This window comes from Adiantum capillus-veneris, chromosome 21 (assembly GCF_014529385.1).
Source record: "Adiantum capillus-veneris isolate H3 chromosome 21, ASM1452938v2, whole genome shotgun sequence".
In the NCBI taxonomy this organism is placed as follows: Eukaryota; Viridiplantae; Streptophyta; class Polypodiopsida; order Polypodiales; family Pteridaceae; genus Adiantum; species Adiantum capillus-veneris.
In genome coordinates this window covers 21,040,547-21,184,725 of record NC_140951.1, presented here as the reverse complement: position 1 = coordinate 21,184,725, position 144,179 = coordinate 21,040,547, and the positions used below count along the sequence as shown (strand labels likewise).

General features: G+C 43.3%; 3 protein-coding genes and 1 pseudogene across 4 annotated transcripts in view; 1 reads left to right on the top strand and 3 right to left on the bottom strand.

The window, feature by feature from the left end:
• Positions 1 to 35,443: 35,443 nt before the first annotated feature.
• On the bottom strand, positions 35,444 to 103,593 carry LOC147430638 (U-box domain-containing protein 52-like). Of its 2 annotated transcripts, XM_086493227.1 has the most exons (9): positions 102,973 to 103,593; positions 102,619 to 102,740; positions 102,389 to 102,510; positions 102,013 to 102,209; positions 101,476 to 101,912; positions 38,322 to 38,438; positions 37,680 to 38,246; positions 36,855 to 37,601; positions 35,444 to 36,769 (listed from the first exon to the last, which is right to left on the bottom strand). In XM_086493227.1, the coding sequence occupies exons 1-9, from the start codon at positions 103,154 to 103,156 to the stop codon at positions 36,584 to 36,586; spliced, it is 2,679 nt and encodes an 892-aa protein (XP_086349353.1). In that variant the 5' UTR covers positions 103,157 to 103,593; the 3' UTR covers positions 35,444 to 36,583. The 2 variants fall into 2 exon arrangements, with proteins under 2 accessions (XP_086349353.1, XP_086349354.1); XM_086493228.1 differs by lacking the exons at positions 102,619 to 102,740; positions 102,973 to 103,593 and having other exon boundaries at positions 102,013 to 102,220; positions 102,389 to 102,501.
• Positions 103,594 to 118,252: 14,659 nt separating this feature from the next.
• On the top strand, positions 118,253 to 118,897 carry LOC147430637 (glutathione S-transferase U25 pseudogene; annotated as a pseudogene).
• Positions 118,898 to 141,020: 22,123 nt separating this feature from the next.
• On the bottom strand, positions 141,021 to 141,812 carry LOC147430636 (uncharacterized). The gene is made up of 2 exons (XM_086493564.1): positions 141,447 to 141,812; positions 141,021 to 141,341 (listed from the first exon to the last, which is right to left on the bottom strand). The coding sequence occupies exons 1-2, from the start codon at positions 141,810 to 141,812 to the stop codon at positions 141,021 to 141,023; spliced, it is 687 nt and encodes a 228-aa protein (XP_086349690.1).
• Positions 141,813 to 142,660: 848 nt separating this feature from the next.
• LOC147430635 (uncharacterized) overlaps positions 142,661 to 144,179 on the bottom strand; it is a 1,598-nt gene continuing 79 nt past the window's right edge. The window contains exons 1-3 of the mRNA XM_086493563.1: positions 143,972 to 144,179; positions 143,662 to 143,857; positions 142,661 to 143,572 (exon numbers count right to left, since the gene is read on the bottom strand). The exon at positions 143,972 to 144,179 is cut by the window's right edge and continues 79 nt beyond it. Coding sequence (XP_086349689.1) covers positions 142,661 to 143,572; positions 143,662 to 143,857; positions 143,972 to 144,179 — 1,316 coding nt within the window. The remainder of the gene's footprint in view (positions 143,573 to 143,661; positions 143,858 to 143,971) is intronic.

The following is a 144,179-nucleotide window of genomic DNA, read 5'->3' as shown; positions in this document are numbered from 1 at the left end:
GTCCACTAGCAGCTAGTGCTCATTCGACATCTCCGATAGTAAAACCATGGCTTGGACCACTCTCTATTACTGCAAAATGCATGGCTTGGTGCTCCAAGGGTTTCTTGTACATGCAGCAGCGTGCGCTCCGAAGCTCGATCTATAGTTTTCTTTTCAGAAGCCCTTCGTTGTTGAGCTTGCTCTGGAAGAACTTTTACAAGTTGCCCAAGCTTCTGAATCCGTGTGGGTTCCTCATCCTTCCTATTCCACCACAAGTGCTCCTCTCGAATGTATTGATCATGATGTTTATGTCCAGCGGTTCCCTTGCGGAAATTGGCCCTATGCCTACGTGGCTACACTCCGAGAGTACCTGCCACACTAGCCTTGTCATCCTCCCTTGTTGAGACCCTATGGATGTGGGATGTTGGGCAGAAATTTTCCCTTCCAATATTATCTCTCGAGTTCACACTGTTGAGATCCTTTCTACTAATGGGGCCATTCAGCTGATGTACTCAGAGTTTCAGTTGCGTACCCAATTGGTTCCCACTCGAGAAAACTACTTCTTGAGATATTCGAAGTGCGTAGGCCATCTATGGGTTGTTGTAGATGTCTCGATCAATAGTCTATGTGGGAACACGCCCACGATGCAAAAAGCGCCCTTCTGGCTGTGTTATTGAGGAGATGCCTGGTCGATATTCCAAGGTCACTTGGGTAGAGCATGTGGAAGCTGATTCTAGAGGATCACAATTTGTACCAACCGTTTGTTAACTACGGTACGGGATTTGGTGCTCAACAGTGGCTATGCACATTGCAAAGACAGTGTCAGAGAATTGCAAGTATCTTAGCAAATAATGTACCAACTGGAGATATGAATGGCCATGTGTGGAATATACTAGTCATAACTGCTTCACTTATTTAAGAATGTGTTCATTGACTAACAATCGAGGTATTTCTATAAGCAATCTGAAACCTATTGCTAACAATTTCGTGCAACTACTTCTTGCGTAATCAAAACAATACCGCTCACAAAAGCAAAATCTCATTCTATCAATAGTATCGGTCAGTGTTTTATTTAAATTGAATGATTTTTTAAACTGGCTAAGCAAAGCCAAGGGTGTTTGATGTTGACGCTTCTGCATTTTCCTACGATGTCCCACCTTTTCCCCTATTCTCTAAATTTACACCGTGTCTCACAAAATATTGAACGACATTATTGGTTTGTCCAAGCCAATATATATTCTTTGTAAAATCATCTACAAATGCACCCACATTCACTACTCTATTCACTCCAAGTCCTTACAGGGACACGATACTTCATAAGAAGCTAATAATTAGCATGCTATTATGTTTGCAAGACTTTTATAGATATGTAGGTCAGTTGTTGTCACTCTTCCTGTTGTAATTTTTCAACCGTTGTATAAGGCTCCCAACGCTAACAATTGACAGCTAGGTATTCTCATTTAGGACCTTCATTATTCGCCTATTTGTAGTTAAACTCTCCCACTTTCAATCCTAACTTTGCATCCGTTTTACCATTATCAACTTTGACAATATTAATGTGCAGTTTAATTATTTTTGGCACCTTGTCTTTTAGTATACTTTTGCAGATAACGTTCAACTACATTGCTACAATAAGAGAACCTCAAGGTATGAATTATGGCTACATCCCTCTAGATAAATTCTCCCTAATAAGTAAGCTCCCTCCTTATATAACTTTCAATATGAATGCAGTATTACCTGATTCCCCACCCTAGTCCTTATTCCACGTACTTTCTTATTCAGGCATCTAAAAAAAAAAAAAATTAAAAAATCACCTTTCCCTACATCTCCTTATTTGACAATCCTCTAGTATAATTTATATTGAACAAAATTAATACTTTTTCAAGTTAACGTCTTTTGAGGGATCACTTTTACAGATATTCTCATACCCACCCACCTTTACAACAAGTAACTTGGGTATCATCAGACAATTTTTGACAACAAAGCCCTTCACTTATTTCAATTTTGTTACAAGTTGTCAATGTACTTATATTCATTGAAACGTATATTGACATAACTGATAAGATAGCTACTTAAATAAGCCTTGTTGTTTTGGGATATTGTTTCCATTTGGTTTAAACACTACAGTCTACTCCAATTTGATATCAGGCAGGTAATTTATGTTTTTTTTTTTAATGCTTGGTCTAGTCCATTGGTCGCGTGCACACAGATCCGCCGATTTAGGCAATGTGAAAATACTTATCCTTGTGCAGATTTGCCAATCTAGGCAGCACAACAACAGACTACAGATTTACACTTTTTAAATACCAAATGCAGATTCGCCGATTTAGGCAGCACGTTGGGTGTAGATTCGTCGGTTTAGGCAACACCGATCAGAAAATCATGCTGCAGTGGTGGCTGGCCACCACTGTAACTGGTATGATTTTGTTACCCGGGTACATAATGAAAGTGATTAGGATTTGGACTTATATTGTGTAATTGGAATTGGATTGGGATTTGATATCTGATGATTATTTTATCATAGCAGTTTTCATGTGATGAGACTTGACATTATCAGATTGATGAGTGTGACCAATGATATCCTGATTCATCAAAATATGACATATACTGCTTATTCTAGTGGTATGGGACACTAGAATAAGTAGTATGTGGATGATGGCAAGCATAATCAATATTGTCAAATTTATATATTTTTCTTTCACTATTTGATACAGATTTCTAATCCTTATTTTTGACAAGTATTGTTTGCAGATTTTTACCTTCGCAACTGAGGACAGTTACTTTCCAGCGGAGTGGTATGTTATGGAATTGATATTTTATTATTCATTCGCAGATGTGATAGGTGGAAAAGACTAGACCGAGCTAGGCCTTTGCGAATAAAAATATATATATTGTACATTTTATTATTCAAGTGCTCTTTATGAGCTTTGGCCATTTATGATCGGCCATCCAGTTTGTAATCACATTGACCATTCAAGAAATCTATAAATGAAATACGTGCAAGAGGGAAATGGTCACTCTTGCACGAGGGGATATTGCACCCAGTGTCTGCGTTGCTCTTCTCATCTCTCCTCTCTTCTCTCTCACCGTGCCGGCGTAGCACTCCGCTCTAGGAGGTGCGCCTGCACGTGCTCCCTCAATCTCTCTCGCTCTTTGTCTCTCTCTGTTCGCGTATAAGTCGATTATCTGCTCATGGATTTGCCAGCTATGGAGATTAGTCTGTTTTATGCTATTTATTGTGTTATTTCAGGTATTTCGCAAGGATTCCGCGTCTTCCAGTTGTAGCAATTCCAATCCTTGTGAGAGAGCAAGAGTCTGCAATATTTCCAAAAAGTGTAGTAAGGTTATTTTTTCTTACCGTAGTAAGTAGTACAATCTTTGGCTTTCCTAGAAAGGAAAGGTCTGGTTCTAACTGCCAAAGCATTCTTTGGTTTATGGTCTTTAAGGTACAACTTAATATGTTCAAGAATCTTTGCATGATTCTCATGGCTGTGTTTAATACTCAGGCGGGTTGTCTTTCTAAAGGGTATATGGTCCTAAAAAGGAATAGTTTAGACATGAATAAAAACAGTTACTGTAGTTTGGACCTGCAAACGTTAAACCGGCAAAGTCAAAGACTATAATAGCCGTGAGCAGGAGACGAGAAAAAAAGTCTATTAAGGACCACCTAACACCACTCAACCAGTCAAGGGATTACAGACTGTGGGTCCAACCTAGAGCTAGATTTCAGAATTAGATTCCAAAGCCAGCATCCCAGTCTTTTTGAAAAGAAAAACCTTTTGTATAGGATGTGTATGTAGTTGTTTTAATCATAAATAATAAGACATAATTGAACTTTTACATTCAAAAGACAGTTGGCTTTAGAAAAATGAAAAGATAAGTACAAAAACAACTCAGTCTTAGAATTACTTTTGTACAATGTTTGTAAGAATGAGGTCCCATTCAAGTAAACACATAGTAGATGAACTTCCCAAATAGTAAGTGAGTGTGTAATCCAGTGTAGGACAGCTTTGCCAAAGTCAAAAAAAACCTTCCAAGATAAGATAGATCCCTTACCTACATCCATCCAAACAAGACAACAATTCAGTTAGCCTTGGATGTGTTTTACAGGTATCAATGGACTCTACCAGTTGTTATCCATGTCCATCTTACAAACTTTTTGAAAAAATTTACAAGCTAAGTCCATAGTATTTCTTGAAAAATATTTTTCATTTTCTTTAAAAGAATCCCAAATATTCTAAAAAAGAGTATCATTTTGATTAGAAGGCCATCACCCCTTCTAATCCAAGTGTCTGAAACACCCCCCTTCAATAATTTTATCAATTATGAAAGTACCACTAAATGAAGTTTAAAAAGGAATTTCATTTATGGTATTTATAAAGTATCAAGCTTTGTTAAACCTTGTTTTAAGGTTAGATACCCGTCTTTGTGAATGGATTCCAATTCATCACTCAATTTGTTACATCAATTACTATATATTTCTCTAAGTAATCCAAGTAACAAGGAGCATTGCTAAAAGCCAGGCTTTACTTCGAACCAAGAAGTCTTTTAAGGGCAAAGGTATACCATGTTTAAAGTGCTAGTATCATACCAATATCCAAAGCTATAATAGGAGCAGCATCTGCCCAAGTCAATGTAAAAGTGCAATGTAAAATCTCATCTTACCAATGTAGAGACCAAGAACTTCTATAGTGTGCAACCAGGTACAACACCTTAATGGCCCATGTGTATTTGTTTAAAACCAAAACAGTGCAAAGTAAGACACGAGAAATATCACCATCCATGTATGTAACCACCCAATGACAATTAGTGCGTAGTAAAACACCTCCAACCCACCCATGGCTACCCAATAATCAAGGCCAATCAAGGCAACTTACTGATGGTGTGCTAAAAACTTATGTAAAAAGTTATAGTATCAAGTAAAACCCATAGCATTTTGATGCTCATTGAGCCCCCAAGGTATGCTCGGTAATAGCCAGTAGAGTAATCTCCAAGCTGAGTAAAGCGGCAAAAAAAAACCCCTTTTAAAAGCCAATGTAAGTGTAAAGTAGCCCCCCTTTTTATGCTCATTTTTTCACTTTTACCATTAATGAACAACCATGGTTTAACCAGTCTTAGATCCATAACACATGTAATGAGGCACCTATTATCCAGCAACCCACAAACAAATTAGTGCACATGTATGTTTGTACCAATAGCCACGGTAAAAAAACAATAAGGCTGAAAGCAAAGGATGGTGGTACAAAAAAAGGGCCAACTTTTTTTCCACCTGTTTGGTCCTTTCGAGGAAAAATTTTGAGGCCCAAAAGTTTTGGAATTTTTATTTTTTAGCTATAATTGTATCTCAAAAATACAAGTAGTGCAGTTTCACAATGGGCCAGCCCGTGTGAGAGTAGTGGTGTAATTAGTGGATTTAGTGGTCCAAACTACGTCCGTTTGAATTGAGCGCTTTCTGCCAGCGCTAGGGCTCTCTCTCTCTCCCCCCTCAGACTCGTAGCAGAGCTGCTCTCTCTCTCTCTCTCTCTCTCTCTCTCTCTCTCTCTCTCTCTCTCTCTCTCTCTCTCTCTCTCTCTCTCTCTCTCTCTCTCTCTCTCTCTCTCTCTCTCTCTCTCTCAGCATTGTAGCAGAGCTGCTATCGTGTGAGTTCTCCCACCATGAGGATCCCAAAGGCCAAGGGAGCTGCTGCTAGCAGAGCGTCACCTTCAACATGCAAACAGAAAGGGAAGGCCAAGGAGGGAATTCCCACCCATGGGAGAAGCAACAACAAAGGTTCTTCCACCCCCGCCTTTCAACAAACAGAGCTGGAGAACAAAAGCAGTCCCAACACAAGGACTAGTGCAAAACAGTTCAAGGCTTCTGAAATCGACTCCGAACGGACCTCACACTGTGTCGATGAGGATGAATCAAAATTTGCCAACAAGTCAAGACGTGGTAAGCTATTCATTGGAATCAGGCTTGTGTTAATTAGATGGTGTAAATTTTTGAATTTAAATATTCAATGTAAAATTCGATACCTTGGAGCATCGCATTTGTAATCCATATGCATATGAGAGAAAAATTAGAAAATTGACTTGGACCATGCTAAGTATCTAGCTTGCTCTATAGTATTAAGTGTATTTTTCTAGGATATTCTAGAAAAGTGGTTGTGGAGCTTCAATGTTTGTGGATAGAAAGGTTTAGCTGAGACAATGTACCTGATTCTATAGTTTCCCTGCTTTATGTTAGAGCTTTGTATATCATATGCTAAGGATTAAAACTAAAGTTATTGCAGACTATTGTTGAAGTTTTGTGGAAATAGAGTATGGATAAATCATATTGTAAACACATTAGTTATTAGTTATTAAATGTACAGTAACAAATGTGGTACTTTGGATTTGTTTCACAATAATTTCTGATTTGTTTGACATTTTAGGTAAGAATAAAATGGAGGAGTACCCTCAACAAACCAGGTTCTATTATACAGCAGAGGACTTGCATGAGGAGTATGGCCTTAGTCTAGAAGTCAAACTCCCTAAGGACCTGACTGATGAGGACTTGCCATCTGAGCAGTGGTTATCTGTTTTCAAGTACAAGTTCCAAAAGAATAGCAAAATTTATTTAAATCATTTGCAGCCACATCTGGTGGATGACTGCAGATTTCTATTCTCCAAAGTTTATCAAGGACCCCCTTCATGCAGTGAACTGACCACCAAATTTGCTAAGGGTTATGCGTTCAAGAAATGTGAACGAGAAAAGACCCAACATGGCATAGAATAGCATGGGCCCGGTTTGGGGAAGGAGTGTTGCACATGATATCATTTAGGACTGGCGGTCTTGACCGTAAAGTTGAGACATGGAGGAAGCAAAATGCTTCCTCCCCAAGAACTTCCCGCAGTCAGTTAAGAAGGCCCACATGACTCAAAGTGGCAGCAACATCTGCACATAACCAGACCAAGGTGTCAGAGGGGCAGTGGCTGACTACCTACTTGACTTAGAGGCATTGCTCCAAAGACTCCAAATGCAGGTGTCACATCCAGGGTCATCAAAACTAACAGACCTGAAGGCCTCTATTCAAGCAAACAAGGACCAGCTATACTTGTATATGAGGGTAAATAGGGCGTGGCGAAAAGTTTGATGGATAATATTGATACCCTGGAGGCGCGCATCCGTGTGCTGCGGCAGCAAATACCTATCCCTGATGAAGAGATCAGAGAGGTGGAGGCTAAGCTGGGAGCAAGTCGGTGCTTGTTATTGCATTGTGTACGACTATTGAAAGTTTTTATTCTGCACAAGGTTTGGTGATTTGGCATGTTTCACTTCTTGACTGGTTTATTTGCTGACATTTTTATGGGTTTTAGTACTACCTTGGACTGGTTTGGTACTCTCTCTAACTGTTTTGGTACTTTAATTTAACACTAAGGGCAGTGCTGGAACTTTCCTTAGTACTTTATGTTGTTGCTTCATATCATTTGGCACTCATTTAAACTACTTGGTACTATATTGGTACTTCCTTGTTTTTAATTTTTGAGTCTTACACTGTACTATTTGTTTTGTTTTGGATTCTATAATGGCACAATCCATGGTACTTTTGGTGCTTTTCTGATCATTTGGTCTTTTTCAATTCTATTTTGGGACTGCTATGGTACATGCTACTTAGTGCTTTGGTATCTTCTTTAAATGTCTTGGTACTTTCCAATTTTTTTTTTAAATTGGTTTGCTTATTTTTGGATTGTTTTGGTACTTTTTAAACTGATTTGGGTATTTAATCGAACACTAACTGCTATGTTCGTACTTCCCTTGTAACCTTTTGGTGCTTAGTTATTTTAATTGGTTCTCTCTTCGATCATTCTGGTATTGGCTTGAGAATTTTTGGTAATCATATAGTTTACAGATATTGTCTTGGGTGCTATGTGGCACAATCCTTGGTACTCTGGGTGCTTTTTTGTTCATTCGGTACTCTTATTACTTATTTTGGAACTTTCTAGTTATAGTCTTATACTGTAATGTTGAGTTTGACTTGGGTACTTTTGGTGCTTGATACTGCTTTGGTACTCTTGAAACATTTGGTACTTCAACCTATTTTGGTACTTTTGGCACTTCCCTTGTAACCTTTTGTGCTTCTTTAGTTTATTTGGTTCTCTCTTTGACCATTTTGGTACTGCCTTGAGAATTTTTGGTACTCATATAGTCTATAGATTTGCCTTGGGTGCTATGTGGCACAATCTTTGGTACTTTGGGTGCTTATATGTTCATTGGGTAGTCTGATTACTTATTTTGGTACTTTCTAGTTACAGTCTTACACTGTAATGGTGAGTATGACTTGGGTACTTTTGGTGCTTGATACTGATTTGGTAATGTTGAAACATTTGGTACTTCAACTTATTTTGGTACTTTTGGTACTTTTCTTGTAACCTTTTGTGCTTATTTATTTTATTTGGTTCTCTCTTTGACCATTTTGGCACTGCCTTGAGAATTTTGGTGCTCATATAGTTTACAGATTTGCCTTGGGTGCTATGTGGCACAATCCTTGGTACTCTGGGTATTTATCTAATCTTTGGGTAGTCTGATTACTTATTTTGGTACTTTCTAGTTACTGTCTTATATTGTAATGTTGAGTATGACTTGGGTACTTTTGGTGCTTGAAACTGCTCTGGTAATGTTGAAACTTTTGGTACTTCTGGTATTTCTAGTACCTTGATACTACATTGGTATTTTCTTCTAATAATGTTTTCTTTGCTAATTGTTTGATTTGGTACTATCTTGGTTCTATTTTGTAACTGTTGCAATAATATTTTGGTACTGCATGTGTTATTCCTTGCTAGCAGTCAATTTTGGTACTGTTTTGGTGCCTATTGGGTACTGTTTTGTTCTATTTTGGTACTCTTTCAATAATTTTTTGCTATTGCATGTGTTCTTCCATGCATCTTGGTTGTTTTGGTAAGTAAATTACGAGAGCATTCTGTTTTGCAGAGAGAGTATGCCAGGCTCTACAACGAGTCCCTGGAAACCCAAGACCAGTACGAATTTGTAAGCAAGCTCTCTGCTGATGTGAAGAGAGGGATGACTCACACGTTGACTCCAAGGCCTCATGTTGTGGACCATGAAAACACAATACATGTGTTTGGTTCTTGTGTTGTTTGTGGGGAGGCTTTGGAGGCTTATTACGTGGTTGGTACCTTCATGCTTCCTTGCAGGCATCCGTACCATCCACTGTGTTTTGCAGGTGTATTGAGAATGGAAGATACGTGCGTGAAGACACTTTGCAACACTGCAATCCCTTCAAAGGCAAAGGCCTGGATTTCAGGGAGGTCATTATTGAAGAGTAAGTGGGGTATTTGTGTTGGACACTACATGCTTACAATATCAGTTGAATTTATGATCTAATCTTCTCTTTTATCTTTGTGTATATGTAGGGAGAGGATCTTTCGGTGCGGACACCCATGACAACACAAACACCCCTGTAGATCGGAAGGATCTTCCTGGATACGGCAAGTCAAATGCCAGTCACATGTTCCAGGAAGATCCTTATAAGTCAGTGCATGAAGTACTGCATGACATTAGTGCCAACACGATGGAAGGAAAAAAGGGTGAGCCTGCTATAGACTCCAGTTTGGAGGAAGATAACACTAAAGCCAAATCACAGGAAAGCCAACAAGGCCCTAATGCCAGCACAGTGGACGGGAAAGGGTCTGAGACTGGTGTGGGCTCTGGTATGGCAGAAGCTAAACTGAAAACTGAAGTGCAGGAGAAGGATAAATAGGAAAGCGAACCGATTGAGGAAGTTGATGACATAGAGATAGAGCTAGGCAAGAAGAACAACGCAAAAATTCAGGCTGATGAGGAGGTGGTAGTGGAAGTTCCCTCGGCGGACGAGTGTTTGGATGCAACTCCAAAGTATGTAGAGGAGAAGGCAGGCAGAAAGACGAGGCAGCAAGCAAAGAGTGAGGCGGAACTTGCTGATAGTGCGAAGGAGGCAGAACCTGCCAAGGGTGCGAAGGAGGCTGCAAAAGAGTATGGCACAGAGGAGGCATCTTATTTTGTAGAGGAGACGAAATCCATGGAGGAGGCCGAAGGTGCGGGGCAATCGACAACCTTAGAAATAGGTTATAGCATTGACTGTGCCCCACTCTCCGAACTCTTCCTTATGAAATGTAAAAAGCGCCCCAAAGGTCATGGTCTCAAGCCACGAACCTCCAAGAATTAGCTATTTAACAGTATTTTGTACTTGCTTCTGGCTTATCATGAAATACGATACCATTTTGCGTTTGTCAATGTTTGGTGTCATGTCAGTCAGATGTTAATGTGTCCGTTCCTTGTTATGTCATGCTGTCTCAACAATTGGTAACTTTTAATGGTGCTAAATGTCCACACTTTCTATTGCCAAAAGGTTGGGTGTTCGTTTACTCATTTTGCTTCGTGGTACTTCAGTGAGGGACAGGTGGTGGCTGAATGAAAAGCGATTGGATACATCAATGCCATTTGACGTAAAGGCGAGCACTAAGCGCCTTGTCATTTTGGATGTGAATGGAGTTCTATTAAAGGATTGTCATGAAGAACCCGAAGATTTGTGGTGTATTCCATTTCCAGAGGGATGTAGGCCACGATGCGTGCAGGTCTCCTGGCACAAATACTACGTGGTCAGATCTGATGCGGAGGATTTCATCCTTAGCCTGAGGAGGCGATGATACGTGATGCTTTGGTCCTGCAGCCAAAGACACAATCTGATGACCATACTGCATCTTGCTTCCCTAAGTTGATGAAGATGCAAAGTCTTTTTTTAGGTATGAATCCCTTAACTTCCAAACTGGTTTGGCTGATTTTGGTACTGTATCTACCTTTGCTACTGATTTGTACATATTCTGGTACTATTGGTTCTTTTTGTACTATTTGGTACTATCGTGTATAGGATTTGGTACTGTTTGTACAAATTGATACTGTCCACACAATTTTGGTAATGTTAGCACAATTTAGTACTGTTTGCACAATTGGGTACTATTTGTTTCTTTTGGTTCTTTTTGGTTATTTTTATTCATTTTGGTCCTTTGGTACATTTGGTACTTTTGGTACTGTTTGCACAACTTGATATTGTCCATACAACCTGGTACTATTTGCATAGCTTACTTTGGTACTTTGGTACTTTGGTACTGTTATGTACAGAACTTGCTGTTTTTCTTTTTTTGGTGATTTAAGTCCTTTGGTACTTTGGTACTGTTATGTACAGAACTTGCTATTTTTCAGACTGTGGTGATTTAAGTCCTTTGGTACTTTGGTACTGATATGTACAGAACTTGCTGTTTTTCTTTTTTTGGTGATTTAAGTCCTTTGGTACTTTAGTATTGCTATGTATAGAACTTGCTGTTTTTCAGACTTTGGTGATTAAGTCCTTTGGTACTTTTGGTACTTTTGGTAATTTGGTACTTTGGTGCTTTGGTACTGTTATGTACAGAACTTGTTGCTGTTTTTCATACTTTGGTACTCTAAACTTTATACCTGCTCTAACAACTTAGTTTACTTGACACAGATATTTTTTACCAGTCCCATTGTGAAAAAAGGGCTTCCTCTATGAAGGATGTGGCAGGCCTTTTGGGGCAGTTCAGCAACAAACCCATTTTCCTGAAGCTCCTGCGAACAGTTTGGCGCAAGCATCCTCAATTTAATGAAGCCAGCACGCTCCTTGTGGACGACACAAGATACAAATCATTGAAGAACGATTATGAGTCGTGCTACTACATTCGGACATATGAGCCAAACTATTACGATCCGAACAAGCCGAAGTATCTCATGGATGTCATTCTGCCATGGATCACAAGATCTCTAGATGAGAAGTTCCCCGCCGCTTATAGGTGGCGCACACCCCTGTTTGATGTAGAGGACGACATCTCCCTGTATGTTGCTGACTACTTTGTATCTTTGGAAGGGTACTCGTACCGGTTTGACCCCCCTGATGTGTAAAAGATTCTGTAAAAGACTGGCATTTTCGTGTAATAAGAAATTATTGATGGGCATGAACCTTCGTCTGCAAAAGTTTTACACATGCACTTAATTTATCTGCACATGATCTTTTTCTTGCCACTTCTTTGGTAATTTTTCTGTTTCTATTTGCATGTGAAGCCTGGAGTCAGCAGAAATGTCAAATAACCCACGAGCATTGATTACTCCTTCCCACTTTAATTTCTATCCCATTGATAACTAAATCCGGATTCTTGCACTTGCCTAAGATATTTTCAACCATATTAAAGTATCCTGCTATCAAACAAGGTTAGGCAGTCTGGCTATCATATTTGGTACTACAAGAGTCAGCTGAAAACAAATTAGCAAGTACACATTACTTATCACAAGTAAGATTCTATTCAAGAGAATTACAACTATTGCTGCCAGTGGCTAGACTTGTAGTTGGGGTTTACGCTATATGGCTCCCCTCGTGGTCACTCCCTTCGTCATATGGCATATTATTGTAGATATTTTCATATATCTCTGAGGATAGTTTAAAATGGTTATGCAGGCCCGGTTTGACCTCCATTGGGAACCATATGGCTCTAACAAGATGGGAGTAGATCATGACCGGTGGTTTCTCATTCGATAGGGTATAAGTATCAACTTTGCCCTCAACCAGGGCATAGTACAAACCCTCAACCAAAATTCCACCCTTTACGATCTTGTTATGCCAAAGGTCCTTGAGTACTCTTGGTGTCTAGTACATGGTTTTGGTGCACTTTAGAAGGTAGAAGTCCTCTTTCTCCTCGGCTGCTTTCACTGCAGTGTTATCCCCAATGGACAGTAATTGGCTCAACACCTTAGGGTCTCCTTCATACATAGGCATGGTTAAATCCACACTCACTTGGGAGGAAAGTAGATCATTGTAGTTCTCCTCATCATCCTCGTCCTCATCACTACCTACTTGTACAGACTCTGTCAATGGCTCAATGGAGAGATATTTCCATTCTTCAATGCGTTGTTTATTATTGCATCTCCTCCATTGCCCATGCACAAAAGGATCACAAAATCAAGACAGCGTCCGAAAACGCACATCACATGGATTGTGTGTTGAGTAGCTGTCAACACAATGGAATGAGCGAGACCCTGCAATTGGTTTTCAATCTCATAGTAGAGAACGCAACACATCATTCCATGAAACCAACCAGAAGACCCTTCTTGTGCTGGCACCCCCACCTTCCTTCGTTGTGTTAAACCTCGCGTTTAAAAAATTGACCACATCAGCCGCACACTTCATGGGCCAGCCATCGGGCTTTAGCTCCTCATGCGTCAAGGTTCTCTTGATAACAACACCTGCACCATCATGCTCTCCTTTTCCATGTCCTGAAGCGGAGAAGTTGTGCATCATATGCAATCCTGTCAAAACTGATAATACCTGGCTACAAAATAGTATGGTCGTCATGCCTTGAAATGTGAAGCAGCACCATCTGACCAAACCCAATGATAACGGAAACACTGTCCTTGTTGTTTCATCCAACTGTCATGCAAGAGAAAACAATGTTGAACAAAGAGCGTGTCATGGAGCTTATTGTCTTATATGTAAAAATGCAGAGTCTTCTCAATGGCTCCTACTGAATTTCTGATATAACAGAGTGCACCAGTATTGTGACCTGTGTTGACCACCAATGCATGGACTGAATCTCATTCTGCACTTTAAAGTTGTAATTATCTGTAAAATCAACAACAGAAACCACAACGTCGCTTGGAAACTTTAGCAAAAGCAGTCTTTAAATTGTTGGGCCTGCCACCTAAAAACAAAGTTGTGCTTGACAAAGTTTTCAGATGATCTGAAAAAAGATGAATGAAAGTTGCACTTTTCATCCTTTCCACGACTAACTCCTTTCTCTTCTTCTCGTTTCCTTCAGCATTAACCTGTCCAATACCCACATCCTTAAATATCTTAACAATCACCTCCCTGCTATCTGCTGCAATCTCATCTGGGCAGAATGACAACTTCCTTACACCACATCTAGGGCACTCTCCCAACAAGCATCTTTGTGCATGATATTCATGATCCTTAGGGTGAGGGCACAATATGAAATCCAGCAAGATACTTATGTGTTGAAAAACTGCCTGGTTTGCAGAACACTCACCTACTTCACACTGTGTACCACAAATGGAGCATGCACATGGATGTTCCTTTGCGTGATGCCCAAACTTGTTTTGGCGCATTTGATTGAAAGCATCCCTGAAGTATACCATCTAGATATGGTAAATACAGCAGCAAGTATAGCGCTCCTTTAATTTTCGGACAAAGAATGTCTTGAGTGTCTCAAAGGACCTAAGTGACAACTCCACCGTAGGATACATGCTTTTGAATCTTTTGTAGAGCTCCACCTATATACAAAATTTGATCCACATTAGAGCTCAGAATATTACTATAAAACAGCAAAGCACCAAAGTAGTTTATAGTACCAAAATTAACAATGTAAACCACCAACTCATTCTAAAATACCAAATTGGCACTGTATTGCCAGATTTCAGGCTATAGTACCAAATTAAGTGCAGAAAAGCACCAAACTGGATTGATAGTACCAAACTGGATTCATAGTACCAAAGTGGGTACATTTCTATACATTGCATAGAACCAGCCTGTATTCATTGGACCAAGCAGGGTCCATAGTACCAAATTATGTACATTGCATACTACCAACCGAATCCATAGTACAAAACAGGGTCCCTACTACCAAATTCTGTACATTGCATGGTACCATCCTGAATTCAGAGTACCAAACAGGATCCCTAGTACCAAGTTTTGTACATTGCATGGTACTAGCCTGAGTTCATAGTACCAAGCAGGATCTCTAGTACCAAATTCTGTACGTTGCATGGTACCAGCCTGAATTCATAGTACCAAACCTAGTACCAAACAGGATCCCTAATACCAAATTCTATACATTGCATGGTACCAGCCTGAATTCATAGTACCAAACATGATCCCCATTACCAAATTCTCTACATTGCATGGTACCAACCTAAATTCATAGTACCCAAAAGGATCATTAGTACCAAATACTCTACATTGCATAGTACTAGCTTGAATTCATAGTACCAAAAAGGATCCCTAGTACCAAATCATGTACATTGCATAGTACTAGCTTGAATTCATAGTACCAAAAAGGATCCCTAGTACCAAATCCTGTACATTGCATAGTACTAGCTTGAATTCATAGTACCAAAAAGGATCCCTAGTACCAAATCCTGTACATTGCATAGTACCAGCCTGAATTTATAGTATCAAACAGTATCCCTAGTACCGAATTCTGTACATTGCATAGTTCCAGCCTAAATTCACAGTATCAAACAGGATCCCTAGTGCCAAAGTGGGTACATGTCTATACCCTGCATAGTACCAATTTGGAAACCTAGTACTAATTTGGGTACTTTTTTGTATACTGCAAAGCTACAAAATGGATCCAAAGTTCCAAAATAACAACTTTCCAGATACAAAAAAGTACCTAATTGGGACTGTGCATCTTTACTTTGGAGCATTTCTACCAAACAATGGTACTATGCATCTGTTTGGTACTATTCAGAATCTAGAGAAGCTTCAAATTGGGTACTACTGAGGTACGAATTAGTACCAGAATGATACCAGGTTTGGCATGCTGGGAATTGGTCAAATTTTGGCATGTTGGAAATGGTACTATGGAGCTGAGTATTCATACAATGATTGTTGGCTAACAAGTTGTGGTATTTTGTGTTAATTTGTGGTATTCTGTGTTAATCCAAGAGTAAAAAGGCGAGCAAGGATTACAGTGTGGGCAACACATATTACCTGAGAATCATCTAGAAGATGTATGGGATGTTTGATGACACATTTTGCCTCAATCCTGTGCTTACAGATATCCTTTTTGTTAGGAGAAACTCTTGTCTCGGATTTCTAGAAAGCGGCCACCAAATCTCTAGTTTTGATTGTGATTTTTGTATGCAGAGGCAACTGTCTGTGACAAGCACTAAGTGGCAACACTTCATCCTCATCTTTCATTCCCAGTCGACTGCTTGCTGCCGCTATATTACGTCGATGAACACCCAAGGCAGCAGCAATTTTGGACTGGTTCACAGTGGTTATGCTCTGATCACCATTGTTCAGTATCATCGTCAAAGAGGTTCTCTTCACAAAAAGCTCAGTTGAAGAGTGGGGCACTTTCAGCTGAGTCAATGTGTTGTGAACGCAGGAAAGAAGACTCGATTGCACATCCGAACTCCTCAACTTGGACAATAGCTGATGATGCATGAGCTGCTCTAGAATTTCTTGTTGTTCTAGTGTTGTTAGTCCTTGGGTCTGCCGACGCCAACATCTAGCCATGGCTTTTCATATATTGTTCCTTGATCTGGTTGTAGCAAGTTCAGCTCTCTTAGCAAGGTTGTGCTCCTTGTGTCGTTGCTCGCGCTTCTTTTGTGCCCAATAGTCCCGCAAAAATACTTGGTTGCTGACATATTCATGAATGCTCGTGGTTTCCATCATAGCACCCAGTGTAGATGCAGGTACCCCTGACTCGAGATAGGTGAAGCAATCACGCTCAGTATCCATCGTCATCTCTGAAGATATGGTACAGGTCTGAGCTGCCATGGTTGTATGGTGGGAGAGGGAGAGAGAGAGAGAGAGAGAGAGAGAGAGAGAGAGAGAGAGAGAGAGAGAGAGAGAGAGAGAGAGAGAGAGGGTGGGCAGGAAGGGTGGGTGCTCCACTGAGAACAAAACAGAGAATGTGTGTGTGTGTGTGTGTGTGTGTGTGTGTGTGTGTGTGTGTGTGTGTGTGTGTGTGTGTGTGTGTGTGTGTGTGTGTGTGTGTGTGTGTGTGTGTGTGTGTGTGTGTGTGTGTGTGTGTGTGTGTGTGAGAGAGAGAGAGAGAGAGAGCGAGCCAGCCGAATCTCCTTCCCCACTTATTGCACCAACGTCGTTTATCTGTTATAACCCATTTCGGGAAAAAAGATTAAAGTAGAGTAAATTATAAAGCCTCCAAGAAATTGATTTTATTTTTTCTCCTTTTTGTTCATTTTGCATCTTTTACTTGGGTCTGATACACCCACCAAGCCTAGGTGGTGTCAAGGACAACCAATTTTGTACCACCATCCCTTGCTTTCAGCCATAACCAAACAAATCGTCCAACCTCCAAAAAGGAAGGTTTACACTATGATATAGAAGCCAGTTTTTAAACCACAACAGTAGACAGTATGTTGTATCAAAGAGATCTCCCACTATGGCAACATCAACAGAAAAGAACTCACCACAAATCAAAACCCCAATATTGGGGTTAAATCATTTGTAGAAAATATAACCCATTGCAACTTACTGTGATGTCAAAAAAATCCCCTAAAGTACCATGCTTTCTGACGTAGCAAAAAATATAATGCCATACAATAGGTGTGAAAAAGAGCTGTCTATCTGTGTTATTTGAGTTGAGAGCTCCATGCTTTGATGCAATAGAGAAATAGTCACGCAGTCACTATTCCTTATGCAAAAAAACCCATCACAAACAAAGCTAAGTGAGCGGTAGAGATGCATCCTCATCTTTTAAATAGAGGGAGGAGGGCAGTCGCCATGCTACGTGTACATTTCCATGAGTGGGGAGATCCACACCAGGGATGGTGAGGCCGCCTGCGAGGTGTAATGAAGAGGCAACCCAAATGTATTCACGGTCGGGTAAGCCAGAGGTAGTAACACGATGTTGTACTCAAGTTATTTACAAGGGCTATGCCCGATGGTGGAGATATAAGGTAGTAGATTTCAGTAAAATCCCAAGCGTTTAAGTGCACCCAGGATTTAAAAGGGTGTGTGTGTGTGTGTGTGTGTGTGTGTGTGTGTGTGTGTGTGTGTGTGTGTGTGTGTGTGTGTGTGTGTGTGTGTGTGTGTGTGTGTGTGTGTGTGTGTGTACACGCACGTGTGATACTCATCACGGCCAAAAAAAACACCACACCAACAGGTCCCTTTAGAAGGGCTAAGTCCATGTGTGGATTGTTTGAAGTGAGTCTATTTAAAAGTGAGCTAGGAGTTCTAAAGTACCACTGTGTGTGTGTGTGTGTGTGTGTGTGTGTGTGTGTGTGTGTGTGTGTGTGTGTGTGTGTGTGTGTGTGTGTGTGTGTGTGTGTGTGTGTGTGTGTGTGTGTGTGTGTAGCTATTTAAATCTTAACTAATAAGACGTAATTGAACTTTTACATTCAAAAGACAGCTAGCCAAGGAATAATGAACTGATATGTACAAAAATAACTCAGTATTAGAATTATTTAGGTACAATGATTGTATGAAAGAGATCCTCTTTCAGTAAGACTAAAAGTAAAAGAACTTCTCCGTTCCTTAGTGAGAGTAATCCATTACAGAAAGGTTGCTTGCCAAAGAAAAGAAAACCATCCAAGATAAGATAGAGTCCTTACCTGCATCCATCCAAACAAGACAACAATTATGTTAGCCTTGGATGTGTTTTACGGGTATCGATGGACTATATCAGTTGTTATCCATGTGCATCTTATAGGTTTTAATTACTTTAGAGAAGCTAGGTTATTCATTAGATTTGGTATGTTAGCAGTCTTTTATATTACTTTATAGTCTATGGTGAAGTCCACAAAAGTAAAACTAAGAGCCATAGCTCAGTAGCTATGCATAAAAAAGCAACCATATACTTACCTTCAAAAATCAGTAGAACCCATGGTACCAAAGGTACTTCTTTAGACAAAGAGATGTGAAATCCGACTTCTTTTTGTCAACCAAAGGTCATAAATGATGGTGGTGACTACCTCGTTTTTTTTACAAAATAATAAGACAACAATGTAACCAGTCAAGAGAGTAGCAAGACTCCCCCCTTTTTTTGTGGAACTTCATCATTTTTTTTTAGCAATAACTTGGAAGCTATACCCAAGCAGAAACAACCCCGGCCATATACTTACCTTCGTATCCATAAGGCATTAGCGGTTTTTAAGAACAATAGTGTCCGGTCCTACCAACCATAGCTTTTTTCCAAAGCCAAAAAAAATGAGTTGCTGTATACTTACCTTCACAAAATGCCAGGTTATCACGGACTGTAGTGTCCGGCCTGATATGAGCTCCCAAATGTGATAAGCCCCAGTGGCAACCAGTTAATCTCAAAAAAGAACCCACTATTTTTGAAATCTGCCAGTTAATTAGATACCTTTATCTCCTTAGAGAAAAACCAGTTACAACAGCGACAAGAACCAGTCATTAAGCTGTTTATTTTCGCCAGAGTCAAAGCCAAGTGACCCATCAGCCATAACCCCATGTTGCCACCATTTATACAGTCGGGACACAGTAACAGTCCGCGTTTATCAATACATATCCAACTGTAGCATGTATTAGGAATGGCCATCAAGCCAACCATCATACTCACAACCATATACTTGCATACACCTACTGCCACATATGCACAAAAGGTTTTATGTGGAGGTAACGTCCTGCAGCGGGTAATTTTTGAGCCCTTTACACCGTACTGAGGCTACCCCCATTTTTTATGCAGACAACCATAGACGAACATTTTTTATGCACAAGAGACCCAAGGCCAGCCGTAATGTTTAGGCTTTCGCAAAAGTAGCCAGTCAAGCTCATAACTATATGCACCTGCAACAATTTACAAGAATCGACATAGCCTACAATAACCAACAGAGGCGACCTAACCAGTCCGAGGTCACGAGTATTTTTTATGCAAGGCATGGATGTACCATTCCTAAGTTTACCATATCAAGCCTTTTGAAATAATATCAACCGAAAATACCATTCACACCGTTTGCAAGAACACCATAGCCGAAAAAACTGCACAGTATGCGTGCTTGTAACAAGCATAAGGTAGGACTACCTTCCCTCAAAAACCTTTTAGTGTTTAATTTGTGCATAAATAGTGCAGTAAAACACCAAACTCAGCAGGGGTAAGATTGAACACCTGAGTCACCTCCGAGGAGAGTTCCATTCTCCTTGGTAGTAAAAAGCAGACAAGAGGTGGTTCACAAAATAACTCAACACACCCACAATGGCTAAGTGAGGGACAGAGATGCGCCCTCACTTGTTTTTATAGCAAGAGGAGGCAAGTCTTGCCCATGTGTTGTGCCATGGTATCGAGAGAGCTAGGCCGCGCTCCACCATGTGTGTGAGATAGCATCGAGCTGCACGCCTATGGCCTTCAATGGGGATCGATAGTCAGAGGGGGGAGAAGGCTGCCTTCACTACGCCATGAGAGCAGATGACATTGGTCACACTCGATAGAGCATCATAATTCATTCAAGGGCTTGGCCTCCGGTAGTAGTGATCCATTTTTTAATAAAAAACCAATTTCTTAAGTTTTGACCTAGTATGGTCCAGGCAGAAGGAGCCTCAAAAAAAGGGGGGGGGGGTGTTTTTCTTTTTGGAAGTTTCTTCTTTTTAAACAAATATAACCAATGAACAGTATACTAGTGTGTGTGTGTGTGTGTGTGTGTGTGTGTGTGTGTGTGTGTGTGTGTGTGTGTGTGTGTGTGTGTGTGTGTGTGTGTGTGTGTGTGTGTGTGTGTGTGTGTGTGTGTGTGTGTGTACCCACCCTTACCCAGGCACCACACACAATGGGTGGTAGTAGGCCCATTGTGTATGGGCCTACTACCTTATGAGAGAGATGAGACTCTCTTTTTGAAACAATAGTCCAAGCCAGTTATGCCGAATGAGGGCTTGTATGATGGTGTTCCGAATCTGATTATGGTTAAATCCATTCTTGCAGTATTTTTTAATTAGTACAGATATCTCTTCCCAGGCCAAAGAGGAGGTAGATGAAGAGTAACAAATTAAGTAAAGAAGGCAAATACAAGAGCAAATAGAGGCTTTGTATGGCCTATTGCTATTTCTTTTAATGAATTCTATTTGAGGACATTTAAAAAGATCCTTTCTCCAGATAAATCTAAGGTCATGTCCACCTGTGGACGGGGAATGAAGGGATATTGAAAGGTAAAGAAATTGGGTTGTTTTGCAAAAGTTCTCAACAGCAATTGAATTATCTGGGAGGGAGGTAGGCTCAATTTTTAGGCAGTGGGGGTAGATTTGATCAATCTCTTTAGAGAACATTCTGTTGTTAACACTCAACAGATCATCCATATATCTAAAAGTATCATTGAATAATGGAAGTATTTTATGGTTAGTTTCCATATTCTTAAGACACCATTTGTATTCGAAAAAGGCTAGGTAAATGTTACACATAAGTGGTGAGCAAGAGAAGCCCATAGGGATGCCAAGGCATTGGTTAAAGTAGCAGCCGCCTGCTATAACAGTGCATTTATTCAACAGCCAGAAGATATAGGAGCAGAGCTTTGTTTCATTGAAGTGTAGAGGGTGTATGTAGTGAGATGCTTGAATCCATCTGGGTTTCTTGGATAGAGAGATAAAATGATACTTTCTCTTTTTAGCATTGGAAAAGGCTAAATTAATAACCTTAGCCAAAACAGTCTTAAGGCCGAGATCTCCACTAAGTGGAATGTTTTCATAGAATTGTGTAATGTCAGCAGCTGTAAAGATGTGGAAGATATGTTGAGGACGGTTAAGTGTGACTTTTGTAGCGTTTTTTGTTAATTAAAAGGTATTGTATTGGACATTTAGGAAGTCTTTGCAGATTATTTGCTTCTCTGCACAAATGAGTTCAAATTCTTTGAGAATAATATCAAGGCAAAGAGTAATATCTTTGGTGATATCTGTGAAGATGCAGTTAGAGGCATCAGATATCCATCTGAATTTATGTTTGTGGAATTTATATGTAGGAAATAGTACAGGAAGCCTGGTGTTATTAAGAGAATAACCAAGTTGTCCTAGATGTTTAGAGATCTTGTTAGAGATCTCTTGCGGTGTATTGTTAGTAAGACAGAATTCTTTACCAGACACTCAATCTCGAGTGGCTTTCCAAGCAAGGTATTTGCACATAATAGTAGGACAGTTGGCACTTTTGTCAAGCCCGACCACAAGTCATTTATTTGAGATTAGTTGAAAATCAAGAGCTAGTTGAGGAGTAAGCCAAGAGCTATCAGAAGCAAGCCACTTCCTAGGAAGTAGAGAATTTTTTTGAAGGAAGCCTTCCTTCATTAATTTCTTTAAGTCCAGTAGGATTGTCATCTCCAGTCGGAGAGCACCGACAAGGTCAATGAGACAGCTAAGTAAAGTTGATAGAGCAAGGTAGGGGTTTTTTGGATAGTTGGGTATGTGATTGAGCCCTTTGGCTAGTAATTTACGTATTGTGACATTATCGATAATGCTAAGATCATGAGTACAGACATGGTTACCAAATCCTTCAAAATTTCTGCAGAATGAGGTAAATTGAATGCATGTACAGTAAGGGATTGTTTCTTGTCTAAGAAAGTCATTATTTAAAACTAATCCTTTTATAGGATGATGGTATTTCCATCCTATGAGAACATTGTCAAGCAGTTTATGATTACCAAAAAATAAGTCAAAGCACTCACAAAAAAGATTTTTTGGTAAGATCCAATCGAGAAGGATATTGTGAAACAGACAGTGTATGTAGATAGCCCCATGCTTCTAATCATCTTTGTTGAGAACCCTTCTTCCACATGGGTTTGTAGAGACCTGCAATATATCCATGGTTTAGATTTCAGGGTAGTTTCTGATTGCAGGGAATCTGCCTCTCCCTCTTGTAAAACTACAAGATTTTCCTCGATTAGACAAGGAGCTAGGTGTAAAAAAAGAAGTGAAGGAGTTGGGAGTAGCCAAAGAGTTAGCTCTTTTTAGAGCAGGAGAATCATCATCTTCAATACAAGGTTTAAGCAGATTAGTGATGAACTTGACCCCTTTAAAATTAGCATAAGTGGTGAGGTATAGACCGGGCTCATCTGCTTTAAGCTCTTTCAAAATGTCATGCATAAGACCACGGAAGATATTAAAGGCAATTGTGCAATCACAATCTGCTTAGCCTGTCCACCAAGCCAAGAGTAGATGAGGGATAGATGAAAGTCGACTGGTTTCTCTGGGAATAGCAGATCCAAATGGTTGAGGATAAACCATATTGCATGATCAAACCACATGATGCTTGATTCACAGGTAGCTTTGGGGTCAAGAAACCTGCAAGCACGTTTCACATAGGGGCGGAAGATATTCCAAATAGACTCTGTGTAGAAATCTGGGTTGCTTTTCACAAATTCCATACTACCTTTAGTACGTATGTACAATCCAGTATTTGAGGGACATTTGGAGTGGTCGATGAGGTGAAGGTTAAAGGGTGATTTAATCAGTTCTCCCTTGTCCAGGAAGAACTACCCACCTTTGAGAATCTGAGTTTACAGTCTTCCATTGTTGAGGCAGGGAGATTGGTCAAGTACACCCAGGTTTCACTAAGAATAGGGGCTAGGAAGGCTTTGTTCGGCAGAACCCACAGTTGATGGTCAACTCCAAGAGATTCAATTTCTATTTGTCTTATTGGTAAGACAGGGAACACTTTAGAGATTTTTGGTACCATCTCCAGGAGGTTAACATCATTTAGGGAGCAAAGATTATTTTGGAATTCTTTTACTGCTTCTAGTGCTACACTATCTCTACAGAATATTCCACCAGTAGGAGGGATGGAGGGGGTATTTGGGGTGCAGACAAATGAGGGGTTAAGCCCACAGAGTTTCCCAAGGAAGTTTGACAGCTCAGCTCCAGATGAGGAGAACTGGGCAAGCTCTTGCTGATATTGTGAAGCAAAGACAGGAAGTTGGGAAATATATTGGGTCAACAAGTTAACACCTTCTAGGGAGTCTTTGTCCAATGTAGCCAGAATTTTTACCCAATCATTAAATGACAACATATGCAAGATAGACTTTTTTTTTTTTTAGACAAGAGCTGAATCATAAATAAGTTGTGAAGCATCCAAACTACTTATACATCTGAGGACAAGAGAGGAGGCCACATAGAGGGGCTCCGAGGTAAGTTCCAATCCTTGAGCTAAGGCAAGAATCTGCAAAAACAATGAGGTCAGGTTTACTTTTTCTTGCCATAGTATGTAATACGTAATTTGGCTTTCCTAACAAGGAAAGGTCTAGTTCTAGAAGCCAAGTCATTCTTTGGTGTTTGGTTTTTAATGTAACGCTTAATCTGATCAAGAATCTTTGCATGATTCTCAGGGTTGTGATTAGTGCTCATGCGAGCTGTCAATCTATAACGTGAGCATTCCTGAAAAGAAGTGACATAAAGATTAGCAAAGTGTCTAAATTGTAAAGTATACTTGGTCCTGCAAACCTTCAACCGGCAAAGTCAGAGACTATGGTAACCGTGAGCAGGCAACAAGAAAAAGAGTCTAAAAGGGGCCACCTAACACCAGTCTACCAACGAAGGATTTACCGACTGTGGGTTCAATTTAGAGCTCCATTCCTACGATAATTTCCTAGGCCAGCATCCCGGTTTCCCCAAAAAGAAGAAACCTTATGTATAGGATGTGTGTGTAGCTGTTTAAATCTTAACTAATAACACATAATTAAACGTTTACATTCAAAAGACAGCTGGTCAAGGAATAATGAACTGATATGTACAAAACTAACTCAGTATTAGAATTATTTAGGGACAATGATTGTAGGAAAGAGATCCTCTTTCAGTAAGACTAGAAGTAAAAGAACTTCCGCGTTCCTTAGTGAGTAATCCATTACAAAAAGATTGCTTGCCAAAGAAAAGAAAGCCATCCAAGATAAGATAGAGTCCTTACCTGCATCCATCCAAACAAGACAACAATTCTGTTAGCCTTGGATGTGTTTTACAGGTATCAATGGACTATATCAGTTGTTATCAAATGTGATAAGCCCCAGTGGCAACCAGTTAATCTCAGAAAAGAACCCACCGTTTTCAAAATCTGCCAGTCAATTAGATACCTTTATCTCCTTAGAGAAAAACCAGTTACAACAGCGACAAGAACTAGTCATTAAGCTATTTCTTTTTACCAGAGTCAGAGCCAAGTGACCCATCGGCCATAGCCCCATGTTGCCACCATTTATACAGTCGGGACACAGTAACAGTCCACGTTCATCAATACATATCCAACTGTAGCATGTATTAGGAATGGCCATCAAGCCAACCATCATACTCACAACCATATACTTGCATACGCCTAGTGCCACATATGCACAAAAGGTTTTATGTGGAGGTGAAGTCCTGCAACAGGTAATTTCTGAACCCTTTATACCGTACTGAGGCTACCCCCATTTTTTATGCACAAGAGACCCAAGGCCATCCGTAATGTCTAGGCTTTAGCAAAAGTAGCCAGTCAAGCTCATAACTATATGCACCTGCAACAATCTACAAGAATCAACATAGCCTACAATAAGCCACAGAGGCGACCTAACCAGTCCGAGGTCAGGAGCAATTTTTATGCAAGGCAGGGATGTACCATTCCTAAGTTTACCATATCAAGCCTTTTGAAATAATATCAACAGAAAATACCATTCACACCGTTTGCAAGAATACCATAGACAAAAAAACTGCATAGTATGCGTGCTTGTAACAAGCATAAGGTAGGACTACCTTCTCTCAAAAACCTTTTAGTGTTTAATTTGTGCATAAATAGTGCAGTAAAACACCAAACTCAACAGGGATAAGATTGAACACCTAAGTCACCTCCGAGGAGAGCTCCATTCTCCTTGGTAGTAAAAAGCAGACAAGAGGTGCTTCACAAAATAACTCAACACACCCACAATGGCTAAGTGAGGGACAGAGATGCGCCCTCACCTGTTTTTATAGCAAGAGGAGGCAAGTCTTGCCCGTGTGTTGTGCCACGGTATCGAGAGAGCTAGGCCGCGCTCCACCATGAGTGTGAGAGAGCATCGAGCTGCACGCCTATGGCCTTCAATGGGGTTCGACAGTCAGGGGAGGAGAAGGCCGCCTTTACTATGCCATGAGAGCAGACGACATTGGTCACGCTCGACAGAGCATCATAATTCATTCAAGGGCTTGGCCCTCGGTAGTAGTGGTCCATTTTTTAATAAAAAACCAATTTCTTAAGTTTTGACCTAGTATGGTCCACGCAGAAGGAGCCTCAAAAAAAGCGGGGGGGGGGGGGGGGGGGGGGGGGGGGGGGTTTTTTCTTTTTAAACAAATATAACCAATGAACAGTATACTAGTGTGTGTGTGTGTGTGTGTGTGTGAGAGAGAGAGAGAGAGAGAGAGAGAGGGAGCGAGAGAGCTCCATGATAGGGGCAATATCTCTACTAATCAGTCCTACCTCAATAATATTTTATGATGTTTCCACTACAAGGAGACATCCACAAACTACACATATCTTGGTCTCACGGCATGTTGTGTTTGTGGAAGATTCTGTTCAGCCCCTTGCGGTCATGTACTGGAGACAGTAATGTAAGCTCACATGACATTTATGACACTTTGTTTCCTCTTTTCAGTGGTGGAATTTTGAATGTAAATTTCACTGAGGCAAATGTGCAGCCTATGGGGGTTCTTCAAAATGTTACAGATTAGCCTATTACTGATGCAGATGTACATGATGAGGAAAGCATTAAGAATGAGCAGGCTAGAGGTATTCCAAAATGGCTGGTGCATACTTTGCGTGATAGTAAATTGGATGCACCTTCCTTGAGGTTCTTGCCATGCATCAATTTATTATGCTTTGGTTGTGTCTAACTTACATGATGTTGAGAAGCCTCTATCTTTTGATGAAGCACATAATTCAAAAAATTGGATGGCTGCCATGCAATCAAAATATGATACTCTCAGACAAAATGACACATGGACTTTATGTGATTTTCCTCTTGGCAAAAAGGCCATTGGTACAAAGTGGTTTTACAACTTGAAAGTCAAGCGGGATGGTGAGGTTGATCTCTACAAGGCTCGACTTGTTGCATAGGGTTATGCATAGCAAAAAGGCATTGATTATGAAGAGACCTTTGCTCCCACTTGTCATATGACTACTATATGTTTTCTATGTGCATCGTCAGCTCATTTTGGTTGGGATGTACATTGGTCAAAAATTGTTACTGATTTCTTAAATGGTGACATATTTGAGGAAGTTTATGTAATGTAGCCTCGTGGTTTTGTCAAGAAAGGACAAGAGGATAAACTGTTAAAATGTAAGAAGGCTTTGTATGGGCTGAACCAATCTCCTCGTGCTTGGTATGAGAAGGTTAACACTCATTCGTTCAAGCGAGGTTTTTGTAATAGTCCAACAGAAAGCACATTGTATGTAAAGCGTGAGGGTGATGTACTTCTCATTGTGCTTCTCTATGTGGATGATTTGTTGATCACTGGCCCAAATGAGAGACATATTGTTGAATTTAAGGTTGATTTGAATGCTACTTTTAAGATAAAAGATTTGGGGCTATTGCATCATTAATTGGGTTTAGAGTTTAAGCAGTGTGATGGTGGTATTACCTTGTGTCAGACAAGTTACATAGAGACATTGTTATTTAAGTTTGGACTTGAGAATTGAAAACCTATTGCCCCTCCCATGGAAACAAGTTTGAAATTGAGTCTTCATGATGCTCGTGATCCTGCCAATGTCACTCTTAACCAAACTGTTGTTGGCTGTCTTATTTATGTATACAACACAAGGCTGTATATTCAATTAATCTCACATGTCAGCAAATTCATGCATAGCCTAGGGTGTAAGCATTTGCAGGATGTCAAGAGGATTTTTTGTTACTTGAGTGGCACTTTACATCTTGGATTTTTTATCCCAAGGGGAAATCATTGCCATCAGACTTACATGCTTTTTTGGACTCAAAATGGCCTGGTTGTTTTGACACGCGAGTGTCCACAAGTGGTTTTTGTTTCATGCTCAGCAGTTCATGTTTCTCATGGTTGAACAAGAAGCAACCTACTATGGACACTTCTAGTTATGAGGCTAAGTATAGGATATTCTTCACAGCTCCGGTTGAGTGTGTATGGCTCAGATGCCTTATGGCTGATTTGGGTGTTGGACAGGACACTGCCAACACTATCTACACTAGACAGTCAGAGCACATTGGAAGTTGTGAGGAACCTAGTTTTTCATGCTTGCACAAAGCACATTGAGGTGCATTACCACTATGTCAAGGAGAGGCTCTCACCAAGAGAGATCAACTTGGCTTATGTGCTAACACAGGACAACCTTGCAAATCTTTTCACAAAGGCATTGTCTTGTGAGAAGTTCAAAGATTTTTGCAAATCTTTCGGCTTACCCACGTTTGTGGACTTATCATGTTCTCAAGGCATGGCACTTCCCAATACTCTATGTGTCAGCTCTCGTTCATTGCATCATTCCCAGGGGGGATTTGTTACCATATACATGTGGTAGTGATGTGTGTGAACACTTAGGAACGTCAGGGGACTTTTTCCCTGACAAATAGTTTTTTTTTCCCGTACATTGTATATATGCCCATCACTCTAGGGCTATCCATTTTTTATATTGCACACTAAGTAATATACTCTTGGATGTGTGCCTTGAGCTTCCTTCATCTTCTCCAAGTTATATGTGTTTTCCTGCAACCCTAATTCTAACAATCCATTGTGACAAAGTACCCCAACAAGGATGACATGCTTGATGATTGCCTATTGATGGATGCCAAGGATCACCTTGTTGCAAGAGTTTATAAGGGGCAAGGCTATGTTCTTTGACTTGTGATCCCTCTCTGCTTACGCCAACACCAAAAAAATAGACTCTCTCCAAAGAGCATGCAAAGCTCCCATCTACATTACACTCTCCTATTTCACTAGTATCTCACCTTCCATGAATTGTTGCAGCCCTCACAATTGATACATATGCAGCCTGTAACCTTTGCACAACCAAAAACACACATGTGCTCAATAGAAGGATTTATATCATGCCATGCTTCATATGAAGTCATAGACTGCAAAGCTTTTGTAGGACACCTGTTAGTACATAAGTGGAACACATAATATCCTCAAGCCAAAATGAATGTGATAAAGCTTGATTTTTGACCATACATCTTGCCATTTTCGTAAGAGACCTATTTTTCCTCTCAACAACACCATTTTGATGAGGTGTATACGGAACTGTACATTGGTGTTTAATCCCACGACTAGCCAGAAATGCATTAAATTAATGAGACATACACCCCCCGCCCCCCCGCGATCGGAACGGAGGATGAATTGAGCCCGAATAAGAAATCTGAGCATACCAAGCTCTACAAGCTTATTCAAAGTATTTGTTGACCTTTTGATGCTCGCCAAAGCTCACAAAAATTGGAGAAAGTGAGCAGGCATGTGCTGGAGCTGTTGGCGACTAAGACCGGGAGGACTCAACTTGCTATGATGCCAATTGTTGGAATTAGGGTTGTAGGAAAACACACACAACTTGTAAAAGATGAAGGAAGCTCAAGGCACACAATAGAGAGTATATGACTTAGTGTGCAATGTAAAAAACGGATAGCCCTAGAGTGACATGCGTATATCCAATGCACAGGGGGAAAAATCCTTTTAGTGAGGGAAAAAATACCAGGGCAGTCCTAGGTGTGTTCACACACATCACTACCACATGTATATGGTAACATGGATTCCTATTTTTCTTGTCAAGATTTTGGCTTTATAGGTGGCCTTGTCATCTTGGTGTGGTAGTTATTTAAGTGGATCAAGAGATGGTAGTGATTCTTGTGTCCATTTTAGGTGGATTTTAGACAAAATCTCTCATTCACTAAAAAACTAAAATATGCAGCTCAAGAGAGCAAGTTATTTGCTATTAATGCAAATACTATTGATCTCTATGGTTCTAGCTACTTATTGTTCTTCACATTTTTCTTGGGGATTAGCATCCTTTAATAGATAAATAAGTTCAAGCTTTCCTAGTTTATCCCGTGGTTTGTAAACCAATACACATATAGGCAATCACAGTTTGATCACTTGCAAGATATTATGCAGAGTGCAACGAGGAGCATCATCCCTTCTTGACTAGCACTCTTATCTTATTGAAACCTTTTTGTGATTCTAGCTTTCTTAAAGAACTTTGTGAGCTACAATGTTGAGGGGAAGGGGGGGGGGGGGGGGGTATTTTTTAGTGGGAAAAATGAGAATATGATATCACATCAAGCATGTCTTCTTTTGAAATGGTTTAATGATGACAAATACCAGAATCTCATGAGATTGTGTTTTGTTCCTTTCCCAAAGAACCAAACACCATGAAAATTTCAGCTTTAATCTGTGTATTTTGATGTTATCCCAAGAGCATTTTCTAACAAAGTCAACATTACCCTTGCGATAGAGCGAGAGCCAATAAGGAGAAAGACCGAGGGTGGTAGCTTCAAAGCTATGGCAGTTGTGCCATTCAACCAATTGGCACCATTGTCACACCAAATGCTTCCCCAACAACATCACAAGTTCTTTTTGAATCCCTTGAACAAAATTCACATTGCATTCATATTAACAATTGATGTTTGTGCAAGAATATTTTTGCTATTTTTACCAACAACTATGGTAGCCCTACTATCATGCTTCTAGTTAAGGGAAAGATTGACGTAGAAATTCCACTTGCCTATCTCTACAAGTGAACACCTATGAGGTGAAAACTTTGTTTGCATTGAAAATTGATTATGGAACCCTGGCAAGGATATGTGGGTCAATTACCTAAGCATATGTCCACATGGAGTAAGGTCCTATTTTTGTAGTGCAAACGAAAAGGCTCTCTTTTTGTCAAGTGGACTGCCCTTTGAAAATCCTCAATTTTTTGGTAAGTATTTCACTTTAATCACAAAGAACATCAAGGACGTGTACAACAGCTAATGAATGTCACGGCAAGACAATTCTTTCATGTAGTACCATTCTTGATATAAAATGAGAGGACTCTCTTTGCTTAGAGTGTCCCGAAAGCGATCAAAAGCTCAGGCCCTTGCGTGAAAAAGGCCCGTGAAGAGCATGTGAAGCAGCTTGAAGAGGAGGTTGATCATCTTAGAGTCAAGAAAAGCTTATGGCCTTGCCTCCGATGAAGATCACAAAAGATTGCTGGAAGCTAAAGCCAACTTGTCTGAGCAACAACTGGAGGAGGTCAAGAGGGCCATCCAGGGAGACCTTCCTTTAGACCCGCTCTCAAGAAGTGGATGCAGCCAGAGAGATCTTGCTTGAGAGTATCAATAGGAAAATACACCAACTAGAAGCCAATTGTTTTGAGTTGGCCTTCTCAAAAGATGAGTGCACACTTGCGTTACATCTCTTGGCAAGGAGAAATCCCCTGGTTGGGATCGTATGACCATTGAATTTTTCAAGGAGTTTTGGGATGACCTCAAGGACATGATCACATATATGGCTAACCAATCTTTTGTATTGGGGGGGGGGGGGGGGGAGGGGGGGGTTGATCCTTCTATGAAAAGAGGGCTCATTAAGACTATCCATAAGTAGGTGTGTTCCTCACATCTTAAGCACTGGCACCATATAACTATGATGTTTGTGGCATATGAAGTCATCACCAAAGCAGTTGCTCTTAGAATTGCTCCCCTCCCAGACAAAGTAATCTCAACACCCACAGGTTCATCAAAGGGAGGTCGATATATGACAATATCTTGGAAGGAATCATTGGCATTGAATATGTGACCTTCACGAAGCAGGAGTGCATCTTGCTTCAGCTCAATCTGGACAAGGCATCTGATAGGATTATGTGGTCCTTCATTGAAAACGGCATGAAAGCTTTGGGCTTTGGGTCTCACCTTTGTTGTCTTCCTCACACACTAGGCGCAGGCGGGCAATTTGAGCTCTTGTTCAATGAAAGAATTGTGGGCTCCTTCGAAGCTAGGAGATCGATCAAGCAAGGATGCCCCCTAGTCCCTATTCTTTTTTCCATTGGCTCTCATCCCCTAATAATGATGCTTGAAGCTGCTGTTGTGCGGGGTGAAATTCAAGGTTTAACTTTACCTTCCAACAATCAACTCCTCACCAAGATATTCGCAGATGACCTCCTCTTTTTCTTGAAAGCATGTCCTTAGGTTCTCAAAAAAGTGCTAGAGATCGTACATACATTCTCCATGGCTTCGGGGTCGAAGTGTAGTATCAAGAAGTCAAGACTAATCTCCCTTACGGAAAATGAATCATTTGACCCATCAAACTGTTGGCCGAGGGAGATTCTATCTAAAAGAAGGATTTTTTGACATCTGGCCGTACTCTTGGGGGTGGACGTCACTCACAAGCAAATGTTCCAATGGGTCCTGGAGAAGATCCATAAGAAAATGAGGAAGTGGGAGTTTGTGTTGCTTCCCTTCCTGAGTCGAATAAAAGTGATCAATTCATTTATGCTCCCTTACATTGCCTTCACCAACCCTCTCCTCGAAATTTCCTAGTGTCATTGGAAGGAGTTTTTGAAACCTATTGCAAGATTCTTGTGGAAGAACAACACTAAAGCCTCGTCATTATGGTAGTGACCAAAGTGGGAAACTATAGCTCATCCAGTTACCCAAGGTGGCCTCGGAGTCCCCAACCCTACTGTCCATGTTGAGGCTCTTTGTGCCAAGTTTGTGGTCTCTATAGCTAAAAAAGAATACGCTTGGGCTATCATGACCAAGGACATGATTAACAAGTCAAAGATTTTCTCTAAAGGTGGTCAATGGAAAGGGATTGAGGTGCATGACAAACTATTAGCTTCGGGGTGGTCTAGTCTAAAAAGGGGTGGCACAACGGGGGCGCTCGTGTGAAAGTGCAATAGAGAGACATGGGTTCTAGAATAGGGTGAATTAATCATTTACTTTCAGAACTCCACCTCACATTGGTCCCTTTGGCTGACAAAAGCAGCTAGAGTTAGCTTGAACTCTTACTGGTGGAAAATTGCTAGAAGGTTGAACAATAAAGGACTCCAATGGTTGATCCATTTTTGGGGTGAAAACAGCAAGCGTTGGAAATCTTCTGACTTTCTAGTTGATCAGCTTCAACTAAATGGCATAGAATTGGTGCTTGTATGCAGAGCAGTCAAAGGCTTGGACAACGGTCTGATGCCGATTCAAGAATCCATTTTTGAGTGGAAAGCTTGAAAATGTCCCAAGAGTAGCCTTTTCTTTAGACCTCACACTAAGAACATCTATCAAGATCCCACGCACAAGGATGATTGGTTCGCCCCCTTGAACAAACAGTGGGAAAAACAATGGTCAGCGGAAGCCCGTTGAGCTATGGTCACGATGAACATTTGGGGGCCACAGTGGCCCTAGTGTATGAAGGTGTTTCTGTGGAAGGTGCTATGGGGGCCTTGCCGTCGGGCATCAAGATTGAGGCACGAGGCATAGGATCCGATAGGTGCTTAGGGTGTCGAACAGGCTAGCGAAGACCTCGCACACCTTTTCATGGACTGTCCAACTGCTAGAGGAATGGTAGGGAAGGTGTGCAAGTTGATACAAAGAACGTGGAAGATAGGTTTCCTCAAGAAGGATCTATCTCTAGGAGGGAAACAATTTCAAAACCATGCCCTCTAGTTTGTAACCAAATTGTTAGATTTTGCTTCTTTTATAATATCTGCAAGGTCAGGAATGTCGCGTCTTTGATAATCACCTTTATGTGTCTAGCTTCTCAATGATTGTACAAGCTTATATATGTGATAGGTAAAAGTCACAACTCAGATGACTGGCTTAAGGCAACCCATGCCATTCAGACGAGCCCTTAACAGCGCTCTTGATAAAAGGTTGTTAGCTTGAATCTGATGTAATTTGTGCTTTTCAAGGCCACATCAACGACCCATCCTGGATTTATGCCAAAATCTAAGGTATTAATTATGAAGATTCATAATTCAAATGCCCCATATGACCTTGAAAATTAAGATCCAATGAAATTAAAATGAATATTTTTCATTTTCAATCAAAAATTTTACGTTGACTACCCCAATCTGTGAGTACAGATATGGATTTGTTTTTATTTGCACCATGCATCATTCATTAGTTTTGTATGAAATCTAAACCGTCCTAAAAGTAGTGTTTGTGCTCTCTCTACTATCTTGAGACCTCGTGTGTCAAGTGTGTATGGGGAGAAATGAAATGAAATAGAACGATATATTAACGCCTTCAAAAAAGGCCAAAGTGACCTATGAGACAAAAGAGTTTACAAATGGGGAATCTGATAGAATGTCTGTGTGAAAGACTGAAAACTCAAACTGGACTGAGCTAAAGTGAAATGAAATGAAAGGCTGAAATGTTGGAATCAAGTTCCTATCCTATGATATCCTGCATCGATCATTGGCAAAGCTCATCAATGTCCTCCTCAATGAGTACTCTGATTTAGCGTCTCCCATGTCATGTCAAAACAGTCCGAACCCTTTGATGCAGCTTCCATCGATGTCTCGATGACCTTCACAATCATGGGCATCTAGATCCCCAAGCTCAGTGGCCCTGTCAGTCAGTGTACCCCTAGTACAGGTGGACTTTGAAGTCTATTGTGATGCCTGCTCATTTGAATGTCGCGTATGTAGTCTAAAGGTTGTAATTGCAAGTTTTTGACCCAATTTCGCCAACATTACGACGCAAATAGTCCTATAGGTCAAAAGTACACGTCAAGCACTCTTTCCCTTACGGTATGGAAGCTTTTTGTGAGCTGCAAGTCAATTTTAGCATGCTTTAATTTTCTATTTTTCCACTGTTAGGTGCCTACTAATGTGTACACACATCCCTAGGCCTTTCCAAGGCTGCTCTAGCAATTCCCTAAACCTATAGAAAACACAACACGCTCTAATTCTCGGTTTTGGACCGTTTCGAGCAGAGCAAGCACGCCTACACGTATTTCAAATGCTCCCGCACGCAATGGGATAGTTCCCTTTCAAAACGGGACGAGTTTTCACGCGACGCCTACATGTGTCTCAGGTGCTCCCGCACGCAACGGGACAGATCCCTTTCAAATCGGATCAAGTTTTCACGCGTGAAAACTCTCCGTTCTCGCATTCCTTCGCGATGGAACTGTGCGTACCTGGACACACACACATGGATGTCTGTGCACACACTGGTGCATGCTCATGTGCACATGCATACTTTAAAATTATTGTGTGGACAAAGAGAGACAAACAAGAAAAAGAGAAGATAAGACAAGAAAGAAAAGAAGTTTGTAACATCAAAGGAGCAATCCCAAGAGACCTAACAGAAGTATCCGATGGGTTGGAGGAACAATCCCACTAGACCTCAAAGATGTATTCAATGAGGCTTGAAAGCAAGACATATTATCCAAGAGGGAAGTCACTTGGGTGATAGAAACACTAGGATAACCAATGTACCACACTTGAGGGAAACACTTGGGTGAAGGACTCACTAAACTTTTATAGAACATAGACTCCTTATGATAGAAGTTGCAACCTTGTACACCATCTGGAATAATGACCACCATCCACACAAGTTCATGAAGATTCCTCGAAAGCTTTTTGTCAACTTGCAAGAGCTGCAAGTGCAGCGAATATACGCTTGCGAGTAATGGTGTTTTCCAGAAGGTGATGTGTCAAATGCATATGACATGTGAGTGCATAAATTTCATATTGTCTACTGCTATCATCATTAAGTAGTCCCTGTCAGGCATGATTCACAAAGCAAAATATTACATGTACTTTCACTACTCTCATAGCCTTTTCTTCTCTTGGCACTCCCTTCCCCAAGAAAATTAGAATCATGAACTTAACTCAATTCTATGGTTCAATGTAATCAAGAAAATACACTGCTTGGGCAGATCCCCTTAATTACTCAAAATTCAGATTTCCAAAAATACTGACAAAAAAATGCTTCAAAATCATTGTCAATGCTTGATTTGAAGTTCGTCGCTTTTTTGTGCGATTATAATTGAAATAGTGACGCTTAGAAGCATTCATTTTCCTTCCATTGGCATTACAGTGGAAATATTAAGCCTTCTAAACCAAGTTGACAAAGCTTACTACAACAAAAATGAGAAACGTATTTAACTATAAGCTTCAGGGGGTTGTAAATAAATGGAAATTTCCTCCTCTGACAGGAAAACCTCAAATAAGAATTGGAGGGGCAGCGTACTGGACTTCCCAGTTCAAGAAAGGATCCAGCCAGCAGCTGTAATGAATAGCATGGGCAATCAAAACTGAATGAAATCAATCGAGGAAATCAGAAAGGATGGCAGTGTCTATACATATTTTGAGTCCAGAATCTTGAGGGTAGTTCTACTTATACATACAGGAATGCCACGTGGTACGGGAAAGAGGAATTGACTGCAATAACATGCTATCAATAAGATGATCATTAGAACAGATGTATGTGGCGATAATTATTTTGGGTAGTTTTGAGAGTAGTTCTACACACAGATATATGAATGATGCACGGTATAGCACACGGAATGCGGGACAAGAATGTGACCTGAACTGAATGATGCACGGTATAGCACATGGAATGCATCACAAGAATGAGACTCAAAGAGCAAGGATGGTAGAGGAATGTATTTACACTTACAGAAGTACACTTGCAAGATGTGGGAATGGTGACGAGAAGCTGAAGGGCTGTTATCTCTCATATAAGGCCTAGCTTTAGTGGTTAAAACTGAGGTACTAAAGCGATGCATAATAGCTATGGGGAATATGATACAACTCTCATAGAAGGCCTAGCTTTAGCCGTTAAAACTGAGGAAACAGAGGTACTAAAGCGATGCATAATAGCTATGAAGAATATGATACAACTCTCATGGCAAGACAATCATGTCTATTCAAAAGCGGGCTGAGAGGCTATACACAGAGGAAAGTAGCCACTCATAGCAATGCATTTGGATGAGGAGCTTGCACTTGAGCAAGCTATGCATGAATGCTCAAATCAAGCCATTGTCATGCCATTCTTTAATAGCCGACCGCATTGTGTAATTAGGCGTGAGGCTTTTGTGATCTAGCCTCAGATTAGTCATGGGTGAGGTATTGTTTGCCTGTAGCCAAACCTTGATGGCACAATGCTCATAGGTGAATCCATCTGCCGCAATGTAGGGATCATCCATGATCTCCTGTTGAAGCACATGCCTGGGCAGTTAGTTACCCTACCGCAAACAATCTGCAACAATTCACAGAACAAAATAAACTTGTTCTTACCCTCAGTATAGGGCAGAAAAAGACGCTTGGGATGACAGGCCTTGTCCTCGACAAAGCTTGCCTGACACACACCACCTTCGCAGCTGCTTCACCAGCAACAGCCTGAATACTCTCCAATACAGGAACTATGTCCTCCTCGAGATTTGCACGTTCCCTCCTCACTGTTGTACATTGCAAGCTTATCCTGGCCAGCTTCCTTGCTTCTTCAAGAGGCCACTCACCTGCAGAACCATCGAGAACTTCTGCAAATTTTCCGCTCTTTTCTGCCTCCTTCACCAGGTTAGTAACTCCACCAGCAGGTCTTCCTGTCAGAAGCTGCAACATGATAATGCCTAATGCATACACATCACAATCACAGCTTTCATTACCAGAATGGTGATGGTTGGGGTCGGTGTAATCAAGTGATCCTACAGGCGCGCTGCCTTTGTAAGTCGGAAACAATACTCCAGCTAGACCGACATCACGGATTTTGCTAACAAAGTGGTTATCAAGTAGGATATTTGACAGATTTAGACCACAATAAACTATGGGTTTGGACAGAGAATGGAGAAAGAGTAGTGCTCTTGCCACTTCCAGGCAGACCCTGAATCTGATGTACCAGGCCAAAGGAGGAGTTCCGCCTTTGCAATTGAGGCGGTCCTCCAGTGTACTATTTTCCATAATTTCGTATACGATACACTGTCGCTCATGGCAAGCCCCAAGTAGCATCAGCATATGTGGGTGGCGAATGCAACTTAGGAGCTCTAGCTGAAAATAGGAAGTTTTAGTGTAGTCAGGAAAACAATCAACTGGTTAGGCATGAAGTTATTGAACACTGTTACTTACCTCCTTTTCAAACTGCTGGCAATCATGTGGGCTATCTTGTGCTAGAACCTTGATTGCAACGGTCGTGTGACGCAATTTGCCTTTGTAAACGGTACCATATGCACCCTCCTCAAGTTTGTTCTCTTCACTAAAATTCATTGTAGCAGACTGTAGCTCTTGGAAACTGTACTCATAATATCCCTGGGGCTTCTTTCCCAGAGAGTCAAGTGCAGTAGACCTTGCACAAGTGTCCTGAGAAGCTCTCTCCTCAGCCTGCTTCCTTAGTTGATATTCTGCCTCCATCTTCCTGGCCATATCTTCCAGTTTCACTAATATTTCCTCACATCTTCTTTTTTCTGCTTCGGCATGGTCCTTGGCACTAACGGTTTCCTCTGCATAAATATCCACCATCCGCTTTTGCATCGCAAGTTCCCGCTGTGTTTCCTTATGCCTCGTGACCTCCTCTGCTAATCGGTTGTTAGCATCTTCACAATCTCTTCTAGTCACTTCTGTATTTTTTCTTGCCTGCTGCATTGCCCATTTGGCTCTTCTAAGAGCTGCAAACCGATGCTTCTCATACTCTGTGACCTGCAAAAACAGATTTAAGTTTAAGACAAACACCGTGTGAGCATTTAGCATCAAGGTGGTATGTACTGCCAGCACCTTTTGGTCAGCAGCTACCAGAATTGCCTCCAACTTTTTGCCTTGACACTCAGCCTCCTTCTGTGCCATCTCCGCACATAGCCGGGCTTCCATCAGCTGATTTTGCAGCAATTCAACCTGCATCGATGCCATAAGCAAACTCAATCAGTGGCTCAAACTGCCTTAAAGAATTTTAGCCGAACCACTTTCTACTTAGTCCAGATAATGACATTTACAAATTGTATTTGTTCCTTCACATTTACAAACATGGCTCTGCATTCCAACCACCAGAAGATATAATTCCAGATGGGACTTACCTACGGCTTCTACAACAAAGCATCAAAATTCGTAAGTTCATGGCTTTGGGGTAGAGAAAAGGCAGCTGAAAAAAGCTGCTGTAGCATTAGCAATGTTTCATAGTATAGGCAGAAATAGATGGCTCAAAAGCATTCAATGAGGGGAATGTGGCCCACTATTGTTGGTATGAACAAGTTTGGGCTAGTAATGAACTTGGAAGTGGGATTGAGCTTTAAGGTACGGAGGAATGCAAACGAGGCATACGTAAGAGTGCAAAAAGGGTAAGGTAAAATGAGGTTATTGAGTGCCACCCCAATGCTGCACAAAGAGGTATGGAGGCTGATATAAATCTACCACAATAAGAACTGTAAGTCTACTGCACTCGCCCTTGAATGATCTGAAAACATATAAATGAACAGCTCCAAATTTGGAAGAAGTGAACTCTGTGATCTTCAGTGGCTCCAGACAAGCATGAGCAAGAGTGCTGCTAACAGTGCCGCTATGCTAGTAAGGGAGAACTAGTGCAAGGGAAGCCGGCCGCTGGACACAGAGCAGATACACACACACACACACACACACAAAGAGAGAGAGAGAGAGAGAGAGAGAGAGAGAGAAGAGAATTTTAACGTCGTAGGGGGGAGAGAGAGAGATGAAAAGAAATGAAATGTTATATTAAATGTGTTCAAAAGGCCAAAATGACCTATGAGACCAAACTGATACAATCTTGGTGGATGTAATACATTGTCTGGGTACAAAATAAAGATGAAGTAAAGTGAAACAGGATGGCAGGCATCGGGTGTTGTCCGAGAAAGTATTGCATCGGTCGCTGAAGGCCATCCTCAATGTCCGCCTCTGTAAATAGTCGTATTGGACGTCTCCCATGTCGTACTGGACAAGAGTCGTACTGGACGTCTCTCTCTCTCTCTCTCTCTCTCTCTCTCTCTCTCTCTCTCTCTCTCTCTCCACCCCTACCCACTATTTTCTTTTCAGTTCTTTGTACTTTTTGTACCCAGACTTGGTATTAAATTCACCAAATGTAACCGTTTGGTCTCATAGGTCATTTTGGCCTTTTGAAGACGTTAATATTACATTTCATTTCTCTCTCCTCCTCCTCCTCCTCCTCTCTCTCTCTCTCTCTCTCTCTCTCTCTCTCTCTCTCTCTCTCTCTCTCTCTCTCTCTCTCTCTCTCTCTCTCTCTCTCTCTCTCTCTCTCTCTCTCTCTCTCTCAAGAGATTGTGGAGTATACAGATGCATACACTTACCTTGGGATAGTCTTCACTGGGCCGAGGTTTTCTTTGGGGAGAGCAGCAAAGACTAGACTGACCAGAGCTTATGCGGCCTTGGGAGGCTTGGAGAGGATGTGTTCGCAGGTTCAGTTCCAGGAACCTCGGACAAAGTTATGGCTCTTTGATACTTTAGTAGCCTCAGCTATGATGTATGGGGTACAGGTATGGGGACCTTCTGTAGGCCAGGATGGTTGGAGAAGTATGGAGAGGCCCTTGGTATCTATGATCTCCCGATTGATTAGAGCCAAGGCCTCCGTACCTCACGCGATCATTCGAGCAGAGCTAGCTGCCCCCCCCATGGAGATTGAGGCGCTTACCAGATCAGTGTCCTTTGTGCACAGCCTATGGGATACTACTAGAGACAGATATGCTAGATTGGCCCTTGAGTCTTCCAGACAGTTAGCTCTACAGGGGGACACTTCATGCTGGTATGCGCAGATGACTTCATGGTTTCAGACGCATGGCTTCACCATGGACAGGTTGCCCCCTTTCCAGTATTCTCTTCAGGCACCCTCGCTGTCTCTTACACGGGTGGAGATCACTAGACTCATTCGTCAGGACCTGATCCAGCTCGACACCAGGAGGACATGGATAGAGCCGCATCAGGAGTTGAGCACGAAGATGGCTTTCTATAGAGAGCATCTTCTCCACCTCACAGGAGATGGGTTTGTGATTCGACCCAGCTACATGGACACACATATGTCTCATGGTTTGCGTTGTGCCATTGGTCAGATACGCACATCCTCACATCAGCTCGAGATTGAGACCGGTAGATTCAGAGGGATACCAGCAGACAGCAGGATATGCCGATTATGCCAAAGAGAGCCAGAGACAGAGTTGCACTACATATGTCATTGCACAGTGTTCTATGAGATACGGGGGCGTTTCCACTGCTTATTCAGAGAGGGTTTTGGTCCTCTATCTAGGGTCATGAGTTATGAGGATCAGAGATGTCTTGGACTATATCTACTTGAGTTACACAGGTATAGAGACACTTTACTGGGGAGAGCTAGAGAGAGGCAGTCCCAGAGACACATTACAGATTTCTTTTCACTAGATATGGGACAGCCAGAGGAGCAGCCACCACTGCAGAGCTCGTCCCACACTCATTCGACCACTACTGGCACTCTCATCGACCGAGCATTGGAGCTACAGAGATACAGACGACCGCGACTGAGGAGAGGAGCTACACAGCATCGACGGAGACTACAACAGAAGATTCGAGCCATACTCTCTCGACATCCAGAGTGCAGATGAGGATGGATCCTCACCATTTCTTCCATCTTTGTTTCACACACTGTTACATCCAGTTTACCGGGTACCTATTGTATCAGCTGCTACACCCACGTAGTTTTAGATTGTAGTAGTAGTAGTAGTATTTTGTTCCACTTCTAGTTCTTTTCTAGTTCTTTTGTACCCAGACATGGTATTAGATTCACTATTTTGTAACTGATTGGTCTCATAGGTCATTTTGGCCTTTTGAAGACGTTAATATAACATTTCATTTCATTTTCATTTCTCTCTCTCTCTCTCTCTAGCCGCTGCCTGCCAGTGCCAGCCCCCTTGCTGCTGCGCTGCACCCCTCGACTGAACCCCCTGCCCCCCCTCCTTTTCTTGTAGCCGCCAATCTCTCTCTTTTGGCGAGTAGGATGAGCAAAGCAACATTTACAGCCACCAACAAGCGCCTCACCGCCTTCGAAGAGGAGATGCATACATGGAGAAAGGAGATGGATGAATGGCGGAAGGCCATCTTCAAGGAAAGAGACATGATGAGGCAAGAAATTAGCACCCTCAAAGTGGAGGTCGCCTCTTTGTGAGACCAGCCATCATGTGATTTGTGGAGGAGGAGAAATTGTAGAAGTGAAGGAAGCAATGAAAGAGGAGCTCACAAAGACCATCGCCGAAGCCGTCGAGATAAAAACAAAAGCCATGGCCGACTCCATTGAGGGGAAGATGGACGCTAAGGAGGAGGGATGGGTAGAGGTAGTGCATAAGAACCTCCGGGAAGAAGTCAAAGATGAGCAACTTATTATACAAACAACAATTGAAGAGGAAAAGATGAGACAAGCACGGCACCTCAATATAGAGTGACAGGCATTATGGAGATAGCTACCTCTACCCCCGAGGAAGACGCCAAAGGACTATGCAACCAGCGAATCTCTCCCGTTTCCCAAGGTTTGGAGAGCAGGGAAGATACAACCAAGAAAAGAGCCCTCATCCTCCACTTTCCCAACGAAGAGGAGAGGACCACTTTCATGAGAAAGGGTAGCAATGAGCATTGCGAGTTCTACAAGGGCCGCCCATATACCTTGATGAACACGCATGCAAGTTGAGCATCGACGAGCATGCATGCCTCGAGTGCTACAGGCCCGCAAGGAGGGCAAGAGGGCCATCTAAAAAGATGGCCGTGTCATCATTGATGGCATGTAGCCTATGCGACACCTCACTCAAAGATACACTTTGCAGTGGTTCCTTGTGGACGCATCCGAGGAGACTAGAGGAGGTGATGGAGGATCAAGATATCATACTTCTGACAGAGACACATGAGAGCCCAAAGAGAGGACTACCGAGGGTGCAGGGATATGTATGGGAGTCATCGCACACAAAGAGTGTGTGGCACCACACTTCCAGAGGCTCAAGAGGGGTAGCAATACTATATGGACGAGAGCTACAGAGCAGGATACAGATTGTGGCTAGAGATGCAAAGGCACGCTTTATGTGGATCAAGGTGGAGTTACATGAGGGGATTTTTATCTATATTGCCTTATGCTACTTCGCCCCATCAGCATCGAGGTTTGCTACAGTCAATGGAGACACACCAAGGGGTGACAGCGTTTCAGGAGAGAGACGAAGAGGCAAGGGGGAGAGTGTAGCAGGCTACAGTGTCACTTTCACAGGACACACAGTTAGTACAGTGGTCTCGTCTAGTTCACACTGGACGGACTCTCTGGGCTGGGCAGTGACACGTGGCAGGGATACGGACGGTGGTCTAGTGGACATCGTGGCCAGGTCACCACCACCACTCAGTGGAGATAGACTTAGATGGCTGACATTTATGAGCCCTTGGTGGCTCTTTATGGTTGTACATATGAGTAGTAGTTGTTGGGTCATGATTATCATTTTCTTTATATATGGTCCAGCGTTGTCGTCGTCTAGAGTAGCAAGTCTATACACACAGCACGTCTACACCATCCTGCACATCTGAGCCTCAACACCCATTGTACCCGTGAGTTCTGGGCTGGAGCTAAGTGTGTTGCCACGCTAGAATCTGTATCAGTTCCTTTGAGATAGTTGAGTCCATATGTTCTGGTCTGCTGATGTGTCTCTGTGTTGATTTGCTGTTATCTATTGTTTCCTGTGTTTTCATTCTGTTTGAGTGAGATGTCACGCACATTACACTGAGGCGCACCCATTGTAGAGAGCACGACACACTATCCGCGCTATAGGTGCTCTCATTTTTGGCACGCCTGGTGGGACCTCAACTGAAGTCTCACTCTTTGTTGAGGTACAAATCAAGGAGCTAGTTGGTTTACCTAGCCTCGCCTACTTCGCCTTGCCCAATGCAGCCTGCTCGTCTGATCCAGTTACACCCTAGACAGCTTAGTCTAGCTGACCTAGTCTCTCGCCCTGCTGGTCGATCCTCTCTCACCCTAGTCCAACCAGGCTCTCGTCCTGGTCTAGTCCTTCATCGTCCATGGTCTAGTCCTTCCTCGTCCCTGGTCCAGCCAGGTGGTCTAGTCACTTGCCCTGGTCTAGTAGAGTCTAGACCTGTGTTCAACCAGTTAAAGGTCTTCTTGCCCAAAGCTTGGTTAGGTTTGTGGTCACTGCATGACACATACAAGGCGGTCATTAGAGCGTCAAAGCGCACTATTGAGTCCTCTGAAGTACTACAATAGAAGACATCAACCCTTGGTACCTAGTAGAAGTCCACCAACCTCATCACCCATACCTCCACATACAGCATCATCCATTCCTCCATCCGGTTCTACATCTTCCACGTCACCTTCCCCAGTAAATCTCTCTCCCATTGTGTTACAGCAAGCTATTGAGCAGCAGGCTCCTGAGCAAGAGGCCATGGAGGCGTTGAGCAGTGTTTTGGCCAAGGTAAACATCAAGTTTCCTACTTTCAAGGGACTCTCCTCAGAAGATGCAGACGACCATGCAAGGAGGTTTGTTTCTCTCTGTAGAGGTCATGGTGTTAATAGAGAAGATGCTTATTTGGTACTCTTTCCATCTACCAGACAAGTAGTCCAGTCAGTTTGCAGAGAACCATTTTGCAACTTGGGCAGCTTTAAGACAACAATTCTGTACAGGTGACTTCCAGGAAAAGGTTTTGGATGAGTTGACCAACATGGTGCTCCAGCCAGAGGAGACTTTTGCAGAACTCATGACTAAAACCAAGTCTCTGGTTGCCAAGCTTCCTCAGCAACTAGGGGAATTTATGGTCAAACAGTGGGTAGAGAAAGCTCTTCCAAAGACATCTCAGCAGAAACTACGCGAAAGTCTTCGACCAAAAGCATCTCTGGAGGAGTTTATAGTGGCCGCTACCAGGATAGAAGGAGCAAGGAGGCTATTCAAGGACCCCCTTCAGGTGGAGACTGCCTCAGCACTCACGGAATAACCCTTTGACCCCTTGCTGTCTTTACGCAGGCAGTTAGAAGCACTGAAGTTACAAAGAGCACTTCAAGAGGAGAGGTCCTTCTCTCTTAGATCGGAAAAATCTCCACAGCAAGAGGCTTTAGCACAAATCAAGCGGGAGCTAGAAGAGCTCCGGCCACAGCAAGACACTAAGCCGCCGATGGTGTGGTGTTCTTCCTGTCGCTCTCCAGGGCATCCTCCTCAGGACTGCCCACTTCGAGCTTACTGCCATTTCTGCAAGAAACCTGGCCATGATGACAAAGAGTGCTATTATCTAAAGGGAATGCGGCAGCTACAGCAAAGCCTCGCCCCCAACCTTCAACAAGGGTTGACATCTGCATCCAACATGGTTTCACCCTATGACTATCACCTTCAGTTCCCCAAAGCTTCTACACATCAACATTCGTCCCCATGCAGCAAGGGCCGAAACCACATCGCCCCTCCAATAGGCCAATTTTGAGCTACAGGTGCGGGGAGTATGGACATTATCAAAGCAAATGTCCGTTGCCAGAAGGGTCCCCTCCTTGCCGACACTGCCCTGAAGCTAAGGATCACTATAGTAAGGACTGCCCAAACAACGCGCATCCACATCTGCAAGCACAAGCCAGAACCAGCAAGAGTTTACATTCCCAAAGATTAACCCAATCACAGTAAGCACCACTCCACAGGCCCCGCCTTCCACTCTTGTAGTTGCCTCTCAAAATGGGTTGAACCAGGTGGAAGAGCCTGCTGGTGTGCTCACACGGGCACAGAGAGCTGCTCTTGGTCTCAGCCTCCCTGACGGTCCAACTTTTTCATCTCCAGTCACACAAATGAGTCAAACTCCCCTAGTAGCTGACAAACCAGCAGGTAGTGCCAAGAGCCAACCTACCTCTCTTCTCTCAGATGTTGATGGTGCTTTCATGGAATAGTAGAGGACTTGCAGAGGCTCAAGATACCAGAGCAAGCACTGATCAAAAGAGAGAAGCCTACAGTAGAGACTATCTTAAAAAACACCTTTCAGCAAGTACCATTGTACGACATGCTTCGACTTGATGCAAATTTTCAAAGTGACACCCTTTCCATCATTCAAACTCTGTATCCGGGTGCAAGGTCTAGTGGCGGGCACCTACCAGTGCAGTCCTACATGATTTCATTTCCCACTGCTCCGCTCATTGATTACAGAACTTAGAAGTCCTCGTCTCACCACGTCTATTCTAGGGCACGACTTCTCCGGTGTCATAGTGGATGGTGGGTCGGGTATCAACTTAATGCCCGAATTCACTATGATGGCATTGGGTCTCCAGCCTACCCGGCCCGCTCCCTTTACAGTGACTTTGGCAGATCAGAGAACTGTCTACCCTGTGGGAATAGTAGGCAAGGTCCCTCTACAGGTACAGGACTTCACATTCAACCTAGGTTTTGTTGTGGTTCGCCTCCCTCAGATTGAAGGCGGATTTCCATTACTCATCGAAGACCATGGCTCCGACACACAAAGGCATTACATGATTGAAGAATTGATTCAATGTGGATACGTAGCCCGGGCTATCCAATGAAACCTATTCGCCTTGGAGGGAAAATGGATCCGGTGGTGAATCATAGTTCTCTATCAATGGAGTCAACTCCCCAACTGAACCAGCCTACTCCATTGGATGGACCAGAAGAAGACCTGCTAGAGTGGTTGGAGGCTACCCACTCCATGCCTTCCTATGTGGTCTCCATTCAAGCCTTGCCAGAGGATACACCATCTTCTAGTGTTGCTACAGTGACTGAGCCCAGCGCACCGACTCCATTGCTCCCAGAGGTTGATAGCTCAGTTGGCCCCTCAATAGAAGCCTTTGGACTTGGTGAGCCTATCAAAGACCATCGAAGGGGTAAGAAATCTCCTTTACAAGAGTTGACCCAGGGGTTACACCCTCAGCCTCACCTGTGTCTAATACCCTGCCATAGTCCAAGCTATCCTATGTACCAAATGAACTTCCCTTCGACGAGCTTCCACCGGGATGGTTACAAGAAGAGTATGCCGATTTCAATATCGATCAAATGCCATCTCTTGATGTTCGGAAGCTCACAAAGGCGGCAAGGTCGCCAACTACACCGCCTGACCCGTCAGAGAAGTCAACCTAGGCGACCCTGACAACCATCATCATGTTAGCCGCTTGGTTATGGGATAACCCACGCTACTCGACTAGGTAATCTCTTTCATGCACTCTTTCAAGGATGTGTTTTCCTGGTCTTACCACGATTTGGAAGGGATCCCAACAGAGTTAGAAGTCCACACAATCCCTCTGGTTGAGGGGGCTAAGCCGGTCAGAGGACGAGCTTACAAGCTCAACCCCAAGTATGCAGAAGCAGTTAAAGTCGAGTTAGAAAAAATGCAAGAAGGTATTATTGTGCCAATGGAGCACTCAGAATGGTTGTCCCTATGGTTATCACTCCCAAGAAGCAGTCCAACAAAATTCGAGTTTGCGTCGATTACTGGGCTCTGAATAAGGTGACAATCCCGGATGGATTTCCGACCCCTTTCACTGAGAGGATCCTCGAAGATGTCGCTGGGCATGTACAGTACAGTTTCATGGACAGGTTCAGCGCTACAATCAGTTAGGAATACATCTTGACGACCAAGGAAAGACAGCTTTTGTCACTCCATGGGAAATTTTTATCTACAAGAGGATGTCCTTTGGGCTGAAAAACGCTCCTCCTTCATTCAATGTATTATATACATCATATTTCGTCCCCTACTCAACGACAATCTCAAAATCTTCATGGATGATTTTTCCACCTTCTTTGGCACCCAATGTTCCACCCCAGTGGAAACCTTGGAGGAGCACTTAGCTCAACTCTCTGTAGTCTTCTCAAAGTGTCGCGAGGCGCGCCTTAAGCTCAATCCAAACAAGTGCCACTTTTTAGTGACTCAAGGTACGCTTTTAGGTCATGTCGTGTCTGCTGAAGGTTTCACCTGGACCAGAGAAAATAGTGGCCATTTTAAGATTACCCCATCTACTTAATCCCAAGGTGTTCAAAGCTTTGTAGGCCATACAGGCTATCATCGGAGGTTCATTCGCATGTATGCAGAGGTTGCCCGACCCTTGACTCGCCTGACTAGTGCTGTTGTACCCTTTCAATGGTCCACAGCTGAATCCTAAGCTTTTGCCTATCTCAAAAAGCACCTAACTGAGGCACCTATTTTAGTTGCTCCTGATTGGTCCACTCCTTTTCATGTCCATATTGATGCTAGTCAATTTGCGGTCGGCACGGTTTTGACTCAGCCGAGCAAGGAGTTCAACCTAGATTGCCCACTCCACTATGCTAGTCGCCTGCTCACAAAGGCTGAGCGCAACTACAGCACCACAGAAAGGGAAGGTTTGGCTATGGTGTATTCTTTACAAAAGTTTCGTCATTACTTGTTAGGGGTTCACTTCACTATCATCACAGATCATCATGCGCTGCGCTATCTTTTGAATAAACCCCAAGTTGCAAGAAGAGTCTGGAGGTGGCTACTGATATTCCAGGAATTTGATTTCGACATAGTTCTCTGTCCAAGCAAGCGGCACGTCATGGCCGACCACCTCTCTCGCATACACAAAGGTGAGCCAAATACTGGGGTTGATGATGACTTTTCGGATAGTCATCTCTTTAAGGTCGACACGACCCCGGAATGGTATGGAGATGTGTTACATCTGCTCTCTACTAACCTATATCATGAGAATGCTTCTCCCTTGCAAAAAAGAAGACTCTTGCTGAAGTCTAGACCCTTCTCTTTGATTGGCGGACAACTCTACAAATCTGGGCCAGATGGTGTGTTGCGCAGGTGCGTCTCCCCTCATGAAGTTGGAAGATGCACACAGTGGTCCTACAGGTGGCCATTACCCTGGTGACATCACGGCGCAAAAAATCTTACAGACCGGCTTATGGTGGCCCTATCTATTCAGAGATGTTATTGCTCATGTCAAGATTTGTAATGTCTGTCAACGATGTGCGCCCAAGACTAGCAAGCAATCCAATCGCCCTCTGCAGGTATCTATGGCGTGGTTGCCCTTTGAGAGATGGGGCTTCGACTTTGTTGGTCCAATTGCTCCACCTGCTCAACCCGGCAATCGTAAGTATCTCCTGGTAGCGACGGATTATGCAACAAAGTGGGCCGAAGTGGTGGCTACCATCGACTGTACAGCCGCCACTGTCGCAAAATTTTTGTATGAAATTTTTTTTTGCAGGTTTAGGTGCCCTCTGGAAATCACCAGTGATCGAGGTAGTCATTTCGTCAATGACCTGATCTCCACACTCCTCACGAACTGCAAGATTTTTCATCGCAAATCTTGCTCTTACAATCCCAGAGCAAATGGGCAAGCTGCTAATCGCGCTTCTCAGGAAAGCTTGTCACCTACATCCAACTTCTTGGGCTCAAGCTATCCTCGGCACAATCTGGGCTTCGGCACAATCTGGGCTTATCGCATCTCCTTCAAAGCAACCATTAACCACACCCCATTCCAGCTAGCTTTCGGTCTAGAAGCACTTGCATCATATGAGTTCAACTCAGGCTCAACAAGAGTGGAAAGCGTTTGCGTCACAGCGGGGATTGCTTCCGCAAACCTCTCTCGTCTCTCGAAGTTAAAAGAAAGCAGGTTGTTAGCTTCACATGCTCTGCAAGCCGAGCAACTTCATCGCAAAGCGTGGCATGATCGCCATCTCAGAAAGTCGAAAATAATGCAAGGAACACTTGTGCTACTCTATCAAGCTAAATATCTGAAAAAAGCTAAGAAGCCAGTCCTAGTGTAAGGTGCAACAGAAGTGAATGTTGAACTTTGCTCAAGATGAGTGCTCCGAACTGTGCTCAAGGTTCCTTTTACTTACGGAAGGAGAGCCTTCCGTTCCTTTAGTGAGAAAGTGCAAGGGACACAAACAAAGTGGTGAACACTGTGAATGAAGGTGCTGAGACTGAGAGAGAGAGAGAGAGAGAGAGAGAGAGAGAGAGAGAGAGAAGAATATGACACCAAAATGTTGTCAAACCCTCCTCCAAAGGCCCCACTCTCTATGGCGAGAGCGGTATACTATTGATTGCACAAATCTTTACAATGCTTTGGACTTGCCGACGATGTCGACGACGATGTAAGGTGCAACGGAAGTGAATGTTGAACTTTGCTGACGATGAGTGCTCCGAACTGTGCTCAAGGTTCCTTTTACTTACGAAAGGGAGAGCCTTTCGTTCCTTTAATGAGAGAGTGCAATGGGCACAAACAAAGTGAATGGACACTGTGCGTGAAGATGCATGAGACTGAAATATAGAGAGAGAAGAATACGACACCAAAATGTTGTCAAAACCCTCCTCTGAAGGCCCCACTCTCTATGGAGAGAGCGATCTACTTATGATTGCACAAATCTCTACAATGCTTGGACTTGCCGACGATGTCGACGACGATGAGGACGACGACGAGACGGGCTGCAATCTGAGAATGCTAAGGGCTGAAATCTGCAAATCTTTATCTGCTGGATTCTCACTCTACGTCGGTGACGACGGCGATGACGACAATGCAACAACGACGCGCTGAAAACGCAGATGCTGAAATCTGCGTTTTCCGGGCTGAATCTGCAAACTTTGCGGAATCTGACCGTGCGGCGAGGATCTGCTGGGGAAGGTGAGATCTGCGAGGTTCGGGGGTTGTTCTGCGGTGTCTAAAGGCTGAAAACGGAAAACGCTGGTCCTAGGGTTGATTCCGTCGCGAAGATCTGCAAAAACGCTGAGGTTGTTTTGCAAACCAAAAACGCTGCTGATGCAACTGCTAACGCTAGGGGATCTGCTGTCTTGTGTCGCCGAGGTTGCTCTGCAATGCAAAAACGCCGAGGCTGATCTAGAACTGAAAACGCTAGGCCTTCTGTTGAGAGAAAATGCCAGAGTTGTCTTGAACTTCATAAAGGTCTGCAACGCTTGCTTTTTTCGGCCACGCCGAAAGCGACACAAAGTCATTTGTGGCTCCTTCAATGCTTCCACTTCGTCTATAGTCATGCTACCTTCTTCAAGAATCTCCGAGGCTGAAAATTCTTGAAACCACTTCCAAAACAAAAACATGAACATACCCATTCCATGTAAAGTGACTGGAAAAAATACTATTCCTTGGAAAAGACTGTGCATGCAATGCAAATGAACAAAGAGATGGAGTGCCAAACCGTTCATCAAACACACGCACACAATGGGATCAAATCTTGACTTTTTGATCTAAATCAATCAACTGTGGCAAATCACGATGGACATGGCGAGGCTTGATGCTCAATTCTTCTTGTGATCTTTCTACGACTGTGTCATGCCAATGAAGAGACATTGAATGTGACTTCCTAGAATGCAAACATTTCATCTTTTCATGAGAAATCCGCATACATCCGTGCTCATTCGTGAGCGAAACGTACTCAACATACAATATGGCATGCCTATGAAAAGGAATCACATAAAGATGCTCACTAAAATACAGGAAACGATCACGAATGAAACACTCGTACAATGCGTGCTAACTAATCATTCGTACACATAATACTTCTTGAGAGGGTTATTTGGACCTCGACTCGAGAGCCAAGATCGGTTCTTCCTGGGGGGGTTCTTTGGACCTGGGCTCAAGAACCAAGATCGGTTCTTCCTGATTGATCGCTCTGCAAGGAGGTTAGCTTCACTAGGGAAAGTATCCACTAACACGTCATCCTTGTGAACAATCACATCATCTTCATGCAAATCATCATGCTTGTCATTGTCATGCAATTCTTCATGCTTATCATTATCATTCAAATCATCGTGCTTATCATTGTAATGCAAATCATGTGTGTCATGCTTTGGAAAAGAAGACGAGACTGAGAGAGTCTCCTTCGCCTGTTCCTTTTCAAACTGCGTCTGCATAATAGAAAAGAGTCGCAAGAACTCTTTCATGTGTTGGTCGCTCTTTTCTTTTCTTGCTTTGTTCTCGCAATCAAATTCTGCTTGTCTTGCTTTGTTCTCGCAATCAAATTTGGCTTGTCTTTCCAGGCGTGCTTGCTCGTGCTCACGCTCTATGGCTTCCATTCTTGCTTCGTATTCACGATCTATGGCTGCCCTTCTTTCTGCGGATTCACGATCTATGGCTGCCATTCTTTCTACTTTTCTTGCTTTGCGTTCTAACTCCCTATCCATCATCCTCTTGTCGAAAGCCTCCATAGGAGTTAGTGCAATCCTTGTCGTAGATGGGGAAAGGGGAGGTCGGAAAAACCTCTTGGTGGGAAGAATTCTTCTTCGCCTCTCTCATGCTCATCACCTCCAAGCGAAGTATCCATTCCGCTTCGAGTGATGACCATCCACTGAAGTCGTGGGTTCTTGTGGTCTTGGGTTCTTAAGTTCACAAGGAACTTGGGTTCTTGTGGGTCTTGGTTCTTGGGGTTCTTGAGGGTCTTGAGGTTCTTGAGTTCTTGCAGTCCTTCTTTCGCTTGCAATCTATGTTAGAGAAGGATCTTCTCTTCACCCGAGTTCTGCTCTTTTTTGCGGGTGCACCCCTTTGCGGCCTTGCACTCACACCAAGGTTGCTTTTTCCCACCTCACGTCGATTGGTCGGCCGCTAAGTGCACGGTCCGTTCTCAATGAGTGAAAAGAGACACAAGGGGAGGCTGGACAAGCCCTTCTTTCTTGGGTTACCTGTCACTCTTCAAAAACACGATTAGGAATCGACACGCCCAAGAGGACTTGGATTACGTGCGACCACAACAAGCAAAAAAAAAATTATGTGGTTCTTGTGGTTCTTTCCTTGAGTGATACAGAACACTGCCAAAGCTCTGATACCAATGTAAGGTGCAGCGGAAGTGAATGTTGAACTTTGCTCAAGATGAGTGCTCCGAACTGTGCTCAAGGTTACTTTTACTTACGGAAGAAAGAGTCTTCGGTTCCTTTAGTGAGAGAGTGCAATGGACACAAACAAAGTGGTGAACACTATGAATGAAGGTGCTGAGACTGAGAGATAGAGAGAGAAGAATACAACACCAGAATGTTGTCAAACCCTCCTCCGAAGGCCCCACTCTCTATGGCGAGAGCGGTCTACTATTGATTGCACAAATCTCTACAATGCTTTGGACTTGCCGACGATGTCGACAACGATGAGGACGACGATGAGACGGGCTGAAATCTGAAAACGCTAATGGCTGAAATCTGCAAATCTTCATCTGCTGAATTCTGACTCTAAGTCGATGATGATGGCGATGACGATGATGTGCTAAAAACGCAGATACTGAAATCTGCGTTTTCCAAAAACCCTCTCTCTCTCTCTCTCTCTCTCTCTCTCTCTCTCTCTCTCTCTCGTTTATCGTGTCTTGCTTCCAGTTTCTTTCCATTTGATCATTGATCACCACCCCCTAGCCCCTAGCTCTGGCCCCCTACCCACCCCTCGCCCTAACCAGCCCTCGCACCCCCTACCTACCCTGCCCGCTCACCCTTGCCTCCCTCACCAGCCCTCGCCCCCCCCTATCTAGCCCTCGCCCCTCCCCTATCTACCCCTCGCCCCCCTCACCAGCTCTCGCCCTGGCCACACGTTGGCCAAGCTTTATGGAGCAATACTAGAGGCACAGTTGAGCTCCTATGCTGAGCTCGAGGGTTTGCGAGCACCAGGCCAGGTTGGCTTCAGACAAGCTTTCTCCACCATAGACCACATCTTCACTCTACGTTATCTAATTGATCAGGCAAAGGCGCAGGAGAGACGACTACATTGCTACTGTGTGGATTTCCGCAAAGCTTTTGACACAGTCTCCCACGACAGACTGTTCCAGCACCTTTAGATACTAGGAGTCCCTCTAGAGATGATTTGGCGGATTTTCACTCTTTACGAGCGCGTCTCAGCCAGAGTACGTTGTTGAGAAGGCACCTCACCATCTATTGCTAGCACCATTGGTGTGAAGCAAGGCTGCCCTCTCTCACCGACACTGTTTGGGCTATACATCGACAAGTTGTCGGAACATGTCCTCCGAGATGGGGGTGAGGGCGTGGATTTAGCAGGTACACACATCATATTATATGCTAATAATATTGTATTAGTATCTGAGTCACAAGAGGGACTACAATGACATCTCCAGATTCTGGATGACCTTTTCCCACAAAGAGGTCTTATTGTGAACCTTGGAAAAACCAAGGTCCTTATCTTCCGGTCAGGAGCAAAGCCACCTTTACACTAGCAGGAGGGTGGAGTGAGGTCTGTCACAAGACGGGCACCACGTGCCATAGAAGAGAACAGACTGAACACACTTTTAACACTTCAATAACAACTGAATTGAAAGAGAGAGACAACACAGAGTGGCGGAATTTCACCCCAGAGAGTATTGGCCCCAAACCTTGCATTAACATAGTACAAGCCGGTACTCCAGTCTCTGCATCTTCTCCAAGAAGCATGCCAAAGAATGAGCCCTAGCCTCATATTTGAAGGCCCTTGGCCCGAGAAGCCGTTACACTGAAAAGCCTTCAAAACTCAAAAGCATATGGTCTAAAAGCTGCCAACATAAAATCCGGAATTCCATACAGCTACCACGTCAGTAGTCAACACAAAACGTGCAAATCCATACAGTGTGCCACATCATCAGCCAGCGTGATTTTCGGAAATCTACCACGTCATCAGCCAGCTTCGCGATTTCTTATGTGTGTGTGAGTCCTGCTTTATTTTAATTCTTTATGTCACTTGGGGCCCCATCAGACGGGGTCCCCATAAGTTGGTAGGACTTCTTCTTCTATTACTTGTTCTTCTTAGGGTTTAGGCCCCTCGGCCAGCATCTGTAAGTTGGCTCCATTCTTCAGGGCTTTGACACGTCAACAGTTTGTTACATCTCCCCTTCTTGAAAGAGAGTAATCGTCCGCGATTACAACATATCAAGTTAGCTCAAAAATTTCCGAGGGTCATTCCGAGGGACATTCCGAGGGACAATCAGTTTGCTCTTTTATGTTAAGAAGTTAGCTTCTCCTTTCGGCTCTTTTTATCAAGGAGTTAGCTTCTCCTTTTGGCTCTTTTGATCAAGGAATTAGCTTCTCCTTTCGTCCAAATCGGAACTCTTGATATTCCAACGTAGTAAAATTAGCCATCACACCCAGACCATACTGATCTTCCACGGGTGTCTTGATGCACTAAAATTACATACCCAGGCAATCTCATCCAATTAGGAATATTCAGTAAATTGGCACATCACAATGCAACACAAATGCTTACATATGCATGTTACAAGACACAACAAACAGCGCTGAGCACTCCCCCAAGACAAACGGTCTGTGGTATGAAGCTACTCAACGACTACCTCATCACTCCCCCTGCAAATAACCTAATAAGGTCCGGGCCATGAGCTCAGAGGACTATATAACCAAATGCTCCCCAGACCACAGTCTGCGTCGCTTGGAGGTTCAAGCATACAACCAAACGCTCCCCAGGCATCAGCCTACGTCGTTCGGAGGTTTTCTACCATACAACGGAACGCTCCAAGGCATTGGCCAGTGTCGTTCCGAGGTTCAAATAATACCAAAACAGTATTTCTCACTTCTCCACCCAGGAGTAAAATCACCAATCGTTGAAACCAAGATTAAAACCAGAGTCAAACAATTCAAATCGGCACCAAGACATGTTCAAAACAAATACCATCCATTTCAAACAGGAGCAGCAAACAAGTTTTCAAACAGATTCTCAAACAAAATTCAAAAGTATCCAACTACAAAACAACTAGAGAGTTCATTCATAGCTTTGTTCGGACAACCGAACTTTGAGGACAACTGGCTTGCCCTTCTGCATCACGGTGATGGTTCGGTTCCGAACTTGGAGAGTTGCATCATTCTTGTCGTGCCAAGGCATGCTCAAGAGAACGTCGCAATTGCCCAACTTCATAATGTGGAAATCGGCTTTTCCATGATAATCTTGTATAGTCACTGGAAGTGCACCAATGAGTGGTACCACTTTCTGAGTTTGCCCGGTGGCTAGCTCAGCTTCAATTTCTCCACCCTCTGCATCATAATCAAAGTGCATCTGCTTCAAGAATTCTGAATGGATGAAGTTCTCCATAGCTCCGGGGTCAAAGAAAATAAGGGCTTTCAAGCCGTTGACTTTTCCATAGGATCTGCATAATTCATTAAAACTCTCAGCATAAATATCGGGTACTAGTCCAATAGCAAGTCTAGCCTTCCTAACCGGAGGTGGCCCTGAGGATCTGTCTGTCGTGGGAGCAGAAGGTTGCACTGAGGACGCGAGGCTCGCTCAGGACATGTATTGAACGTATGCCCTGTTTGGAAACATTCAAAGCATCGGCCTTCTTGTAACAAGGCGTCTCGTTGACGTTGTGTCAGACAAGGCCATTGAGGTTGGCTTTCACGGAATTCCCCAAAATTTGTTCGTTATTGCCGGAGTTCTGGTTAGTGGCCGGAGATTCTTCTGTGAAAAACTCCAACTTTCCTTTCATAAGCTTGTAGCCGACCGCGGCATGGTCCATAAGCTCCTGCAAAGTAGAGACTTGCTTGGAGAGACGATATTCCTGCAATGGTGATAACAGTCCAATGGTGTAGCGCTCGCACTGGTCCTCCAGGGGAATGAACTTAAAGGAGGACACCGGAAGGTACACGTCGAGAAACCTTTGGTTATAGTCATCCATGGTTTCGGTGGCAAGCATTTTCAACTTGCCCCACTCTGCCAAAATCCAGACTTTAAACATCGAAGTCATGTAACTACGTGCAAAAACTATCTTGAAAGCTTGCCAAGTCCTTGGAGCATGCGGTTGTGTCACGATTGAACTCCACCATTGCATAGCATTATCTTTAAGAAATCCCGCTGCTTGAGATTTTTTGTATAGTTCCCCAAAGCATAGATGTTGTCGAATTGCTGTAGGAATAGCAATGCTTTCTTGCGATCTTTCACCCTGGAAAAAGTCAAAAATTTGATTGTCGTGCCACCATCTTTGAAATCTTTGGGTTCGTTAGGCGCATATCCCGGGTATGGATAATAAGGGCATCCATATGGGCTCCAACCATTGTAGCCTAGTGGCGGTGGCAGTGGTGGTGGAGGTGGGGGCAATGGCCGTGGCAAAGGCGGTTGCACTGGATCAGGGTCATATGGCTGCACCATATTCCTGAAGACTCCCCTGATCAGAACAGACGGCTAAGAAGGTTGCCGATTGGAAGCTCTCGTACTTTCTGGTGCCGGAGGAGGAGGTACCACAAGGGGCATCAGAGGGGGTAACATGTAGCTCAAAAATTGTTGAAAACTTTGCAGCATCGGAAGATTCTGCTGAGGATGCCGCGAAAGAATGCCGTGAAGCTCGTTGAGCAAAAACTGCAAATATTTTGTTGAATCCATGAATTCCAAGTCTTGGGTTCTTTATGGCTTATGCCCTGTAAGACACAGCAATGACGACGGGAGCGCGCCTGATGCGCGATGAAGTAAGGGTGGGAGTGGCTAATAAGTCCGGGGTAGGAGGCTGAAGATACCTCAAATAAAAATTCCAATAGCTCTGTCTGCTCTTTTGTAGGACCGGTATGCATTCAGAAAAGCACATGCATGATGCTCTGATACCACTGTCACAAGACGGGCACCATGTGCCAATAGAAAAGAACAAACTGAACAAACTTTTAACACACTTTTAACACTTAAATAACAACTGAACTGAAAGAGAGACGACACGGAGTGGCAGAATTCCACCCCAGAGAGTATTGGCCCCAAACCTTGGCGCCCCTTTCGGTATTTCTTTATATTGCATCAACAGAGCACAAGCCGGTACTCCAGACTCTGCATCTTTTCCAGGAAGCATGCCAAAGAATGAGCCCTAGCCTCATATTAAAGACCCTTGGCCTGAGAAGCAGTGACAGTGAAAAGCCTTCAAAACTCAAAAGCATCTGGTCTAAAAGCAGTGATCAAAAACTGCCAACGTAAGATCCGGAATTCCGTACAGCTGCTACGTCAGCAGTCAGCGCAAAACGCGAAAATCCGTACAGCATGCCAAGTCATCAACCAACGTGATTTTCGAAAATCTGCCACGTCATCAACCAGCTTCGCGATTTCTTGTGTGTGTGAGAGAGAGAGAGAGTCCTGCTTTATTTTAATTCTTTATGTCACTTGGGGCCCCATCGGACAGGGTCCCCATAAGTTGGTAGGACTTCTTCTTCTGTTACTTGTTCTTCTTAGGGTTTAGGCCCCTTGGCCAGCATCTGTAAGTTGGCTCCATTCTTCAGGGCTTTGACACGTCAGCAATTTGTTACAAGGTCATTGACTCGTATGTATACTTGGGAATCACTTTTACTGCTACTACAAGACGGTTCTCCATGGCGAGTGTAACCAGAGATAGGATCACACGAGGATATGCGGCAATAGCTATGCTAGAGGGCCGATGCCACCAGGCATTTTTCCAAGAGTCCTGCAACAAGGGGTGGCTCTTCGACACATTGGTCGCCCCAGCTCTCATGTATGCAGCATTGTTTGGACACTAAGTCGTACAGGATCCGGGTGGACATAGGTCGAGAGGCGACAGATTATCATGCTATCCCGTTTGATACACGAGAAATCCTCAGTGCCCCACGACGTCATCAGAGCAGAGCTAGCCGCACCATCTATGTTGATAGAGGCTCTCTTTCAAACAATATGCGTCATCCAGAGAGTGCGATAGCTTTCATCGCACAGATTATCATACAAAGCACTTGAGGCATCCCACCACCTAGCTGAGACTCGAGAGAGTGGATCATGGTATGCACAGATGACACAGTGGTTTAGCACACATGGCCTAGATATCGAGCAGCTACCACCCTTTCAGTACGACCTTGACTCACCTTTCATTCACCTGTCTTATGCGGAGAGTATCAGGTCCTTAGATCGGATCTCTGACAACAGTTGTATATCAGAGAGACATGGGTCACACCACGACAGCCTCTTCCACCGAAGATGTACTACTACAGAGATCAGTTTATGACTTTTAGAGGACGGCTTCATCCAAAGACCTAGATACATGGATGCTTACATGTCTCACATTGCCAAAGTAGCCATGGGACAGCTTAGAGTCTCATCACACAGACTAGAGATTGAGACAGGTCGAGCATCCCATACCCCCACAGACCAAAGGATATATAGGGTATGTACAGCACATGTGGAAGGCGAGGAGCATTATGTTTGTAGATGTAGAGCTTACCATGATATCCGCAGCCGATACCCTACCTTGTTCTCAAGGCAACCTACACTTAGAGAGCTTATGGAGTCCAGAGACCAGAGACAACTTGGGCGTTTTCTACTCGAGATTCGGTGACAGAGACCTGATACTATAGTCATTCACTAGGAGTAGACAGTCCCAGCTTACAGATTTCTTTCACCGAGCGACTCCAGCATCACTTGTTACCACCACACAGAAAGGGGTCACTCTCCAGCAGGTGTAACAGACTTGGACACTCCAAGTCAAGAATCTACCACGACACCACAAGAAATCACTTCAAACAGTTCACAGTTCACAATTGATTCGACACTGGCCCAGCGGAGTTCCGTGCCTAGAGATGTTGGCCCCAAGACTGGCGCCCCTTCCGGTATTTCTTTTTGTATTAATCTCTTGCAAAGTACAAGCGAGTGGGAGGCTTCTCACTCTCAGACTCTGCGTCCAGATGTTAGGTGCAGCTGAATAAATGTTGTATTTTCTCAAGATTAGTGATCTTTATTGCTCAAGGTTCCTTTTAGTTCTTAGGGAAAGAGAGAGAGCTTTCTGTCTTATGGAGAGTGCTATGATCACGAACAAAGTGAGTGGATATTGTGCGTGCAAGTAAATGAGACTGAGAGAAGGAGAGAGAAGAGATATGACACCCGAGAGGTTGTAAAACCCTCCTCCGAAGGCCCCACTCTCGTCGGCGAGAGTGGTCTACTTTGATTGCACAAAGGTGTACAATGCGTATGCAATGGACTGATGCAATGGGACTATGGCGATGACGACGACGGTGATGACGAAGACAACTCGATGGCTGAAATCTGTAGTCTTCTATCTGCTGTTTTTCGGGACTGTTTCGGTGGCTGAAAATGACTGTTTTGGCTGCGTTTTTATGGCTGAAAATGGGGGAACATCTGCAACCATCTAGGGGCTGATCTGCTACTGTGTCAGGGGCTGAAAACTGCGAGAATTCAACTACTGAATTCTGCGTTTTTGCTACTGCTGAGCTGGCGTTTTTGACAATGCTGAAAAAACGCTGAATTTGCAAGTGATGCTGGCGTTTTTGTCAAGGCTGAAAAAACGTTGGCTGGGATGTATCTGCTGAGGTTAGAAAACGCCAGGCAAGAGGACTTGTAGGCGATGGCTTGCTGGGAGGAAACGCCAAAGGGAAGGAGTGGATGGCGAGGGTCTATTGTTGAGGGAGGTACTGCTGAGAAGTTGCTTGTTGAGCGGGAAGCTCCTGCTGCCTCTCCTGCCAGAAAGTGCTAACTTGGGTTTGCTTATATATTAACTTAGCAAAATTGCCCTACCTACTTTTGTTGGAAAGTCACTTAAAAATAATAAGTGAAAATAACCAAAAATAGGAAAATAGGCTAAATGCACTGGAAAATTCCCCTAACTGATGCTAATGGATTCTGATGGAAATTCCAATGATCATGCTGTGTGCAACCGGAGGATATGCATCTATGCTAAGTGACTGGGCATGCACGGTCTACGAATAGACTCACAAAAGTGTCAGATCACTGCTAATCTAGACTTGACTGAACTGATTGAACCCTACGGACACATAGGGTTGGGATGTGTCACGTGACATCCCCTCCTTTTCAAAGTGAGGTACTGGTACCGAACTGTATGGCGTAGAGGGAGATCGCCAACAGCACCCGGAATCCTGGAAGGGACTCTTCGTCGGCCCACTCTGATGTGTGGGTCGTGCGGTACTTAAACTTCATAAAGGTCTGCAACGCTTGCTTCTTTGGGCCGCACCGAAAGCGACACAAAGTCTTCTGTGGCTCCTTTGATGCTTCAACTCCGTTGAAAGTCCTGCTTCTTTCGTCTTCAAGAATCTCCATGGCTGAAAATTCCTGAAACCATCTCCAACACAAAACCATGAACATACCTATTTCATGCAAAGTGAAGGAAAATGTCTTCTCTATAGACTGTGCATGTAATGTAGATGAACATAGAGACGGAGTGACAACCCGTTCATCAAACACATGCAAACAATGCGCTCGAATCTTTTCTGTTTGACCGAAATCAATCAACTATGGCAAACCACAATGGAAATGCCCATGCTTGTTGCTCATACTATCATGTGCTCGTTCAGAAACTGTGTCATGCCAAGAAAGAGACATGGAATGCGACTTCCTTACATACAAACTTTTCAACTTTTCGTGACAAATCCGCATACATTAGTGCTCATCCATGAGAGAAACGTGCTTAACATACAATATGTCATGTCTAGGAAAAGGGATCACATAACGATGCTGACTAAAATACAGGAAACCTTCACGAATGAAACACTCGAACAATGCGTGCGTATCAATCATGCGAACACATAATACTTCCTGTGATGGTTCTTTGGACCAAGGCTCGAGAGCCAAGATCGGTTCGTCTTGAATGATCAAATCGTCCTGTGGGGGTTCTTTGGACCTCGACTCGAAAGCCAAGATCAGATCTTCGTATTGCTCGAATCTACAACGAGGTTAGCTTCGCTAGAAAAAGCATCCACTAACACATCATCCTGGTGAACAATCACATCTTCTTCATGCAACTCATCATGCTTGTGAGAAATCACATCTTGATCATGCAAATCATCATGCTTGTCATTGTCATCCAAATCATCATGTATAGCAATATCATTCAAATCATCATGCTCATCTTTGTCATCCAAATCATCATGCTTGTCATTCAAATCATCATGCTTATCATTATGCAAGTCATTGTCAATCAAATCATCATCATGCTTCACACAATCATGCAAATCTTGTGTGTCATGCTTTGGAGAAGAAGAGACTATGAGAGTCTCCTTTCCCCAAATCTCTTGCATCTGTGCCTGAACTTGAGAATAGAGTCGCCAAAACTCTTTGTTGTGGTGGTCGCTCTTTTCCTTGAGGGCTTTGTTCTGGCGATCAAATTCTGCTTGTCTTGCTTTGGTCTCACGCGCTATGGCTACCATTCTGTCTTGGTACTTACGCTCAATGGCTGCCATATCTTCTTCGTAGGCTTTTCTTGCTGCTTCTCTTTCTTGGTGCAACTCCTCCATAGGAGTTAGTGCAATCTTTGTCGTAGATGGAAAAGGGGGAGGGTCGGAAAAACCTCCTGGTGAGAAAATTCTTCTTCGCCTCTCTCATGCTCATCATCTCCAAGCGAAGTATCCATTCCGCTTCGAGTGATGACCATTCTGCAGTCGTGGGTTCTTGTGGGTTCTTGTGGGTTCTTAAGTTCACGAAGAACTTGGGTTCTTGAGGGTCTTGAGGTTCTTGAGGGTCTTGGGTTCGTGGGGTTCTTGAGGTTTTCTTTCGCTTGCAAATCGCGTTGGAGAAGGATCTTCTCTTCACCCGAGTTCTACCCTTTTCTGCGGACGCACCCCTTGGCAACCTTGCGCTCACACCAAGGTTGCTTTTTTCCACCGATTGGCCGGCCGCTAAGTGCACGGTCCGCTCTCAATGAGTGAAAAGAGACAAGGGGAGGCTGGACGAGCCCTTCTTTCTTGGGATTCCTATCACTCTTCAACAAAACACCATTAGGAATCGCCACGCCCAAGTAAACTTGGGTTCGTGCGATCGCAACAAGCAAAAAAAATTATTGTGGTTCTTGTGGTTCTTTCCTTGAGTAATGCAGAACACTTCCAAAGCTCTGATACCAATGTTAGGTGCAGCGGAATGAATGCTATATTTTCTCAAGATTAGTGATCTTTATTGCTCAAGGTTCCTTTTAGTTCTTAGGGAAAGAGAGAGATCTTTCCGTCTTATGGAGAGTGCTATGATCACAAACAAAGTGAGTGGATATTGTGCGTGCAAGTGAATGAGACTGAGAGAAGGAGAGAGAAGAGATACGACACCCGAGAGGTTGTAAAACCCTCCTCCGAAGGCCCCACTCTCGTCGGCGAGAGTGGTCTACTTTGATTGCACAAAGGTGTACAATGCGTATGCAATGGACTGATGCAATGGGACTATGCCAATGACGACGACGGTGATGACGACGACGACTCGATGGCTGAAATCTGTAGTCTTCTATCTGCTGTTTTTCGGGACTGTTTCGGTGGCTGAAAATGACTGTTTTGGCTGTGTTTTTATGGCTGAAAATGGGGGAACATTTGCAACCATCTAGGGGCTGATCTGCTACTGTGTTATAGGCTGAAAACTGTGAGAATTCAACTGCTGAATTCTGCGTTTTTGCTACTGCTGAGCTGGCGTTTTTTACAAGGCCCTGGTTTTTTTCCTGCCGCAAATCCCGCCGGAAAACGCGGGCATCCGTACAGCCTGCCAAGTGTCAGTCAGCGCCGCATTTTCCGGGTCGTGGCATTGCTGCATTTTTCGGAGGTTCCCACAGGGAAGCCACTTCATAATTGTCCATAGAGCGTGTGTGTGTGTTTTGTGCAGCCATGTCACCAGTTTGTGACATACCCCCCTCACATACCCCCCCCTTGAAAGCATTGTAATCGCCCTCAATTACGCCTCCAAAACAGATAGAAGCCATAAATTCTCTTAGCACAAACACTGACTGTTAGTACCGACGCACTAGGAACACACATCTAGCACATGTACCAAATCGGCAGTCACTCACGGGACATCACATGACAAATCACATTCAGCATTCATTCGGATCTCAGACCATGATTTATCGGCAATGCAATTAGCAACCGCATCTAGATCCACTCAGGACCTCATAGATGCCCGATTGACTAATCCCTATTGCAACCATGTCTACGAGATCATTCATACCAAAATGTTGCAGTCATTTCGTCTATCAATTCTTGCACTTAAACAAGTCATGAATAAATCAGTATCATATTATCGGGAATTTCATTTCATAAAGTCATTACATCAGAATATTGTCAGCTCTCAATATCCCTGAAGCTCAAAGAGACATCGGTGACTCTAGTATTCAAAATTCGTGGCATCTGTTGACAAAGGAGCGGAGTACTCCCCTCTTGTGCATACCCACTGCACCAGATTTCCGGCCAAGCTGAATTCGGTGTTCCAATTGGAATAGACTATGCTAAACCAAAAGCTTCAAGGTAAAGTTTCACAATCTGAGGAGTATCTGCTAGGTCCTTCTCCATCCACTTCGCATCCAATGCAGGATAGTTCTTGAATTTAACCAAGAACCGCCTTATCACTTTACCCTTAATCTTTTTGTCTTTATGTGCCAATATCTGTTCTGGAACAAGGATCGCCTCGTTTTCTTCCACTTCGGGTTGTTGATAAGGCTCCCCGTCTTCGGGCACATCGCCTCTAAAAGCATAGTTACCCGGAACGCGGAACGGGAACGGCAACGGGATCCCCCGCGAAATAGGGGAACGGGGAGGGGCCCAAAACGGGAACGGCGCGGAACTGGAGGCATAAAAACACCCAAATAATGCAATTTCAAGCTCTTTGTGATTGAATAGAAGTAGTATCAAAGTCCTTTGACTCTTCACACTCACAAAACACTTGATTTGAAGACCATTCAGTCTTGCTATGGCAAACGTGTGTTATGTAGACTTGAGAGCTTGAGAGGGGGAGAGGGGGAAGGGGGGAGAGACTCGAGAGAGAGCTTAAAGTTGAGAGAGAGAGAGAGAGAGAGAGAGAGGGAGGAAGCTTGAGAGAGAGGGGGAGAGCTTTTAGCCTTGTAGACTCTAGAGTCTAGACTTGAAAGCTTGAAAGAGGCTAGAGCTTGAGAGTCGAGACTCAAGAGGGTGGAGCTTTAGCTTTGGCCCTTGAAAGCTTGTGTGCCTAGTGAAGGTAAGGGGTGGGGGAAGGGACATTTAACAAGGGGAAGGCTCACAAGACAAATCACCTAAATCTGAAAATCTGCCCATTCCCAGCCGTTCCGGGCCGTTCCGGGCCTGCCGTTCCGGTACCAAAAGTCCCTGCGGAACGTTCCGAGCCGTTCCGGACCATGTACCCCCCCCCCCCGGAACGCCGTTCCGACGTTCCCCGCCCATGGGATGGCCTTCCCTGGTAACTCTGTCTAAAAGGCCGCAGGAGACTCACATGAAAAGCATTGTGAATCCTCCAAGTTTCGGGCAGCTTCACTCGGAAGGAGACATCATTTATCTTTTCGGAGATCTAGAAAGGTCCGTAGTATTGCATATTAAGCTTTGGAAAAAGCCTCTCCTTTCCCTTTTTCTTTCTCAGGCGTGCCTTCTCAAAACGTAAGAGCACCCAATCGTTCTCCTTCATTTTCAAATCACGACGATGGCAATCTGGTACCTTTTTCTCTCTTTCTTGAGATTTTTGCAAAGCCTCGCGGACCTTGGGAAAGCTGTGTCCAAGTCGCGCATGTACTCATCGGCCTCAAAAAGCTTATCTTTCGTGCTTAGGAAGGGTAGAACCTTCGTAGCACCTTCAATAATCTCAAATGGCGCCTTCCCTATCGACGAGCGTACCGTGTTGTTGTAGGAAAATTCCACCAAAGATAAATACTTTTCCCATTGAGTGTTCTGATCTGAGATGTAAGACTTCAATAAATCTAGAACCACTGAATTGGCAATCTCAGATTGCCCGTCAGTCTGCGGGTGGAAAGATGACGAAAACTGCAACCATGTGCCAATGTTCTCCCAAATTGCCTTCAAAACAAACTCGTAAATCTGGCATCCCTGTCGGAGACAATCGTCTTGGGCATGCCATGTCATCTGAAGATCCGGGCCACAAACAATCTCGCTAAGTGATCCGGCTTGACTGTTTTCTTCACTGGAATGAAATGAGCTTGCTGGCTAATACTGTCAATAACAGTCCATATACCATCGTGACCACTTTGTGTTCTCGGGAGATCAAAAATGAAATCCATTGCAATACTTTCCCAGGGTCGGGTGGGTATGGGCAAAGGCTGTAACAATCCCTATACTTTATGCCTGTCAAACTTGACCTTCTGGCATACCAAGCACTTGCGCACAAGCTCGTCCACATCCTTCTTGAGTGTCGACCAAAAGAAGTATCTCGCTACCCCTTTCAAGGTGGTAGCAATGCCGTGGTGACCCGTAAGAGGTGGACAGTGGCATTTGGTCATAACCTTTTCTCTCAACGGTTGTGTAACGCACAACATGGTTTTCCTCATCAAGTAGCCATCCCGAATGGAATATCCCGTTACTATCTCCCCATCTCGTATCCATGTAAAAATATATCCAAAATCTGTATTTGTGGCATACTGATCAACCATATCCTCGAAGCTCCCATGATGTATCGCAGAAATAGCCAGAACCAACGGCTTCCGAGACAAAGCATCCGCCACCTAATTCTTTTGTCCCTGAACATGGACAATCTGGAAGTGAAACTGTGACAAAATGTTCGCCCACCGCATCTGCTTTTACGATAGCTGCTTCTGTGACAAGAAGTAACGTAAAATCTGATGGTCTATAAAGACAATAAAATCCGCTCCGAGTAGGTAGTGTCGCTACTGAGTAAGAGCATGGATAACTGCCAAAAGCTCTTTCTCATAAATCTGAGCTGTCAATTCCGGCCTTGAGAACAATCGGCTATCGTAAGCAATGACATGGCCTTCTTGCATAAAGACCGCACCCAGACTACGACCACAAGCATCACAATATACTTCAAATGACTTCTGCAAGTCCGGCAAAGTCAAAACTAGTCCTGTAGTCAATTTCTCTTTCAGTGTCTAAAAGGCAATCACATCTGTGGGTCCCCACGAAAAAGGTACTCCTTTCTGTGTCAATATATGCATAGGGAAAGCAACCTCTGCAAACTTTCTAACGAATCGCCTTTAGTACGAACACAAGCCCAAGAAGCTCCTAACTTCATGGACATTCTTCAAATCGGGCCAATCACGGATAGTCTCTATCTTGGTCGGGTCCATCTGCACTCCTACTGCTGACACAATGTACCCCAAAAAGTGCATCTCTGGTAGGAAAAATCCACTTTTCTTCTCATTACTCACTAACTTGTGATCTCGTAATGCCTGAAAGACTTGAAACAGATGTTCTCTATGTTTTGCCTCACCCTTGGAGAAAAAAAATGATGTCGTCAAAGAAACTGCCAACAAATAGTCTGTACTCTCAAAAAATCCTGTTCATCACCAGGTTAAATGTCGCATGAGCATTGGTTAAGTCAAAAGGCATCACGAAAAACTCAAATAACCCAAACGTCGTCCGAAAGGCTGTCTTGTAGACGTCTCCTGGCGTGATTCGGATATGATGATATCCGATCTTCAAATCGATCTTGCTAAAGCACGAGGATTCCTCTAGTCGGTCAAGTATATCATCGGTCCTAGGAATCTGAAATCTGTTCTTGATGGTGATTTTGTTGAGAGCTCATAATCGATGCACATTCTCCAAGATCCGTCTTTCTTCTAAACTAACAACACAGGAGAGCAATACGGTGAAATACTAGGCTGGACAAGACCCTTTTCCAAGAGGTCTTTCAATTGGTTCATAATTTCTTCGTTATGGGCTCGGCTCACACGGTAAGGTGGCCAGTTCGGTGGTGTGCTTCCAGGTATCAGATCAATGGTATGATCCTCAGGACGAGCAGGTGGTAACTCACCTGGCAGGCACTCTGAGAAGCAATCGGCATGAGTGTGGAGAAAATATTGGCGTTCTTTATCAAGTTCAGACACATTTGTCCTATTCTCATCGTTCATCTCTCTCAAGAACATCAAGTAAACAAATAGGCTGGATTTCATTAATTTTGAAATGGTCGAAGCCGAAACAATAGGGACAGACTCGCCCTTAAGTTTCACATCAAGTACAATGGTTATGCCCTTCTTTGTGGTCAAAGTCGCTTTCCTCACCCGATAGTCGACCAGGCGTTGTTCTTGTGGTACCAAGGAGTTCCCAAGAGGACATCACAACCTTCCAGAGGCATTATGTAGAAGTCCTCATGCTCCAAATACCCCTGACAATGCAACCGAAGTTTGCCAATGACAGGTGTAATGGCTACGTCTCTGTCGGGTGCCGCTAGAACTGCCTCTGCTAGTGGTCCCATCCGATCGTGTGTGATCTCGAGCCGCGCCGCCAATTCAGGTGAAATGAAGTTGGCCTTGGCTCCTCCATCAAAGAAAATCAGGGCTTCTTGGTCTTTCACTTTACCCCAAGCTCGGCAAAGTTCTGTACTCTCATCAATCGTGCTTGGGTCAGTACCCATGCAGTCTGGAACCAGTCCTGCTTTCATCTTGCCTTTTCGTCCACATCCTCAGCTGCTCTCGAACTCTTTGGCCTGTCTTCATCCTTGTCATTCTGTCCTTTTGGTGTTGGGGTATAAAGCCCAATGTGGTCGCCCAAGTAAGTGGGCGGGCCGCCAGGTATGTACACATATTCTTTTGTAAAAACCTAATAAGAACTCACTACGCTCTACACATTACAGTACAGCGAGTTCACCATATCGTCGTGCTCTTCTTCTCGCACTCTCTCTCACATCGCACTTCCGCTCGTACTCCTTCAACTGGTATCAGAGCTCAGATCGAGGCTCGGGGCAGCAGTGCAGGAGGCTAGAGTCACCAGCTCAGATTAGAGTGAAATTCAACAGGCAAAGACACGGCCCCAAATCTTGTGGGAAAGCCCGTAGGGCTTGGTGTGCTCAGAATTTCATTCTGAGGTCATCTCGATCACCGTTCGGCTTCGACAAAGTTCTGCGCAGGCCATTTTCGACTACGTGTTCTCAGCGGGTGCAGATCCGACTCTGCAAATTTGGGGTTTTTTGGCCTACGACTGCAGGTGCTGAGGATATCGACACTCCCAGAGTGTTGATTTGTGGCTGTCTACACATCGAAGGACGGCTCACAGTTCTTGGAGGCGTGTCACATACGACACGGGCGCATCTACACACAGACTGTAGGCGACATCCACTGGTTCATCAGGTAGCTTGTGTTTGCTGCTTGATATTCCAGATTTCATCCTGACATTGCAGGTACTTCCACATGGGATGTATTGTCAGAGATGATGTATGTCTGTTGAGGGTTTGCTGGCTGTGAGTCACGCAGCAAACAACCGCCGCAGCGGTTACAACATACAGTGGGAAATTTGTGGATGTATGACTTTGTGGAAAGTCTATGTACTGTCAGATTTACTGCAGCCTTTGTTGAGGGTCGAGTGAGGTTTTATTGAGCTGGGGGATTCTCGAATGTTGAGATCCTTTCAGTGATACAGGTCTTGGAGCGATCCCTCGAGCACCCTTAGATAGGCAGCTAGGATGTATTGACTGTGAGTTAGACAGTTGGGATTGCATCTTTGCTTTACTGCCGTTGAGGCATTGTCGCAGTCTATGCTTACAGGACAGTGACAGGACAGTCAGAGACACTACAGGTGCAGGACAGGTTTACCCACAACTTACAGTGTTAGAGAGACAGTGGTTTTTTGAGCTGTTTTTTGGTCTGTTTTTAGTACACCAGAGCCATTTTACAAAGGAGACTCTGCCAAAATTTCTGCAGAATCTGAAGCTTTCTTGGTTCATTTGACAGCTTGATATTGGTTCAGAGGTCAGTTTACAAGGGGAACTCTGCCAAATTTTTCCTAGGAAAGTAAACTACTGTGAAGCGTAGCTATGGCTGGATCACAGGACACTGCTCTTTACAATATCAAGAAGCTGGATGGAACCAATTTCCCATTGTGGAAGAAGCAGATTTGGCACGTGTTGGTACAACAGAAGCAGATAAAACCTATAAAGCTCAATGGGATAAAACCAGAAGATAATGGACGAAGATGAATGGAGAGAAATGGATGAATTGGCACTTTCTACCATTATGCTGACTTTGGCAGAAAGCGTTTACTTCAATGTAGCAGACGAGATGTCGGCTTATCAAGCATGGTTAAAGCTGAGTGATCTTTATGAGAAGCAGAGTGCAGCTTCACAGGTATACTGGCTTAAGAAGCTTGTTGACTTGAAGATGAAAGAAGGGACACCTATGTCCAATCATCTGAATGAATTCAACACAATCTATAGTCAGTTGTCAGCTCAAGGTGTCAAGTTTGATGAACCTGTTAGAGCTATGTTCCTGTTGATCACATTGCCGGAAAGTTGGGACACTTTTCGCACAGCTTTGAGTAATTCTGCACCTCCAGATGGTTTGAACATAGCAAGTGTAGAAGGAGGTCTGCTTACTGAAGAAACCAATAGAAAGACAATGGACAAAGGCAAAGGAACAGCCTTAGTTGTCAGGGGAAGGACCAAAGAAAAGTACAAAGGTGGAAAGAGGAATCAGTCTCGTAGCAAGTCCCGCAGTGCTAAAGGCAAGAGTGACATAGAATGCTACCATTGTGGCAAGAAGGGTCACATGAAAAGAGACTACAGAGAATGGAAAGCAGAAAAAGGCAAAGAGAAAGCTGAAGACCATGGTGAGAAGAACAAGTCCTCAGTGAAGATTCAAGAAATAAATGTGACAAACACTGTTGCAGAGGATGACAGTCTAGTGTCAGGAGACATCTACTTCTTGAAGAATACAATGGACTCAGCTCTTCTTACAGCATCTGATGGAAATGCACTGAGTGACTGGATTATAGACTCAGGGGCATCACTTCATGTGTCTCCAAACAAGGAGTGGTTTACCTCTTATGTGACCACTAAAGATCCTGTTCGGCTAGGCAATGGGCAGACATGTGAGATCTTAGGTGTTGGAGATGTTCAATTGAAGTTTCAGAATGGCTCTTCTTTCACGCTGAAGAATGTGAGACATGTTCCCGCAATTACAAAGAGCTTGATCAGCACAAGTTTACTTGATGATGTTGGCTACGTCACCACTTTTGGACAGAACATGTGGAAGATATCCAAGGGTTCTATGACAGTAGCACACGGAGTAAAGTCTGGAGGACTTTACATGATTTATGTATCAAATGTCTCTAAAAATGTAATCAATGTAACCGAGCAGCCGAACGTTTCTTTGTGGCATAGCCGGTTAGAACATATGTCCAAGAAGGGAATGGAAATCTTGTCTCGTTCTGGTTATTTGCCTGGCTTTTCATTTAATGATTTTGAATTCTGTGAACATTGTCTGTATGGTAAGCAAACACAGCAGCCACATAAGCATAGAAGCAGTAGAAGAGATACACAGTTGGCACTTGTTCATAGTGATTTGTGTGGACCTATGCCTAACCTATCTCTAGGGGGAGCTTCTTACTTTATAACATTTATAGATGATCACTCGAGGAAAGTATGGGTTTACTTTCTCAAGCACAAGGATGAAGCGTTTAGTGTTTTCAAAACGTTTGTGACACTTGTGGAGAATCAGAGTGGCAAGAAGCTTAAATGCTTACGCACTGACAATGGTGGAGAGTATGTTTCAAAGGCCTTTCAGGACTTTTGTGAGTCAAAAGGTATAAAACGTGAACTTACTGCTCCTTACAATCCTCCTCAAAATGGTGTTGCTGAGAGGATGAATAGGACCATACAAGAGAAGGTCAGAAGTATGTTGTCTAATGCACAGCTGCCAAATGGGTTTTGGGCTGAAGCTGTATCAACAGCTGTTCATCTTATAAATAGATCTCCTAGCAAGGTTTTGCAGAAGGATTCAGTGGCAGAGATGGTATGGTCAGGCAAAATGCCCTCATACAAGCATCTCAGAGTCTTTGGCTGTGAGGCATATACTCACGTTGCAAAGGAATTTAGGAACAAACTTGAGCCAAAGAGTAGAAAGTGCATCTTTCTAGGCTATGGTAATTCTGGTGAGATGGGATACAGACTTTGGGATCCCGAATCCAGAAAGGTTATCCGCAACAATGATGTTCACTTTAATGAAGCCAAATATCATTCTAAACCAGAGAAAGTTGAGGAGATTAGAAGAGTTGTCTTCCAAGAAGATGAACCTGCAAGTGCAAGACAAAATGTCAGGGCTCAAGAGGAGCAAGGACAGGATAGAGTGGAGCCACAGGTTGTGGCTGAGCCTGAGCCACCTATTGTGCGTAGATCTGGACGTGTCACGCGACCTCCTGATAGGTTTGTTCCATCTATGAACTATGTCATGTTGACTAATTGCAATGAGCCTTCATGTTACAAGGAAGCAGTGCAAATGAAGGACTCTGGGAATTGGCAATTGGCCATGCAGTCAGAGATGATAGCTCTACATAAAAACAAGACATGGAAGCTAGTTAAATTACCACAAGGCAAAAAGGCTCTACCTTGTAAATGGGTTTACAGGTATAAGATCACTGCTCATGATAGTCAGCCAAAGTACAAAGCAAGGCTTGTTGCCAAGGGCTTTAAGCAAGAACAAGGCATTGACTTTGATGAAGTCTTCTCTCCGGTGGTCAAGATGACTACATTGAGATGCTTTCTTGCATTGGTTTCCATATTAGATTTGGTGTTGCACCAAATGGATGTCAAGACAGCATTCTTGCATGGTGATTTAGATGTGGAAATTTACATGCAGCAGCCAGAAGGGTTTGTTGAGAAAGGCAAGGAAGATTGGGTATGCCAGTTGTTAAAGAGTCTTTATGGCTTAAAACAATCACCGAGGGCATGGTACCATAAATTCCACAAGTTTATGCTTTCTCAAGGCTACAAACGTAGTGAGTTCGATCACTGTCTATATACAAAGAAGGCTAAGGATGGTAGTTGGCTGATCCTTATTTTGTATGTGGATGACATGTTGATTGCTGGCAAGCACTTGGAAGAAATTTCAGCTTTGAAGTCAAAGATGGCAAAATCGTTTGACATGAAAGACATGGGTGAGGCAAGTCATATACTTGGTATGCGCATTGAGAGAGACAGATCAAAGAAGTTGATTTGGTTATCTCAAACAGAGTATATTGACAAGGTTTTGCAACGTTTCAATATGGAGAAGGGAAAGGCACTGAGTGTTCCATTGCCACCATATGTGAAACTTAGCAAACAAGATTGTCCTGTGTCTGAGGAAGAACAGGCTGAAATGGATAAGATTCCATATGCGTCTGCAATGGGTAGTTTGATGTATGCAATGATTGCTACTCGCCCAGACATTGCATTTGCAGTGGGAGTAGTAAGTCGATACATGTCAAACCCAGGCAAGAAACATTGGGAGGCAGTGAAAGGAATATTGAGATACCTGAAAGCTACAAAGAGTATGCGTATATGCTATGGGAGTCAGGAGCTAAGTGTAAAGGGTTTTACAGACTCAGATTATGCAGGTGACTTAGACAACCGAAGGTCTACGTCAGGGTATGTCTTTACATTGGCTGGTGGAGCAGTATCATGGCGTTCTAGATTACAAGATTGTGTTACTCAGTCTACTACAGAGGCTGAATATGTTGCAGCATCAGAGGCATGCAAAGAATCAATTTGGCTTAATCGACTAGTAACAGATTTGGGAATCAAAGAAGAGATGCCTGTGTTATATTGTGATAGTCAAAGTGCTATACAATTGGCTCGCAATCCAGTTTATCACTCAAAGACAAAGCATGTGGATGTGAAGTATCATTTCATCAGGGAAATGCTCGAGGATAAGCAACTTCAGCTTGTCAAAGTTCACACCACAGAAAATCCTGCTGATCTACTTCCAAAAGGACTTCCCTCAGAGAGCTTTGCGCATTTTCGCAAGCAGTTAGGTGTAGGGTAGTATATCACTTCTCTACATCTCTTGTATATTAGCTTGTATAGTAGCTTCTCTCACACTTAAAGTACCACATTGGACTTTAAGTGGGAGGTTGTTGGGGTATAAAGCCCAATGTGGTCGCCCAGGTAAGTGGGCGGGCCACCAAGTATGTACACATATTCTTTTGTAAAAACCTAATAAGAACTCACTATGCTCTACACATTACAGTAGAGCGAGTTCACCATATCGTCGTGCTCTTCTTCTCGCACTCTCTCTCGCGTCGCACTTCCGCTCTTACTCCTTCATTTGGTGCCTTTTTAGGGCACTTCGCGGAGATATGCCCAGTTTCCCCGCATCCGAAGCACTTCCCCTCTTTGATGTAAAGAGCTCTCTGTGAAAGAGTAAGCTTGGGTCGTGCATCCTTTTCTTTCTTTTCTAGGTTACTCTTCTTCTTTCTACTTTCATAGTTCAAAGTCTGTTCATTCCTTTGTGTCATGATTTCATCTGTGGGGTAGGTCAAACTGCCAGAATGAATGGCAAATACCCAGTTTCGCATGACTCATCAATTCCTGAATGGAATCTGACTTTTGTTCTAAGCAGTGATCTCGGATCTCTGTAGGAAGACCCAAGGTAAACCGCTCAATCTGCTCTCTGAACGAGATCTTAAATGAAGAGGCTAGTAGAAAAGAGCTCTAGAATCTCTCGCAATATGCGTCCAAAGTATCCTTCTTGGTCATCCGTAGATGTATGTCGCGTTCGTACTCTCGAGCTAGCCAAGAAGAAATGAAAAGCCTTTTAAATTTCAGCCATTTAACTGGTGCTTTCCTATTCAATAGAAGCATGGACCACCAAGTGTGAGCATTTCCCCTGAAGTAGGAAGTAGCCCTCCGAATCTTGGAATGCTCTGAGTAACGCCCTCCAGAGAAGGCTATGTCAAACTGCTGTATGAAGGCCAAAGCCTTCGAAGCATCTCTAAAACCAGAGAACGTGTTAAATTTAACTGACTGTCCATCTTCTTTGAACTCTTGAACTTTCTTGCTTTTATCTTCCAGAAAGTCATACTGGTTGGCTTTATAAAAATTCTTCTTCTTTGAATAGAATCTACGGTCATCGGAGTCCGAATTATTCGAAGACGAGTCCTCTGGTAGGACTGTTTGAAACTGAGCGAGATTTAGACTTCTTTGCCTTTTTCTTGCCCTTTTGCTTTTTGCTTCGCTTTTTGTCTTTTCTATCTTCTTCGCTCGAATCGGAAGAGCTAGAAGAACTGTGAGAAGAAGAAGAAGAAGAAGAAGAACTAGGTAATCCTTCTAACCGCACACGCTTCTTCTGCTTTTGGGCCGAGGCAAAAGTAGACTGACGACCCAAATAACCCGGGAAGTTAGTTCCTTTTTCTGCTTTTTGTCGTGAGTTTTTGCTTAGTTCTGGGCGTCAAAAAGCTGAGAAATCCGTGCATCAACCACCTCTTCTAATCCCTGCTCAGTAAACATCCTTGGGGTAGGAGGTTTCTTGAGTGCTGGTTTGGGGGGTGGTTCAGTGGTCTGTTGCCACTGTGCATACACCTCCTCGAAGGAGGTCTGGCGGCTCATAAAATTTGCAAATTTCGGGTCCTTCGCAAAATTTAACATCATCTTTCCTATGTCGTCGACGCTCCATCTCTTCAAGCTCCGCCGGAGTAGGTCGAGGCGGGCCGTACTCCTCACGTGAATCTTCTTCGTGCTCTCCTCTCGCATCTCCGGATGCAGAGGGAGTGGACTGATCTCTGTCTGAAGCCATAAGTGCCGCGTAAAAAGGATCAGATTCTCGATAGAAGAGAAATCGGTCGCGCTCTGATACCACTGTAACAGACTTGGACACTCCAAGTCAAGAATCTACCATGACACAACAAGAAATCACTTCAAACAGTTCACAGTTCACAATTGATTCGACACTGGCCCGGCGGAGTTCCGTGCCTAGAGATGTCGGCCCCAAAGACTGCTGCCCGACATAGAGTCAGAATTCAGCAGATACAGATTTGCAGATTTCAGCCCTTAGCGTTTTCAGATTTCAGCCCATCTCGTCATCCTCCTCATCGTCGTCGACATCATCGGCAAGTCCATTGCATGGTAGAGATTTGTGCAATCAATAGTAGACCGCTCTCGCCAGAGAGAGTGGGGCCTTCGAAGGAGGGTTTGACAACATTCTGGTGTTGTATTCTTCTCTCTCTATCTCTGTCTCAGCACATTCATTCACAGTGTTTACCACTTTTTTGTGATCATTTGCACTCTCTCACAAAAGGAACGGAAGGCTCTCCCTTCCGTAAGTAAAAGGAACCTTGAGCACCGTTCGGAGCACTCATCTTGAGCAAAGTTCCAACATTCACATCCGCTGCACCTTACATATACTCTCTGTTGTGTGCCTTAGAGCTTCCTTCATCTTCTCCAAGCTGTGTGTGTTTCCCTGCAACCCTAATTCCAACACCAAGGTTATGGTGTTTAATACCACCCCACAGTCGATCAGGAGGTCAACACCCGCATTCAAGTACGGCCATGAAACAGTGGAGCATACAGATACTTACATCTACTTTGGGGTGGTCTTTAGTGGACCAGCATTTTCATTGAGAAGAGGAGCACAAACTAGACTGACCAAAGCCTATGCAGCATTGGGTAGATTGGAGAGGATGTGTTCACAGGTTCAATTTTAGGAGCCTCGGACGAAGCTCTGGCTCTTTGATACTTTGGTGGCTTCCGCATTGCTCTATGGAGCTAAGATATGGGGACCTCCATTGGACCATCATGGGAGGTCAGGTCACACTGATGGATGGGGAGACGTGGAGAAGCCTCTTGTCTCTATGATCTTGCGGCTTATTAGAGCCAAGGCTTCAGTACCACGTGTGTAACAGACTTGGACACTCCAAGTCAAGAATCTACCGCGACAGCAACAGTTCACAGTTCACAATTTTATTCAACACTGGGCGCCCCTTTCGGTATTTCTTTTTGTATTAATCTGAGTTCAAAGTACAAGAGTGCGGGCAGGCGCTCACACTTAGACTCTGCGTCCAGATGCTCTGAGTTGTGAGAGGCCAATCCGCATATTTAAAGATTACAAGGGATGCCAAAAGCAGAGCCCCAAAAGCTGAAAATCAAAAGCTTTCAATAATAAAGCAAGGCTCTTTCTCTCTCTCACAAGCCCTCTTTCTAAATTAAAGCAGAGCTTTTAGCTCTCTCTCTCTCTCTTTATGCTTTTCTGAAAATAAAGCAAGAGAGCTCTTTCTCTCTCTCCAATTGCGTAGGAAAAAGCAAGGCCCAAAACTGCCAAAAAGCTGTCGAGCTACACTGCCACGTCAGCAATACGGAATTCCGCAATTTGCGCCGCGTTTTGCGCTGACATCCGTACAACCTGCCACGTGTCATCTCTGCAGCTAGCCAGCCACGTCACCTTTTAGGGTTTCCTGCAGGGTGTGTGTGGATGTGTACTGGCACGCCACGTCACCAGTTTGTGACATACCCCCCTCTTGAAAGCATCGTAATCGCCCTCGATTACGCCTGCAAAATAGACAGAGGCCATAAACCGTCTTAGCAGACACCGACTGTTAGTACCTACGTACTAGGAACACACATCTAGCACATGTACCAATCAACAGTCACATCACACGACATCACAGGACATCACTCGACATCACAGGACATCACATGAAATTTAACATTCATTCAGATCTTAGACCATGATTTATCGGCAATGTAGCTAGCAATCGCATCTAGATCCAGTTGGGACCTCATAGATGTACGATTGACTAACCCCTATTGCAACCATGTCTATTCGAGATCAATTAGACCAAAATGTTGCAATCATTTCGTCTATCAGTTCTTGCACTTAACGCAAGTCAAGTACAAATCAGTTTCATATTCAGGAATTTCATTTCATAAAGTCATACAGCAGAATACTGTCAGCTCTCAGTATCCCTAAAGCTCAAAGAGTCATCAATGACTAGTATTCTAAAAATCAAGGCATCTATTGACAAAGGAGCGGAGTAACTCCTCGCTTGTGCATCCCACTGAACCAGATCTGCGGCCAAGCTGAATTCTGGGTTCCATTTGGAATAGACTATGCTAAACCAAAAGCTTCAAGGTAAAGTTACACAATCTGAGGAGTCTCTACTAGGTCCTCCTCCTCCTCCATCCACTTCGCATCCAATGCAGGATAGTTCTTGAACTTAACCAAGAACCGCCTTCGTACTTTACCCTTATTCTTTGTGTCCTTATGTGCAAAAATCTGTTCAAGAACAAGAATCTCCTCGTTTTCCTCCACTTCGGGTTGCTCATCGGGCTCCCTATCGTCACGCACATCACCTTTGAAAGGTTTCAAGAGACTCACATGAAATGCATTGTGAATCCTCCAAGTGTCAGGCAGTTTCAGTCGAAAGGAGACATCATTGATCTTTTCAGAGATCTGGAAAGGTCCGTAGTATCTCATACTAATCTTTGGAAAAAGCCTCTCCTTTCCCTTTTTCTTTCTCAGGCGTGCCTTCTCAAAACGTAAGAGCACCCAATCAACCTCCTTCAATTTCAAATCGCGACGATAGCGATTCGCTGGCTTTTTCTGTCGTTTTTGAGATTTCTGCAAAGCCTCGCGGACCTTGGCAAAAGCCGTACCTAAGTCGCGCGTATACTCATCTGCTTCAAAAATCTTATCTTTTGTGCTTAGGAAGGGTGGAACCTTCGCAGCACCTTCAACAATCTCAAATGGCGCCTTCTCCGTCGAAGAGTGTATCGTGTTGTTGTAGGCAAATTCCACCAAAGGTAGATATTTTTCCCATTGAGTCTTCTGATCCGAGATGTAAGACGTCAATAAATCTAAAACCACTGAATTGGCAATCTCAGATTGCCTGTCACTCTACTGGTGGAAAGATGACGAGAACTGCAACCGCGTGCCGATGTCACATGACACATCCAACCCTATGTGTCCGTGGACAACTACTTCATGACAAGGGTTCCGTCAATCCAGTCAGTCTAGATTAGGAAGTGTTCTGGCACTTTTGTGAGTCTATTCGCAAACAGTGCATGCCCAAGCACTTAGAGTAGATGTATATCCTCTGGTTGCACACAGCATTACCATTAGAATCCATCAGGGGCATTTTCCAGTGCGCAAAACCTATTTTCCCTATTTTTGGCATTTTTCACTTATTCTTTTAAGTGACTTTTGTTGGAAACTAAGTAGGGCAAACTTACCAAGTAAATATATAAGGAAAACCTAGCGCTAGCTTTTCTGGCAGAGCAAGAAGAAGTGCAACACGCAAAGCATTTGCAACAGGCATCTCTCTCCCCATCTCAAGCAAGAACCTCCCTCACTTCAGCCTAGAATTTCATCAAGGTAACTCCAGCGTTTTCAGCACAGTAAGCCAGCGTTTTTCAGCCCTTCAACCTGGCAGTTTTCAGCACTACAGCCAGCGACAGAGAAGCAGCAGATCAGCGTTTCAAAGGCCAGAAACATCAGCATTTATGGAGCTCAAGAAGGCCAGCAACTTCAGCGTTTTCAAGGCAGCAGAAGGGCGCTAATTTACAGCAGTAAGGCAGCGTTTTTTCTACAGCAACAGGCAGTGTTTTCTACAACATCCAATAGCGTTTTTTTGTTCAGCCATAAACAGCCTCAAGGCCAGCATTCAGCAGTCACAAATTCAAGTCGTCGTCGTCGTCGTCGTCTCCACCTTGCATCACAGTCTTACGAGTTTGCATTAGCATCTTGTACCAGTTTGTGCAATCAATAGCATAGACTTCTCTCGATGGAAGGGCCTTCGGAGGAGGGTTTGACAACTTGTTGGTGTCGTATTCTTTTCTCACTATCTCTCAGTCTCAGTACCCTCACGCACAGTGTCTATTCACTTTGTTTGTGATCACTTGCACTCTCTCATTAAAGGAACAGGAGGCTCTCCCTTCCGCAAGTTAAAAAAAAGGAACCTTGAGCACGATCGGATCACTCATCTTGTGAAAGAACAACATTCATTTCCGCTGCACCTTACATTGGTATCAGAGCTTTGGCAGCGTTCTATATCACTCAAGGAAAGAACCACAAGAACCATAGAATTTTTTTTGCTTGTTGCGGTCGCACGTAACCCAAGACCTCTTGGGCGTGTCGATTCCTAATCGTGTTTTTGAAGCGTGACAGGAAACCCAAGAAAGAAGGGCTTGTCCAGCCTCCCCTTACTCTCTTGTCACTCATTGCGAGCGAACCATGCACTTAGCGGCCGGCCAATCAACGTGAGGTGGAAAAAAGCAACCTTGGTGTGAGCGCAAGGCCGCCAAGGGGTGCACCCGCAGGGAAGAGTATAGCTCGGGTAAGAGAAGATCCTTCTCTAACACGGATTGCAAGCTAAAGAAGAACCTCAAGACCCGCAAGAACCCCAGTTCCTCGTGAACTTAAGAACCCAAGACCCCCAAGAACCCAAGTTCCTCGTGAACTTAAGAACCCACGACTTCAGTGCATGGTCATCACCTGAAGCGGAATGGATATTGGGCATGAGGGTGATGGGCAAGAAAGTAGTGAAGAAGAGTTTCAACAACAAGGAGGTTTTCCTGACCCTCCCCCTTCGCCATCTACGCCAAGAATTGCACCAAATCTCATGGAGGCTTTGGTTAAGTCGATGATGGACATGGTGGCACAGCAAGAGGCGACTCACATTGCCGCGGAGCGTGACCGCCAAGACAGACAGGACCCACAATCGCTTGGCGGCCGAGGAACGGAAAGAAAAAAAAGCGCAAGAAAGGCCGACTTGGAGCAAGCTCGCTTGGCGGCCGAAGAAAGAAAGTCTACTATTGAGCGTGAGCGTGAGCTTGTGCAAGCACGCTTGGCGGCCGACGCAAGAAAGGAAGCGGCCGAAGAAAGAAAGGCTACTACGGAGCGTGAGCCTGAGCAAGCATGAGCGTGCGAGAGCAAGCGCGAGCGGCCTTGGAGTTAGAGCGTGAGGCCCAGAGAGAACAACGCGTGAACGACTTGGTACTATATGTCCTCACCTCGAAACCCGAACCGGCCAAAGATGTTGGTGGTTCATCAAGTGGCGCAAGCGGCGATTTGGACTCCAACAACCCCGTCACCGAGAAGTTGACGTTCAGTAAGTATGATGGTAAGATAGATGCTAGTGTTATTCATTCTTGGTTGCATCAATTTAATGCTTATTTTGCGACAACTAAGAAGACAGGGAATAGCAAGGTTTTGACGGCAGCTATGTACCTTGCCGATGATGCCATCAATTGGTACCACGCATGGCAAGAGGCACACCTAGCCACGCACAGGAAGCCGACAGAGACGCGTCCTTTTCCTTCAATTGGGCCGACTTCCAAGACAAGCTCAAGGTGCGGTTTATGCCTCCTCAGTACCTAGCACGATTGAAAGAAGATTGGCGCAATCTCAAGCAAAATGGTATGCCAGTCATGTCTTTTTCTAACCGTGTTTTGCAGCTCGGCACTCAATTACGCAAATCGGATGATGAGCATAGAGAGGCTTTCCTTTTTGTGTTGGACGAATATATTAAGTTTGATGTAAAAGTCTTTGACCCCGCGTATCTCTACAAGGTGGTAGCGATTGCTCTCTCCCAAGAGATGAAACAACAAGGGCAAGCCTAAGGAGAACAAATCGTCTCAAAGTGCATCCCAGACTTCTCAGAACCTTCAGAATGGTAAGACAGTAAGAATGGTAAGAACGGTAACTCTTCTAACCAATCTTCCTCAACTTCTTCGGAAAAGAATTCTCAAAATGAATATAAGGGTAAAGCTAAAACACCTGCTAAACCTAAGCTCACACCTGATGAAAAAGTCGCAAAAGGAATTGTAGGAGGTTACATAACGGCAGAAGAACAAGTCATTTATGCTAAGGAAAGTCGTTGTTATCAATGTCAAGTCAAGGGTCACATTAAAGCGGCTTGTCCTAAGACAACCCCACCTAAGAAACCTAAGGTACCCGCAGCAACCACAAGCACTTTAATGAACCACACCGAATCTTCTCATGTCTCTGAAGCACACATTGATGAGTCTCTCATGAAGTGTTATGGTCATGTAAAGAGTCAAAGTTTTGTCATATTGTTTGATCCAGGCAGTATGCATGATGTGATTGGTGCCTCTCTTGTAGAGAGATCGCGCCTAGAGGTTAGTCAGACATCTCCTCTCAAGGTGGCTGGCTTCGCTCCTGGTATAGACGCTCTCATTACGCAAGAGTGCCTTGATGTGTTGTTTACAGTTCAACAAGCTGCTTCCCGTACGAAATTTCTTGTGTGTCCTCTCTCAGGATGTGATATGATTTTGGTCACTAGATGGTTTCAGTGAGCATAACCCTCTCATCGATTGGGAGGCCAATACTCTCACATTGAATGCCAAGAGCGACTCTCCTATGATCATTCGTGCTGAGGAGCATCTGCATTCTTTGCCTCTCATCTCTCATGTGCACGTAAAGTGTGAATTACGACGAGGAGCACAAGCGGCATTCATATATGCCTCTCCAGTTACCCAGAACATTCAGGCTCCAGACAAGTATTCAGCTTTGTTTACCAAGTTTAAGCATCTCTTTTTGCAGGATGATCTTCCACCCCATCCCCCACCCGAGCAACCGGAAGACCATCGCATCGAGCTTATGGAGGGGGCACAACCAATCAATAAGGCTCCCTACCGTTTGAACAAGACACAGAAAGAAGAGTTAGAGCGGCAACTCATGGAGTTGGTGGCTAGAGAATTCATACGTCCTAGTGTAAGTCCTTTTGCTGCTCCTATTTTGTTTGTCCGCAAGAAGGATGGTTCGTCTCGTTTGTGTGTTGATTACAGGGCATTGAACAAGATGACCGTCAAGAACAAGTTTCCGATGCCTCGCATTGAGTATATCCTTGATAGGCTCAATGAGGCAAAGGTCTTCAGCAAGGTCTATCTCAAGAGTGGATACCATCAGGTACGGGTATTCACAGGCGACATCTTCAAGACCGCTTTCCGTACAGAGCGAGGGCAATGGGAGTATGTGGTTATGCCTTTTGGATTGACAAGTGCCGTGGGTACATTTAACCGTCTCATGGTAGGCCGATTTGGCGATATGGTTGGTATATGTGTGTTCATCTTTCTTGATGATATTCTCATTTCTCCACATCGTAGGAACATGAAAGGGATGTTGAAAGGGTATTGAACCGTTTGGATGAGTGTCAGCTATACATTGCAGCTAAGAAGTCTGAATTTTTTCTTACTGAAGTTACTTATCCGGGTTATATCATTTCTGCAGAAGTCGTCAAGCTAGACCCCGCGAAGGTGGAACAGGTACGTAATTGGGATTTGCCCAAAACTGCATTTGATGTGCGTTCTTTTCTTGGTTTATGTCAAGCATATAGTTCGCACGTAGAGAATTTTGCACGCATTGCCGCACCTATGACTGATGAAAGGGGTAAAGACTCGCCGTCAGCGCGTAGTCTTGCCCAAGGCAACCATCAAGGCTTTCACAGCTCTCAAGGTTGCGGTGACAGAAGCAACGTGTCTTATCCTTGCCTCTTGGGATGACCCCTTGGAGGTATGGACGGATGCGAGCAATGTTGCCATAGGCACTGTGCTTCAGCAGCATGGTCGTCCCGTAGCTTTCCTTAGTCGGAAGCTCGATAGTGCAGAAAAGAACTATTCAGTTTATGATAAAGAACTTTTGTCTGTCATTCACTCTCTTAAGCATTGGAAGCATTTTCTTTATGGTAGAGAGTTTACAGTTCACACAGATCAACAAGCCCTCAAGTTGCTCCAGTCTATGCATAGTGTGTTCATCTTTTTTGATGATATTCTCATGTTTTCCACATCGTGGGAACAACATGAAAGGGATGTTGAAAGGGTATTGAACCGTTTGGATGAGTGTCAGCTGTACATTGCAACTAAGAAGTCTGAATTTTTTCTTACTGAAGTTACTTATCCGGGTTATATCATTTCTGCAAAAGTCGTCAAGCTAGACCCCGCGAAGGTGGAACATGTACGTAATTGGGATTTGCCCAAAACTGCATATGACATGCGTTCTTTTCTTGGTTTATGTCAAGCATATAGTTCGCACGTAGAGAATTTTGCACGCATTGCCGCACCTATGACTGATGAAAGGGGTAAAGACTCGCCGTCAGCGCGTAGTCTTGCCCAAGGCAACCATCAAGGCTTTCGCAGCTCTCAAGGTTGCGGTGACAGAAGCACCGTGTCTTATCCTTGCCTCTTGGGATGACCCCTTCGAGGTATGGACGGATGCGAGCAATGTTGCCATAGGCACTGTGCTTCAGCAGCATGGTCGTCCCGTAGCTTTCCTTAGTCGGAAGCTCAATAGTGCAGAAAAGAACTATTCAGTTTATGATAAAGAACTTTTGTCTGTCATTCACTCTCTTAAGCATTGGAAGCATTTTCTTTATGGTAGAGAGTTTACAGTTCGCACAGATCACCAAGCCCTCAAGTGGCTCCAGTCTATGCATAGTGCACATTGGAGTGATCGCTAAGCAAGGTGGTCACATTTTTTTGAGCAATTTGGAGGTTTGATTGAGTATGTGCCTGGAAAACCTTACCGTGTTGCAGATGCATTAAGTCGCAAAGGACAGATCTTGGCTCTTGAGTCAGGGTCCACAGTTTCTCTTCAGGGGGTGTCTTTCGACAGCATGAAGAACCAATATACGGATTCCAAGTTTGGTAAGCAATGGTTGCAGGCTCTTGCTTCCCAAGGGCCAAGCAACTATCTCATTCGTGATAGTTTGTTGTATTTTCGTCAACGTCTATGTGCGTTGCTCTCTCTCAGGCCAACGATATTGCATGATGCACATGACTCTCATGAGTGGGCATAGAGGAATGAACACCACTTGGGAAAAAATTGAAAGATTCTTTTTTGGCCTAAAATGCGAAAAGATGTATTTCGTTATGTCACACAGTGCACTATATGTCAAAAGGTAAAAGCTCCTCGGGGTAAGCAGCAATGCCTCTTGCTTCCGCTGCCTATTCCTGATGGACCTTTTCACGATATCTCAATGGATTTTGTGACTAACCTGCCACCAAGTTTGCATTCAAGGAACACTCAATGTTTAACAATTATTGATCGTTTCAGCAAGTTTTACATGTTGATTCCTTGTAAAGCCACAGTTACCGCACAAGATGTAGTACGGTTGTTCATTAAGCATCGATACCCCCTCTGTGGTTTGTCAAAATCGATTGTTTCAGATAGGGATGTTAAGTTCACGTCCAATTTTTGGCGCGCACTATTTGAAAATTTTGGCACTAAGTTGAATTTTTCATCGGCTTTTCATCCACAGTCAGATGGTCAGATAGAGATTTACAATCAATTGGCTTTTGATGTTTTAAAATCATATGTGCATGATCAACAGTCTCATTGGGAGCTCTATCTCCCATTGGTTCAAGCTATTTTGAATGACTCTTTTTCCTCTGCCATTGGTCGAACTCCGTATGAGGCAGCTTTTGGCTGTCCGTTCCAGTCACTTTTGACTCGCTCGATCCGTCAAATGCCTGATACCAATGCCGAAAGTCAGTCATTGGATGAGATTTCTGAGAGTGTGAAGCTTCGGCTAAGCAAGGCTCAGGAATCTTATTCACGGTAGGCTAATAAGCATCGTCAGGATGTTTCGATCAAGGAAGGGGATTGGGTGTATTTAAGAATCATGAAGTAACGTTTTAAGCAAGTTGGCAAGAAGTGTCCAAAGTTGTCTTTTCGGATGTATGGTCCATTTCCTGTCATTAAAAAGATAAATGAGGTTTCAATGAAATTGCAATTGTCTAACTCATGGTCAATGCACAACGTTTTCCATGTTTCTTGGTTGAAAGTGTTTCAGGAAACGTCTCCAAAGGACATTTCGGAAGAAGAAGAACCGGAGATCATCGATGAAGCTGAAGTCATGGAACCGGAGCAAGTGTTGTTGCATCGGTTTCGCCATGGTTCAAAGAAGCAAGTACGACAATAATTTTTGAAGTTCAAGGATCAAGGTACCCACAAAGCAGTGTGGGTAGATGAAGAGTTTTTCAAAGATTATCCCAAGATGTTGGCCACCTACAAGAAAGCCATGCAGATCGGTACCAGTACCTCACTTTAAAAAGGAGAGGATGTCACGTGACACATCCAACCCTATGTGTCCGTGGACAAGCTACTTCATAACGAAGGTTCCGCCAGTCCAATCGGTCTAGATTAGGAAGTGTTCTGGCACTTTTGTGAGTCTGTTTGCAGACCGTGCATGCCCAGGCACTTAGGGTAGATGCATATTCTCTGGTTGCACACAGCATGATCATCAGCATTACCATCAGAATCCATCAGGGGCATTTTCCAGTGCGCAGAACCTATTTTCCCTATTTTTGGCATTTTTCACTTATTCTTTTTAGTGACTTTTGTTGGAAACTAAGTAGGGCAAACTTACCAAGTAAATATATAAGGAAAACCTAGCGCTAGCTTTTTTGGCAAAGCAGGAAGAAGTGCAACAAGTAAAGCATTTACAGCAGGCATCTCTCTCCCCATCTCAAGCAAGAACCTCCCTCACTTCAGCCTGGCGTTTCATCAAGGTAACTCCAGCGTTTTCAGCACATTAAGCCAGCGTTTTTTAGCCCTTCAACCTGGCGGTTTTCAGCACTACAGCCAGTGATAGAGAAGCAGCAGATCAGCGTTTCAAAGACCAGAAACATCAGTGTTTTTGGAGCTCAAGAAGGCCAACAACTTCAGCGTTTTCAAGGCAGCAGGACGCCAATTTACAGCAGTAAGGCAGCGATTTCCTACAGCAACAGGCAGTGTTTTCTACAGCCTCCACTAGCATTTTTTTGTTCAGCCATAAACAGCAGCAAGGCCAGCATTCAGTAGTCACAGATTCAAGTCGTCACCGTAGTCTCCACCTTGCATCATAGTCTCACGAGTTTGCATCAGCATCTTGTACTAGTTTGTGCAATCAATAGCATAGACTTCTCTCGCCATCGAGAGAAGGGCCTTCGGAGGAGGGTTTGACAACTTGTTGGCGTCGTATTCTTTTCTCACTATCTCTCAGTCTCAGCATGTCACAAAGTGATGACGTGGCGGACAGCAGAAACCCTAATTTCTGCCAAAAACCCTAAAATTCCTGCAAACCCTAATTTTTGCCAAAAACCCTAAATTCTGAAAATCGCGGAGGCGGATTATTAAAATAAATATAAAAAAAGAAATTTGGAAAATGATGAGCGACGCGAATTTTGCTTTTGCTTTTTTTTTATTAAAAAAAAAAAGAGAAAAGACTCTCTAAGAGAGAGAGAACTGATGCTTTTGATTTTAAAAGCTTTTGGGGCTCTGCTTTTGGGCATCCCTTGTAACCTTTAAATTAGTGGTGAGGGCCTCACTTCTCAGAGCATCTGGACGCAGAGTCTGAGAGTGAAACCCTAACCGCTCTCTTGTACTTTGATGATTGATTAATACAAAAAGAAATACCGAAAGGGGCGCCAGTCTTTGGGGCCAATATCTCTAGGCACGGAACTCTGCCGGGCCAGTGCAAATCTATTGTGATCTGTGAATTGTTTTGAAGTGGTTATTTGGTGCTGTCGCCGTTGATTCTTGACTGGGAGTGTCCAAGTCTGTTATAGTGGTATCAGAGCACGGCCAATTTCTCTTCTACGGGAAATCCGATCCCCGAATTTTTTTCCGCGGCACCTATGGCTTCAGGCAATGATCAGTCGACTCCCTCTGCATCTGGAGATGCAGGCTGGGATCACAACGAAGATTCAGACAGAGAGTATGGCCCGCCTCGGCCTACTCAGGCGGAGCAAAGAGAGATGGAGCGTAGTCAATTGATTGGCGATGCAACAAAGATGATGCTCAATTTTGCCAAGGACCCGAAGATGGCAAAATATATGAACCATACCTCTTTGAAAGAGGTACAGATGGAGTTGCAGAGAACCACAACACCACTCCCGAAACCCGCTCTCAAGAAACCTTCTGCCTCCAAGAAATATACGGAGAAGGAACTGGAGAACGTGGTTGATGCACGGATTGCTCAGCTTTTCGACGTGCAAAAGAAAGACAAAAAGCACGGCAAAAAGCAGAAGAAAGGCACTGACTTCCAGGGATATTTGGGTCGTCGGTTGACATTTGACAAGGCAAAGAAACGGAAGAAGCGTGTTCGATTTGAAGGAGTACCCAGTTCTTCTTCTTCTTCTTCTTCTGACAGTTCTTCTAGCTCCTCGGATTAGAGCGAAGAAGACAGAAAAAGCAAAAAGCGAAGCAAGACACAAAGCTTCGGAAAGGGCAAGAAAAAGGCAAAGAAGGCTACATCTCGCCCAGAGACTGACAATTCTACTGAGGACTCGTCTACAGACAGCTCAGATTCCGATGACGGAAAGTTTTATGCGAACAAGAAGAATTTTTACAAAGCCAACCAGTATGACTTTCTCGAAGATAAAAGCAAGAAAGTCCGAGAGTTTAAGGAAGGTGGCCACTCGATCAAGTTTGATACTTTTCAGGAGACTCAGATGCTTCGAAGGCTTTGTCTTTTATACAGCAGTTTGACATCGCTTTCGCGGGAGGACGCTATTCAGAGCACTCCAAGATTCGGAGAGCTGCCTCTTACTATAAGGGGAATGCTCATACTTGGTGGTCCACGCTTCTATTAAGCAAGACTGTGCCAGTTACATGGCTGAAATTCAAGAGGCTTTTTATTTCTTCTTGGTTGACTCAAGAGTTTGAGCGAGATATACGAGCTGCTTGGAACCATCTCCGGATGACCAAGAGCGATACAGTGAATTCTTATTGTGAAAGATTCTGGAGCTCTTTTCTACCCGCCTCTTCATTCAAGAAGATCTCGTTCAGAGAACAGATTGAGCGGTTTACCTTGGGTCTACCTACAGAGATCCGAAATCACTGCTTGGAACAGAAGTCAGCTTCTATTCAGGAGTTGATGAGTCATGCGAAGCGGGGCTTTGCCATTCACTCTGGCAGTCTGACCTACCCCACAGATGAGGCCATGACACAACGAGCCGAACAGACTTCTGGGAATGAAAGTAGAATGAAAAAGAGCAACCCAGAGAAAAAAAAGGATGCACGACCCAAGCTTACTCCTGAGCAGAGAGCTCGCTTCATCAGAGAGGAGAAGTGCTTTGGATGCGGGGAACATGAACATATCTCCGCAGAGTGCCCTGATAAGGCACAGAAAGAACAGAATGATAAAGACGACGACAGGCCTAAGAGTTTGAGAGCAGCTGAGGAATGTGGCAAAAAAGGCAGATAGAAAAGTAGAACTGGTACCACATGGCGTGGGACTTGCACCGAATCAAATGAATGAAAGTACAAACTTTGCCGCTTTTTTTGGGGCAAAGTGAAGGATCAGGAAGCTCTTTTGAAGGAGCCAAGGCCAACTTCTTTTCACTTGGAATTGGCGGCTCGATTTGGAACTACGCCCGACAGACTGACGCCACAGGCGGAGGTAGTTCGACTGGCACCCGGATGGGATGTTGCCATTACACCGAGCATTAGCAAACTTTGTTTGCAATGACAGGGGTGTTCACGGCACGCGAGTGACGTTCTACTCGGGATCCCTTGGTACCACAAGAACTACGCCGTGGTTGACTACCGGGCCAAGAAAGCGACTTTGATAAATGAAGGGCTTAGAGATTGTACTTGATGAACTTCAGTTTTCTTACTCATTCTTTTGGGAGAACTGAACGATGGATAAAAGTTGAATATGTTTTGACTTGAAGAAAAGAACGCCAAGATTTTTTTCTCCACGCTCATGTCGATTGCTTTTGAGAGGGCCTGAAGATCATACCATTGATCTGATATCTGGAAGCACGCCACCAAATCGGCCACCTTATCGTGTGAGTCGAGTACAGAATGAAAAGATTATGAACCAAATGAAAGACCTCTTGGAAAAGGGTCTTGTCCAGCCTAGTACTTCACCGTATTGCTCTACAGTGTTGTTGGTTTTGAAGAAAGACGGATCTTGGAGAATGTGCATCGATTATAGCACTCTCAACGAAATCACCATCAAGAACAGATTTTCGATTCCTAGGATCGATGATATACTCGACAGGTTACAGGGATCCTCGTGCTTTAGCAGGATTGACTTGCAGAGTGGATATCATCAGATCAGGATAGCGCCAAGAGATGTCTACAAGACAGTTTTTCGGACGACTTTTGGGTTATTTGAGTTTTTGGTGATGCCTTTTGGCTTAACCAATGCTCGCGACATTTAACCGGATGATGGACAAGATTTTTCGAGAGTACATGCTATTTGTTGGCACTTTCTTTGACGACATCATTGTTTTCTCCAAGAATGAGGCAGAACACAGAGATCATCTGCTTCAAGTCTTTCAACCATTATGAGATCACACATTAGTGATTAATGCAAAGAAAAGTGAATTTTTCCTACCAAAGATACACTTTTTGGGACACATTGTGTCAGCAGCAGGAGTGCGAATGGACCCGGCCAAGATAGAGACTATCCGTGATTGGCCCAATTTGAGGAATGTCCATGAAGTTAGAAGCTTCTTGGGACTGTGTTCGTACTACAGGCGGTTCATACGAAAGTTTGCAGAGGTTGCTTCCCCTTTGCATACCTTGACACAGAAAGGAGTACCTTTTTCGTGGGGACCCCCAGAGGTGACTGCCTTTCAGACGTTGAAAGAGAAATTGACTACGGGACCTATTTTGACTTTGCCGGACTTGCAGAAGTCATTTGAAGTATTTTGTGATGCTTGTGGTCGTAGTCTGGGTGCGGTCTTGATGCAAGAAGGCCATGTCATAGCTTACGAGAGTCGTTTGTTCTCTAGGCCGGAGATGACAGCACAGATCTATGGGAAAGAGCTTTTGGCGGTTATCCATGCTCTTACTCAGTGGCGGCATTACCTACTCGGAGCAGATTTTACTGTCTTTACAGACCATCAGAGTTTGCGCTACTTCTTGTCACAGAAGCAGCTTTCGGTGGGTGAACATCTTGTCACAGTTCCACTTCTAGATTGTCCATGTGCAGGGACAGAAGAATGTGGTGGCAGATGCTTTGTCTCGAAAACCGTTGGTTCTGGCTATTTCCGCGATACATCATAGGAGCTTCAAGGATATGGTCGATCAGTGTGCCACAGATACAGATTTTGCAGATATTTTCACACGGATACGGGATGGGGAGACAGTAGCTGGATACTCCCTTCGGGAAGGCTACTTGATGAAAAAGACTATGTTGTGCGTTACACAGCCGTTGAGGGAAAAGGTTATGATTGATTGCCACTGTCCACCTTTTACAGGTCACCGCGGCATTGCTACCACCATGAAAGGGGTAGAGAGAGATTTCTTTTGGCGGAGACTGAAGAAGGATGTGGAAGAGTTTGTGCGCAGTTGCTTGGTATGCCAGAAGGTCAAGTTTGACAGGCATAAGGCACAGGGATTGTTACAGCCTTTACCCATACCCACCCGCCCCTGGGAAAATATTGAAATGGATTTCTTTTTTTTTTTCTCCCGAGAATACAGAATGATCACGATGATTTTCCGATTACATGGCACGTCTGAGACGATTCTCTCCGACATAGACCCCAGATTTATGAGTTGGTTTTGGAAGGCAATTTGGGAGAACATTGGCACGTAGTTGCAGTTCTCGTCATCGTTCCACTTGCAGACTGACAGGCAATTTGAGATTGCCAATTAAGTGATTTTAGATTTATTGAAGTCTTGTATCTCGGATCAGAAGACTCAATGGGAAAAGAACTTACCTTTGGTGGAATTTGCCTACAATAACACGATACACTCTTCGACGGGGAAGACGCCATGAGAGATTGTTGAAACTGCTGCGAAGGTTCCATCCTTCCTGAGCACGAAAGATTAGAAATTTGAAGCGGATGAATATTCGCGAGATTTGGATACGGCTTTTGCCAAGGTTCGCGAGACTTTGCAGGAGTTTCAAGAACGACAGAAAAAGGCAGCGGATCGCCATCGTCGCGACTGGAAACTGAAGGAGGATGATTGGGTGCTCTTACTTTTGAGAAGGCACGCCTAAGAAAGAAAAAGGGAAAGGAGAGGCTTTTTCCAAAGCTTAGTATGTGATACTACGGACCTTTCCATATTACTGAAAAGATAAATGAAGTCTCCTTCCGACTGAAACTGCCAGATACTTGGAGGATTCACAATGCATTGCATGTGAGTCTCTTGAAACTTGTTAAGGGTGATGTGCCTGATGATGGGAAGCCTGATGAGCAACCCAAAGTGGAAGAAAACGAGGAGATCCTTGTTCCTGAACAGATTTTGGCACATAATGATACGAAGAAAGGTAACGTCTGAAGGCGGTTCTTGGTTAAGTTCAAGAACTTTCCTGCATTTGATGCGAAGTGGATGGAGGAGCAGGACCTAGCAGATACTCCTCGAATTGTGAAACTTTACCTCGATGTTTTGGTTTAGCATAGTCTACTCCAAACGGAACCCAGAACTCAGCTTGGCCGAAGATCTGGTGCAGTGGGATGCACAAGAGGGGAGTTACTCCACTCCTTTGTCAACAGATGCCTCGATTTTGAAACTAAAGTCACTGATGTCTCTTTGAGCTTCAGGGATACTGAGAGCTGACAGTATTCTGCTGGATGACTTTATCAAATGGAATTCCTGATAATGATACTGATTTGTTCTTGACTTCTTGTGAGTGCAGGAAATGATAGCCGAAATGACTGCAGCATTTTGGTCTGATTGATCTCGAATAGACATGGTTGCAATAGGGGTTAGTCAATCGGACATCGATGAGGTCCCGATTGGACCTAGATGTGATTGCTAGCTACATTGCCGATAAATCATGGTCTAAGATCCGAATGAATGTTGAATGTCATGTGATGTCCTGTGATGTCTGGTGATGTCCTGTGATGTCGTGTGATGTGACTGTCGATTTTGTACATGTGCTAGATGTGTGTTCCTAGTACGTAGGTACTAACAGTCAGTGTCTGCTAAGACGGTTTATGGCTTTTGTCGGTTTTGCAGGCGTAATCGCGGTCGATTACAATGCTTTCAAGAGGGGGGTATGTCACAAAGTGATGACGTGGCGGACAGCAAAAACCCTAATTTCTGCCAGAAACCCTAAAATTCCTACAAACCCTAATTTTTGCCAAAAACCCTAAATTCCGGAAATCGCGGAGGCGGATTATTAAAATAAAATATTAAAAAAAAAATTGGAAAATGATGAGCGACGCGAATTTTGCTTTTGCTTTTTTTTTATTAAAAAAAAAAAGAGAAAAGACTCTCTAAGAGAGAGAGAGAACTGATGCTTTTGATTTTAAAAGCTTTTGGGGCTCTGCTTTTGGGCATCCCTTGTAACCTTTAAATTAGTGGTGAGGGCCTCACTTCTCAGAGCATCTGGACGCAGAGTCTGAGAGTGAAACCCTAACCGCTCTCTTGTACTTCGATGATTGATTAATACAAAAAGAAATACCGAAAGGGGCGCCAGTCTTTGGGGCCAATATCTCTAGGCACGGAACTCCGCCGGGCCAGTGCAAATCTATTGTGATCTGTGAATTGTTTTGAAGTGGTTATTTGGTGCTGTCGCGGTTGATTCTTGACTTGGAGTGTCCAAGTCTGTTACACAGCACCCTCACGCACAGTGTCTATTCACTTTGTTTGTGATCACTTGCACTCTCTCATTAAAGGAATGGAAGGCTGTCCCTTCCGTAAGTAAAAAAAAAAAGGAACCTTGAGCACGATCGGATCACTCATCTTGTGAAAGAACAACATTTATTTTCACTGCACCTTACAGCCAATGTTCTCCCAAATTGCCTTCCAAAACAAACTCGTAAATATGGAGTCCCTGTCGGAGACAATCGTCTCAGGCATGCCATGTAATCTAAAAATCTGGGCCACAAACAGTCTCGCTAAGTGATCCGGCTTGATTGTTTTCTTCATTGGAATGGAATGAGCCTGCTTGCTAAATCTGTCAATAACAGTCCAGATACCATCGTGGCCACTCTGTGTTCTTGGGAGATCAAATGAAATCCATTGCAATACTTTCCCAGGGCCGGGAGGGTATGGGCAAAGGCTGTAACAATTCCTATGCTTTATGCCTGTCAAATTTGACCTTTTGGCATACCAAGCACCTGGCACAACTCTTCCACATCCTTCTTGAGTCTCGGCCAAAAGAAGTATCTCTCTACCTCTTTCATCGTGGTAGCAATGCCTCGGTGACCCGTCAAAGGTGGACAGTGGCATTCAGTCATAACCTTTTCCCTCAATGGCTGTGTAACACACAACATGGTTTTCCTCATCAAGTAGCCCCCGAATGGAATATCTCGCTACTGTCTCCCAATCCCATATCCGTGTGATAACGTCTGCAAAATCCGGATCTGTGGCATACTGGTCAACCATATTCTCTAAGCTCCTATGATGTATCGCGGAAATAGCCAGAACGAACGGTTTCCGAGACAAAGCATCTGCCACCAAATTCTTCTGTCCCTGAACATGGACAATCTGGAAGTGAAACTGCGACAAGATGTTCGCCCACCGCATCTGCTTTTCCGATAGCTACTTCTGTGACAAGAAGTAGCGTAAACTCTAATGGTCTGTAAAGACAGTAAAATCCGCTCCGAGTAGGTAATGCCGCCACTGAGTAAGAGCATGGATAACCGCCAAAAGCTCTCTCTCATAAATCTGTGTTGTCAATTCCGACCTTGAGAACAATCGGCTCTCGTAAGCAATGACATGGCCTTCTTGCATTAAGACCGCACCCAGACTACGACCACAAGCATCACAATATACTTCAAATGACTTCAGCAAGTCTAGCTGTCACGTGACACATCCAACCCTATGTGTCCGTGGACAAGCTACAGCATGATCAGGGTTCAGTCAGTGCAGTCAGTAGACCGTGCATGCCCACTCACTTAGTGTAGATGCATATCCTCTGGTTGCACAGAGCATGATCATCAGTATTCCCATCAGAATCCATTAGAATCAGTTAGGGGATTTTTCCAATGATTTTAGTCTATTTTCCCTATTTTTGACATTTTTCACTTATTGATTTAAGTGACTTTCCAACAAAAGTAGGTAGGGCAAATTGGGTAAGTTAATATATAAGCAAACCCAAGTTAGCACTCAATGGGAGAAGAGGCAACAGGAGCACCTTGCTCAACATGCAACTTCTCAGCAGAACCTTGGTGGATTCCCTCCAAGCAAGATTCCAAGCCTTGGCGTTTTCTCCAAGCAGCAGATTCCTATCCCTAGCGTTTTCAACAGCATTCATCGCCGGGAAGCCAAGCCCTTGGCGTTTTTGCATCAGATCATCGCCGGAAAGACCATCACATGCCTTGCGTTTTTCACATGCCCAGCGTTTTTGGAAATGCAAGATCAGCTAGCATTTTTGGTCAACCTCAGTCTCTAGCGTTTTGGATTTCGGCATAGAAAAAGTAGCAAATTCAGCCCTAGTTGGTTGCAGAAGATAGCCATTTTCAGCCCATGAAAACGCAGCCAAAACAGTCATTTTCAGCCATCGAACAGTCCCGAAATTCAACAGTTAGAAGATCTCAAATTTCAGCCCTAAAGTCATCGTCGTCATCACCGTCATCATCATCGGCATAGTCCCAGGTTGCATCAGTCCATTGCATCCGCATTGTACCACTTTGTGCAATCAAAAGTAGACCACTCTCGCCAACGAGAGTGGGGCCTTCGGAGGAGGGTTTTACAACGTCTCTGGTGTCGTATCTCTCTTCTCTCTCTATCTCTCAGTCTCATACACTTGCACGCACAGTGTCCATTCACTTTGTTTGTGATCATAGCACTCTCCATTAAGAACAGAAGGCTCTCCCTTCCATAAGAACTAAAAGGAACCTTGAGCACAGTTCGGAGCACTCATCTTGAGCAAAGCGCAAACAATCATTCCGCTGCACCTAACACCGGCAAAGTCAAAACTGGTCCCATAGTCAATTTCTCTTTCAATGTCTGAAAGGCAGTCACCTTTGTGGGTCCCCACGAGAAAGGGACTCCTTTCTGTGTCAAAACATGCAAAGGGGAAGCAATCTCTGCAAACTTCCGAATGAACCGCCTGTAGTACGAACACAATCCCAAGAAGCTTTCGACTTCATGGACATTCTTCAAATCGGGCCAATCACGAATAGTCTCTATCTTGGCCGGATCCATTTGCACTTATGCTGCTGACACTACGTGTCCCAAAAAGTGTACCTCTGGTAGGAAAAATTCACTTTTCTTTGCATTAATCACTAACTTGTGATCTCGTGATGCCTGAAAGACCTAAAGCAGATGATCTCTATGTTCTGCCTCATTCTTGGAGAAAACAATGATATCATCAAAGAAAGTGCCAACAAATAGCCTGTATTCTCGAAAAATCCTGTCCATCATCCAGTTAAATGTCGTTGGAGCATTGGTTACAAAAGGCATCACCAAAAACTCAAATAACCCAAAAGTCGTCCGAAAGGCTGTCTTGTAGACATCTCCCGGCGCGATTCTGATCTGATGATATCCACTCTTCAAATCAATCCTGCTAAAACACGAGGATCCCTGTAATCTGTCGAGTATATCATCGATCCTAGGAATCGGAAATCTATTCTTGATGGTGATTTTGTTGAGAGCTCTATAATCGATGCACATTCTCCAAGATCCGTCTTTCTTCAAAACCAACAACATTGGAGAGCAATACGGTGAAGTACTATGCTGGACAAGACCCTTTTCCAAGAGGTCTTTCACTTGGTTCATAATCTCTTCGTTATGTGCTCGGCTCACACGGTAAGGTGGCCGGTTCGGTGGTGTGCTTCCAGGTATCAGATCAATGGTATGATCTTCAGGACGAGCAGGTGGTAACTCGCCTGGCAGGCCCTCTGAGAAGCAATCGGCATGAGAGTGGAGAAAATCTTGGCGTTCTTTATCAAATTTAGACATATTTGTCCTATCCTCATCACTCAACTCTTTCATAAAGATCGAGTAAACAAACAGACTGGATTTCATTAATTTAGAAATGGCCGAAGCCGATACAATTGGGATAGACTCGCCTTTAGTTCTATATCAAGTACAATGGTTCTGCCCTTCTACGTAGTCAATGTCGCTTTCCTCGCCTGATAGTCGACCACGGCGTTGTTCTTGTGGTACCAGGGAATTCCCAAGAGAACATCACAACCTTCCAAAGGCATTAGTAAAAGTCCTCATGCTCCAAATACCCCTGACAATGAAACCGAAGTTTGCCAATGACAGGTGTAATGGCTACGTCCCTGCCGCGTGCCGCTAGAACTGCCTTCGCAAGCGGTCCCATCCGATCGGGAGTGATCTCGAGCCGCGCCGCCAATTCCTGCGAAATGAAGTTGGCCTTGGCTCCTCCATCAAAGAAGATCAGGGCCTCTTGGTCTTTCACTTTGCCCCAAGCTCGGCAAAGTTCTGTACTCTCGTCCACCATGCTGGGATCGGTACCCACACAGTCTGGAACCAGTCCTGTTTTCATCTTGCCTTTTCTTCCACGTTCCTCAATTGCTCTCGAACTCTCAGGCCTTTCGTCGTCCTTATCGTTATGTTCTTTCTGTGCCTTTTTAGGGCACTTCGCGAAGATATGTCCAGTTTCCCCGCATCCAAAGCACTTCCCCTCCCTAATGAAGCGAGCCCGCTCCTAAGGAGTAAGCTTGGGTCGTGCATCTTTCTTTTCTGAGTTGCTCTTTCTCTTTCTACTTTCATTTGTCGAAGTCTGTTCAACTCTTTGTGTCATGATCTCATCGGTGGGGTAAGTGAGACTGCCAGAGTGGATGGCAAAACCCCGTTTCGCATGACTCATCAACTTCTGAAGGAAGCTGACTTCTGTTCCAAGCAGTGAACTCGGATCTCTGTAGGTAGACCCAAGGTAAACCGCTCAATCTGTTCCTTGAACGAGATCTTCTTAAATGAAGAGGCGGGTAGAAAAGAGCTCCAGAATCTCTCGCAATAAGCGTCCACTGTATCCTTCTTGGTCATCCGAAGATGGTTCCAAACAGGTCGTACATCGCGTTCATACTCTCGAGTCAACCAAGAAGAAATAAAAAGCCTCTTGAATTTGAGCCATTTAACTGGCGTAGTCTTGCTTAATAGAAGCGTGGACCACCAAGTTCGAGCATTCAACTCTCCGAATCTTAGAGTGTTTTGAGTAACGTCCTCCCACAAAAGCGATGTCAAACTGTTGTACAAAAGACAGCCTTCGAAGCATCTCTATATCCCGAAAACGTGTCAAATGTAATTGACTGTCTACCTTCCTTAAACTCTCGGACTTTCTTGCTTTTGTCTTCCAGAAAGTCATACTGGTTGGCTTTGTAAAAATTCTTCTTTGCATAAAAGTTGCTCTCATCAGAGTCTGAACTATCTGTAGACGAGTCCTCTGTAGAACTGTCACTCACGGGGCGAGATTTAGACTTCTTTGCCTTTTTCTTGCCCTTTCCGAAGCGTTGCTTCTTGCTTCGCTTTTAGCCTTTTCCGTCTTCTTCGCTCGAGTCAGATGAGCTAGAAGAACTGTCAGAAGAAGAAGAAGAAGAACTGGGTACTTCCTCAAATCGAACACGCTTCTTCTGTTTCTTTGCCTTTTCAAAAGTCGACTGACGACCCAAATAGCCCGGGAAGTCAAAGCCTTTCTTCTGCTTTTTGCCGTGCTTTTTAGCTTTGTTTTCCGCGTCAAAAAACTGAGCAATTCGTGCATCAACCACCTCTTCTAATTCCTTCTCTGAATACTTCTTGGGAGCGGGAGGTTTCTTGAGAACGGGTTTCGGGGGTGGTGGTGTGGTTTCCTGCCACTGCGTGTGCACCTCCTCCAGAGAGGTCTTGCTCATATATTTTGCCATTTTCGGGTCCTTGGCAAAATTAAGCATCATCTTTGTTGCATCGCCGATCAATCGTTGACGCTCCATCTCTCGACTCTCCGTCATAGTAGGCTAAGGCGGGCCATACTCCTTGCCGGAATCTTCGTTGTGATCCCTTCCCGCATCTCCGGATGCAGAGGGAGTCAACTGATCTTTGCCTGAAGCCATAGGTGCCGCGGAAAAAAATTGGATCGATTTCCCGTAGAAGAGAAATCTGCCGTGCTCTGATACCACTGTAACAGACTTGGACACTCCAAGTCAAGAATCGCACCAAATAACCACTTCAAAACAATTCACAGTTCACAATTTTATTCGACACTGGCCCGGCGGAGTTCCGTGCCTGGAGATATTGGCCCCAAAGACTAGCGCCCCTTTTGGTATTTCTTTTTGTATTAATCTGACTTCGAAGTACAAGAGTGCGGGCAAGCGCTCACACTCAGACTCTGCGTCCAGATACTCTTAAGTTGTGAGAGGCCAACCCGGCATGTTTTAAGATTACAAAGGATGCGAAAAGCAAAGCCCCAAAAGCTGAAAATCAAAAGCTTTCAATAATAAAGCAGGGCTCTTTCTCTCTCTCACAAGCCCTCTTTCTAAATTAAAGCAGAGCTTTTAGCTCTCTCTCTATCTCTCCAATTGCGCAGGAAAAAGCAACGCCCAAAACTGCCAAAAAGCTTCCGTACAGCACTGCCACATCAGCAATACAGAATTCCGCAATTTGCACCGCGTTTTGCGCTGACATCCACAGCCTGCCACGTGTCATCTCTGCAGCCAGCCAGCCACGTCACCTTTTAGGGTTTCCTGCAGGGGGTGTGTCGATGTGTACTAGCACGCCACATCACCAGTTTGTGAAAACGTGACATTATCCGAGCAGAGCTAGTTGCCCCCCCACTAGTGGTTGAGGCGCTCACCAGATCAGTCTCCTTTATACACCGCCTGGGACCTTCCCAGGACAAATATGCCCGCCTAGCACTTGAGTCCTCCCCACAGCTAGCCATGCAGGGAGATACAACATGCTGGTATGGAAAGATGACATCATGGTTTCAGGCACATGGGTTCGGCATGGACAGATTGTCCCCCCTTCTAGTACTCATTAAATGCACCCTCTCTAACTATTACACAGTCCGAGATCACAAAGCTCATCCGCCAGGACCTGACTCAGCTAAACACGAGGAGGACATGGATACAGCCGGCACAGGAGCTGGGAAGATGGCTTCTATAGAGAGCATCTTCTCCACCTTACAGAGACAACTTTGTGACGAGACCCAGATACATGGACACCCACTTGTCTCACGATGTGCTATTGGCCAAATACGCACATCTTCACACGAGCTTCGGGTCGAGGCTGGGAGATACGGCGGAGTACCAGCAGAGGCCAGGACATGTCTCCTGTGTCACATGGAGACTCAGACAAAGTTACACTACACATGCCACTGCCCAGTCTACTATGAGATTCCCCTCAAAAGGGGCAAACTTCATTCAACGAAAACAAGAAGGGTAAGCAGCAGAAGAAGAAACCAACCAGCCCAAAGTTGTCAATCGAGCAACATGCTGAGTACTACAAAGAGGGCAAGTGTTAAAGTTGTGGATAGCACATTCTGACGAAGTGTCCTAAACAAAGCATCAAATGATCAAGCAGAGGACAAACCAAAGAGTTTCAAAGCAGTTGAGGAGCGTGCAACGAAAGAGAAGACAAAGGTAGGACTGGTTCCGAATTTTATGGGGACAAACCCAAAACAGACAGACAAGAGTACGGACCTTTCCGGAGCGTGGGGCAAAGTACGTGATCACAAAGTCCTTATCTCCTTTGATGGAGGAGCCAAGGCCAACTTCATTTCAACTGACTTGGCCGCTTGACTTGGAATCACACTAGAAGAATTGGGACCACCAATGGAGGCAATTCTGGCAGCACCAAGGCAAGATGTGGCCATTACACCTGTCATAGGCAAACTTCGGTTGCATTTCCAGGGGTATTTAGGGCATGAGGACTTTTACATCATGCCTCTAAAGGGGTGTGACATCCTTTTGGGGATCCCTTGGTACCACAAGAAGGGCATTGAGGTCGATTATCGGGCAAGAAAATCCATGTTGAAGAATGAGAAGGGCAAGGAAATTATTCTTGATGCAAAATTAAAGGGCAAGTCTGTCCCACTTGTATCGGCTTCGATAGTTTCAAAAATTAATGAAATCAAGTCTCTTTGTTTACTCAATCTAATTAAATGAACTCAATGAAAATAACAATTCGAGCACGTCAGACTTATTTTTGCAAGCTCAAGCTGGCTGTTTCTCATAAGGGTTTGCTTGGAGAGCTACCTCCTGAGCGACCTGAAGATCATACAATTGATTTGATTCCCGACAGCTCACCATCGAACCGGCCACCTTAGAGTAAGCAGAGCTGAAAATGAGGAGATTATGAACCAAGTGAAAGAACTTCTTGAAAAGGGTCTAATTCAGCTAAGTACATCACCTTATTGTTCACCACTGCTTCTATTGTTAAAGAAAGATGGATCTTGGAGAATGTGCATTGGCTACAGAGCTCTCAACAAAATCACCATCAAGAACAGGTTTCCGATAATATACTTGACAGGCTACAAGATTCTACGTGTTTTAGTAGAATCTACCTGCAAAGTGTATATCATCAGTTCAAGATTGCTCCTAGAGATGTATCCAAGACCGCATTCAGGACGTCCTTTGGATTGTACAAGTATTTGGTGATGCCTTTGGGTCTCACAAATGCTCTTGCAACGCTCAACAGGATGATGGACAAGATTTTTAGAGAGTACAAAAAGCCACAATATAAAATAGGCATTTCAGACTTCGCCACAAGAAGCCACAATATAAAATAGGCATTTCAGACTTCGCAACCATATGACTTGGTTAATGATTACTTTGCCCCAACTACTCCACATAACACGTAAGGTGAGAAGGCAATAGGCGAAGATAGTTAGCATCAGATGACCAACGTCCAAGATCAGAGGCTCGAGGAACTTAGAAGACATCTTGCCAATTATAGATGTCCACATCAAAGGGCAATGGGTCTCAAGTGTCTACATTGATAGAGGAGCACAAATCTGCATCATGCATGAGCACATGACTTGGTTATAAGAGAGCATGGCATCTTGGCTATTAGACTCAGCATTCAGGGCAACCTCACGAGTGCATTATGCCAGACTTTCAACAGCGACATGGACTAGGAGAGAGACTACAGAAGGGAGTTGATCAGCACCCTGGGCCCTCGATTCTTTTGGGAGGCTCGGTGTTGTCATGTCTTTGGGGGGGGTCCAAGCAGCCTACAATGAAAGTTTGAGCTTTTTGGATTAAGCTGATCACACACTCAATGACAGCATCCAGGGCAGCTTAGACAGGGCTGATAGATGGCGCCAAGCTTTCATTACCTTGTGATGGCCAGGACCTCTCTTCTTGATGGAGCATGGTATTGTGTAGCCATAGTATATTAATTGTCACTCATTTAGGGAGAGTCTTTGCTCTTTTTACAGTTCACCCTCATCTTATGGGTGATGTAGCCCATTAAACAATTCTTAACAAGTAATAAAACAACACTCTATCAGACATATGCTAGCCATAACTTCATTGGGGACAAGTTCAACCATGCTACATAACTGAAACAAACAAAAAACCTCTGCAAGAATGTTCCAGGTAAATACTGTACTTACAAGAAAACCAGAAGAATGCCCCTTTAGAACTTACCACACAATCAGAAGCTACTGAGCTCGAATCCTTGAGATAATCATGGTGCATGGTTGGCATTGCTTGTGGTACAATCTCGTCACTAATTGAAGCTGTGATGATATTAGAGTCAAAAACTTGCCTCCTCTCTAATTGAACCATGCCAGTGCAGCTTAGAAGCTCATCTTCTGATGAGCTGGCTTCAGCCAACAAAGTTGCTTGTGGCTCACACCTATTGCTGAGCAGGTCATTGTTGATATCAGGTAGCTCCCTTATTATTACACCGGCTGGAGGGTTGTAATAAGCTGCATTGTTGCGTTTACCACAGGAATATGCCCATTGAAAAGACGTTTCAGAGAAATCTGATGAAGTCCGCTGTGAACTGCTAATGTCATCTACAAATCCAGACCATGCACTTATCTCCCCATCTTGGATTTCAATGCTTGCCCTTGAGTCGCCTGCAAAACACAGTAACCCATTTTGACTTCTTAATGGAGGTCACTGAAAATGTACTTGTATACAAGGAACGAACTACCAAACAACACCTTGGCAGCGTACCTTCAAGTGCATCATCACTCTCTAAAGTGGTCTCACTCACTCTAGACATTCTGGAAACATTTTCGGAGGAAGGAAAGCTTATAGCTTGTGTTGCAGGTTTAACAAAACGCAGTCTTCCCTTATTCATGACCACTATTGTGCAAAATTCTGGAGAGTTTTTGGCCACAAATGCTGAAATGCTATCTTTCTTGAGAGCTCTGCAAATTACCTCCAGGACACAATGTAAGTGAGCTTATGGTAACGTAAGGAACCCAGATAAATACAAGAAAATGAACATGCGAGAAACCAAAATCCGCAGAAACTCGGTCAGTTGTCATCCTCTTTAAGTACAGGAAACATAATACCCATTAAACTACAACTGTGGTCTCATGCATACCTGTAGAGTAAACTTTGTGACGAATCACTCCAGATCAGTTTTGTGATGCGAAATTTCAATATCTGACTCACTATCTCTTTTTGAACCGAATCGCTTTCTGAATAGATGACTTCTGTTTGAATCTGAAATGTTGATAACAGCATGATAAAAGCAACAGAGACACTCCAGCAAAACAATAATACAAAAAATTTCAAAGCAAAACTAGTAAAAATAACCCCCACCAAGCATACCTTCTTCTTGTCACATATCCTCTTGTACTGGTCAAGTAGCTTCCGTGTCTCCAAAAAGCGGTGAATTTTATATCTCCTAACCATTTCAGGATCAACTTGCTCAACTGGAAACTTGCCACCAACTGTAGTGAAGCAATCTCCCCAATTAGCCATTCAATCTACTGGAGAGTGCTAAGTGCATGAATGAATAAACTACGGTAACATCAAGAGTGTGCCCAACAAAACTACACGGTGTGTTCCATGGTACCACGAAATGAAGGCAAAAAGCTTATCTGTGTTCGCAAATTGTATACAATCAATAACCAACAACCTCATTCGTTTGAACTGAAGCCGAAAACAACCAGTTATACTTACGCGCATTTGGAACCCAACGCAAAGGCGACTGGACGTGGATAAGGTAGAGCATCCCATTTGCAGGAACGTCATTCGCAAGCACCCATTTCAGTGTACAAAGCCCACTGTGACCTTTACGCACACTAATGGCAATCTTGAGATCTCCATATGTGGGCAGTTCTGCATCTTCTAGTAGCTCTGGCATCCCTCTCTGATGTAGCCTTTTCCTGAAAGAACCTGATTGGCACTCTGAAAGTCGAGATATTCTACACCTTTTCCATATCTCTGCCTGGTTAGAGAGGAGGGCTCTCTGTGAGCCTACCCATTGCCTTGCGGCATATCCTACTTCTCCTGTTATGCCATTAAGAATCCTTGGGATTGCCTACATTTGGAACCAGCCGAGCGAAGGCAAGGTGATACTTGCATTAGCGTCAGATAGCGGGCAGAGTTTTGCTACCAGAGGCATACGTGTGTGTGGGTGCGCGTGGGAGAGAGAGAGAGAGAGAGAGAGAGAGAGAGGAGGAGAGCGAACGAGAGAGAGAGAGAGAGAGAGAGAGACGAAGAGGAGGAGAAGGAAAATTCCTCGAAGCTCGACTGCTCTAGCAATATTGGAAGTTGGGAATCTTAAAGAATATGCCCGTTTTCAGACAGAGAGATTCAGCTATCGGTTTTATCCCCACTTCGCCAGCTACAACACGACAGAGAGTGAATTTGGCAAGGTAATCGTACCGCACCCAGCAAAACGAAAAAGGGGAACTTTGGGTGCTCACTGCTACTCTATTTGGAATTTTTTTTTTTAAGCTGTTTTTTTTAGACCAAGCCCCATTTGCATAGAGCGGAGGGCCGGGGTTAAACTTGCGTCAGCTTCTTTGTCGCTATTATTCTAACATTGTCTTCGCTAGTCTGACTCTGTCGGAAACGGTAGAGTTAGCCAAGGCAGGCTTCGTTTTGCAGCTAAAAGACATAGACAGAGGTGCAGCAAGCTTTTTTGTTGACAAAAACTTCCAAAATGAGTGACGCCATCTTTACCCCCTCCAACCAAGCATGCCAACATGTCCCAATATAGAAATTTGTGCAAGCTAGGACTTCTCTAAAGAGTCCATTTTGCTCCAAAAGAAGGTCCAAAAAGTAATAACATCACGAGTCTTCACAACGCTGCAAAAAATCCTTTGTAAAAAAATGTGTTATTATCTTCACCATAAGTGGTAGGAATATACTTTTAGCTCAAGAACCTCCTCTTAAATAAGAAGATTTAATAGTTTATTAATGTATTTTTGCTTATATTAAGAAAATCTTGTTAAGTAGAATTTTCGAAAGTCTATAAATTCTAACTAGTATGTGACCCGCGCGTTGCTGCGACCAAGGACACAATGCCTCTATTCTCATAGGGTTATCTTCTATTCCAAGTGGAACATTGTCAATACTCTCTTCCTACACATATAGTCTATCGCATTTATAAAAGTGATGCATGACACGACCTCTTAATAGATGCTGCAAAGCATTCTCTGATACCAAGATTGGAAGCTTCTCATAGAAATTATTTTTCATGAGGTGCTAGCCCTTGCTCAACAAACTTAGAAGTGCTCTAGTTCTATTGGGGTGTGTCTGTGTATATATATATATACATATATATATATATATATAGAGAGAGAGAGAGAGAGAGAGAGATTCCTTCATTTGGTCTACCTTGATCTAGCAATTCTACCAAGCTTGAATTAAATAAGTTAGCATAGTGTGAAGAGATGAAATCTAAGAGATTTTAATGTAGTAATAAAACTTTTTTTTATAAATGGAGTGAGTTTTAGAATTGGTTTCAATGATAGGAATGCAATTGTATTCAATATCTATGCTCCACTCTTTACTTGCTTCTATCCTTGTACGTATGTATGGATGTATGTATGTATACATATATATATCTATATATATATATATATATATATATATATATATATAGCACGCACACACACATATATATATGCTTGAAGCGAAGATCTGTCACATAGGTCTTGAGACATCATGACATGTTCCAATTATGTCTATATTTACACATAGCGCGCACGCGCACACACACACACGCACGCGCATTTATGTTTGAAGGAAAGATTTGTCACATATGTCTTGAGTATGTCACATTTGTCATAGAGAGGCATCTTTCTATTGTTCCAATATGGTAACTATGACATTCAAAGTTTCTATGCTCCCCTCGTCCCCCCCCCCCAAACCCTCTAGTTGAAGTGACTATCCCTGGTGGACATTTAAAAAGGAGAAGCGAACTCCTTTTTCTCGTTTTTTTGAAAAGAAAAATATAGATGGCTATGATTGGTCTGCTTCTCTCTCTCTCTATATATATATATATATATACCATCAAATAGATTTTTGAGATCTCATTGGATGTTCCTACAACATTTCAAATTCTCCTTTTATCAAGATGTGTGTGTGTGTGTGTGTGTGTGTGTGTGTGTGTGAGAGAGAGAGAGAGAGAGAGAGAGACTATGAAACAAAAATAACTTCATTCTTACCCATATTGTGAGATGTAACATTTAATGGCCTAAAATCTTATGTGTAGCGGAAATTAGCATGAACATAGTGAGCATTTCATTAGAGTTGATTCCTAATGAGAATTACAAGAGTGCTTGGGTGGAGAGAGCAACAAAAAGCATAACACCTAGTTAGATAGCATCGACAATACTTTCAAAAGAGAGAGCAATTAAGCTATTGACAACAGTTGAGGACCGGATTTGCATGGAGCCGGTCCCCCCTCCAAAAGGCTTTGTATTATGGTTTCTCCCATCAAGAGAGACATTGTACAATACAATTCTTTGTGTTCCTTCAAGACGAGCTAGTGCAATGAAGATGGAAGCTTCATACACCAAGCAAAACACTTAATCAAACACAACTTGAATTATCCCCGTTCTCAGACCCAAGACCTCACACACCTTCGAAGATGGTGAGAGCTAGCAGGGTATGAGAGTAGATGGAGAGGAAAAAAGAAGTATCTTACGAGAAAGAAGTACATCTCCTCACATAATCACTCATATTAGCATAGCTTAGCTTAGTAATTAGCTTGGTAGAGAAGATGAGCATGCATTGAAGCTTGGCTCTTGGTTGGATTTGCATCCACATGCCAAGAGAGTGTTGATGTAGGCTTCTATCTCACAAGCTTGGAGTAGGTGATGAGCTCTCCATTAAAGCTTGGGAGGAGATAGAGTATTTTCCCTTCACACATGGTCAAGTGTGAGAGTGTGTGTGTCAATGCCAAGCAAAAATCAGCCCCCTCTCTCTCTTGGGCGAGCCCTAGCTGCTAAGTTAGTCTGGCTTTTGCCTCATTGGACCTCCCCAGGTCAAGCCAATAGGGATTAAGCAGCATAAGTGATAGCCTTCTGACATGTGTCCCCCTTTCCCCTTTTGTGAGAGCTTTAGATAATTAAATAATTAAACTAAACTCTCATTGGACCCCTTTGCCTCCTGGCCAATAGGAATCAGGCAAGCCATGGGGCTCCTGAATGCTCATTGGACCCCTTGGGAGACTGCCCAATAGTCTTCTAGGACACTTAATTCTTATTGGTTTCTTTTATTAAATGTTTTTAAATTAATTAAACTAGATTTACTCTAGCCTAATTCTCATTGGTCCACTTCAAGGGTCTTCCAATAGGAATTGGGCATACCTTGTGGGCATCTGGCCTAGGGAGCTGACATGTGTCCCTCATTCCCTTTGTGTAAAGGGAGCCTGTGTGTGTGTGTGTGGCTTTCTCTCTCATCCCCTAGCTTTGGGGCTCGCCCCCTCCCATGTAGGGATGTAGAAAGACTTTTTGGGCACACACTAAGCATCCAATTTTCCCTAAGGTTGACCTTTGGACACAACCTTTGAATTTTGGAACCTTAGCATTTTGGAAGTCTTAATGGGCTGAACCTTAGGGTCTTTTTAGCCCGTTGTTTCACATGGCTCTTTTGCAGATGGCCCCCCCTTTGGATCCCTATTTTCCCTCCTTTGGATCCCTACTGTGGCCGGTCTGCTAACTTAACCAATATTCTAGCTTTTTCTCCCTTGGCACTTCCCCACATTAAATGATCAGTTTAATATGAGAAAATCATTTAGGAGAATTAGATATTGATTATTATGACATTACCTCTCTCTTGAAATCATAGTCGTCCTCGACTATGATGTAGAGAAGATAAAGCATATGCATGAGTCCTTTTCTTAGCGGGTAGAGGATCCCTATGTTACCCTACGACATCATTCCATAATGGATGACTAGTCCATTTGGCGCTTGAGAGCCTGAGGCTGCCGCAAGCATGTCTGCACATTAGTCCTATCAATCTTCCATAGTAGAGTGACAAGCTCTACTTGGTGTTCGGGAGACGTCGTCTCCGCAAACTTGATCTAAGCATGCATACTACTTCATTTTTGTGCACAAATAAAGAAAAAGAGAGTCTTATAAGACAAAAAATTTTGTTGATTTTTAACATTTTGTACATTTGCTTACTCTTGGGAAGCATTGTAAGCATTGACAAGGTTTAGGTTATCCTTTAATTGTATGCCTTGCATCCATCTAGCATCTTCAAAAGGATAATTCTTAAACTTAATAAGATATCGTCGGATAGTCTTACCGCCTCTTAATACCTTGTCTTCATGTCGGAGAATGGACTCGGGCTGCAGCACCTCCTCGTGGTCCTCGATCTCCGGTGGGTCTTCAATAGTTGGTTCTTGAGGTGGCTCTCCTTTGTAAGGCTTTAAGAGGCTCACATGAAAAGCATTGTGTATGAGCCAATGATTGGGCAACTTAAGTTGATAGGCCATCTCATTGATTGGCCTAAGAATCTGGAAGGGACCATAGTACCTTTTTGCTAGTTTAGCATAGTACTTTTGGTGGCCCGTAGGATTCTTGCCCGTCGTGTGCCTTAATCGAGCCTTGGGAAACTTTAACAAGACCCAATCGTTTTCTTTAAAGGCTTGGGCTCTTCTGTGCTTGTCAGCAGCAGCCTTTTGCCTTTGCTGTGAGATAGAGATAGCATCCTTAATCTTTTGGAAAGATTCTTGTAGGTCTCGGCTATACTCATCTGCAGCGAAGATCTTCCCATGTACCTTAAGTAGCAAGGGACTTTTTGATCTTCCCTCAATTACCTCGAAAGGTGCTTTTCCTGTAGAAGTATGTACAGTGTTATTGTAAGCATACTCTACTAAGGGTAAGTACTTCTCCCATTGGGATCTTTGATCTACTTCCGTTACATAGGCTTTTAGTAGATCGAGAATAGTTAGGTTAGCTATTTCACTTTGGCCATCAGTTTGTGGATGATAGGCCGAAGAGAAGTTTAGCCTTGTTCCTAAATTCTCAAAGAGACCCTTCCAGAAATTACTGGTCATTCTAGGATCTCTATCCGACACTATGGACATTGGCAAGCCATGGTACTTGAAAATTTGCGAAATGAAGAGGGTTGCCATTTGATGGGCTTTGATAGTCTTTTTGACAGGTATAAAATGAGCTTGTTTATTGAACCTGTCTACTATCGTCCATATTCCCGTATTCCCATGGATAGACTTAGGCAATCCAAAGATAAAATCCATGGATATGATCTCCCATGGTGAATTAGGGATTGGCAAGGGTTGAAGCAATCCAAGTTGCTTCCCTCTATCAAATTTTGTCTTTTGACATACCACACATTTGGAAACATACTCATGTATGTTCACTTTCATGGTAGGCCAATAGAAATATGTTTCAATTCCCTTTAGGGTAGACTGAATCCCTCTATGCCCCGCATATGGGGGAGCATGAGATTCATACATTACTTTCTCACGTAGTGAGTTAGTAACGCATAGTCTATTGCCATAGAGAAGATAGCCATCTTGTAAAGTAAATGGTTCTTCTTTCTTCCCTAAGGCAAGGGCTGAAATCACATCTCTAAAATCGGGATCAATAGCATACTCATCTATCATTAAAGATAGATCATTGTGAGTTGCTATGGAAACCGCATTCACTCTCGGTCGTCTTGAGAGTGCATCGGCTACTTGATTATGCTTGCCAGCAATGTGAGCAATATGAAAATGAAATTGCGAAAGGAAATTTGCCCACCTCATTTGTTTGTCGGAGAGCTTGGTCTGCGTCATGAAGTACTTAAGACTTTGGTGATCCGTTCGCAGAATGAAAGGAGTCCCCAATAAATAGTGCTTCCATGAGTCTAAGGCATGTAGAACTGCAAGGAGTTCTTTTTCGTATATGCCTAGAGCTTGCTCAACAGGGTCGAGCCTTCGACTCTCATAGCCTATGGCGTGCCCTTCTTGGAGCAAAACAGCCCCAAGGCAATCACCACAAGCATCACATTGGACCTCAAATGGTTTTGAGAGATCCGGTAGTGTAAGCACAGGTTGAGAGATAAGCTTTTCTTTAAGCTTTTCGAAAGCATTGTTCTCCTTAGCAGACCACGTATACCTAACATTTTTCTTTGTTAGGTCATGTAATGGTCCCGCAATTTGTGAGAACTTTTCTATGAAGCGTCTATAGTATGCACACATACCTATAAAGCTTCTTAGTTCATGAAGATTCCTTGGTTTAGGCCATCCTTTTATTACCTCTAACTTGGATGGATCCATTTGGATTCCATCTTGAGAGATAATGTGACCTAAATATTGAATCTCTTGCAAGAAAAATTCACTTTTCTTTCGATTAACATAAAGTTTATTCTCTCTTAAAACTTGAAATATTACCTGGAGGTGTTGCTTATGTTCCTCTAATGAATTAGAGTAGATGATAATATCATCAAAGAACACTCCAGTGAAGGTTCGATGAGGTCTGAACAGCTTCTCCATCAAGCGGTTAAATGTGGCTGGTGCATTAGTCAAGCCAAAAGGCATGACAATGTATTCGTAAAGACCAAATGTAGTACGAAATGCGGTCTTTACAATGTCTTGATCAACTATCCTTATTTGATGATAGCCACTTTTTAGGTCAATCCTACTGAAGTAGGTCGATCCTTGTAGCTTATCAAATAGGTCTTCTACCCGTGGAACGGGAAACCTATTCTTGATAGTGATCCTATTTAGTGCTCTATAGTCGACACACATACGATATGTGCCGTCTTTCTTTTGCACTAATAGCACAGGTGAGCAAAATGGAGATGAGCTAGGCCTAACCATGCCCTTCTCAATTAACTCATGCACTTGCCGCATAATCTCCTCTTGTTGAGCTTGAGAAACTCTATAAGGAGGTTTGTTAGGCGGTGAACTTCCTGGAAGAAGTTCAATTGCATGGTCGTCATTACCTCGTTTAGGAGGTAGCTCAGAAGGGATGTCGTCAATAAAGACATCTTGAAACCCCTTGAGAAAATTGGATAACTCTAATTCCTTTTGGTTGCTTTTATTTTCTTTTGCTAAAGCATTAGGTTCATTTTGAGAATCTTTAACAAAAATCATGTACACGGAAATAGAGCTCTTTATTGACTTGTTGAAAGCTGGTGTATGTACAATGGGGATGGTGTTACCCATCTCCCTAGCATCTATATACATGTCCTTTTCCCTGAACTTAAAGGAGATTGTCCTTTCAGGAAATTTAACATGGGCAGCCAGACGGTCAAACCATGGTGCCCCTAGGATTACATCCTCATGCTTGAGAGGAGAGATAAAGAAATCCTCTTTGTCCACATAGCCTTGGACATGAAGCCTCAATTTCCCGATTAAGGGAGTGACTGAAGCTTCTTGCCCCTTGAAGGCACTGTCTGCGGGTAGGATATTTCCAATCTCGTAGGATTGTATGCCTAGCTTGGTGGCTAACTCCATAGATATGAAATTGTGAGTAGAACCAGGGTCAAAGAGAATAAAAGCATCATGTTCTCTTACCTTTCCCCAAGCATGGCATAGAGGAGATCCTTTGTGGTGAGTTTGGTGAATCTCCTCCTCTTGGATTTCAACCAAAGAAGCTCTAGGAGGATCTTGGCGGTTGTTCTTTTGGGGACAAGCGCGGTACGCATGCCCTTGTTCGCCGCACTTGAAACACCGGTTATCTTTACGATAACGCTCAAGCTCTTCAGGAGAGAGTTTATTCTTTCCTTTGTAAACTCCCTTCTCTTTAGCTTTGTTGGAATTGCCCTTAGGAGACTTTTGGACATTGTCCTTCCCCTTAGGCTCATTGGAACCTTTGTTTTCCGGGGGCTTATTATTTCTTTTACCCCCCGTTTGGAAATTGATTCGCGAGGCCACCATAGTATGGTGTATTACCGCCGATATGGTACGTGGCCTTTGGGAGTTGACATACTCCGCCATTTCTTCGGTTAAGCCCGCACAAAATTGTTGCTTTTGCTCTCCAAAATCCAACTTTTTGAAGACAGTGGCTTTGAGTTGTAGGTCCCAAAACTTGTCTACATATTTGTGGATGGATTCATTGGGAGAGAGCTTTAAGCTTCGCCATTCGGTGAGTACTTTGTCTTTGGCATCGGTGGCCAAAAACTGCTTCATAATGGAAGCTCTTAAAGCCTTCCATGTTCATGGAGCTTCACCGTTGGCTCGTAGGCTAGACCACCATTGTCTGGCGGACTTTTGAAAGTGCATAGCTACATGGCGTAGCTTAGAGGACTCCGTGAAGCCCTCATCTCCAAACGCCGCATCGAATTGCTGGATAAAGGCCAAAACTTTGTCTGTAGCACCGAAGGTGCCATCATAGGTAAGGAAAGAGATGCTCTTCCCTCCCTCTTTGAATTTCTTCAGCTTGGACGACCTCTTCCATGCGGCATAGGATTTCCTATGGCCTCTTCTTTTTGATGGTTCAAAAGTTCCACCATCACTTTCTTCAGAAGATGAAGAATTTGAAGAAGGTGGAGAAGAGGGTGACCTCTTTCTCGCCTTTTTCTTGTCTTGATCTTTGTCGTCTTCACCATAGCTTTCATAAGAGGAAGAGGATAAAGAAGATGGAGAAGAGGGTGTCCTCTTTCTCGCCTTTTTCTTCTCTTGCTTTTTATCATCCCTCTTTGAATTATGGCGTGGAGAAGAGTGTGATGGTCTTCTCCGCTTTGGTGGTGATGGAGAGCGTTTAGCCCGCCGTCTTCGTGGAGCCATCTCCCCCGAGGTGGCGGGAGACTCGCTTCTTTCTCGTTCCTTCGGTGGAGGCTCTTGAGTTCTCCTTTGGGAAGGAGATGCATCATCAAGAAGTAAGTTCTTGAGCCCTTCATATGGATTCTCTTCTTCTTCCCGAATCGGAGAGAGACCTCTTTTGGTAGTCTCACAAGGAGGCTTCCTAGGTGTTCTCTCGTCATGGTGATGAGCTTGGAGAATCCCGTGAGCACGAAGCTGCCGTTGCACTTCACTTTGGAGAGATGGATTGCCCATGGCTTGTTGAAGCCTAGAAACAAGATAATTAACAAGCATTGAAGCATCATTAGTAGCTTGCTCATGAGCAAAATCAAAGTTATCAACATTAATTTCACTCTCTTTAATATTGTCAGCCATTCTAACAACTTTTAGGTGTAAACTTTTTAGGTGTACTTTGGCACTTCAAGCCCTAGTTGCTACTCCTCTTTACCCCTTTAGAAAAAGCACTCAAGCTACTGTACCCGCGGCTCGAATACCATTAATTGCAAGGAATAGAAGAGAGGGTCTTTCGACACCAAAATAGCACCGGCTCCTGTCAAGCTTCTAATAGCTCAATAGTGGTTAAGCCGTAGGCAAGCCCCGTAGGACTCCACTATTAAGACCATAGCTCTCGACGCTGATGCCCCGTTAACTGCACAAAGGCAGGCGCACTGCAAGGCTGAAAAATCCCTATTCTACTTACTCACAGGCAATTAATAATACCAACCATTTGTAGCTAGCTTGAGGACCTCCCTTCTTGAGCAAGAAAAGAGAAACCTTGAGCTCTGATACCAATGTAACATTTAATGGCCTAAAATCTTATGTGTAGCGGAAATTAGCATGAACATAGTGAGCATTTCATTAGAGTTGATTCCTAATGAGAATTACAAGAGTGCTTGGGTGGAGAGAGCAACAAAAAGCATAACACCTAGTTAGATAGCATCGACAATACTTTCAAAAGAGAGAGCAATTAAGCTATTGACAACAGTTGAGGACCGGATTTGCATGGAGCCGGTCCCCCCTCCAAAAGGCTTTGTATTATGGTTTCTCCCATCAAGAGAGACATTGTACAATACAATTCTTTGTGTTCCTTCAAGACGAGCTAGTGCAATGAAGATGGAAGCTTCATACACCAAGCAAAACACTTAATCAAACACAACTTGAATTATCCCCGTTCTCAGACCCAAGACCTCACACACCTTCGAAGATGGTGAGAGCTAGCAGGGTATGAGAGTAGATTGAGAGGAAAAAAGAAGTATCTTACGAGAAAGAAGTACATCTCCTCACATAATCACTCATATTAGCATAGCTTAGCTTAGTAATTAGCTTGGTAGAGAAGATGAGCATGCATTGAAGCTTGGCTCTTGGTTGGATTTGCATCCACATGCCAAGAGAGTGTTGATGTAGGCTTCTATCTCACAAGCTTGGAGTAGGTGATGAGCTCTCCATTAAAGCTTGGGAGGAGATAGAGTATTTTCCCTTCACACATGGTCAAGTGTGAGAGTGTGTGTGTCAATGCCAAGCAAAAATCAGCCCCCTCTCTCTCTTGGGCGAGCCCTAACTGCTAAGTTAGTCTGGCTTTTGCCTCATTGGACCTCCCCAGGTCAAGCCAATAGGGATTAAGCAGCATAAGTGATAGCCTTCTGACATGTGTCCCCCTTTCCCCTTTTGTGAGAGCTTTAGATAATTAAATAATTAAACTAAACTCTCATTGGACCCCTTTGCCTCCTGGCCAATAGGAATCAGGCAAGCCATGGGGCTCCTGAATGCTCATTGGACCCCTTGGGAGACTGCCCAATAGTCTTCTAGGACACTTAATTCTTATTGGTTTCTTTTATTAAATGTTTTTAAATTAATTAAACTAGATTTACTCTAGCCTAATTCTCATTGGTCCACTTCAAGGGTCTTCCAATAGGAATTGGGCATACCTTGTGGGCATCTGGCCTAGGGAGCTGACATGTGTCCCTCATTCCCTTTGTGTAAAGGGAGCCTGTGTGTGTGTGTGTGGCTTTCTCTCTCATCCCCTAGCTTTGGGGCTCGCCCCTCCCATGTAGGGATGTAGAAAGACTTTTTGGGCACACACTAAGCATCCAATTTTCCCTAAGGTTGACCTTTGGACACAACCTTTGAATTTTGGAACCTTAGCATTTTGGAAGTCTTAATGGGCTGAACCTTAGGGTCTTTTTAGCCCGTTGTTTCACATGGCTCTTTTGCAGATGGCCCCCCCTTTGGATCCCTATTTTCCCTCCTTTGGATCCCTACTGTGGCCGGTCTGCTAACTTAACCAATATTCTAGCTTTTTCTCCCTTGGCACTTCCCCACATTAAATGATCAGTTTAATATGAGAAAATCATTTAGGAGAATTAGATATTGATTATTATGACATTACCTCTCTCTTGAAATCATAGTCGTCCTCGACTATGATGTAGAGAAGATAAAGCATATGCATGAGTCCTTTTCTTAGCGGGTAGAGGATCCCTATGTTACCCTACGACATCATTCCATAATGGATGACTAGTCCATTTGGCGCTTGAGAGCCTGAGGCTGCCGCAAGCATGTCTGCACATTAGTCCTATCAATCTTCCATAGTAGAGTGACAAGCTCTACTTGGTGTTCGGGAGACGTCGTCTCCGCAAACTTGATCTAAGCATGCATACTACTTCATTTTTGTGCACAAATAAAGAAAAAGAGAGTCTTATAAGACAAAAAATTTTGTTGATTTTTAACATTTTGTACATTTGCTTACTCTTGGGAAGCATTGTAAGCATTGACAAGGTTTAGGTTATCCTTTAATTGTATGCCTTGCATCCATCTAGCATCTTCAAAAGGATAATTCTTAAACTTAATAAGATATCGTCGGATAGTCTTACCGCCTCTTAATACCTTGTCTTCATGTCGGAGAATGGACTCGGGCTGCAGCACCTCCTCGTGGTCCTCGATCTCCGGTGGGTCTTCAATAGTTGGTTCTTGAGGTGGCTCTCCTTTGTAAGGCTTTAAGAGGCTCACATGAAAAGCATTGTGTATGAGCCAATGATTGGGCAACTTAAGTTGATAGGCCATCTCATTGATTGGCCTAAGAATCTGGAAGGGACCATAGTACCTTTTTGCTAGTTTAGCATAGTACTTTTGGTGGCCCGTAGGATTCTTGCCCGTCGTGTGCCTTAATCGAGCCTTGGGAAACTTTAACAAGACCCAATCGTTTTCTTTAAAGGCTTGGGCTCTTCTGTGCTTGTCAGCAGCAGCCTTTTGCCTTTGCTGTGAGATAGAGATAGCATCCTTAATCTTTTGGAAAGATTCTTGTAGGTCTCGGCTATACTCATCTGCAGCGAAGATCTTCCAATGTACCTTAAGTAGCAAGGGACTTTTTGATCTTCCCTCAATTACCTCGAAAGGTGCTTTTCCTGTAGAAGTATGTACAGTGTTATTGTAAGCATACTCTACTAAGGGTAAGTACTTCTCCCATTGGGATCTTTGATCTACTTCCGTTACATAGGCTTTTAGTAGATCGAGAATAGTTAGGTTAGCTATTTCACTTTGGCCATCAGTTTGTGGATGATAGGCCGAAGAGAAGTTTAGCCTTGTTCCTAAATTCTCAAAGAGACCCTTCCAGAAATTACTGGTCATTCTAGGATCTCTATCTGACACTATGGACATTGGCAAGCCATGGTACTTGAAAATTTGTGAAATGAAGAGGGTTGCCATTTGATGGGCTTTGATAGTCTTTTTGACAGGTATAAAATGAGCTTGTTTACTGAACCTGTCTACTATCGTCCATATTCCCGTATTCCCATGGATAGACTTAGGCAATCCAAAGATAAAATCCATGGATATGCTCTCCCATGGTGAATTAGGGATTGGCAAGGGTTGAAGCAATCCAAGTTGCTTCCCTCTATCAAATTTTGTCTTTTGACATACCACACATTTGGAAACATACTCATGTATGTTCACTTTCATGGTAGGCCAATAGAAATATGTTTCAATTCCCTTTAGGGTAGACTGAATCCCTCTATGCCCCGCATATGGGGGAGCATGAGATTCATACATTACTTTCTCACGTAGTGAGTTAGTAACGCATAGTCTATTGCCATAGAGAAGATAGCCATCTTGTAAAGTAAATGGTTCTTCTTTCTTCCCTAAGGCAAGGGCTGAAATCACATCTCTAAAATCGGGATCAATAGCATACTCATCTATCATTAAAGATAGATCATTGTGAGTTGCTATGGAAACCGCATTCACTCTCGGTCGTCTTGAGAGTGCATCGGCTACTTGATTATGCTTGCCAGCAATGTGAGCAATATGAAAATGAAATTGCGAAAGGAAATTTGCCCACCTCATTTGTTTGTCGGAGAGCTTGGTCTGCGTCATGAAGTACTTAAGACTTTGGTGATCCGTTCGCAGAATGAAAGGAGTCCCCAATAAATAGTGCTTCCATGAGTCTAAGGCATGTAGAACTGCAAGGAGTTCTTTTTCGTATATGCCTAGAGCTTGCTCAACAGGGTCGAGCCTTCGACTCTCATAGCCTATGGCGTGCCCTTCTTGGAGCAAAACAGCCCCAAGGCAATCACCACAAGCATCACATTGGACCTCAAATGGTTTTGAGAGATCCGGTAGTGTAAGCACAGGTTGAGAGATAAGCTTTTCTTTAAGCTTTTCGAAAGCATTGTTCTCCTTAGCAGACCACGTATACCTAACATTTTTCTTTGTTAGGTCATGTAATGGTCCCGCAATTTGTGAGAACTTTTCTATGAAGCGTCTATAGTATGCACACATACCTATAAAGCTTCTTAGTTCATGAAGATTCCTTGGTTTAGGCCATCCTTTTATTACCTCTAACTTGGATGGATCCATTTGGATTCCATCTTGAGAGATAATGTGACCTAAATATTGAATCTCTTGCAAGAAAAATTCACTTTTCTTTCGATTAACATAAAGTTTATTCTCTCTTAAAACTTGAAATATTACCTGGAGGTGTTGCTTATGTTCCTCTAATGAATTAGAGTAGATGATAATATCATCAAAGAACACTCCAGTGAAGGTTCGATGAGGTCTGAACAGCTTCTCCATCAAGCGGTTAAATGTGGCTGGTGCATTAGTCAAGCCAAAAGGCATGACAATGTATTCGTAAAGACCAAATGTAGTACGAAATGCGGTCTTTACAATGTCTTGATCAACTATCCTTATTTGATGATAGCCACTTTTTAGGTCAATCCTACTGAAGTAGGTCGATCCTTGTAGCTTATCAAATAGGTCTTCTACCCGTGGAACGGGAAACCTATTCTTGATAGTGATCCTATTTAGTGCTCTATAGTCGACACACATACGATATGTGCCGTCTTTCTTTTGCACTAATAGCACAGGTGAGCAAAATGGAGATGAGCTAGGCCTAACCATGCCCTTCTCAATTAACTCATGCACTTGCCGCATAATCTCCTCTTGTTGAGCTTGAGAAACTCTATAAGGAGGTTTGTTAGGCGGTGAACTTCCTGGAAGAAGTTCAATTGCATGGTCGTCATTACCTCGTTTAGGAGGTAGCTTCTAAAGTATTTCATGGTCGTTCTAGCCCCAAAGTATTTGGCTTCTAAGTGCCATTTTAATGACAACACCAAGCCAAAGTTTCCTTGGTTATCTCAACCTAGATGAATTGTTGGCCGTCAATTCTCATCTTCAAGCCTTGCTGGTTGTAATTTCTCCAGATACCCCCTTGATGGATACAACAGTCACCCCTTTTTTTGTTACACTAGAAATTGCGTTTATGCTCGTGATAGAGCTAGCGTGTACCGATCGCGCTACAACTTTTTGCTATAGATGCGTGCGCTCATGGCGCATTATTTGAGCCCTTCATCCAAAATGCCTAATTAGAGCTCGTGTTGGAGGTGTAACAATTTCACTGTCTACAATATAGCTCCATTACCCTATGGCTCCTTTATCCTATGCATTTTCAAAATGTCTTCATCATTTTTCTCTCCACTAGGAATCGAACTTGGCTCTCTAGGCACTTGCACAGACACTCAAACCAAATTCCAATATTTTAAAATCACCATTATATTTTAATTGTGCACTTCTTAAGGTATGGGCAAGTCATGTCACATTGAAAGAATTGCGTGCGCAAGAGAGAGAGGAAGAAGAAAATTATTTTAACATCGTAGGAAACTAGAGAGAGAGAGAGAGAGAGAGAGAGAGAGAGAGAGAGAGAGACCTCAAAACAAACTCCTTGGCTTCTCAATTGCTGGTGCAGTGTTGTAATTCGCCATGGCCACACTGACACTCAAGGTTCTCCACCAATGGTGCACCATGTTTGGCTTGTCGGTCCTCATTGCCTTAATTATGAAAAGGGGGTAAAATAAGAGTACATAGAGGAAGACCTTCAAAACAAGAGTAAGTTCTTGCTTCACGTTAATCCCATCCACAAGAATATCCTTATGCTCATCCACAACGGCAACCCTGTTTGCGAGTCTTTGGTCATTTTGCAATACATTGAAGAAGTTTGACCCTCTCCCGATCATGTATCCCTTCTTTCCGACAATAAACACCACAATGCGGTCGCCCCTACTCCTGGGCAGAGTTTGTTGACAAGAAGCTCTACAACGCCGGAGCGCGGATTGTTCAAAGCTTCCAAGGAGAGAAGATAGGTCAAGGCCGGAAGGAATTCGTCTCGGGGCGCTCGAGACATTGGATGGAGCCCTCCACGATGTGTTTGCTGGAGGTCGATTTTTTGGAGGGTAGAGAATATGGTATGTGGACATTGCCTTGGCGCCCTTCCTCCACCTTATGAGGCCTTGGGGGAGTTCAAGATCTGGGAAGCTGCTAGGTGCCCCCATTTGACATTGGAAGGAGATTGTATTGGAGTGGCCACATGTGAAGGAGGCATACCAAAAGAGGCTTCAGGCACCTTAATCTTAATTAGCCCAAGATAATATATATATATATATATATATATATATATATATAGAGAGAGAGAGAGAGAGAGAGAGAGAGAGAGAGAGAGAGAGAGAGAATTACCTATTACGTCTGTTGCAACTCCTTTTTGCCATGGCCTGAAGGAGAGATAAAAATGAGCCTCACATACCAAAATGAAGTGCTCAATACACTAATAATATTCTTGGATTTTTTGCTCATGAAACTGCCTTCAAGGAACTCCCAATAACGTCATCGAACTATGCAAGCAAAGCAAGGACATTGCTCAAAAAGGTGATGTCCAAGGACCGCGAGGCTGCTCCTAAGGTTGCCCGGGTGGGTGCCACTAGATTTGCAAATGCAAGGTTTGTGGAACGTCTACAGGAATTCAATGAGTGAACTCTCGAAGGTATGGGCTCAAATGCGGAATCGGTCTCCAAGACATTTGCGATTGTCAAAGGGGACACTCTGTGGGAAGGTTAATAAGGACAACAAGTGATGTTGTGTGGTGATCTTTTGACATATAAAGTGTGCCTCAATAGAAGTATATATTTGTCTTTGATTTTTAGGGAACTGATAATAATCAATTTTTTGTGCTTTCCCGTCGCCTGGCAAGGTATGTTATATAGCCCCTTTTTTGGCATATTTATCGTATGCAACTTCAATGTTGTGTGGACATGCCTCTAGATTTTCTCGAAGGGTTATTAAAACTTCCAAAAGAAGGTAATTTGTCTTGAAAAAGAGAGACGAGAGAGAGAGAGCCATTTGCAACAAAGTGTAACCATCGCTATTGGTCTTTGCTTATCCCTTGGGATTGATGAGTCATCTTCGGAGCACAATGATAATGTCTCAGTAAACTATTATTAATCGCATCATATTATTCCTAGACTCTCAAAGTGGTGACGGTTTGCTTATAAACAAATATGGATTGAAGCCTGCAAGGTTTTTATGTAAAGCACTAGAGACTGACATATGGAGGCCGTGAGCTTTGCTGTCAAGATTCTTTAGTGAAGGATTATGGTCTCACAAATGGAAAGTGTGTGCATTTGGTTGTGAAATTTTTAGAATAATAGACAATTAAAACAATTACTGGCAAGGAGCATGCTTTTAGAACTGATAGAATGAAGACTTGAAATAAAGGTTATTAATGAAAGAACCTAGATTTGCAACTCACAAGCTACAACTCGCACTGAAAGGTCATAATCTCAAAGGATGACATGTTAATTGAGTAATTTTTAGTGGGGGATGATGCTATAGTGCACTTATTTTTAAGCAACACTGTAAAAACAATAATGCATGCTATTGGGCCTGACATAAGAGTTATTAGAAGTTTCTCACAAGGTGATGGGCAAACAAATTAATGTTGCATGGCAAAATGAGGAGGCTTCCATCAAGCAAAGTAGAAGAAAAATTTGACAATCGTACCTACAAAAAGTGGTAATGTTGAAAGCTTCTCAAAATGTAGCATATCGTAAGTGGTGTAGATCTCTTGGAGCATGTCAAAACTATTCTAGAAGAGGGACATGCTCTTGTTTTAGCTCTTGATGGGTCTTGAGGTGTATATTTTATGCAAGATGAATTTGAGTCTTCCATTATTGGGTTTCTCAAACCTACAGGATAAGAAACGTATGGTTGTAAATAACCCTACGTGTCCACCTGTTTCTAAGAATGGAGAAGTCCTTAAACGAGGGTGCTTTGTGTGGAGTGGTAGCTTTTATTTTGGATCATAAGGATGATGATAAAACATACAAGTAAAAGCTCATTGGTTTTGCAAGAGTCCCCTCAACAACTTTGGTGAAATGCCACCATGAATATTTTGGCCTATCAAAGACTGTAGAAACTACCTCAACCATTCCAAAAATAGGGTCTCTTCAAATGTATATATATGCCAAAAGAAACTGTGACATCTCAGTTTCCTGTAGAAGAATTACATCCGAAGTACACAAGATTGTCGTTCTTGACATACACCTTGCTAATATTGACAAAAATGGCACAAACGTATTGTCTTGCAAGGAAGCAAATGATTTGGAATAGAGCAACACATTGGAGAAGTGGATGATTCAAAATAGTTCAACATGCATTAGGGAAGTGGGTTCTACACAACAAACACTGCATCAAGCTCAACCTGCTCCTTGCACGTGTAGCCACGGTATGCAAAAGCTGCTCAAGTTGGCCGCTACACACATAGCTGCATTTTCCCAACACTATTTAAGATCACTTTGATGGCTCTATGAAATGAGGGAACTCTACCCAGTGTGGTTATGTGTGGGGAGAATTGGTCCACCTATTCATTTAGTGGAGAGTGCCAACCACAAAGAGAGAGAGAGAGAGAGAGAGAGAGAGAGAGAGAGAAGAGAGAGACAGAGTACATGCTTATGGGTCACACCCGTACATTGGAGGGAATGGGAGCTAAACCAAATTGGTTGCTAGGGTATGTATTGCAGGTAAGGGAATAGGCTAAAGTATCTAACTGGTTGAATACAGTCTCCTCTTTACGAAAAATATTTGCTTTTTTAATTTGGGTTTGGTGGGTGCACACACACACACACACACACACACACACACACACACACACACACATGTAAAGAATGAGGATGCAAGAGAGCTACACAAGACAAGCACAAAGCACACAGAGATGGAAAGCTTCTTCTTCTTCTTCACAGAAAAGAGAGTACAAAATGACTAAGTGCTAAAGCTGAAAAGTAGCACATATGTACATGCGGTCACTAAGTGTGAACTCGCTAGAAGCGTACTAGGCTGGCACTATAAGTGTAGTCCAGCTGTAGAATCACTGGCAGAGATCCTCCGTGTCGGTCACCTAACGCGCCAGTGAGTAAATGCCGTAAGCGGCCAAGACCCGTAGTGGATGCCAGCTCAAGGTGTAGAGCTCGACATCTCAACAACACACACACACACACACACACACACACACACACACACACACACACATATATATATATATATATATATAATATATATATATATATATATAATATAGAGAGAGAGAGAGAGAGAGAGAGAGAGAGAGAGAGAGTACATGCTTACAGGTCATACTCTCAATTTTGCAACACACCCTTAAGTTCAATATGATGCATAAAACTTTTGCAAAGATAAGCAATTCAACGATCTATGTTTGCTTCCATTGCTATCAAGTTTTAAGGTGCCAATGTCGCTTAAATACACTGATAAAATATATATGCCTTATATGTAGAAAGAAAGCATTTCAACTATTTTCGATGTCAAAGATGGCATTTTATGACTAGATGCCATTTGTTATTGATAAAATATATATGCCTTATATGTAGAAAGAAAGCATTTCAACTATTTTTCATGTCAAAGATGGCATTTTATGACTAGATGCCATTTGTTTTAGCCACAGCAACGCGTGGGTTATATATTAGTTTATTTTATGTGGAATTGAAAGTCTCTTGAAAAGGCTTGTCACTTCTTACACATTTTGAAAAGTTTGTCATTTCTTACAATCTTACCCTTTACTTTTGATTAGATGTTTTGTAAGGTGTTTTTTGAAACGACCTAGGGAGTGACGTGTGGATTCCCTCTCCTTCTTTGAAAATTTTAAGCGGCATTATAGCATTATAAAGAGTATAGAAGTCTATAATCAAATGTATACCATTTTAACATTAGCAAAAAACTATACTAACCTTATATGAAATTAAAACAATAATTTGAAGTTTTTAAAAACAATAGACAACTCAGTAATATATTTTTTTGTGAAATCTTGAGACATAACTTGATGACTTATTGTGTTTGTTTGCTCATAAAAATAAACATTTAAATTTTCTTACTTTCTTTTATGGTAATATCAATAGCTGCACAAATAAATTTATTACGACATAAATGTTTAAACTATTAACTATATTTAAAACTTGTAGCTTAATTTTTCTATGTTAATTAATAGATCAAATGACATAAATTGATAGGCTCTTGATAGGCTAAGTGACAATTTTTAACTCTATGCTTGATTTTCCAAAAAGTAAAATGCATCAAGACCCTCCTTATCCAATCGCTATTAATATATACTTGGAATGATGTGGCTTAAAGGCCCCTAGGGCTATGCGGTTTTGTGTATTTGTGTGTGTGTGAGAGAGAGAGAGAAAGGGGGGGGCGGGGGGCGCTCAGGACTAAGTGGCATGGACATGGGAGAGTGGGATCTATGGGGGGGGCATTGTGGGCCGTAGATCCCAAATGCGGGTACCCTAGATTACAAAAGTAATCTAGGGTACTCCTATTTTGCGGTGTCGGGTTTGAACCCGGGACCTCACGCACGGGAGGCGCCTACCCTAACCACTACGCCATGCGTGCGTTGTGAAATGTGGGGCCCTAATTTACTTAAAACATGTAAATTACGGGCGGGCGTCGAAAGTAAATTAGGGTACCTTAGATTACTCTTTATAAAAAAAAGTAATCTAGGGTACCCTAATTTACTTTCAGCGCCGCCACTGGGATCTACGGCCCACAATGCCCCCGCCATAGATCCCACCCTCCCATGCCCGTGCCACTTAGTCCTACGGGGGATGGGGGGGGAAGAGATATTTAAGCAGGGCTCGGGGAACATTTTTTGTGGACCCGGCTTTGGAACCTTTTTATACTCATATGAGCAGGCTAACTCTAAATTTGAGAGGGATAATCACATTAAAAATCTCAAAATATAACTAAAAATTCCATAATTTGAACCGGCTTAAGAACTTCTTGTCCACACTTGAGCCAGCTATTTTTCATTTTGAACAGGCTTTGGATAAAACGAACCTATCTTTTCCCAAGCCCTGTATTTAAGCATGGGAGGATCAACCTTAGCGATTAGAAGGCCTCATGACATGTATATTGTTAACGTATGTGTGAAAAGTAGGTATGTGTGTGTGTGCGCGCGCATTACTTTGAAAAAAACACATTAAAAAACTAAAAAAAATAAATTATTTCAATGCATTCATAAAGCAAGATAAATTTAATAAGCTTAAAAAATAAATCAATTTAAAGAAATGAATATTTTTGAAGTCTTTAAATGAAATGATTTTTTACAAATCAAAATCTATATCAAAATTTATTGAATCATATTTCACATCATGGATTAAATTTCTATGAATATTTTTTAATCTTTTGTTCTTTACATCTCTTTTTATTCACGATATAAAAGAATGAATGCAATCTTTGGAAATAGTATTTGAAAAGACACGATGTTTTCTCTTCAAGACTTTTATGTCTTTCTTTAAAAACATCAAAAATTGAACGACCTTCACTGGTATGGACATTGGACACTAAGGCCTTTAGCAAACCCAAAAGCTGGACTCTCAACCTAACAACTTTCTCTTGATTTTGTACTTTTATTGGAACAAGGAGCGCTTGATAATGAGGGGCCTCACACACTTGACCATTGATGCATGCCTCCCACTCAAGAGAATGAAGGAACCAAGATTCAAAGACAATACATTGGCCCTCTCATACTCTCTCTCTCTCTCTCTCTCTCTCACACACACACACACACACACAAAGGTCAAAAGACAATACATTGGCCCTTCTCACATACACACCCTAGGAGAACTTTCACATCCAAAGAAAGATAGAGTTCTTCGAGCCTTACCTAATTCGTTACACGTAAGAGAAATGTCATTTTGAATTGCACTAACCGAGGCTAATTGAGGGACCTTGCATCACAAACAAGGCTCGTAAGTGAGCCCGTTAATGTCTCCATGAAAGGCCAAAAACATGCACCCATAGTGACCAAACACCTCTACCCTTTTTAATTAGCGAGATTCCTTTAAAATGAGATCAAAGACCCAAGAAAAGGGACGAAGACAATGGAGCCAATTTAGAGCTAGTTCCCATGGAGGGCCAGTTTGCAACTTGTGCGCAACAAGTTGCGACCCCTACGTGTTCCCATGAAGAAACTCATCAAAAGTGTTGTGCACATGTTGCGCAGAAGTTGTGAGTGTGCTCATGCCCGTAGGGATGGAATGAGGTTGCAACCATGGAAAACCCAAGAAAATGTTAATTGCTAGTTGGGAAAAAGGTGTTCTCAGTTCACAATTCTAGAGAGAACCAATAAAAAGACAAATGGCACCCGACTCAGTTTATCTTCCAAATACCACCGGTACATTGGCGAAACTAGTTTGCCTTGATTGCTCTCTGTGTATATGGTAAGAAGTAAAAAAGTGATAGTGTTGTGGATTTTACCGCATGGCATAGCTCGTGATGATGACTCCATAGCATATCTCCTCGAAGCTTTCGCCAAAAGCTCTATGACCTCGCAACACAAATGAGATTTTGCATGAAAAGATGTATGAACGTAAACAATTCCACATTACAATAAAAACGAAATGAGATGCATTTTGTGCATCTACAATGCTTGTGCCCATTAAAAAAAGAAAAAAACCATACATATGTATAGTGTGGAGTTGGCACCGTTCTCCACATTTATAATAATATTGTAGGAAACGTACCCTTCCCCCGCCACTTTTATCCCCTTCAGTGTTGAAGGGGGACTTATGCTTCTTCTCCAGTTTTGGAGGGACTTTTTTGTTGTAAAAAAACTACGGCCGTGTTTTATGAAGACATTACCGATGTTTTATGAAGACATGTATCATTCCACGTTGCCTTGCCGTGGCGTATTGTCTATGTGTTTCTTTGTTGGGCATCACAAAAAATCTTCAGCCTTTGTCACCTTTATCTACAATCTTTTGAATAAAAATGATGTAAATTTATTGCTTTTAATGTGTACATGATTTAATCTAAGTACTTTTGAGATCACATAAAGAAAATGAAAATACAGAATATAAGTATACCTTTGGTATTGGTCGTGTCGATCAACGCACAATCTTGGATGGAGTCGCTTCTAGACCTTCCTTACATTGTTTCGCCACCTTCCCACTAGTATACCGCATTTGAGTGATTTCCGCCTCCCAACACCGCATTTGAGTGATTTCAGCTAGGAGGCCACATTTTGTGCAACACGACTGAGGTGTTTGAGTGATTTTTAAGGAGGTCACTTCACTACTAGTAAGTGGCGTGACATCCTCACGTCAGTGAAGAAGAGTGATGGTCTGTCCTTCTCTTACTGGTAATGTCACATGCCTTCAAGACAAAAGTATAGTTAACTAAATGGTGAGAGATACTCTCGCTTTGCATCTGCTAAAAACAGCCTAGAGCTTTCTGCCCCTGCTCCTCTTGCACATATCCCGTAATCAGTGAGTGCCAAGAGACGAAATTCCAAAGAAGAAGCTCCTCAAGCACTTTTTATGCTTTCTGAAGCATACCACATTTGACATACATATCGACCAAGGGAGTGCCAACCACAACCTCTATTTACAAAAGCCTGTGACGAACAAAGAAATTGTGAATTTTTGTGCCCATATCACCATCTTACATAGAGCCACATGCCTTCAAGATGCATGCGTAGGTGATTGCATCTGGACAAAGGCCCTCACTGTGCATCTGCTAAAAATAGCCTAGAGATTTCTAGCCCTACTCCTGTTGTGCATATCTTGCAATCAGTGCATTCCAAGAGATGTATTTCCGAACAAAAGGCTCCTCGAGCACTATTTGTGCTTTCTCAAGTGCACCACATTTGGCATACACATCGACCAAGGGAGTGTCAGCATGACATCTCTTGCAATAGCATCTGAGTAACAATATCATCATGAATTTTTGTGTCCATATCAGCATCTTGCAAAGAGCCACATGCCTTTAAGATATATAGGTAGGCAACTGCGTCCTGATAAAGCTCTCGCTTCACATCTGTTGAAAACAGTCCACAGCTTCCTAGACCTGCTCCTCTTGTGCGTATCCTACAGTCAGAGCATTCGAAGAGATGCCACTCTGAACAGTAAGCTCCTCAAGCACTTTCTGGGCTTTCTCAAGTGCACCACATTTGGTAAACATGCCAAGACAGTGCCAAGTATCTCGTTTTTTTCCGACAACCCAGCAGTCGGTGCATTTGAAGAGATGCCGCACCGAACAATAAGCTCCTCAAGCACTTTTCTGTGGTTTCTCAAGTGCACCACATTTGGTATACATGCCAAGACAGTGCCAAGTACCTTGTTTTTTTTCGGCAACCTCTGGCTAACAATACCATCGTGAATTCTTTTGCCCATATCAGTATCTGCATAATGCCACATGCCTTGAAGATACAAGCATAGGTGATTGCATTTGGGAGAGCTGCCCTCTCATTGCATTTGCTGAAAAAAGCCCGGCGCTTTGTGGTCCTACCTTTGTTGGGCATATCCCGCGATCAGAGCATTCCAAGAGACCGCATTCCAGACACGAAGCTCATCGAGCACTTTTTGGGCTTTACGAAGACACCGCATTTGAGTGATTTTCGCCTCCCAACACCGCATTTGAGTGATTTCAGCTGGGAGGCCGCATTTTGTGCAACACGACTGAGGTGTTTGAGTGATTTTTAAGGAGGTCACTTCACTACTAGTAAGGGGGGTGACATCCTCACGTCAGTGCAGAAGAGTGATGGTCTGTCCTTCTCTTACTGGTAATGTCACATGCCTTCAAGACAAAAGTATAGTTGACTGAATGGTGAGAGATATTCTCGCTTTGCATCTGCTAAAAATAGCCTAGAGCTTTCTGTCCCTGCTCTTGTTGCACATATCAGTGCGTGCCAAGAGACGACATACCGGACAAGAAGCTCCTCAAGCACTTTTTATGCTTTCTGAAGCATACCACATTTGACATACATATCGACCAAGGGAGTGCCAACCACAATCTCTATTTTCAAAAGCATATGACCAACAAAGAAATTGTGAATTTTTGTGCCCATATCAGCATCTTACGTAGGGCCACATGCCTTCAAGATGCATGGGTAGGTGATTGCATCTGGACAAAGGCCCTCACTGTGCATCTACTGAAAATAGCATAGATCTTTCTAGCCCTACTCCTGTTATGCATATCCTCCAATCAGTGCATTCCAAGAGATGTTGTTCCGAACAAAAAGCTCCTCGAGCACTATTTGTGCTTTCTCAAGTGCACAACATTGGGCATACACATCGACCAAGGGAGTGTCGGCATGACATCTCTTTGCAATAGCATCTGAGTAACAATAATATCATGAATTTCTGTGTCCATATCAAAATCTTGTGAAGAGCCACATGCCTTTAAGATATAAACGTAGGCGACTGCGTGTGGATATAGCTCTCGCTTCACATCTGTTGAAAATAGTCCACATCTATCATCATGAATTTCTGTGTCCATATCAGCATCTGCTGAAAATAGTTCACAGCTTCCTAGCCCTGCTCCTCTTGTGCATATCCTGCAGTCAGAGCATTCGAAGGGATGCCACTCCGAACAGTAAGCTCCTCAAGCACTTTCTGTGCTTTCTCAAGTGCACCACATTTGGTATACATGCCAAGACAATGCCAAGTACCTCGTTTTTTGCCGACAACCCTGCAGTCAGTGCATTCGAAGAGATGCCGCTTCAAACAATAAGCTCCTCAAGCACTTTTTGGTGCTTTCTCAAGTGCACCACATTTGGTATACATGCCAAGACAGTGCCAAGTACCTCGTTTTTTTCGACAACCTCTGGCTAACAATATCATCGTGAATTCTTTTTCCCATATTAGCATCTGCATAATGCCGCATGCCTTGAAGATACAAGCGTAGGTGATTGCATTTGGGAGAGCTTCCCTCTCTTTGCATCTGTTGAAAATAGCTCAGCACTTCCTGGCCCTCCCTTTGTTGGGCATATCCCGCAATTAGAGCATTCCAAGAGACAATATTCCAGACAGGAAGCTCATCGAGCACTTTTTGGGCTTTATGAAGAACACCGCATTTGAGTGATTTTCGCCTCCCAACACCGCATTTGAGTGATTTCAGCTAGGCTGATTTTATCGAGAAACTATACTGAAGGTATTGAAGTTTGATTATTAAGAACACCGCTTGAGTGATTTTCGCCTCCCAACACCGCATTTGAGTGATTTCATACCGCATATTATACAACACAACTGAGGTGTTTGAGTGATTTTTAAGCCCGGGGGATTCACCATGGAAAACGTATCGCACCACGTAAGTGCAGGGGAGGGGGGTTTTTTAACAAGTTACATAACCGTACAAGTTAGGGGCAAGCCCCCAATAATTTATCTCCCAAGCTTGGAAATAAGAGAGGGGGGTATTATATTTATATGGAGGGGGGGGGGGGGGGTGGGGGGGGGGGGGGGGGGGGGGGGGACCTGACCCGGGTTGATTTACTTGTAACAATTGGTCACCACGGTGTGTACTAGAACTCGAATGAATTTTAAAGAAGTTTTTTTTAGGTCACACATCAAATTTTGCATCAAGCCATTCATAGATAAGGGGTGATTTGGAGCAGATCAAGGGTTTATTTACACAAACATTGGATGGGTCAGAATTGGGGGAAAAGTAGCCAAAGTGCAGGCTAAGGGGGCACATAGTTTGAAAGCCAAACTAAGACACATCGAGGGTACATGTAGTTATCAACAAAAGTGGTTCCTTAGTATGTTGCCAGCCACTATGCTACATACTCTTTGACTAGTTTTACTTAGTCAGATCATGTAAGACCTAAGTTTTATATGTAAGATAGGGGTATGATAGTTTTCTTCAGTGATTGTCGTATAAGCATAGAAAGGGGGGTCATATTCCCTAATATGAGTCGTATATAGGGGTTTTATCAAAGTTGTCTGCTTGCAGGTGGCGTCTCGTTTTGTATATATAGTGAACCCCCCGGGTTTTAAGGAGGTCACTTCACTACTAGTAAGGGGGGGTGACATCCTCACATCAGTGGCAGCGGGCATATTTGGAATTTTGAGTAGTAACATAATCCAACATTGGTACGCCGAAGTAGGTGATTGCATTTAGAGAGCTGACCTCTCTTTGCATATGCTGAAAACAGCCTAGTGGTTCCTGGCCTTACCCCTGTTGGGCATATCCCACATGCCTTCTAGATACAAGCGTAGGTGATTGCATTTGGAGAGCTGCCCTCTCTTTGCATCTGCTCAAAATAGACTAGCGCTTCCTAGCCCTTCCTCTGTTGGGCATATCCCACGATCAGAGCATTCAAAGAGATGGCATTCTGGAAAGGAAGATAGTCGAACACTTTTTGTGCTTTATGAAGTACACCGCATTTGGCATACATGTCGAGCAAGGCATACTTGAGGCCCTCTCTTCGCACATACAGAAAACAATCCAGAGGTTCCTGGCCCTACCTTTCGCATATGTTGAAAACAGTCCAGAGGTTCCTGGCCCTACCTCTCTCCCTCTCCCTCCCTCCCTCCCTCTCTCTCCCCCCCCCATCTCTCTCTCTCTCTCTCTCTCTCTCTCTCTCCTCTCTCTCTCTCTCTCTCTCTCTCTCTCTCTCTCTCCTCTCCGGCTTGCAGTGAAACAAAAGCGCACAGTTCTCTCTCTCTCTCTCTCTCTCTCTCTCTCTCTCTCTCTCTCTCTCTCTCTCTCTCTCTCTCTCTCTCTCTCTCTCTCTCTCTCTCTCTCTCTCTCCTCGGCATAATGCAACGATTGTAGAAGCATGTACGTAAAGCGAACAAATTACCTCCGTCAATTACCTCTGCTTTGCAATGCTTGCTGCTACTGTCCGACTCTCTTTACCACAGAGTTCTCTCTCTTTCTCTCTCTCTTTACCGCACAGTTTTGTCCGCTGCTGTCCAACTCTGCAATTGCGTTGTCTGTGAAGTACTCACAACCCACCAGCACCAGTAGAGGCAGGCTTTGTCTGGTCTACGCGAGGGTGGCGAGGCTCAATGCAAACCTTGATTTTTGATCTCTTTTTTTAAACGCCGTTGCTTTGTTCTCTCTCTCTCTCTCTCTCCATCATTTAGCAGTCCACTCACATGTGGCCACATGGCATAGCTAACCTTCCTCCTTTCACTAAATCGATCTTAGATAATCAAGGTAACAAGTTAATTGAAATTCAAAATGACCTTCTTTTGCATTTCTCATTATATTCATTAAAACTTGTAGATTTTATATGTCAATCAAATAACAAATGTCACATGTGTAAACATTTAATTGATATGTTTTGGCGAACCCTAGATCGCTTCACTCTACGGCTTGCCTTGACAATGGATCATGAGTTGGAAAGGGCTCCGGATTGACTCATCAGGGGTTGAGGGAGTGGATGATGCTATGGAGATCTAGGTATGGTGGTTTGCTCTTTTTGGCGATGGGATCTATTGATGCAGTTGTTTCATGGTTATCTCAGGAGAGGGATTTTTGCTGCTCCTTGCCCTTCTCCAAGAAGAACGGCATCTTCAACTCGCATATTTCTTGCGGTGGGGTTTGACTTCTACCCCCCTTCCCCCTCTCCCTTGGAGGGGATCTTCACTCACCTAGTGGGTTTTGCTCCAACAGATGGGCAATGTTTGCTACCTCGATTTGGTTGAGTGGTGACCTCTATATATATCGCAGTGGATGGTTTTTTTTTTTTTTTTGGGGGGGGGGGGGGGGATGCAGGGTAGGTGAAGGCGACGAGGGGAGCTCGCAGCTACGTCGTCTTTTTTTGCGATACTTGGGGCGTGCAGACGAGCAGCAGCAGGGCGAGGTGAGGCAAGCCTACTATGTGTGTGTGTGTGTGTGTGTGCGTGCATGCACACACGTGGTCTGCAGACAAGGAGCTTTTGTAGCGAGCCATCTCCCTCTCTCTCTCTCTCTCTCTCTTCTCTCTCATCTTCTACAAATGAGGAGTACCATGACGGGGGAGGTGAATGGTGTTTTTTTTTGGGGGGGGGGGGGGGGGGGGGGGGGGGGGGGGGGGGGGGGGGGGGACGCTTCAAAAAGAGCAACTCGCCATTACGCTGCAGAAAAGGCATCTTGCACATTGAAGGAGTACGAGCGGAAGTGCGACGCGAGAGAGAGTGCGAGAAGAAGAGCACGACGATATGGTGAACTCGCTCTACTGTAATGTGTAGAGCATAGTGAGTTCTTATTAGGTTTTTACAAAAGAATATGTGTACATACCTGGCGGCCCGCCCACTTACCTGGGCGACCACATTGGGCTTTATACCCCAACAACCTCCCACTTAAAGTCCAATGTGGTACTTTAAGTGTGAGAGAAGCTACTATACAAGCTAATATACAAGAGATGTAGAGAAGTGATGTACTACCCTACACCTAACTGCTTGCAAAAATGCGCAAAGCTCTCTGAGGGAAGTTCTTTTGTAAGTAGATCAGCATGATTTTATGTGGTGTGAACTTTGACAAGTTGAAGTTGCTTATCCTCGAGCATTTCCCTGATGAAATGATACTTCACATCCACATGCTTTATCTTTGAGTGATAAACTGGATTGCAAGCCAATTGTCTAGCACTTTGACTATCACAATATAACACAGGCATCTCTTCTTTGATTCCCAAATCTATTACTAGTCGATTAAGCCAAATTGATTCTTTGCATGCCTCTGATGCTGCAACATATTCAGCCTCTGTAGTAGACTGAGTAACACAATCTTGTAATCTAGAACGCCATGATACTGCTCCACCAGCCAATGTAAAGACATACCCTGACGTAGACCTTCGGTTGTCTAAGTCACCTGCATAATCTGAGTCTGTAAAACCCTTTACACTTAGCTCCTGACTCCCATAGCATATACGCATACTCTTTGTAGCTTTCAGGTATCTCAATATTCCTTTCACTGCCTCCCAATGTTTCTTCCCTGGGTTTGACATGTATCGACTTACTACTCCCACTGCAAATGCAATGTCTGGGCGAGTAGCAATCATTGCATACATCAAATTACCGACTGCAGACGCATATGGAATCTTATCCATTTCAGCCTGTTCTTCCTCAGACACAGGACAATCTTGTTTGCTAAGTTTCACATATGGTGGCAATGGAACACTCAGTGCCTTTCCCTTCTCCATATTGAAACGTTGCAAAACCTTGTCAATATACTCTGTTTGAGATAACCAAATCAACTTCTTTGATCTGTCTCTCTCAATGCGCATACCAAGTATATGACTTGCCTCACCCATGTCTTTCATGTCAAACGATTTTGCCATCTTTGACTTCAAAGCTGAAATTTCTTCCAAGTGCTTGCCAGCAATCAACATGTCATCCACATACAAAATAAGGATTAGCCAACTACCATCCTCAGCCTTCTTTGTATATAGACAGTGATCGAACTCACTACGTTTGTAGCCTTGAGAAAGCATAAACTTGTGGAATTTATGGTACCATGCCCTCAGTGATTGTTTTAAGCCATAAAGACTCTTTAACAACTGGCATACCCAATCTTCCTTGCCTTTCTCAACAAACCCTTCTGGCTGCTGCATGTAAATTTCCACATCTAAATGACCATGCAAGAACGCTGTCTTGACATCCATTTGGTGCAACACCAAATCTAATATGGAAACCAATGCAAGAAAGCATCTCAATGTAGTCATCTTGACCACCGGAGAGACGACTTCATCAAAGTCAATGCCTTGTTCTTGCTTAAAGCCCTTGGCAACAAGCCTTGCTTTGTACTTTGGCTGACTATCATGAGCGGTGACCTTATACCTGTAAACCCATTTACAAGGTAGAGCCTTTTTGCCCCGTGGTAATTTAACTAGCTTCCATGTCTGGTTTTTATGCAGAGCTGTCATCTCTGACTGCATGGCCAATTGTCAATTCCCGGAGTCCTTCATTTGCACTGCTTCCTTGTAACATGAAGGCTCATTGCAATCAGTCAACATGACATAGTTCATAGATGGAACAAACCTATCAGGAGGTCGCGTGACACGTCCAGATCTACGCACAATAGGTGGCTCAGGCTCAGCCACAACATGTGGTTCCACTCTATCCTGTCCTTGCTCCTCTTGAGCCCTGACATTTTGTCTTGCACGTGCAGGTCCATCTTCTTGGAAGACAACTCTTCTAATCTCCTCAACCCTCTCTGGTTTAGAATGATATTTGGATTCATTAAAGTGAACATCATTGCTGCGGACAACCTTTCTGGATTCGGGATCCCAAAGTCTGTACCCCATCTCACCAGAATTACCATAGCCTAGAAAGATGCACTTTCTACTCTTTGGCTCAAGTTTGTTCCTAAATTCCTTTGGAACGTGAGTATATGCCTCACAGCCAAAGACTCTGAGATGCTTGTATGAGGGCATTTTGCCTGACCATACCATCTCTGGCACTGAATCCTTCTGCAAAACCTTGCTAGGAGATCTATTTACAAGATGAACAGCTGTTGATACAGCTTCAACCCAAAACCCATTTGGCAGCTGTGCATTAGACAACATACTTCTGACCTTCTCTTGTATGGTCCTATTCATCCTCTCAGCAACACCATTTTGAGGAGGATTGTAAGGAGCAGTAAGTTCACGTTTTATACCTTTTGACTCACAAAAGTCCTGAAAGGCCTTTGAAACATACTCTCCACCATTGTCAGTGCGTAAGCATTTAAGCTTCTTGCCACTCTGATTCTCCACAAGTGTCACAAACATTTTGAAAACACTAAACGCTTCATCCTTGTGCTTGAGAAAGTAAACCCATACTTTCCTCGAGTGATCATCTATAAATGTCATAAAGTAAGAAGCTCCCCCTAGAGATAGGTTAGGCATAGGTCAACACAAATCACTATGAACAAGTGCCAACTGTGTATCTCTTCTACTGCTTCTATGCTTATGTGGCTGCTGTGTTTGCTTACCATACAGACAATGTTCACAGAATTCAAAATCATTAAATGAAAAGCCAGGAAAATAACCAGAACGAGACAAGATTTCCATTCCCTTCTTGGACATATGTCCTAACTGGCTATGCCACAAAGAAACGTTCGGCTGCTCGGTTACATTGATTACATTTTTAGAGACATTTGATACATAAGTCATGTAAAGTCCTCCAGACTTTACTCCATGTGCTACTGTCATAGAACCCTTGGATATCTTCCACATGTTCTGTCCAAAAGTGGTGATGTAGCCACCATCATCAAGTAAACCTGTGCTGATCAAGCTATTCGTAATTGCGGGAACATGTCTCACATTCTTCAGAGTGAAAGAAGAGCCATTCTGAAACTTCAATTGAACATCTCCAACACCTAAGATCTCACATGTCTTCCCATTGCCTAGCCGAACATGATCTTTAGTGGTCACATAAGACGTAAACCACTCCTTGTTTGGAGACACATGAAGTGATGCCCCTGAGTCTATAATCCAGTCACTCAGTGCATTTCCATCAGATGCTGTAAGAAGAGCCGAGTCCATTGTATTCTTCAAGAAGTAGATGTCTCCTGACACTAGACTGTCATCCTCTGCAACAGTGTTTGTCACATTTATTTCTTGAATCTTCAATGAGGACTTGTTTTTCTCACCATGGTCTTCAGCTTTCTCTTTGCCTTTTTCTGCTTTCCATTCTGTGCAGTTTCTTTTCATGTGACCCTTCTTGCCACAATGGTAGCATTCTATGTCACTCTTGCCTTTAGCACTGCGGGACTTGCTAGGAGACTGATTCCTCTTTCCACCTTTGTACTTTTCATTGGTCCTTCCCCTGACAACTAAGGCTGTTCCTTTGCCTTTGTCCATTGTCTTTCTATTGGTTTCTTCAGTAAGCAGACTTCCTTCTACACCTGCTATGTTCAAACCATCTGGAGGTGCAGAATTACTCAAAGCTGTGCGAAAAGTGTCCCAACTTTCCGGCAATGTGATCAACAGGAACATAGCTCTAACAGGTTCATCAAACTTGACACCTTGAGCTCTCAACTGACTGTAGATTGTGTTGAATTCATTCAGATGATTGGACATAGGTGTCCCTTCTTTCATCTTCAAGTCAACAAGCTTCTTAAGCCAGTATACCTGTGAAGCTGCACTCTGCTTCTCATAAAGATCACTTAGCTTTAACCATGCTTGATAAGCCGACATCTCGTCTGCTACATTGAAGTAAACGCTTTCTGCCAAAGTCAGCATAATGGTAGAAAGTACCAATTCATCCATTTCGCTCCATTCATCTTCGTCCATATCTTCTGGTTTTATCCCCTTGAGCTTTATAGGTGTTATCTATTTTGTACCAACACGTGCCAAATCTGCTTCTTCCACAATGGGAAATTGGTTCCATCCAGCTTCTTGATATTGTGAAGAGCAGTGTCGTGTGATCCAGCCATAGCTACGCTTCACAGTAGTTTACTTTCCTGGGAAAAATTCGGCAGAGTTTCCCCTGTAAACTGACCTCTGAACCAATATCAACCTGTCAAATGAACCAAGAAAGCTTCAGATTCTGCAGAAATTTTGGCAGAGTCTCCTTTGTAAAATGGCTCTGGTGTACTAAAAAATAGACCAAAAAACAGCTCAAAAAACCACTGTCTCTCTAACACTGTAAGCTGTGGGTAAACCTGTCCTGCACCTGTACTGTCTCTGACTGTCCTGTCACTGTCCTGTAAGCATAGACTGCGACAATGCCTCAATGGTACTAAAGCAAAGATGCAATCTCAATTGTCTAACTCACAGTCAATACATCCTAGCTGCCTATCTAAGGGTGCTCGAGGGATCGCTCCAAGACCTGTATCACCGAAAGTATCTCAACATTCGAGAATCCCCCAGCTCAATATAACCTCACTCGACCCTCAACAAAGGCTGCAATAAATTTGACAGTACATAGACTTCCCACAAAGTCATACATCCACAAATTTCCCACTATATGCTGTAACCGCTGTGGCGGTTGTTTGCTGCGTGACTCACAGCCAGCAAACCCTCAACAAACATACATCATCTCCGACAATACATCCCATGTGGAAGTACCTGCAATGTCAGGATGAAATCTGGAATATCAATTAGCAAACACAAGCTACCTGATGAACTAGTGGATGTCGCCTACAGTCTGTGTGTAGATGCGCCCGTGTCGTATGTGACACGCCTCCAAGAACTGTGAGCCGTCCTTCGATGTGTAGACAGCCACAAATCAACACTCTGGGAGTGTCGATATCCTCAGTACATGCGAGCGTAGGCCGAAAACCCCAAATTTGCAGAGTCGGATATGCACCCGTCGAGACCACGTAGTCGAAAATGGCCTGCGTAGACCTTTGTCGAAGCCGAACGGTGGCCGAGATGACCTTAGAATGAAATTCTGAGAACCTCACTGGTGCCGTCTAAATTTTCAAATTTGGTCTCTAGAACCCCCTTGAGACATCCTACGCCTAGGATGCCTATGTTTACAGATTTGCAGGTTTTCTTCACAGAACCCTTGCAAATGCTCCTTGATATGCACAACATCAGTCGGTCATACAGAAATATCCACAAAAGCTTGTTTAATGCATTTTTATCCTCAAACGCACACTTTTTCGTGATTTCAAATGCAATCAAGCACTTTAGCAAATAATTCAGTGATGAATAGCTCTAGATCAGAATCGGATCACTTACCTAAAGCTACTCCTACAAATCATATGGGGTTTTGCATCTATGAGTAGAAAAACGCTTCACTGCCACACACGGACTAGTAAACGCTTTTATCACCTCACAAATCACTCGACCACCAACAACTACTGTAATCCACAGATCCTAACTAAACCTATCTAGTCGTAGACCCTCGGCAAGACACACGCTTCCTGGCTATTTACTTTATCACGGAATATCCTCTTAAGAAAAACTCTTTCTTTTGCCAAAATTAAATCAAGCAACCATCACACGAGTGTTAGTAGGAAACCTACTTAGGTCCTTGTGTCCCCGGCAGCGGCGCCAATGTTGGACTGGAAGTCTCACACACCCATGAAGTGCATGCAAACACTACCTAGATCAACATAATGTCAATCGAGGACACAGATGACACGATAGGCACACGGAGGAAATCTCTTTAGCTTGTCAGGCTCAGACTATCCTACACATATAACACTCTGGAAGGCCAACTAAACCACAATCAAGAACCTCACTGCTCTCAACTACACCACCTAGCCACATTGGGCTTTATACCCCAACACACATCTCTGCCGACGTGGAGTTTGGGGGGAGGGGGGACAGAATATCCCAAGGGAATCCCATAAATTTATGAATTTCTTTTTTAGTATGCCAGTATAGGTTAGAATAGTAATAGGATGTAGTTTTTTTAAAAATGCCACTTTCGCGGCATTTTTTCGTGTGACCTCAAGGCACTGGCACCGCTGCAAGATGTCGACACTCAACACACCACAGGTGCCGCCCAGCTCGCGCAGAGAGAGAGAGAGAGAGAGAGAGAGAGAGAGAGAGAGAGAGAGAGAGGAGAGAGAGAGAGAGAGAGAGAGAGAGAGAGAGAGAGAGAGAGAGAGAAGAGAGAGAGAGAGAGTACGGTAGTTGAGGGGGGGGAGATTTTTTATTGGGGGCAGCTAACTGGCTTTCTATTTTGTTCAAAATAGAAAGTGTCTCTCCTTTCAATTGGAAAATTGAAAGGGCACTCCTTTGACTTGCACTGCTTGACATTCCACACAAAACCAGCTCCACGATTTGGGTGCTCTATTAGCAAGACTAGGTAAAACGGCGCCGGCTTCGGCGGCGGCATGGCCCGTCTTACCCTCAAACCCCTTGCTCTTGAAAATTTTCATGAAAGCAGATGAAGAAAAGCACTCTCTCTCTCTCCCTCCTTGCCATAGATTTAGTGTAATCCCACCTTGATATCTTTAAATCCCCTTTTCTTATAAAGTTGATGGTGAAAAAGCCTACAAATCTTGACAATTTCAGTTGATGGTGAGTACTCACTCTCTCTCTCTCTCTCTCTCTCTCTCTCTCTCTCTCCTCTCTCTTCCCCTCTCACTCTCTCTACTTTTATAAACCCCCCCCCCCCCCCCTCTTCTCCGTTCCTTGCATTACCTTTTTGCTCTTATTTGTCAATTTCTCCCCCCCCCCCCCCCCCCCACCCCCCTCCTCCCTATCTATATCTCCATTTCACCAGTTTGTAACGGTTTGGTCCTACAGGTCATTTTTTCAGCTACCCCACACAGTCCCAGCTACTGTAATAGTTCTTCAACTTTTATTTTATTTTTCTTCATCACAAAAAATTTAGAGAGTTATGACTTTACGATTGCGCCCTCGATGGCAGTATGACCCATGTAAAAGAACTTTCATATATTTTGGAAATGAACATTTGAAAAGATTTTGTTCAATCCTTTATGCAATGAATTATGTCCAAAAATATAGCATTACAAAGACCACTTCTTGTTTGGGTTTAAATTGCAGAGCTATATAACTGCAGCATTATGTTTCAAGTGCAATTCATACAATGCTATCACAATGTGATTTACACACTAAGTATGCATTGATATATTCCAAATTGTTGCTATACAAAATTATTTATAGCATCCTTGAAAAGTTTGCATGGCAAGATATTGTTGAAGGTCTCTAAATACGCAATCAAAATGTCAAAATGTCCAAAATAATATCTATGCGTAGTACATGCAAGCTTTCTACATCCTAAAGTGCGGCCTACGACATGCTCTACCACGGTATTGAACCACCCATGGTCCACAATGTAAAACACATCGACCAATCACTTGGGGGATAGATCCCAGAACAAAAATGCGTAGGGACCAACTACCATGGGTTAGACATTGAGAAAACACAACATTCATTGGGAGGGTTCTTCGTAGCTCTGCAATGGTGATATGTGCTCTGAATCCTCTCTGGATAGAAACTTGGATGTAGCAGAGCAAACTTGGATCATATGAGGCCTCAAAAAATCCCACCAGCAAGAAATGTGGATAAGTTTGTAATCTATACCCAATCAAAAATCTATGTGTAAACAAAATCGAGACAAAATAAAACATGATTACTTTACTACATCAACATTGTTACCTTACTACATCCAAAACCTCGAGCAGATGAATAACCTCCATGGCTCTGATAGGGCCCCTCCATAGTAGTGGATCTAAAACATAGTTGGTGATTGTGAGTTTCAAATTCTTGAGAGAGAGAGAGAGAGAGAGAGAGAGAGAGAGAGAGAGAGAGAGAGAGAGAGAGAGAGAGAGAATAGAATCTTTTACCTTGGATGTGCCGAGGCCGCCTTTCTAGAGTGTAGGTCACGGAGGCGTTAGGATCCATCTTCATTCATAAAAAAAACTAAATGAAGGTCAAAGATTGGTGCTATGTATTTTGAGAGAGAGAGAGAGAGAGAGAGAGAGAGAAGAGAGAGAGAGAGAGAGAGAGAGAGAGAGTACATATCACAATTATGGAGATTCTCTATCATATCACTATATAAGGCCTCAAAATGTAATATCCAAAGAAGACACCTCTCTCAAATTCATGAGCAAATTGGTAGACCATAAATGTAGGTTTACAAAGGTTATAAATGAGATGGGTGAACTTATAAATTATATCTACAAAGCTATTGTATAATTCAAATCTTGGAAGGCTGAATGGGTCTTTACACTTGCATTTCATTTCATAATGAGGTCAATTGCAACACTTCCTTGTAGACAATGTTAGAAGTGTATGTCCTTTGGTCTCCCCCTTTCCTCACAGTTGTGGTGTGACCATCACCAATCACAACCTTGATGGCAGAAGACGATCTCACGCGAGACATTGCCACATACAATTGACCATGGGTGAAAACAGGTGTCAGGAGATACAATCCAAGCACTCCCAATTTTTGGCCTTACGCCTTGTTGATTGTCATCCCAAAAGCACATCTCAAGGAAAATTGTCGATGTTTCAACTCAAAAGGGAGGCCTTCTCTAGCTCCCATGAGAAAATCAATCCTTGGGATGAACATAGCATTTCCTACATGTGACCTTGTAATGATTTTTGCTTCAATCACTTTGCTGTGGAATTGCTTACAAATCAAGCGTGTCCCATTACAAAGACCACTTCTTGGATCCAAATTGCGGAGCAACATAACTGGAGCATTTTGTTTCAAATTCAAAACATGCGGTGGAAAACCTCCTCCAAGATCTAAACTATTTAAGAACTCAGTTGTGAATAAAATGTTATCACAATCTGATTCACACACTAAGTCTGCATCGACATATTCCTATAAGTACTAGGAAATGTTTGCAATACCAAATTGTTTATAGCATCCACATCCTTGTTGCGAGGTGCTAAGATTGCCCTGTCCTTGAAAAAGGTTGCATGGCAAGAGAGTGTTTCAAGATCTCCATATATGCAATCAATAAGTCCTTGCAAACTATTTTGTGGTAGCACCATGCAGGTTGGCAAAGCTACATTACCATGTACCTCCCCATCACAAACATTGCCATTGCCAATATCAAGTGTTCATTGCACAAATTCTCTTTCTCTAACATTATTGCAACAATTGACCACTCGCATGTTCTCTGTTAGACGCAGAACTTCTGTACAACACCAAATGTATAAGCGGCACAAAGATGCATCAACAATGTCTGTCCTTCCTCCTCTATGTACAACATGCAAGATCTGTCTAAAATCACCACCAAGGAGGAAAACCTTTCTGCCAAACAACATGTTATTATGCATGACATCTCTTAGTGTCTTGTCAAGAGCCTCAAAAGCATGTCTATGAGTCATGGGAGCTTCATCCCATATGATCAATGAAGCCATTCGCAACAGCTTAGCAAGCTGGCTATTTACTTTAATATTGCATGTTGAGTCAGAATTATATCAATAGGGATCTTAAATCTAGAGTGTGCGGTCCTTCCATTGCCGAGAATTGGGCCGCAATACCAGCCAATGCGCATGCCAAAAAGCAACTTTGCTCTCTTCCGCGTATGCGAGAGAGCAAGGCATTAAAAGATAGGTCTTCTGTTCCACTGGCCCATCCAAGAAGAACAGAGTCCCACTATTCATGTCAATGGCTTGTAAAACCCGATTGTAAGCTTCCCTTTGTCCAACATTCAAAGATGATTCCATTCGAGTAGACATGCCTCTTTGTTCCTCTACATTATACATTAACTCTTCAACAAGCACTCCATGATCACTCATTACTTGCAATGTGCGATCCACCTGGGGCATTCCAGAGTAATCTGAGAGCCTCTTTCCATACTGTTGAAGCATTGTCTCTAAGTTCGACAATGCTTGGTTTTGTGCCATGTGTTCACATATGCTATTATTGGTTGTGCAAGTTCTCATATGATATACGTGGTCCTTGAAAATCTCCTTACAGAAGTGATTCCATAATGCACCAGGACATATCGGCTCACAAAAAATGAAAATAACTATAAATAGTGGCCATAATTGTTTTCCTGCTTGTTGAAATGAAGCTTCTTCTAAACAAAGAAACCATTCATCATCAACTTGCAATAATCCCCGTGCATTGCATGCTTCTTTAAATGTTTCATATACTCGTCCATTGAAGGTCCGAATATCCTCAAAAGACCTACATCCTTTACACTTGTTGAGTAACATGCGCAAATAGTACAACTCTCCAGCAGTGGGAACGACGTTGTACATTCTTCCAATCACGTCTCCTTTCTGCCTTGGAGTCCATGTTCTGGATTAGGCAGAATTTGGACTCACAAAGGGGCCCTTTAAGGAGTTTTACTTTACCTCTCTCTACCAAAACGGGCGCATGGATAAATTTTTGCAAACAAACTCCAAAGTTGGCGGAGGTTTGACAGTTAGAATGTCCTCTTCAATCTCTATCTACTGATAAATATGAGGAATCTCATGGCGGAGGTTTGACAGTTAGAATGTCCTCTTCAATCTCTATCTACTGATAAATATGAGGAATCTCATGGCGTGCTATATATCAGTAGATAGAGCTTGAAGAGGACATTCTAACTGTCAAACCTCTGCCAACTTTGGAGTTTGTTTGCAAAAATTTATCCATGCGCCCGTTTTGGTAGAGAGAGGTAAATTCAAACTCCTTAAAGGACCCCTTTGTGAGTCCAAATTTTGCCTAATGCTTGCTGACTTCCAAACCCACTTTGTTGGGAAGTCTATGTACAACAAATCATTGGCCTCTGGATATCTTTGATTTGCAACAAACCACTCAGTGAGCGTAGTCTTTCTGTTGGCCTCACTCTCCACCACACTCTGTATAGTTGCTCTATCATTAAAGAAGACTTGATTTTGATGAGGTAAATGAACATGGAGGCGTTGTATGTCAGGTTTCTCTTGATGAAAGTCAAACCCAAATATCCACCAGATAGCTCATATGTTAATACATATCGTGCATTAAGATAGTTTGTAACTTCATCTAAAATCCCTTCAGTGTCTTGTAGAGAAATATTCGCCCTGTCATGTCCCTTATACACATACTTGTAGAGATATTTCACAGCGGATATAGTGGAGCAAATCTCCACATTGAAATACGCATTGTACCTTACTGACAAAAATGGATTGTATGGAACAATCCATTTATTATTCATTTTCTTATTCTTATAAACAGTGTGATTTCCATCATCCCTTCTCATGTATGTTGGGTATCCTTCCCTATCCACATTAGTCGATCCATTGAAGCCTTGAGGGTATTTAAACCTGCACTTTCCCTCTACCATACATGGAGCATTTTTATTCACGTTTCCACATGGACCATGCACATTACACCGGCTGATAATGCCATACAATTGTGGAAACATCACCTTATTAGGAAGCTCCGCACACACCATCTTATCATAATGGGATGTCTCTGTTGGTTTGTGCTCGGGAGAAAGTATCAATAGAATGTGGGCATGACGAAGGCCTCTCTTTTGGAACTCAATCACAAAAATATGTCCAATGACCTTACCAAAAATCTCCCCCTTAATCAGCAAGCCCATCAAATCCTTGAACTTATGGTAGAAAACACGTGCAATAAGGTCACGCTGATCGTTGGACATTTGTCCAAGCAATAATGGGTCCTCTGTCTCCTTCCATCCAGGATTGCATGTGAATGTTATGAAGAGATCAGGCTTCCCTCTTTTGCGTACAATTGCCATGGCATCCTGATAGAGTTGACCTGCATATAGCGTGGACTACCAACATATGATGAAGGCAATACCACCCTCCTGCCAACATTAGCACCCAATATGGGTTCTCTGTCACCCCTTGTTCCATCTCTTGCTCCGATCATGTCAGCCAAACCTTGATACACCTCACTGCGTAGATCACTCTGATGATTGTGAACCCATAAAAGCCTCAACTCCTCCATACAACTGTATGCATCAACAATATATTGTTGCAATTGCCTACCACCACGTAGAAGACATAGTGTCGTGTCATCCCCGATTTGCAATCTATACTTGTAGAAATCCATTGTAGAAATATACCTTGTATTCCTTCCCCCTTGCTCTCTGTTTTCTCGTGGCCTGTCTAATGCCTGTATGTAGGGATTCCAACCTTCTTCACCACTTGGAAATAGCAACACATATAAGAGAGGCATGTACGACCTGTGGTAATTTGAGATTCTTTTTAGACCACCACCAGAAAGATTCAACGCAATATCACGATGGAAAATGTTGCTCTCATCGCCTTGAC

Coding starts and splice junctions, on each gene's coding strand:
- LOC147430638 (XM_086493227.1), bottom strand. CDS start 103,156: ATGCCAGAGCTACTAGAAGATGCAGAACTGCCCACATATGGAGATCTC. Junction 102,210..102,388: donor TCACAAAGTTTACTCTACAG/GTATGCATGAGA, acceptor GGTAATTTGCAG/AGCTCTCAAGAAAGATAGCA. Junction 38,439..101,475: donor CAGTAGCTTCTGATTGTGTG/GTAAGTTCTAAA, acceptor GCATCGATGCAG/GTTGAATTGCTGCAAAATCA.
- LOC147430636 (XM_086493564.1), bottom strand. CDS start 141,812: ATGGCACAAAACCAAGCATTGTCGAACTTAGAGACAATGCTTCAACAG. Junction 141,342..141,446: donor TTTGGCATGCGCATTGGCTG/GTATTGCGGCCC, acceptor GTAAATAGCCAG/CTTGCTAAGCTGTTGCGAAT.